General features: G+C 41.2%; 5 protein-coding genes across 7 annotated transcripts in view; 3 read left to right on the top strand and 2 right to left on the bottom strand.

Annotated features, from left to right (window-relative positions):
• mmp11a (matrix metallopeptidase 11a) overlaps window positions 1–11,829 on the bottom strand; it is a 20,207-nt gene extending 8,378 nt beyond the window's left edge. The window contains exons 1-2 of the mRNA XM_084024246.1: window positions 11,469–11,829; window positions 2,042–2,262 (exon numbers count right to left, since the gene is read on the bottom strand). Of these exons, the coding sequence (XP_083880372.1) occupies window positions 2,042–2,262; window positions 11,469–11,573 (326 nt within the window). The 5' untranslated portion in view covers window positions 11,574–11,829. The remainder of the gene's footprint in view (window positions 1–2,041; window positions 2,263–11,468) is intronic.
• Window positions 11,830–21,338: 9,509 nt separating this feature from the next.
• Window positions 21,339–25,028, top strand: gstt1a (glutathione S-transferase theta 1a). Its single transcript, XM_084025555.1, has 5 exons — window positions 21,339–21,570; window positions 22,271–22,358; window positions 23,423–23,579; window positions 23,874–24,050; window positions 24,562–25,028. The coding sequence occupies exons 1-5, from the start codon at window positions 21,462–21,464 to the stop codon at window positions 24,760–24,762; spliced, it is 732 nt and encodes a 243-aa protein (XP_083881681.1). The 5' UTR covers window positions 21,339–21,461; the 3' UTR covers window positions 24,763–25,028.
• Window positions 25,029–26,727: 1,699 nt separating this feature from the next.
• On the top strand, window positions 26,728–36,924 carry p2rx7 (purinergic receptor P2X, ligand-gated ion channel, 7). The gene is made up of 13 exons (XM_084025554.1): window positions 26,728–26,944; window positions 27,571–27,718; window positions 27,810–27,881; window positions 27,984–28,056; window positions 28,137–28,233; window positions 28,886–28,966; window positions 29,524–29,659; window positions 32,230–32,366; window positions 32,879–32,969; window positions 34,225–34,290; window positions 34,882–34,986; window positions 35,075–35,182; window positions 35,321–36,924. Exons 1-13 carry the CDS (start codon window positions 26,829–26,831, stop codon window positions 35,819–35,821), a joined length of 1,731 nt encoding a protein of 576 aa, XP_083881680.1. The 5' UTR covers window positions 26,728–26,828; the 3' UTR covers window positions 35,822–36,924.
• Window positions 36,925–51,012: 14,088 nt separating this feature from the next.
• On the top strand, window positions 51,013–128,388 carry LOC311023453 (putative G-protein coupled receptor 21). Its single transcript, XM_084025292.1, has 2 exons — window positions 51,013–52,833; window positions 128,378–128,388. Exon 1 carries the CDS (start codon window positions 51,279–51,281, stop codon window positions 52,347–52,349), a length of 1,071 nt encoding a protein of 356 aa, XP_083881418.1. The 5' UTR covers window positions 51,013–51,278; the 3' UTR covers window positions 52,350–52,833; window positions 128,378–128,388.
• LOC311023451 (spermatid perinuclear RNA-binding protein-like) lies at window positions 77,175–130,705 on the bottom strand. Of its 3 annotated transcripts, none has more exons than XM_084025289.1 (18): window positions 130,484–130,705; window positions 108,814–108,916; window positions 106,454–106,680; window positions 105,461–105,626; window positions 101,066–101,210; window positions 97,814–97,914; window positions 95,335–95,430; window positions 95,021–95,132; window positions 93,297–93,394; window positions 91,293–91,380; window positions 91,085–91,153; window positions 86,906–87,114; window positions 86,338–86,487; window positions 84,601–84,735; window positions 82,867–83,007; window positions 82,666–82,783; window positions 82,260–82,310; window positions 77,175–79,394 (listed from the first exon to the last, which is right to left on the bottom strand). In XM_084025289.1, the coding sequence occupies exons 2-18, from the start codon at window positions 108,814–108,816 to the stop codon at window positions 79,306–79,308; spliced, it is 1,998 nt and encodes a 665-aa protein (XP_083881415.1). In that variant the 5' UTR covers window positions 108,817–108,916; window positions 130,484–130,705; the 3' UTR covers window positions 77,175–79,305. The 3 variants fall into 3 exon arrangements, with proteins under 3 accessions (XP_083881415.1, XP_083881414.1, XP_083881416.1); XM_084025288.1 differs by having other exon boundaries at window positions 108,814–108,932; window positions 130,501–130,705; XM_084025290.1 differs by lacking the exon at window positions 77,175–79,394 and adding an exon at window positions 80,719–82,116 and having other exon boundaries at window positions 108,814–108,932; window positions 130,501–130,705.
• Window positions 130,706–144,179: the final 13,474 nt, after the last annotated feature.

Here is a 144,179-nt window from a genome sequence, read left to right as displayed (position 1 = left end):
TGGTGTCTAGAAAGCGGTCATGCCGTATATGTATTTTTATCTGTCCAGGCTGCTTTCACACCTGTAGTTGGGATTATTTGGTCCAGACAAAATTGGGGAAAAACAATAAACTGTTTCATTTGAGTGCTGCCCTCAAACACTTCATAAATTATTCAGTAAATTTGGAAGTTTTTACACTTAAAATCAGAAATGTACTGCTGCAGTTAGATAAGAATACATCTTTTTCTGGAAAACACTGGTGTGCTGGCCGAAAGTGAGTTGATTTTCCAGCGGTACGCCAAGATATTTAAAACTGTCAGCTATTTCTACTGTTTGAATGTTGGTGAGAATGGGGGTGCTGAGGTGAAGGGGGACCAGTTATTAGCTCCTTTGTCTTTGAGATGTTGAGATGTGAAACCTTATACCACTGAGTGAAGTGAGCGATGGTGCTGTAGTCCAAGAGAGTTTTTGTCTGGGTCTTGGCTGTGTCGTCTGAATATTTGAGGTATGTGGTAGTGGGTGACGGGCTTAGTCGTTGCCAATGGCAACCTGGCCACCGTTACTGTCGATCACTGTGTTGGGCAGAGCCAGGCTAGCTTGTTCCCCGTTACCAGTCTCCGTAATAAAATAAGCTAGCCGGCGAATACATATATATCCCAAATTGTTAAGCTCTTCCTTAAACTTCCAACCGTTTGGACCATTACATCGAGCCAACGAGTTAAAGCAACAGTCCAACATTTTGGGAAACATGATGATATGTATGGTGAGAGCGAGATGAGAAGACTGAACCCACTCTGATATGGGTAAAGCAGCACGAAGCTGTCGGGACGTGTTTAACCTGGATTTTGTGCAGCGCTTCTGGCGATAGTGCCACCCTAACTATTAAAAAAGAAATCATTGCTGCAAAGAAACTCCTTTTGTTCACCGTGTTGGTGGGCAGGTTTTTGAACTTTGAGGATATATCAGGCTTTGTATGATAAGAAAAATCTGAATATCACTAGATTTATCCTCATTTCACAGCTACTTAAATTTAACAATGGTTTAAAAGTGCATTTAGTGACTTAGATATAAATGTGAGGAATTAAGTTGTAAACATGAATAAAAGTACGCCTGGAAAACAAACACTTCTCCCCCGCAGCTACAATACCACAACAAGCTTAACACTTTAACTTTATGTTGCGGAATCCTTTTTCAGTTCACAAGCTCAAGCTGGTTCCGATTCTAAATTAAATGCAGGGACTCATTAGCGTGGCTCCACTCTTTCAACCCTCATATTTTAGTCCTTCTGTAGGACATGGAAGCAATACTGGCCGTGTCAGCTGATGTAGACGTATAGTTTGACGGTGCGGGTTGTTGCCTGGTTAACCATTTCACTTCGTCAGGTGACACTGTGAGCGCTTTATTAGTCCGATGCAGCAGACTTTTATTAAACTGTGGCCGGTGCTGCCTCCCGTCAGGAGACACAGACAGAGAGGCAGCAGCCGCTCGCCGGAGCCAAGGACTCAGGAGAAAGAAAACCAGCGCTCAAGACCTCATTTTCTAAATAATATAAGGCCTTCCATGTTATGTTGTTCCTTGAGTTCATCATCCAATATCTCTACAGTCAATCGTTCGTTGAAGATTTTAAGTTGAAAAGGTGAATGCGTCTGAAGCCTCGAGTTCTGACTTTTTGCAACCAGTGAACGTAAGTGACCATAGCTTTGTCTGAAATCTCTCACTTCTCACGATAAAGTCCATTATATAGCTAGTTCCCCATGTTGTGGTGCTGTCTGAATGTTTAGTAAGAATTATGTTACCCTATATAGTGGAATCAAGGCATCCCACAATTAATCTTGGAAAGTAGCGTTCAACTGAAGGTCACTAACCAAGCGTTATATACCATCATGCATTGCGCTGAAGAGAAAATGACGAGATTAGAGAGCAGCACAATTGAGACAAATCCATGTAAATTATATTGAATATGAGAAGAGCATCTCAAAACACATCCTACTTTCTTGTAACCATCCTGTGACCATCCTCTGCTTACCAACAGTAAATCAGAGTTGAGTGTGTGTATCTGTACCTGTAGGTGAGGTCCGTCTTCTCCAACCGTCCTCCGTACAGGACAAAGCGTCTCTGGCGCCCCCGATACTGCACCTCCTTGTGGGCGGGGTAATCCGGCACGCCACAGCGAGGCCGGTTCCACGTGTTTGAGGTGTTCGTCGGCAGACTCACCTCCTTCACCGAGTCCTGAGTGTGAGGAAGCTTCCCCCTTTGCTTCAGGTCAGGGAACTTTTCAGAGACCTGCAACAACGGCGTTCATGAGTCAGTGCAGGTGGTTCTTTTGTTCAATCGTTAAACTCTTAAATGATTAAGAATATGTCATCATCATCATCTGAAGGCAATGGGAGAAACATGGAGGAGATTTATTTTTGGTAAAGGAAGGATGAAACGCACACAAAACTAAAGTGTTCACATGTGCAAGACTTGGAGACGTGGGTATGACTCGCATGGTTTGCTGCTGGTGAGCTAACTGCTAACATGCTAGCAAGCCAGGAACATGCTAGGTGCATGCAAGGAATTGTATTGTAATTGAAATTGAAATAATGTGGTGCAGTTTATAATCTGAAACAAGAGCTTAAAATAAAAGTTGATGGTGCCACACAGCTAAGATGCAATAGCCAATGAGTAGATTTTCCCAGTGAAATAAATTGATTTCACCTTACCTAACAGGGCTGTTAAGGAGGTAAAGAAGAAAAATATGATGATGAGCAACATGAGATGAAAGAAAGACGTGATGAAGAAGAGAAACATTAGAAAATGGAAGAAAAAGAAGCAACAGTAAGAAGAAACCAAGAGAAAGACCTGAGACAGATGTGTATCTCAGCTGGCTGGAAATGAATCAACATCACCCGTGAAGTTTATGATGACTAACACTCATAATCAGGTTGCAGAGAGCCACGAAGTTTGCCCCAATTTAAGAGACAGTAAGTCCCAGGATGTCCCATTATCGGCCACGCCACCCCCACCAGATTCAGAGGAAATGGCTTTGCTCATTTCCACCGAAGCAAATTACAGAGGAGAGCCTACTCGTCGGGCCTCAGTCGCCAGCCGCTGAATTAAACCACATCTGCAGTGCCACACTGACTGCTGGGTGTATCACACAAACACGTGCATTTCCTTTTCCGCCGCCACTCAGAACAACCTGTGGGAAAAGACGCTATCAATTTATTGTGCTGAGATGAAACCAATTACTAAGATCCTGTGAATCCTCCCTTGACTTCTGTCTCACAACCAACGTTAACTAATTATCCTTCTGGCGGATTTCAACTGAAATGTGATGTTCAAAATGTAGCATCATCAGTGAAATCGTCATCATCTGGTTTCTTTTTTTATGAAACAAACTGGGAAATGTTCTATCCCACCTATGGTACCTGTAAACTGCAGAAAATAAAAAAATACCGCCACATTCTCGCAAGGTTTGGTTCTGGTGAAATCCCTATAAAAAATAGTAAATTCATGACATTCGCGGCCTCATGTTGCTACTGTAGCAGTCTATTTTTTTCTTCTTTTAACCTTTGATCCAACAATAAAGTAAGAAAATATCAACCATAAGCGTTAAACCAAAGATTTTGTAATCAACCCTACAAAGCCAAAAAAAACAGATCCATAAAATACAAACTTGTGGATTGTGTTGTCTTTCAACACGGCTGCCTTGCTCAGCTCTGCATGACTCAAACCGTGTCGTTGTTGTAGATTAAGGGGAGCAAAACCCAGCAGGATTCATGGAATGTGCTCCGGACTGCAGAAACATGGTGACTGACGGGTCCACACCTCCCCGAGCTCCCCCCCCCCCCCACCTCCTCCACCTCCTCACTGTGTTTAAACGAGATGTAAGGTGCTTGTTTTGTGCCACAAAGCACTTAAGACTCACATCATGGGGGAAGTTTCTGCTTGTGTCCTACAGATTTTTATTAAAACATTAGTTGTTGTTACAAACGAGCTGAAAGAGCTTCTTGTTCAGCTTCTCGTGCTGTTATCTGCCCTCCTGACAACACAAGGGTATAACATAAGGGTTATCAAGGTGTTCAGCATGTCTGAAACATTAATCTAAAGGTTGTTGACATGAAACTGCTGGATAACATGACTATCATGGAATTTGGCCTCTGTTTGCTTTTCTAAAACATGTATTTACCCTTGGGAGAAGGTTTAGGTGAGCCAAAACCAGGCCACTGAGTTCATATCCTCTGTATTATATATATATATATATATATATATATATATATATATATATATATATATATATATATATATATATTTGTGGGGGGTTTATTATTTAAAGTAACTATCTGTAAAAGTGATTAAGAAAAAATAGTTACATTGGGAAACAAAAACTATAGAACTTAGGGTTCTCTGTTAGCCATGATGAGGTGTTGAACTTACAATATATTATAGTAATAATTGTCATGCAGTGGAGCTCTTCTGGACTGACCTGGGGCAGTATCCCACTTTCCCCAGCCTTGTTGTTGTCAGGATAATGTAAACACAGGTGATTTTAGGTATCTGGACAAACGACCTGTGTTCAGCTGACTCCTTGGTCTTTGAGCTGTAAGTCACCTGGTCACAAGCCGCCAACGAGACGGTTCAGACGGAAGCTGGCCGCTGGCTGATCCCAATCAGAGAGGTGAGCTGGAGGGAGTGTCGGCTTTCAGGGTGGTAACACTAATTCTAAGTGGCGGGGAACCGCCTTGGCCTTTTCAAAGAGGGAGATGAAGAAAAAAAACGTGTGTCTAATGGATTGTTTGACCTGTCTGACCCTCACAGCCGAGTAAAACCCTCAATGGGCCTGATCCCCAACAGGTTTCACATTAAAGTTTAGGGTCAAACCCAAACAAGAACATTAGCTCCATCTAGAATATCTGCTGTTTTCTTGCGAACAAAGGATTCTTAAAATGTCACACAACAAACTTTAGAAGTGTCTCGCTCCTATGATTGTATAACCGACTCAAGATAAATACAATAAAACCAGTCTGTTGGTCTGTCTCCTAATACTTCCGGACTTCCCGACTCTCTTGGCTCTCAGCTCCAAACACGATAAGGATGTTCACGAAAAAAAGATGTTCATCTGTGACAATAAAAATATTAGTTTCTAAACTAAATGTAAAGTGACACCACTATAAAAGTTATGCACATTTTGATGATTATTATTTGTGCATATTTGCATTGACTGAATTACTTATTTCCAAGTAACTAATGAGCACATCTCTGGTAAACGCAACACTTAGAACCTAATTTTTACAAAACTGTCAATTAAATCAACTTATTGATTAGTTGACAAAATGGTATGGATGATACTGATCTGAGAATTTCATGGGTCAGCCATAGTGGAAGGTATACCAGAAGTCCTGTGCTTAACTAATGCAGTCTTTAAATACTCTGCTTTCACCTAATTGTTTTCCGCTTTTGCTGTGAAGGTATTTAAGGTAAATTTAAGGGTTTTCCCCCTCAAGTGAAGATGCAGTGCGGTTGGAAGTGGTCTTGACGTTGGATGTCGGCTCAAGCTCGAGGCTCCCTGCTGGTCGTGTCAAACTGAGGCACATTGACCTGGTTGGGGTTATGGTGGGGGGGGGTTCGTTGTCAGACTGGAGACACCGTTCAGAGGCATCATGTATAGACATGTTTCTTTCTGAATACCTATGTCAGATCCCCTGCACCGCTGCTCACGCATCTTGTCATCACTGTAACCAGAAGCCAGATATGTCCATACTTGTAATGGAAGCCCCCCCCTGCACCGCCACAACCACCATCACAAACCCCCCCTCACATGTTTCCAGGATGAAGAAACCTTCAGCGGGCCTTCAGGCAGTTTCATGTCTCATCACCTGCTTCTTGCACTCTCAGCAGAAAGTGACAGACTACTTGCCTGGAGTTATTTTTGTAGCGTCGTCTCCTGACAGGATTTCCATTGTCTGCTCTGAAATTAAACGTGAAGACGCAAACATTGACACAATGCCGTCTCAGCGGCTGTGTCACTGACATGGGATCAGCTGCACCACTCAAATAGCAAACTCTAAGCATTTAGCTTAGAGTTAAAACCCCCAGAGTTAAACGTTTTTGACATTTTGCCTCAAACTGCTTCAAAGCTGATTAAAGCCCCTTACCCACTCTGGTGGGAAAGGTTACAATACCCCGTTTTATTAGTAAAAGTACGTAGAGTATGACAGTGATTTAATAAGGATGGAGTCAACAAATTAAAGCTGTAGTCTATGATTTGAAAGATTTGTCATGGCTACTATTGGCGAGCGATTGCCGAGCAGTTTGGGATCGAGGACGTACTGCAGTCGGGGTGAGAGAGAAATCCGACCGGCACCCACTGCATTTACACCGATAATGTGTCATCATTCATGGCCGTAATAAACACTATTACTGCTTTGTACATGTTGTGGAAGTCCCGGACACACCGGGAAACTAAACGTCCTGCCTGAGTTCATAAGCAGAGGGAATGTTCCCATTCATTGTCTATGTAAGGAGTGCCACCGCCCGCAAGCTCTCGAATATCTTTTAAACTGACTGTTGTAAAATAAAGACAGATTCAGCAACTTCATAGCTAATTTCTCGCCTAAAATGTTTTCAGAAACACATTTCGGTGAACTATTTTCGTAAAATAAGAGGGAGGTGGGAGGCTGCGAGGGGAGAACGATACGAGCTCAGAGGGGGGGGGGATTAAGGACCACAGAGGGGAGGGGCGTGTGTGTGTGTGTGGGGGGGGGGGGATGCTTTTTTCAAACCTTTCAAATCGTAGAATACAGCTTTAAGTAGAAAGGAATATTAAAGCAGGACACTAACAACTAGCCGGCAGCACAGTCCTGCTCTGAGCTGGTGTCTTTATCAGCAGAACTCCATTCAAAAAACAAGGAATATAACAACACCGCTCTAATTACCAACACAATGTTCTGATTGAATTAGACATCTTTTCTGAATCTGTCCAAGCATCTCCTGTAATGCATCATCATTGTAACACATATTCCACCAAAGAGCACGTGTTTCTCAAACCAACTAGTGATGTCATGGTGAATACGTCCACTTCTTATATCAGGTCTGTAGTTCACCGCCGTGAAATACATGATGATTTTATTACCTTTGAACGGAGTCACGCTAGCTGTTGTTCAGTCTTTATGCTAAGCTAAATTGGCTTGCAGATATTTAAGCATACAGATGTCAGAGCGGCATCAATCTTCGCGTCTTACTCTCAGCAAGAGAACAAATGCATTTAGAAGATTTTTTTTCTTCAATCAGACTTTTCAATTCATAGACATAAGCCTGTTGATATTGAAAACAAATCCAGTGAAGTCCAAAACCAACAATGAATGAATTGATCCCGATACTAACAAGGGATGTGCGTATCCAAACATCTGAACTAGAAGGGCACTTGGGGAATGCAGGCCTCCGCCAAGGCCGTGACCCGTCTTGCAATGTTAAGGAAAGTTGGCCCATGCTACAGTTTGCCTCTTTTCCTGCTGACTGACAGACCAACAAACTGAATTCATAACCTCCTTGATGTAGGTAGTGATCACTCGATACCACAGAGACCAATCTTTGCATCAGCATTGGCTGAACATGTGTTCTGAATAAGGAAGGAAGGAAATCTACACTGCAGCAGGACTGGAAAAGAAAGTGCCTCTGAAAAGGAAATTACAGAAGTTGATCGAAAAATTCCTCCTGAAATTCACTGAAACTCTGAGAGTGATAAGATCTGCGTGGCGTTTAAACACGTATGGCAAAATACAAACTGTTTTCTTGATGGTTTCCAGGTGATACAGCCAATTTATTTTCACAAGAAGCAAAATAAGAATCGCCTCATAATTGTCAGAACAAATCTGTCTCAACCGATTCACAGTGACCACCAGATGCTGGGAAGTAAGTCATAAGTGAGTGTTTACACCAGCAGACAGATAAGGGTTTAATTTAAAGGGTGTGCTTTCATTGGAAAAACCCAGGCACAATGGATTGCTTGCAGTGAAAAATTATTTATAGTGCCAGATAAGAGAGGAATTGTTAAAAAAAAAAGTGAATCAACAAATACTTTATCTTCTGTCTTACTCTCCTCAGCCAATATATCTGAAAATCAGAAACACTCACCAGTGGAAGGTGATGCAAAGCATCTGTTTAAATCTTTTATCTTTCCTGGCACAAAGAAAAAAAACCTCTTCCGCTGAGACCTCAGACATGCAGATCTTCTGTCTGTGTGGCTGCAGGATGACTAACTGATGATTTCATCTTTATTATTAACAAGAGCAAGAGCACATGCAGGTGAGCAAGAGTTACCAGGAATGTCATGCTTTTTTTTAATCATTTGTCTGAGGCGTCTGGAGCATTGTTATTGATTTGCTAGTGATAGACAGGAGCAGACGAGGTTCAAAGGTGAAGTCAGGACATCACAGTTACGTGTTGAACGCGAGTGGCAACCTCTGGTTCTGCAAAGTGAAGCCGACACTGAAGTGCCTTAAACCTGCATTCTCTCCATCAGGGGGCAAAAAGAAGTCTGATTGCATGTAAGTCTTTGACAAAATAACCCTATTTCTCACTTGATTTATTATTTCAGTAAATATTGCAAACATGAGGTTATGATCTCAATCGCTAGTTTAAAGTCTTCTTCAACACAACATGATGTTCATATAATTCATAATGTTCCCATTTAGAGTCAAATAGACCAGAAAGCAGGGATGCTTTTGGGCCTGGTGATTGTAAGATTCTAAGTAGATAGTTAGCTTGTCCTTCTCTGGAGCGACGGGGAGTGAGGTGGAGGGCGAGTTAGACCCAGCTCTTCACCAGCCTGATGATCAGCGTATTTTCTGGAACCAGTGTAGCATTAAGGAATGACAGAAGACGCAAGCTAGCTAACTAGCCAGCTGTCCGCTAGATAAACTAAACTAAGCTAACTTTCATTTTATAGCGAGAAATGTGATGTTGTTAGTGAAGGATTCAGAACGAGGCCGGGGGCTTCTCCCGCCGCCTAACGAGTGCATACTATTAACTGTATGAGCTCCTTTTACCCCCCCTCACTGTTGTGTTGATCTAGAACTAGCTGTGACCTAGATCTACTCCATGGGAACTCATCGCGGCTCTGATGTCACCTTTGCTCTCACGGTTCCCCAACCAATCGCGTCGCCCAGACATCAACATGATGGGGCAAAACAGAAAGGAGCGGCGAGGAAGGGACTCAGGGTTTATTGACAAAAACAGTTAGTAGTTAGCCCCCCCCCTCACTCTAGAGAGAAAAAACCCTGAATGCCACAGACTCTGAGGCTGGTCTGGGCCTGTCTAATCACTCACTCTTTTGTCAACAATGGAGGGAACAAATTGATAAAACTACAGATAAGAGTTTCAAGTGAAAAGACCAGCACACATAACAACGTTGTCATCACAGGTGCAGCACGGTTCTGATAATGTGCAGAAACTTGGTTTTAAACTTGACAGGTAATCAAGCCATTGACAAAGACACTACAATGGCCGGACTTCTGATTATTGTGGCTTAAACTGTGGAAAAACATTTCAAGTGTGAGAAAAACAGTACCGTGGATAGTAGTAAAACAAGCCAAAGGGAGAACGTTACCTGTTGCCAAGATCAGACCACGCAATGTTCTTGCCCAGTGAGATATTCACTTTGTCAGATTAGGTTTATGACCCAAATGAATCCTTGTAACCCTAAACACTTACATGTCTCATCAAGAGTGTTTTTTTCCTTGTTTTATTTGGATAACATTTGGAGTTCTAAAGAAGTCAAATTATCTCCAAGACTATAAACAAAGATTAGGTTAAAGTCAGGGAAAATGAGCATAACTTCTGTTAATCAATCTCAAATCTATCTTTTGACACCGAGGTTTGGAAGGAGGTGTATTCAAACAGTCATAAATTCATGCTGGCTTGGCTGAAAGAATGGATCCTGACCAATCTTAGTGAATAATCGGAAAGAGATGCCACCTTTCAACGTCTTTCCAAGCTAAATATTTATTGCATTCATTTTGAGGAGCATTAAAAAATGCTTAAAATGTTTGTTTTGTTGCTTAATCCTGACGTTTGCTTGGTTGCTTAAACCCGATGTTTTAGTTGCCTGAATCTAATGCTTGATTGTTGCCTAAACCCAACTGACAGAAATGAAAAAATTGTAGTGCGGGCTACAAACTATTAGTTTGAAATTTCTGCTGAGCGACATGGTGATCATGATGTTCACGAATCAGTATTATTATTTCAATTGTGTGACTATTTCACAAACAGAGTTCAACAAAGCTCAACGGAGCAACAACGTATACAACAATACGTGCATGCTCTCATCACTTAGCGTTCAGCCGATGCTTCAGGAACATACCGAAACTCATTACTGCACACATCAACAACTTCCACCCTCCTCTGAAACCACCAGCACTACTCTCAGCAACCGCTACATTCTTCTCTGACTCTGCTTATCCGAGCTGCCTCTTTGCTGTGATAAATTCCTTATTTTTTCGGTGTACCTGTAAACAGTGCATTCCTGTAGGAAAAAACATGCGTGCTAAAGTAGCTGACTCTATAAATAAAAGTTAGATGCAGGAGGAGAGAGGATGTCTGCCAGGCTGTGCGGTTAATATGATACAAAACCGGAGCAGATTTATTAGATTGATTTATTAGCTTAACGCTGTCAGATAAGTATGTAAAAAGACACGCGACTGTGACTCCTTGTATGCGTGCCACTGACGCCGCCATGACGGGTCCATATGGAGGACCCCTCTCTTTTATGGTGTTGTTGTCAAAATGCCTCTAAGACCTGTTATTACTGCTTCCTGCCCCGCAGACAAGGGGAACTCTGCAACCTTTATTTTCTCTGCTCTGCCCCCTCCGGGGGATCTGAGCTGACTGCACTGAGGCAAAACCAAAACACTGCTGTCACCCTGCGTGCACGGAGAGCACAAGGTGCTCCCAGTGCTGCTGAGCAGACAAAAAAATAAAGTAGTGATGATAGTCATTTCATCGGAGTAAGAGCAGCTCTCGGACTAATTACAGTGACAGCTCCTGTGCCTGCATAGAAACAGCATTTTCTTAAATACAACAATATGTGTTATTGATGATTCGGAAGATGGGACGTGCATGTGTGCGTGCGCGCGCGCGCGGGGGGGCACATGCAGCTGCAGAAAAGTGATACTTAAACCGAAAAGAAAATATTCATAAAGAATGTGGACTGCATTTACTTTGGTACAAAGAGTCGTTCTGCTCTTCAGCCTGCACAAGAAAAATATCGTGCACGTGTGTGTAAGTGTGTGAGCGTGTGTGTGTGTGTTCAGGGGGTGGGGGAGTCACTTGCAGCAGGAGGAAGAATGAAGAAAGTCAACACTGCAGATTCCTTTTAAACGCATAAAGAGTAAATCACGACTCGCTTCTGCACCCAAAACAATCAAAAGCACTTCTTCCAAACTTCTGCAGCGAAACGTTCTCCTCGTTTCCACGTTCGCGACAAGAAAGCAGGAGCCAAAACTCACCGGTGCCACTTTGTACCTGCTGGATCTCCGCACTGGAAGACAAAACGTGCTCGGGAGGCATTGCAGCGCGAAGACGCAGCAGCACGCGAGCAGAGAAGTCCGCATCCTCGCCGCCGTCGCGAGCCGCGCTGGTGGTGGTGGTGGTGTTGGTGGTGCACGAGCGCAGGCTGGGTTTGGCGCAGCTGTGAGCGGAGCGCAAAAAAGCCGGGAGTCACAAGGCTGCGGGGTCTCCTTCTCTTTAAATAGACTCTGATTTCTTTGTTCTCCTTAAGGTTTTTTTTTTCTTCTCCACATACACTTTTTTTTTTACAGCCCAGGGCTGATAATACCACCCGCTCCCATGTGACTCTTAACCCTTTCTCCGCCGCGTGCACGTCAACTCAAAACAGATGATGCTGGCTTTGCGTTTTTCACCCACCTGCGGTTCTTATTTCATCAAACACGAGGAACCCATCACGAAGTTATTTAATATAAAATCCACGCAATCACAATGACAGAGGCAGGAACTCAGCAGCACCTATGGACATATGATAGGATTATTATTATTATAATAGTATTACAAGAACACAATCAGCTACGTAAAAACAACCAGACAACCACAAAACACTCTAAAGTCTATTTGAGTCCTTTTTGTGAGGAGAAAAATATAGTCGGTGTTAAACGGTGCAGATGTGTGAATTAAAGGAATGTTTGTTTTCAAAGGCAGGTTAACAGAGATATAAAGTCACGACACACCAAATAAATTCTCAAGGTTTTAATTTGAACATTTTATTATTCTCTGAAGCAAAAGTATCTCCAAAACAGTTTAAGCATAGGCTATGATGTATACTTCATACTTAAAACTATCTGAAAAATTAGAAATCACTGCGTTTTGATTGAAATATACAAAAAATACCAATGAACGTTTAGAATATTTGATTCTGATACAGAAAACTTCCAAATTCCCGAACTAACTACAGAAGACATGAAGTTTGTCTTTTTAAGAAATAATCTAGATGCTGCTAACAGTTGATATCAATCATATTTTAAACCGTTTTAAAAACACAATTCAATTGATGCAGCAGACCCAATGACAGAGTTTTTTTTTACACCCCATCTTCTCCTTCCTTGTCAAAACCCAGCTCCATTACCCAAAATGCAACATGACTAGCCTCGCTAGAAATGCATCACCTACAAAACAGTTGTTCTCACAAAATGTATTCAATGTTCTTTTGTGTTTCTCGCCGTGACTTCTTATTCTGTCAGTCGGGACAACTTTACGCTACATACCAATGCTAGTTTTAGACAACAAAACCTTGCAGGTTTAGGGAAAACACTTTAGGACTCTCAGTGTCCATCAGTCTTGTGGTTGAAAGTCCTGTGTTGTTGGACCCGTCCACCTTCCTAGTCTTTCTCCATATGTAATATACATCACCAGCTCTGGATGTTATAGTCACAAAGATGTGTTTAATGTGTCCACCATGAAAAAGATCATAATTGTCTTACCATTGGCATTGCTTTAGTGCTGACCAACACCAACAAAACGGACAACTTGTGTGAAGCCATTACATTGCATTTATTTTACAACCGGCTGTGAGACTGGGCTGCTTCCCACAATGCAGATAAACAAAGGAACCCTTACCATGTGAACTGACATCAAAGTTTGTGTGAAGTGTACTTTTTTTTAAATATGTGTTGATTTATTTTTGCAGCTGTAACATAAAATGCTCCACAGTTGGACCCACTGGAGGTTTCTGACCCACCTCCGTCCCTTTGTGCAGGAAAAAACCCTCTGTGAGTCAGTTTAAGATCATTTCTATAATTACAACCACTAATAGCAGTAAAGAATTTAGCAGAGCTTTCCGGTGTAATGGCTGTCAGGTTTCTTAAGGATATGAAATAAAAAGGCTGTAATAAAATCTCATTGCCTGACGAGCAATTGCCAGCTCTGCACCACATCAGGCCCATTACCTTCTCTGGAGAGTAATGAGAGAGAAAAGGGAAAGGCTTCATGAGACAGTGACACTTGTAATTTCTGGACTATAATTAATGTTACTGGATGCAGATGTGTTACGTACGGAGGTAAATTAGGGTTAAAGCTCACTGGATTGGTTACACATCTTCACCCTATTATTTAAGTTGTTGTGACACAAGATAGTAACTCAGTAACATGTAATAACGGTAATAATCATGAATTACGCCATGTTCCTGTTTTAACATTGTACACAGACTCATATTTTCGTGACAATGTCCGAAAACACATAACTGCTATAATGAAGAACTGACGCTTAAAGGAATGGTTCAACCTTATTTGCTTCCTTGCAGAGGGCAATAGTCTGATTCACTCAGTACTCACCAAAGTGAGCTCTCGATGTTGTTTTGTCTGAATACTGGGAATCATTATACCCTATGTAGTGGATTTTTTTTTCTTGAAAAGTAGCGTATAACTGATGGTCACTAACCAAGCATTATTGACCATCATGCATTGCTCTGAAGGCAAAATTACAGACGGACGAGAGTAGAGAGAGCAGAAAAGAATCCATGAAAATAATATATTCAATGCGAGCAGAGTGCAAAGTACTTTTATTTATCTATTAATTTGGTAAAATCTGCTTTTTGTCTCCACATTGACAGTGAAAGCATATATATCACTGCTTCTGTTCTTACCGTTCAAAATACTAGCCCTGGACTTATACGGTTTCCCACAAGTGCAAACGCCATCGATGATGTCATCCTGACCTTCAGCGTTTTCACTTTTCGCCATTGTTTGCACTGTTTCACTATTCAAAACTGAAACAAAACAACTTGGCTATGTTTGAATCATCTCAGGAATAAAGTGCCGTTGAAGTTGTCATTTATCTTTCATCATTGTTTTGTTTTTGTTTTCATCTCCAACCAATCAGATCAAACTCCACCAGCAAGATCGTTTTTGCTCGCATCGGGCATCTGAGAAAGGTTTGCTAGTTAAACTCGATCATGCCCGATATACTTTTATTGTGTTTGAGAGAGTTTTTGATCTCCAACAGGTCTGTTATTTGACTCCACAAAGTCTTTTTTTCTCTTCAGTCAGCAGACTTCGAACTGCTCTTGTAACTCTAAACGTAACCTGCGCCGGCCATTGTCTTCACGTGAATCATATAAACAAGCTATCTCATGTTCCCCACAGATGGTCCCAATACATTTTCCTCCTCAGTTCTTTTTACAAGAGGAGGCAGCGGTCCAACATGTGACAGCAGCTCTCAATTACAAAAGAAATACGCCGAAATCAGGATCCTAGTCATTGCCAAGTACAATAAATACATGGGAATCTGCGTAAGTGACACCGAGATGCTGAAAACATAACATGCTGATTGATGTAGAAGGATGTAATTTAAAAAGCAATTAAAGCGCACACCCATTCCAAAAAATAATGGTTAAATGGGTTTGCGATGCTGGTCCATGATTAAATTATATCAGAGTCTACAGGGGGAGCCACTGTTAACATTCAAATGGGAACATTCATGACTTATTGTTGAAAAATTAAATTAAAACAATGAAAAATGTTTTAAGGCCTGGACCTTCTGGTCCTGAAGCAGCAGCTGTTGGTCCGACATGAATGGAATCTGTGTATCATGTGTGCAGATTATCTTACCTTATTATTATTTTTTTTTTGGCACAACAAAAGTGCACAGTGTACACTGTAAACGATTGTCTTGTAAATTAACAGTAAAATACTGGCAGCAGGGTTGCCAGCATTCTACTGTTAATTTTACAGTTCACCTGTTATCTACTTTACAGTATGTTACTGTGATAAAACCACATACTGAATTACAGTACAATCCTGTATCTCCTTGATTTGTACAGTAGACTAAAACAGTATAGTGCTGTATGAGTTCACAGTATACTAGTTCTAGGAAGTGGCAATATTGTTTTTTTTTTCTTCATTAATTGCATTTCACCATAATCCCATATATAATACAATGCAGTCATTTTTGTAAATAGAGCATATTACTGTCTGAAAGCCAATTACTATGAATTAAGCGCTGTCTTCACTGTAACCTCGTTTAGCAATTTTAATATACCGTATACTGAATGAGTAAGTTCATTAAAATACAGCCATTAAAAATGTGTACAAGAAGAGACTTAAAAAACATCAGTTATATAACCTTTATTTTAAAATTATTTTAATCTCCTTAGTTTTGGAGACAAGAGATACCATGGAGCTGAATCGGCTTGTGGCTCTCAAGGTCCTAAATACATAATACATACAAAACTATCTGCAATGGAACACTGATTTTCAGTTAAGTTATTTAAAGTGCTTGCATTGAAACTCTGAGGTGTGCTTAAACTTAAAAAAATAATAAAATATAGAATAAAAATGAATAAGAAAAAACTGTAGCTGCACACGCTTTTCTGCAGTTTTTTAAGTGCAATATAACATATTTAGTCAATGGAACGAGAACACATACATAACTGTAAACAAAAAATGGGCCAAAACAGTGACTGCAATTCCACTGAAAGTCCATTAGATTCTTCAGAAATGTGGACACATGGGGATTGGACACAACTTTTCCTGTTTTCTTGGAGATAATCTTTCCCCGGCTGGCCTCTCTCCGGGTTGATCCCGATGAAGCGCCTGAAAACACAGTAGTCTGAGATTAGAGGGATAGCAATAATGTCTGCTACTATATAAAGAGGACTGGGTGATATGGACATAATCAAATCAAAATACCTTTGACCAAAGACAACCCGAAAAGAGTGTTCAATCACAATTTCTTTCAGCACTCTGCTCTTTTTAAGTCACAGCCTCCCAAATTTCCATTGTTGTGATTTTGTTTTTATTGAGATCTGTAGAAATATGGATTATCAGGAGACTTTATTAAAGTATCCAGTGGCTGTTTGGAGTTGCAGGGTGGTCTGGTGATTTAAAGAGACCGTCCAGTCATAAAAAAGGTCACAGGTTTGTTTCGCTGCCACAGCCAATGTGTCCATCAACGGCCATGTGTCCCTGAACACAACACTGAGCCATTGTGTGGGAGCCTGCAGTATTGATCTCAGTCATGGACAGAAAAAGTTGTCTTTGTTGTCCTGGTGTTTATATATATATATATATATATATATATATATATATATATATATATATAGTGTAGGCTTAAACATTAAACATACGCTATGTGTGGCAGTAGATTCATATCTAAGTTCCTCCCACTGATTGGACCGCTCTACTCACGGTGCTACTCTGCCCATAAGCAGGCTTCAGTCATATCCTTCTTCCTGTCATTACGATACCTCCTGTTTAAATGAAACCCTGAACCAGGTTTAGCCTAAATCCGCTGCCTGAAAAATCAATTTTTCACACGACTAGTTATGGGGTTCATGTCAGCCGCACTTCTCAAAACAAAGACCACATGTGTCCATTTAATGCAAACCAGACGGAAGCAGATGGATGGAAGCGACCGGCATCCAGCTGCCTGCCTCCTCTGGCTGTGTGGGGAGAGGTAGTGAAACATGGACCTGGAGGGGGTAATGGCGACCCAGTGGGGGTTATTAGTGGGTTTGAAGGCATTAACCCTCGTTCTCTCCTCCTGGCGTGACCCCGGCTGACCCCTGGCAGGCCTCGCCACAACAAAAGGGCCAAAGGGGCGACAGCAAAAAGAAGGGAAATCAAATCGGAGCCAGACGATGTGCTGCTGCTAATCTTAGTTTGCCTTTTAGGATGTAAAGCCTCAGCATCCTCTGTGGTGCAATCAAGAGTTGACGTCAGCAAACGAGCTGTTTCTGTGATCAAAAGAAGCTTGAGAGTTTTGATTGGCAGCCTGGTTAAAATCTTTTGCTTCAGGGACGGTAAGCTCACGTTAACTCTGGCATTAATATGAGATTCCTGCAGCTGGTCCAGAAACAATTTAATTAAAGGTTACTTTTATGAAGGGATTTACAGGGTTATAGTGGCTTTAGGCGCTGAGCTCTAATGTTGCATGAGTAGGAGGGAAAAAAGACCATAAAAAGATACATACTGAACAAATATATTGTACATTATAATTAAAAAACACAAATATCCACCTGTCGTCATCAAAACAGGAAGGAAGTGGTTGTGCTACGGCTTTTGGACCCATTTACCAAAGGATGCTAGCTTGAGAGACTTTAATTGAGCCATATATATATATATATATATATATATATATATATAAATGTAGCAACAAAACCTTCCCAAACCTTGTTAAGAGAGACAGAACTTATCCATGATAGACGCCGAAAAACATTAGATTGCATTATTTATCATATAAACATTATATATTATTAAATATAATTTGAAAGTATATATATATGTATGTATGTATATAATATATACATATACTATATATATATATATACCTAGCCGACCGTGTCCTCTTTCTCTTACATTCCAGGTGGAGGTGAGAGAGTTACTGCGTCTGTCGTCTCCATGGTAACCAAACCTCCCACTGCAGTAGCTCCAACATGAGCCGACTTGAACTTCAGAAGCTGAGAAGACCTATATTGACCTCTGCTGGTGACGAGGAGGAACTGCACAACATGGACAGATGAGGATGTGAGTTGTCAGTTAGTGCACAAGTCTAGCACACAGTTACATTGACAGTCAGCAATCTGCAGGGACATTTTTCATGCTGATCTTCACCTCTGATGTTTGATTGTTGCTTCACAATGTTCATCGGTAAATGTCCTCCGACAACAGGGTGAGTGTGGAGGCATGGATCGAGCCGTTTCCTTTTGAAGGAAAACAACGTCCTGTGAGACTAAAACAGGGTTCCTTACTTTGAGAGGGCCCTGCAAGAAGTAAGACATCAACTGGCAGTGCTGTTTGAGATATAATTCAGAGTTAGGGGGCATCTGGATTTGAACCAGAGACCTCTTGATCTGCAGTCAAATGCTCTACCACTGAGCTATACCCCCACACTTCATTATTGTTTCTTCAAACACAACATGGACTGTTATATGATGTCCTCATCCACATGAGGTTCTACTATGAGGTTCTTCTCCACAGTCAGTGTTTTATACACAGTTTTCTGGTCCAATGGGCTTAATTAACCCGGCTGACTGGGCTAAACCAACTAGCATGGTACAACTAATAACAAGTGCACTGCCTAAAATGTTTGGGTAAAACTAGCACTCCAGAATTTCTGTTCTGCGTGTGTTTGTGGTAAAACAGGACAACTGTTTGAGTCAGAGGGTTTACCGAAGTACGTGACGTATGATACATACATACATACATCATGTACCGAAGCTTCCTGGGACTAATTCATGCTACAGGATATAACATGCTTTGAAGCTTATAAACATTCATTTAGACACTGTGGTGTTAAGTAGAATAAGTCTCATTGAGGGGGCATCCGGACTCGAACCGGAGACCTCTTGATCTGCAGTCAAATGCTCTACCGCTGAGCTATACCCCCACACGCTGACAGCAGTGGTGTGTCTTTGTTGTGTCCTCAAACACAACCTGGATGTCTGCAACGTAAACATACCTCAATTATAGGCGTGGATGAAAAACATACTGATTGCGTAATCCTCCATCATAAACCTCTGATTAAAACCTGTTAAAATTACCTGAATTGGGATGTAATTTATAGTCTGAAGCTCATTGACCATATACTTCAATCCTCTATTGTCTAAGATGGATGTGGTCACATTAACACACCCAAAGACCAAACAGAACACCCTGTACTGAAAGTGTCAGCAATTTATGCGTGCATTGTTAGATCTATATGCGGGATCCACATGTATTGAAGCTTACAAAGAAGTAGTAGTAGTGTAAGTCAGCTTTGAGGGGGCATCTGGACTTGAAACAGAGACCTCTTGATCTGCAGTCAAATGCTCTACCACTGAGCTATACCCCCATATGCAGTAATGACCTGGCCTCAGTGTTAGTGACAGAAAAGCACCTGCAGGACATTGGATTTGGGAGATATTGTAGTCTTTAATTTATCCAGCTGGCGCTTAAAAATGCTGTTGTAAATTAATTCTGTGTACTCTCCATGAAAGCCTGAACGTAGAATGTAATGAAATAAAGTGATTTCTTTAGTTAAGTTTTTCCCCCCAACTTCATCTTGGAATGCAAAAGTTCAAACATATCTGTAAAACGTGATATTAGTTAATTACAGTAGTTTACATTTGACAACATGACTGCTGCATGTACTACTGTAAAAAACAAATCATTTAAAATAGGAGCTACAAATTATATTAAAAAAGGATAGGCTGTCTTATAAAAGTGTCTTGTGTGAGAGGGGATTACTGTTATTTTATTTATTTTAATATTTTACTTAAAATACTTTTTCATGTGCTTCACAATCAGGAGATCTACGTTGTGTAAAGAACATTCAGCAGAAACAGTTTGTCTCAGGATCTGTTGAGTACATCAGTATTCACGGCCTAAACATAGCTCAGCATGTCATATGACGTCAGACTTCAGTACAGAGAACAAATATTACCACCATAGGGAACACAACAGAAATGAACATTTAATATCCAGTCATTCACATTCAATTCATTTATATTGCACAAAATTACAAATTGGCCTCAGATGGCTTTAAAATCTATACAACACACAGTGTTCCTGTTCCTGGACCCTCACATCAGATAAGGAAAAGTTCCACATAAAAACCTTTAATAGGGGAAAAATATATAGACACCACTGACTATCTATGTCATTGTAATTTTCTTGGAATTACTTAGCCTTAGCACATGATCAGTGTGGTACAATGGCTCCTACATGAAACTGCTCACAACAACATATGTGGATGAGCTTGAGTAACTGATTTGTCATGATTTCTGAGATGTGTATGCATCTCTTTGAGCGTCACAAGCCAAGTGCTGTATAGTTCCATTATATTCAAGAGAAGTGGGACGTCTCCAACACTTGGCAGCTAGCACCAAAATAATCAGGATTGCTAAACAGTATTGGAACTAAGAGGAAAAAAGGAGACCAGGCTCGTCCCTCAGTGTATCAGCTCAGGAGAGCAGGCGAGGACAGAAACCGCCGACCTCTGACCCAGAATCAGACGAGTACTGGAATCACTCTCCGCTGGCGTCTGTTTCCTGTTTAGAAAATCTCAGAACACACTGTTTCCCCACAGCTGCACAATGTGCTGCTCTGCAGATTTGTAGATAATAAGTGTTCAGAGTGTTTACAGATTGCAGAACTATGAGGATTATTCTGTTGACTTACTGTTTTCAATTGATTGATAGTTTATAAAATGTCAGAAAATAGAGAAAACTGCTAATCACAAGATTCCAAACTGACGCCCCTCAAATGTTTTGTTTTGTCTGACCGACGGTCCAAAACATAAAGGTGTTTAATTTATAATAATAATAATAATAATAATAATAATAATAATAATAATAATAATAATAAATAGGTTTTATATAGCGCTTTTGCAGGTACTCAAAGACACTTTACAAAACCAACTAAAGTAAAACAAAAGAGAACAGAACAAAACTAGCAAACAAACAAACAAACAAACAAACAACAAAACAAAAAAGAAAAACAAGTTTAAAACATTAGTTTAGAGTGAATAAAACAAACGAAAGAAGATCATTTTGGAAAACCGGAGAATATTCTGCATTTTTACTTGTGTGTGGTTTTTGTTGTTGTAGTGTTTTGATATAAAATCAGTTTGTGTGATCCGTGTAAATCATGTGAGTATGTTTTCCCTGTAACTGTATTTTAAAAGTATGTAACCCTGTGGTCACCGACTGTAAGTCAAGCCCTGTTTTCCCTGACTCACTGGTGTAAACTCGTTAGAAATGACCCCGAAGCAGATAAAAAATTCAGCAGTGTTTACAAAATGTGAGGCCAAGCTGAGGCCAAAGGTCAGACTGCTCAACCACGATGGCCTGCTCACTTTGAACTGTCGACAGCGTTTAAAACTCAGTGAGCCCGACGGCGACGGGAGGCGGAGTTCTGGGCAGAAGGGAGGATAACAGGCGCGGCAGGAGAGGACTGGGAACACAGAGGGAAACTCGGTGGAGACGAAGCTTGTGCAGCATTCACACTCTGACATGATGGAGCTCTACCTCGACCTGCACTCGCAACCCTGCCGCTCCGTTTTCCTGTTTGCCAGAGCGGCTGGCATTCCCTTTGAGTTCAAGCTGGTGGAGCTCTCCAAAGGTAACCACACAGATACACACCAGAGACTTTGAATCCGATTTGTCTATGCTTTAGTAAAGGTTTTATCTCACATTCTGCATTAAAATCGTTTATTATGTGCTTTTGGAAATGATCACAAAGTTACCAAATGTTTGTAGAGTTTCAGTTCAGTGACCTGCAAACTTTGAACGCCTGAGATCCGAACTCTGAAATCTACAAGTTTTGTAGCCATTTTGTTCCAAACACATTTTTTTGTGTTGCAGGAGTTGGGGGAGTTAAACGCCCCTCAAACCTTGAACTTATTCTCGTACGAACATTAAAAAAGAAAAAGAACAACCCTCTTCGTCTGGGCTATCAGTTTACATTTTCACATTTCACCCAGAAAGCTGATAGCCTCGTCCAGCAAGGAGTAGAGTTACGTTAACTCCTAGATAACCGACTCCACGAGCGAACGGCGGGTGGGATGTGGCGGGTCAGAGGTCAAAGCCTCCAGACAAAACATCTCTGAGGTGATGGAGTATTACAGACGTGCAGGGGGAAAGAAAATAAAGGAAAGAGAAGCGCTTGAAAGCAGATACGAAGGGAAAAGGGAGGGAGAGTTAAAGAAAAACCAAAACACCATAATTGTTTCCATAACAAAAAACAATAAAAAGAAGCTGCCAGCGGACATTTTGTCCTCATTTGAACACATCTGTGCTTGTCGTGTGTGTGTTTGTCTCAGGACAGCAGTTCAGCGAGGAGTTTGGAAAACTCAACATGATGAAGAAGGTTCCTGTGATGAAGGATGGAAGCTTCGTTCTGACGGAGAGGTACGGCTTCGAGTCGGGGTTCAGGCTCTACTTCCTTTAAGCTATGAAGGATCAGAATCATCTCTGAAAGTTGATGCTGATATATGACAGACTGATCAGTCCATCCACTCATATTTTAGATACCAGTAAGTAAGTTCTGGTGGCAACCTGAAAATTAAAAAAAAAGTGCCTCGTCATCATTGGCTAGTTTTCCATAGCCCGTATATCATTACATACCAGTAATTCTGCTCTCTTTAACTGTGGACTTAACATCAAACCATCACACCATCCGGCTAATCAGTCTGGTTAACGAATTATCTGGTGACATGAATGTGCTTTCCTACACTTTGACAAGAACAGCAGTTAGTTGTTCAGATTTACTCATTTAGTGGCTTGCTAATTCCATGCTACAATTACGGAACATTCCTATGTTCCGTAACTGTAGAATATTCCTATGTTCCGTAACTGTAGAACATTCCTATGTTCCGTAACTGGAGAACATTCCTATGTTCCGTAACTGTAGAACATTCCTATGTTCCGTAACTGTAGAACATTCCTATGTTCCGTAACGTAACACCACATGAAGTGCAGGTTGGTTCGTTGGCTATGGTTGCTAACTTGTTACTTAGTTGCCTTTTTGTTCGAAGATCAGACATAAAGGCAATGAGGTGTTTTGCAGTTGGCTGCATCTTCCTCTTTTTTGTTGCTAGGCAACCACCAGTTGAATGAAAACAACTAGGCGGAGCTAGTTAGTATCTCAACCACCACACCAATCGCCCTCCTGCTGTCGTGTGTTCTGATCAGGTAACTACGGTCCGTAAAGTCGTAGAGCTTCAGGGCGCTCCCGCAAAAACACGAGGTGAACACACGGAAAACACGAGGCATTCAATGCCACAAAATCAGCGTGTAAAACACTTCACTGTCATTGAAAACAACAACAAAGAGCGGCCACAGGCTGCTTAACCACACTCTGATCAGGGTGTCTGGTAGCACCTAGCCTACTTCACATCTGTTGTCTTTGATCAACAACAAAGAGGTGAAAGAGAACGTGAATCCTTCTTTTCTTCGTGCCGTGTGTGTTGCAGCACTGCGATCCTGAAGTACCTGGTGCAGAAACATGCGTCGACGGTGGCGGATCACTGGTACCCAGCAGACCTGCAGCAGCGGGCTCGTGTTAATGAATACCTGTCCTGGCAGCACATGAACCTCAGAACTCACGGCTCAAAGGTCTTCCTGCTCAGGGTACGAGTCCCACGTCCAAGTACTGCTCTATCCTACACGTTTCACTACACACGTGAACCACATTACACATGGGAATTATTTCTATTTGTTTTTCTGTGGCATGGACATTTTTAGTCACATAATAATTGATGTTCTCCTCCGACTATTCAAATTATATCTGTGTGTTCGTGTTTAGAAATGTTTTATAGACCAACAAAGAAAACTGAATCAAAAATTATAAGTCAGAAATCCATTGCAGCAGTCATATCAGAATACGATCTGCTGGTGCAACCAGAGTCTCATTGTTCCTTGCAGGCTCTGTTTCCTGTCATCATGGGCTCCGAGGTCCCAAAGGAGAAGATGGACGCTGCCATTGAGGATCTGAATCAGTCACTGAAAATGCTGGAGGAGATATTCCTGCAGGACAAACCGTTCATCCTCGGCGACAAGATCTCTCTGGCCGATGTGGTGGCTATAGTTGAGATCATGCAGGTAATACTACTACTTTTTCTTCTACTACTACTGTGACATGTGTAAGTGAAAACATCTACTATTAAGGCTAATTCTGTGACTGTTATGAGATAGCATTTATTCTTGTGGAAAAAAATGTAATACATTAATAGAATAACAATAACACTGTGACATTAAGTCGGGTGTTTTTGCATTAACTTTACGTGACTGCTGTCATCTAATGACTGTAGACAGACCTGAAAAGGGATCCGGTCTTACTCATGAAGCTCAGTTCCCCAGTTATGACTCGCCCTTTGAACAGTTGTATAATGTATGATGAAATAATTGATTTGGTAGATTTGTATGAATTAATGTTACAGAGGGAGCTCAGAATAGATTATGATTATACATCTAACACCTATTTAATATAATTTTATATCCAACGAGTATCACTTGATGGTTAATGTTCAGTGACCTCGCGTGACCCCAGGATTGAGAAAGCTCTTTTACGGTTAAACTGTGGCGTCATTTTAAAAGTGGGTGTGTTTTGCAGCCCGTTGGGACCGGCCTGGATGTGTTCGAAGGCCGGCCGATGCTGATCGGCTGGAGAGAGCGGGTGAAGGCGGAGCTCGGTGAGAAGTTGTTCAACGAAGGCCACGAGGCGATCATGAAGATCAGCAGCCTGCCGCAGCAGATGCAGAACAGCAGCGAGTTGGAGATGCTCAAACCCAAGTTTCGGAAGCTTTTCAGCTGAGTGCAAACGGAGAAATCGTCCGCGGCGCCCACACGTGATCTCAATTAGACTCTAATTCCACAGCTGCACGGTGACCTTCAGCAGGATACCTGTGCAGATTGTGTAAAATTCTACCTGCAGAAGTTAAAACAATTTGATTTGCCAACATTTTTTTTCACAAGGACAAGAACAATGAGGATAAAGGTGTATGTGTGCTTTGTCTGATGAGTGAATGCACATTCATGGTCGCTACACCACAATTATTAAAGTGATATATATAAAAAAAACACGACTGTGTCCAAACTGCTTTGAAAGACATACTTTTTTACATTTAAAGAGATGAAAATCACAAGAAAAACAAAGATAATAACAATTATTGAATTGAGGTGAACCGAGTGAAAACGTGATCTTATTAGATAAAACAGATGTTGACAAATGGCATAAAAAAGGTCCATTGTAATACATGTAATCACAATACTCAGCATATTGCAATGAGATTGTATGAAATATCATGATGATATTGTTTCATGGGGCCTCTGGTGATTGACACCCCTAATTAAATGTAAGTGAAAGAGCAAACCTGTGCACACCTGTCGACAGGTGCGTAGGAGTAAATCTAGATTTGTTGCGCTAATCCCTGAAGGATTGCATTCGTGTTTCGTACTATACAATCTTTTGATGTATTTTGACTTCATGAGGTTCTTTACCTATTTACATACATGGTTTTTCTCTGGGCTAAAAGGCTAAAGGCTCTAGAAGACATTTTGGTCAAGCTCCAACCGAATTCAAATACATATTTTAACATTTACCTTTGGTGTGGCAGCTTTTCATGATTCAGACATTTTGCATCCTGAGCTACTTCAATAACAGATTATATTGTAGGCCGATGGAGCCATGACATGATGATGATGGTTCTTGTCGTGTGACATGATTGGTCCACCAACCTTTTATTTAAATCTCTTACAGGGCGTACCCACCAAACGCGATGAAGTTTCATCGCGTTTGGTGGGTACGCCCTGTCATTGTCTCGTAAAGTAACCTGGAGAAGGTTGATGTACAGAAACGTTGTCTGTATATATCTCTGAATACAATTAAAGACGACAGTGTGTGGGAGCTGATTTTTTCTTAATTCCCTATTAAAACATAAAACTTTCACTTGTATGAAAAAATACTTTCATACAAGTTCATGCCATTAAAACAATGCAATATGATCTTAAAGGGTTAAAATGGCATTTTTCATGTCAGCTCCACTTCACCCACGTGTTTCAAACTGTTTCAAGCTGCAGCTGTTTTGTCGTGAAAAAAACAGGAGGTTTCCCTGGAAATGTAATTAAAAGTGCAGTTTAGTGTTATGGAGACAGTTGAACATATTTGAGTTCTCTGTGACACATGACTGTTGCAGAGAGTCATTGTTCTCAGTTTTCCTCACAGAAATCCTCTGTTCCTGCCGGAGACAACAAGCTCTTTATCTCACAGGAATTCAGGCGATTGCAAATGGGAAACCAGATATGTTCTCCCATGTTTGTATCATGGAAAAATAAATAAATAGAATATGCAGAAATGTATTTATTTTTGTAATTATTTGTCATAAATTGTTAAATAGGTGAATGATATATCCAATGATGTGATTTAAAAGGGTCAAAACAGTATTTTTTATTTAGGCTTTACTTTTTTTTAAAACGCTAATGTTGTTAAGCATGCGCTATTTATCAGTGAGCCCTTAACTCAATGTTATTTTACTTTTCTAAAAAAGAAAAAGAAAAGAAGTGAAAGCAAGTTTCATCTCTAAATGACCTTGTAACTTGTGCGTCCAGCTGCACATCTGAACCGTTTTGGGAGGAAACGAGAGCAGCTGTGTTGGGATCAGTTTGTTTGGATGGTTGCAGCTGCAGTGTTGTGAGAGAGAGAGAGAGAGAGAGAGAGAGAGAGAGAGAGAGAGAGAGAGAGAGAGAGACGGAGAGAGAGAGAGCAGCAGCTGTCTGGACATGTGACCTTCCTCACAGGAAGAGGAGACAAGACGTGAGTCAGAGATTCCTCCTCCGCGAGAGAAAGTAGACTACACGTCGTCTTCAGACCCAAGCAGCAGCATGCCGTGCTGCGGAGCTCTGTGTCAGTATGAAACCAACAAGCTGGTCCGGATCCAGAGCGTCCGGCTCGGCTCCCTCAAGTGGAGCCTGAACGGACTCATCCTGCTGTTTATCTGGTGAGTCAGCGCGCGAAATTACCGTTAAACGCTCCGGGATCCTGTTGACGCTCCAAACCGGTTTACTTCCCACGCACCGAGCGATGATTAGTGAGGCTGTCAGTGTGACACACGGGCTCGGTCTTTAAAATATAGGGTGTAACTGCTGAATCATGCTAGATGGACTACTTGAATATTAACCCCATCAACAGTGTGGAGTTGAAGGATCCGGGTCTGACTGGACAGCCGAGACTCTTTGGAGTCCACCTGTGTGATGATGTTTGTCTCCGTAGGAACCTTTTGTTTTCATTGTAGTGAGAGAACATCTTTAGAAAGTTGACATGACAATATGAAATTACCTCCAGGACAATCACACCCTTACGAAACTTCACAACCACAATCTAGAGATGGAGGACGTTCATGGACAATAAGGGATCCTCTGAATAAAACACCCGCTGTCCCCCCTCAAATAGAACAAAAGAAAACACCAAAAACCTCTAAAACCTGATTTTGTGTGGATTATATGAGTCTTGAAAGCCGTCGTCCTTTAACTCCAGGTATGAATGTCAACTCCGCCTGAACAAACCTGCAAACATCAACGTGCACATTTGGTGGAGCTAAACTGAGTTTGTTTGTTATTTCTCCAGCGTCATGTTGGTGTGGAACAGGAAGTACCAGGAATTTGACCTGCTGGTGAGTTCTGTCACCGCCAAAGTGAAGGGCGTTGCTCAGACCAACCTGCCCGGGGTCGGGGACGTGGTCTGGGATGTGATGGACTACAGCGAGCCCTCACAGGTAGGAGGTCCTCAGGGTGCTCTGGGTGTCGGGCATTGGGCAAAGAGGAGAATTTGCGTATTTTTTTATTTTTATTTTTTTGTCTTTTCAGGACAAAAACTCCTTCTTCGTGGTGACCAACATCATCATGACGAAGAATCAGAAGCGGGGGAAATGTCCCGAGGTGCTCTTTCGTCATCACTAGTGACATGAAATGAAACGTGCTGCTCGCTGTGGGCTGAACCGGGGCAACACTTCTTATTTTGCAGCAGTGTTTGTATTCCAGGTTCCCCTGAAAGGCCGATCTTGTCGTACCGATGCCGACTGTGAGAAAGGTGGCTGGGATCAGCAGAGTCACGGTACTCACTGACTTCATTCACATTTACCTGCACATGACCTTTTATGGTTTGGACACAGCACTGTCTGTTCCCCCCCGTAGGCATTAAGACGGGATCATGTGTGAAGTTCGACGTGTTGAGGAAAACCTGCGAGGTGTCTGCGTGGTGTCCGGTCGAGACCAAGACCAACCCTCCCAGGTAAACTCCACATCAGCACAAGTCTTTACTTGATTTTTATTAACAACTCCGAAGAGTATCATGACACAACAATCCAAAAGAATACCACTTAAAAGCACGAAAAACATTTATTTACAAAGGGTACATCCATTTGGGGTAACAGTACATGGAAATATACAAAGGATGAAGCAGAATCCTCATGTCAAACTAATATTATTTAATTTAGGAACCTCATTTTATTTCTTTGACACCTGGTGATTTCTTTTCTCTCATGAAAGAAGGTTTTTTTCTATTTACCTGAACTTTTCTATTTACCTGAATATTAATATTGTATTTATTTAAACCTCCTATTGTAGTTGCTGATTATTGTTCATGTAAAAGTGCTTTTTTTCTTTAATATATATATATATATATATATATTTATATAGATTTTTGTGTATTACTTATTTTTTCCCTTATTTATTATTATTATTATATTTATTTTATTTTATGTAACTTTACGTTCTCTCTGGGTCCTTCTTTCCATCTCAACTTGTTTTTTTGTTTCTTTTTCTCAAGGAGCCATCTGTTCAGGAGATTCTGTTGAACTATCCGTAGAGATTTAAATAAATAACTTTAAAATGACTGTGTTGACTCCAGCGTATAATAGATTATTTTGGTCTCCACGGTGCAGACCTGCTCTGCTGGCAGCAGCCGAGAACTTCACGGTCCTCATCAAGAACAACATCAGGTTCCCTGCGTTCAACTTCATCCGGTGAGACTGTTTTATGACTCATCATGACTTTAACATCTGTGTGCACTGAAAAAGATATTTTATTATTTTTATATTTTGTGCAGCCCTTTTTCATGCGTATCTGTTCAAAGACACTCGGACATTAAAGAGATTTAGCTTTATTATTTATTCTTCTTGTGCGCACACACACACACACACACACACACACACACACACACACACACACACACACACACACACACACACACACACACACACACACACGGATATTTTTATGTTTCATCTTTACTTGTTATTTCACACAGCCCAGTGGTGGATGTGTTATCTACATGGACAGTTAGAAGCGTATTCTAGCTTATAGTTATTTCTTATTAGCTTGTTGTTCATTATTAGAAATCAACATGTTGAAGTGATTCAAGTATTGATTGATTGTTGATTAGGGCTGAGGTCTGCCACTGTCATCACATTTTCATTTCAATATGATGGAAATTAGTTAAATGTTTTGTATTTTCATCATGATTTTATCATTAAATATGAAGAAGCAATGAATTGTTATTTTTGTTTATTCTCTTTTCCAGGAGGAACATCCTGCCTGGGATGAACGACGCCTACCTGAGGAGCTGCCAGAGAGGTAAAGACTCGCTGTGTCCCATCTTCAAACTGGGAGATGTCGTTCGAAACGCTGGAGAGAAGTTCTCTGAAATGGCCATCGAGGTGAGGTCACATGCTCGAACGTTTCTGCTCATTTTGATTTTCAGAGCAAACTGGGGTTTGTTTTTGTATTTTTAGCTTCAGTTGGTTATAACCGTAGAAATAAGGACAAGAGACATTCCCATTCAAATCACTGTAGCAGGATGGTCAGAGAGGCAGCAATTTTTATGTGTATAGTTGCCATAGCAACTGTTGTAGTGGACCACTTCTGTATTCTGCTGTGGTCACACAGAGCTCTATAATAGATCCTCACATTAAAGAGACCAGAGACTATCTGTGGTACAAACAACAATGTCGCTGCCGTATAAACGTCCAGATGAGGATATTTTTAGTGTTGATGGAGCAGCTACTCCGTTAGCATAGCCTAGCACCCATCCAAATTCCATTTAAAAAACAAGAATTTTAAATGTAATTTGCTCGTTGTCTGGCAGACGGACCTGACAATAGAGCCCGACTGATAAAGGATTTTGAAGGCCGATACCGATACAAATGTTTGTTGATTTAAAAATCCGATATTCTGATATATCGGCCGATATTTTTTTTAATTTCAGAAACGCGTAACAAAACATTAACAGATTTCCCTAATATTAGTTATTTGTAGTTATTTATGAGTCTTCGCTAAAATATGATAATGCAGTTTAAAAATAAACTATTTATTGTCAACAATGGAACAGAGGAACATCAAAATATATTAAAGTTCTGATAAATAAAATTGATAAAAATACAAACTTAAGATATACAACTTAAAAGTCCTTTGAACAAAAACACAATAACAACCAAACACAAAGTTACCAGTAATAAAAGACTTGGTAGGCTTCATGAATACAACTTCGAACAAGACTGGAGAGAAACTCTGTTAAGTTCTATAAGGGTGTTTCGTCCGTTTTTATTTTATTTTTAAAATATTCATTTATCGGCCATTATAAATGCAGATACCGATAGTTTGAAAAATGCCTAATATCGGCCGATATTAGGTTTGGTTTCTACATGGAGACACTTTCTCTTTCTGAGGTTTCACTTGTCTGTTGTCCTCAGCAAGAGATGAAATGAAACCAACAAGGGAAGTGTGTCCTCAGCTAACCGTCTTCACTTTGTGTGGATGAAAGTCACAGTTAATATTAAAGGGCCAGTTTGTAGCATTTAGGGGGATCTGTTAACACAAATGAAAAATAAATAATTGTATCATCACCGACAAGCTAATGTTGTGTTTTCTTAGCTTAAAAATAGCCCTTCATATTAGAGTTGTTCCGATTCCGATACCAGTATCGGAAATGCCTCCGATACTGCCGAAAATGCTGGCATCGGTATCGGCGGGTACTGGAGTTCGATACCACGTAATTTATTTTTCCGTTAGCTTTTACACAGTTCTTCTTTGCCGCTCTTAACAGTTGCGCTGTGCTGCTGGCGGCAGCTGCTGTTTTTTTTGAGAAGCGAAGAAGAATTGGTCACCTGACACCTGTTAAAAGGAGCTAATGTTAGCGCATCATGTCGGCGGTTTGGCAGTACTTCACAGTGGATGTTCCCACCAGTAAGACGGCGACATGCAGGGCTCTGTGCATTGGGCGTGAGAAACACGCAACGATTTTTGAGAGCTTGCGGGAGCGTCGCGGCGCCCCGTCTCTCGAAACTCGCCGCGACGTGAATGCATTGCATGGCTTCTTACAGAGACGCGTGGAAATAACACTGCCTGTGGACACGTACCTTCAGGCCTGTGCAACATATGCAAAGACTCAATTTCGAGGGCTGGCACGAGTGTTGCAAATTTGCACTACTGTTTTATCCTGTTCTATTTAAAAATAAACTTAAAAATAAATGGCTTCCATTTGCTGTATTCATTCATTTTATAAAGGGTTTAACCTGAGCCAGGCCTTACAACAATGATAATCATATCACAGTCATGCAGGCGTAGTATGATCTTTTTCTTTTTTTAAACACACTGGTATCGGTACTCGGTATCGGCCGATACCCACAGCACAAGTATCGGAATCGGGATTGGAAAAATGATATCGGAACATCTCTACTTCATATCTATTTAGGAAACAGGTCCTCTTCACAGAGTCCGCCATGTTACACACTACCACTAGATGGCACCAAATCTAAATAATTAACAGAGTGAATGTTATATTTCAGATATAATTTAATTATATTAATTCATTATTACATTTCAAGTATTTAATTATACCTGATTATAATTACATGTATTTTGTAATTGAATATCATAATTCTGTTAAACCACATTGAAAACCTTACTGAAGTAAGAGTATTATTATCAAAATGTACTAAAGGGGAGACACGTCAGGCTAAAACTTTGTTTTCATGCTCTGGTCAGGTTAGAGCAAGTTTTCCAGACTCGTGGAAAGAAAACTACGTTGGCTATTTGTATCTGTCTTCCTAAAGTCACCAAGTGCATATTTAAACACAACATTTAAATAAAAATAAAATTCTTAATATAATCACCTGGGTAATTTTCATGATGATATCTATTGGTTAAATGTTTTCCCAGCTGTAGTGTCTGTATTAAAAGTGGCAAAAGCAGATAATTGGCCACTTTGTGGTTCCTCTGTTGACCACAGGGGGGCGTCATCGGCATCCTGATCAACTGGGACTGCAACCTGGACCGGCTCATGCACCATTGCCTGCCCACGTACTCTTTCAGAAGGCTGGATGAGAAGGAGAGCAACAAGACGCTGTATCCTGGCCTCAACTTCAGGTAGGCCAGGGTCAAAGGTCAACTTCAACGTCCTCACATTCCTCATCGCTTCACCATCATGGGAACTTTATTATGATTATTATTATTAGACCACCAAAACAAATAAACGCTGATGGTCTGACCCCAACTTAAATGTTTGTTTATATAATTTAAATATAAATAATGAAGGCTTCAGTGTTTGTTTTTCATCAAGTCAGTCCACTGAAATTATAATAATGCTATGAATAATTATAATTTAATTTCATTAAATTTACAACAAATAATTTTCATATTCATTTGATTTTATATTCATATTATAATGATGATGATAATTGTCCATCCATCCAGCTGACATTGGGGCGAATGCAGGGGCAAATAATGATACTATAATGATGATGATGTTAATGATAATAATTAACCACAGTATCAATAATAATACAAAGTACAAAGTGACAAACACGTCATCTTTAGGTTAGTGATGCTCCTTCATCTTCGACTGTCTGCTGCAGAGTTTTTATTCTTCTTCTGACCAGATATGCCAAATACAACATGGTGAATGGGGTGGAGGAGCGGACGCTGTACAAAGCCTTCGGGATCAGGTTTGATGTCATGGTGTTCGGACAGGTGGGTTCCCCCCCCCCCCCCCCCCCCCCCCTTTTTATTCTCTTGTATTTTCTTTAGGTTTTTAAGTTTAGTTCTTCCAAACTAATGGAAACAAAACATGTATTTTACTATTTTGTCTATTTGTATCTGCGTCTTGTAATTATAATATTGTCTTAATGTCAGTAATCAATTAATTTGTTTTACCCTATTCATTTTGTAATCCATATCTTTAAAGTGGCAGTCTGTAAGATTTGAGAGGCGTTGCTTCTAGCGGCCTCTTTGGTGGTAGATGGAACTGCAGGCGAGCCTCTGGGACCTCATCTCCCTCACCCAACAGTGTCGACTGTCTCTCATCTTCGTGATGCCTTCAAATGCTCCACACTGAAAGGAGGTCCGTCGTTTCCCTTGTTCGCGGTCACTTAGCATCTTGATGACTTTCCCTCCTCACTTCGATTATTTTTTTGTTTCTTTTTTTTGGGACTGGAAGTTGAATGGTCTTCTTTCTCTGGCTGTTGATCCTCCATTGTGAGTCAGCAGAAATTAAATGTACCTGGCTGCGCCGGTCAAACACTAGGGCGCATACATACTACACCTTTCCGTTGAAGGATCTTTTTTGTGAGGATTGTGGGTCCGCTCCGTTGCATCGCTTGTGTTGCTCTCGTCAGAGAAGTTGATAAAATTCAACTTTTCGGGTGCAAACGGATCCGTCAGCCAATCAGATGGTGTTATGCATCTCCCCCATGCGCCAGACATGCCTTCCTTTGTCTGGCAATGACCCGTCAACGGTCCGTCAACGTACGTGTGTAGTGTGAATGTGGTCTGAATGTGGCCTTACGACTAGAGGGAGTCTGACTCAGCAGTTGGAAGTTGCAGATTTCCGATGACAATGAAATGCAGCATACGCTTCCATGAGTAGCTCCACCTGGGCAGACCAACCGCTACTGACTGACGGAAAAAGCCTCACTAATTTTTAATTTTGCACGGGAATGTCGCCACAGACACGGAGATCCTATTTCTGGGCAAAGCAGCAAGTACAAGCACTTTCATTAGTGGATCATGTGATAAATTAAGTTTTAACTCACTCTTTGATAGATAGTAACTTAAAAGACAATTGAATAGATGAAAATGTTACGGACTGCCACTTTAAAGGTTGTTTTCTCTAAATTCTTTTCGTTTTTTCTCAGACTCTGAGTCAGAAATATCAACTTCAGCAGCAGATATTTATGAGATAATTACTCATTTGCATATTTAAAGTGACCTCGATCTGTTTTTCCAGGCGGGAAAGTTCAGCTTCATTCAGCTCATCATCTACGTCGGCTCGACGCTGTCGTACTATGCTCTGGTGAGACACAAATGTCTGTTCACGTCTGTTGGTACTAAACACAGCCGGCCTTTAGATGGAGGCTGCATCTGGACCGACTCAATAAGGTTCACTACAGAGACCTAAATGAGCTCAGTGTGCAACAGAAGGCAGCAGCTTTGGTGTGAACGTTGAACTGAAGAACTGTTAGCAGAGATTGTCACAGTGTCATACTGAACTACGCTCATTAAGGAACAGATCAACAGTTACACTAATAGACCGATTTGGAGTTGACGTCACGTTTAGGTCACTGCAGTTTCATCGTGGTGGCAGAAAAACAGAAGCGGACGATGTCATCAGAAATCAAAATGTTTCATAGGAACATTCTTTAGTTTGACATGCTGCTTAATATGTTTATAAGCTTTCTGGTGAAGTGAGAGGATTGATGGAAGAAGCACAAGTCCTGCATTCAAATTGTTAAAAGTATCCATTTCAGAATGTTTCACACATTTTAAATTTTTTTAAATGTTTAATACCATTTTTGGCACACATTGTTGCCATCGATTGTTTATGATGGAAGCAGGTGGTGAACGTGTGTGTGTGAAAATCTGTGTGTGTGTCTTTATCTTCCAGACGACCATGATGATCGATTGGCTGATTGGAACCAGGTGTTACTCTGCAGATGTGGGACAGAACTACTCGGAGAAGAAAGTGGAGTCGGTCCAGGACAAACAGAAGGTGATGTACGATGTGATGTGGTGTCGTGGAGCTGGAAACCCTCCGACTCGATCTGCAGCGTTCATTCATTCTGACTGTGTTCATGCAGTGCATCGTCTGCGTGTCCTACGTGGACGAGAGCAACGTTCGACTGGTGAAGAGATCACAGAAGAAGAGCTTGCAAGACGTCAAGCCCATTTCTGTGCAGCCGCACAAGGTGAACCTGCTGAGCGGTGAAATCAGTTTTGTGAATATAACCCACAGCCAGTGGACGTCTTCTCGTCGTGATCTATTATTACTGGTCATTTCATAGTCATAGTAACTGAATGTCAGCGATGTATTCTCGTCCTGACAGGTGGACACAGGACACATGACAGCCATCCTCCATCTTCTCCAGCCGGGTGGCGAGGAGGATCATCTCGACCAGTCTTCCCTCGACCTTAAACCCGGCCCCAAGCGTGTCCGCCCCGCCTGGTGTAAGTGCAGCCACTGCACTCCCTCCTCCCTCCCTCAGGAGGAGCTGTGCTGCCGGCGCAGCGACGGCGCCTGCATCACCTCGTCTCCACTGTTCCATCAGCTTGTGTTACATCGCTCCCTGCTGGATGCCGTCCTCCTGTACCGGGACCCTCTGTCCCAGCCTGCTGGCCGAGGCCAGACCGCCGCCCTGCGTCACTGCGCCTACAGTCAGTACATCAGCTGGCGGTTTGGCGTCCCACCTCAGGAAGGCCAACCTGCCATCCCCAGCTGCTGCGTGGGGAGGGTCCGGGAGGAGTACCCGAGTCCAGACGGACGGTACAGCGGCTTCAGAGCCGCCATGACAGCGTCCATGCAGGCCTGTGATAACGGAGAGCTATGAGAGGAGAGTCCACCCCCCGACTCACCCACTCAGCGTTTTCATGTTCAAAGGGAATAACTTTGTCAGCTTGTTCAGTCAGAAAGGGGATGAAAGGATCAATAAATCACTGCATTTTCTAACATCGTTTGTCAAGTAATTTGGCTGCACAGTAAAACATATTAGCAATTTTCTCAGATTTACTCCCTTTAAGCAACCTTTTTGCCATTGCATAGGGCAGATATATAATATTTAACATCACTAACATGCTCTGACAAAAGGAATGTGTTCACGTCGGTCCTCTTGTATGGAAAAGATGAAGAGTTTTGTTCCTACTCTCAACGGGTCATGGAAAAAATGGTGCTGAAGACCTGATTTTAACACCTAACAGAGCTACTAATAGTGTTCCTTTAATCCAGACACAAGCAGACACGTAAATGCCGGGTTACGTGCTGGAACTACATTTATTTATTGTTGAATAAAAGTCTTCTTTACTTTGTTAATGTTTTTCCACTTTTCTCATTTTGTTTTTTGTTCTTTTGGTCTCTGGTTTTTCTGCCGTCTCTTCAAAATCGTTTTGTGTCAAAATTAAGTAGTTTTGTCCTTTTTCGTGGTTGTTGTGTTGAGTTCAACACACCCCTCTTCAGGTTATCCGGCTTAACCAGATAACCTAGATGCTGCAATGATATAAAAGTCTATTCATTTATTTGCCAGCTGTCTTCTGCATTTAGCAATTTAAAATGTGCTGCTTTTAGTCTGGATAATGACCTTACCTTATTACATTATTTGTGTAATATTGCCCTTGCAATCCACACAAATAAGGTAATATAATAGAGTTGATTGGTCAGTAGGAAGTGCTTTTATGCGAGTTGATCTCTTATCTTGAACATAACCCGCTCCAGAGCAGGTTAGAAAAAAAATGTATCAAAGTCTGTTCTCAGTGGCCGAATCTGGCAAAAAACAGGAAGTGTTGCCTCAGCAAGTTTCTCCAGAATGCCTTCTGTTGTTGTACCTTTTTTAACAAACCCCTCTGCTTCCTGTCTTTATGCTAAACTAACCGCGGGCTGGTTGCAGCTTCGTATTTGCCATACAATCAAGAGAAATTGATCTTCTGATTTCACTCACAAAGAAAGACAATAAATGTTTTTTTTCTCACAAAATATTGATTATTTTCCAGTTGTGCACAGACATGAGCTATAATAAACCTACTTCTTAATGATTTGAACGATCCCCTTAAACCTGCTCTCATTGCTTCATGGGGTCTCACTTCACCTGTGAGGAACAAGTTGTCTGGTGTTGGTGCTCCAGTTTGGAGCAAGGCTCTTAAGTTTCAGCATCGATACATCGAGCAGCTGCTCTGGCTGAGAAAAGAGAAAATGGTCCAAAATAAGTACATATGTCTCTGGACCAAGATAAGAAGCTTCATTTATCATATCGGGACATGTTTTCAGTATGATAGCAGGAGGGGGCGGCCCATGAACTATAATCCCTGCAGCCTTTGAGCTCCAGTTCCAAGAAAAAATATTACTAAATCGGTTGATTTGTGGCCCAAATCAGTCGTATGAGGAATTTTATTTTCTGAACATCCTTTAACCTGAAATGTACTCCAACACATCTAGTCAGCACATATGTACATAGTTCACCAGTGGTGTGAAAGAGGCTCCAAGGGATGAAAGCAAGTCATATTATGGTTCATTTAAAGGGCCAGTGTGACACATTTTGGGTGATCTTTTAGCGAAAATGGAATATAATATTAATAACTGTGTTCTCTTTCATGTATCATCACGTGAAACTAAGAATCGCAGTGTTTTTTGGCAGGTCCTCACATATCCATCATACTGTACATATTTGTTTCCCACATAAGGTCATGGGGAACACTGGAAGGCCTCTTAGCCTTAATTAAATTCATTATTTGATATATTTTATATTGCAGAACAAAATGTTAAAATCTCTCCAGCTTGTTTTAACCACAGACCTTATTTCAGACATCTAACCCCAAAAAAACCACACACACATAAAAAAATGATGGATCTGGAAGTGCAAAACTGCTGAATAATTTCTGGATTCTAGGACGCATACTTGCAGCACTGTGTTATCAATATATGTAAAAGAAATATGCAGAATGGTCCCATTCATGGTAGTACATAATATTATCCTAGCTATTATTATTATTATTATTATTATTATTATTATTATTATTATTATTATTATTATTATTATTATTATAAGTGATGTTTAACACACATAATTATAGCTGATTGCTGCATGTTCTGTTCAATAAGGTCAGAAAACAACAATACATTTCTGAATATAATAAATCTGTCTCTGGTTGATGGCCTTTGCTGCAGCTCCACTTTGGATTTATGGCAACAAAATAACAATAATTCAACTTTGACAAATGGCTCAACACTTCCTCTGTCAGATCAAGCACAATAGTAATTACAGTAATATTGCAGTTTGCACCCCCGTTTGACATTCATGAGCACTTTCAGCCCTTCACTTTCCCAACTCCACCTCTAGACCTCGACCATTGTTTTTATAAATGCTCATTTCAACAAAAAAAGGGCCCTTTGTGAAACAGCTCTAGGCCTGAAATATCTCTTGAAGCCTTGTTTCAGGGGCAGACATTCCTCTTTCCTCCTGTTACTCATCGCTAACCCCGTCCATGAAGGAATATATTTTAATATATTTTAATTCCTTAAATGTACATGAGACGGTGAGTGCGCTTACAGAGCGCCTGTGCAGCTACATATACATAATTTACTACTGTGGCTTCTAATTCTGCACATTGCCAATGTTAACCTGCAGATTGTGGATGGATGCATCATGTGCAGTGTAAGTGGGGTCGAAGGCCACAGTGGATGGATTATCGATGTAGATGGATGAACTGATGCACATTGGCAGATTAGCTAATGGATGGATGGATGCATGTACAGTAGAGAGATTAAACGGGTGGATGGAGAGATCAGCCAGTGCACCTCACCATGTGCTATGAATGTGTGTGAATCGTCTCTACTGGACTGAACTTGTTTATCACAAACAGCAGTTATATTGTATGTTGTCGCGTGTGTTTGTGTTTAGTCACACAAATGATTCTCTGAGGCAGAAATGTCTCATTGGTTGAGTTTAATCTCGAGTGGTGCGAAGCGATGGCAGATTCGTTTTTCTGACTAATTTGGGCCTCGGATGGAACTCACGAGATGCTGTGGTGGAAAGTATACTGAATTTCTACACTTTCATTTTTATTCTGCACTTTGTTTCAGAGGGAAATATTGTAACATGTATTCCACCACTGCGTTTACTTGACAGCTTTAGTTACCTTCCAGATACATATTTGACATAAAACACATCATTAAAGGTTGAACCAGTGTGCAGTTCGTGTGGCTATGACTTGTGCTGTCACGATACGACTATTATCGTGGCCAAAAGAATCCATGATGAAATTATCGCAATAGTGATAGAAAATTTGAAGAAGAAAAACCTGTTTGAATAGTAAATTAATGGGTAAACATTGAAATAGTTAAAAGTCATGGTGAACAATTGAAATGCTCAAAACAGATTCTACATAGAGATTACATTGATTAAATAATCATTTAACAGTCGGGGCACTTTTGATACTTTCAGTAGGCTACATTTTACTGATGATACTTTTGTGTCATGTAACTCCAGTGAATAATATATTTCATAAACTGTCAAACTTTTCTTTAAAACCGAGCATGGTCGATGGTCCATCAGTTGGCCGACCTTCTCTATAACCTTAAATATGTCCCCTTTGACATGTCCTCACAACCCCCTGATCTCATAACTGATCGACTGTGACTTTACTAATAAAATGAATGGCAACACACCAGACGTCTCACCCCATTTGTCCTCTGAGATTAAAAAAAAAGAGCTAATTTCCCCACCCACAGTCGGAGTCAAGACACTAGGGAGAGAGACCGCATCATATCAGTATGAGCTTTACTGGTTCAGAGATGTTTTCTTTAAACAACATTTATTTTCCCTCAGTTGAATCTGTAAAAAAATGGTTAAGTGAAATATATAGAATCCATCAATATTGTGCAAATAATGTGGAATGGAAATAATATACATCACGATAAAGTAAATATACTTAAATTAAAGACTGGGTCATAAAACATGATGAAGAATGTGATGTAAAGGACTTGCCATATGATTTCTCTGCAGCTTTGTTTACTCAGAGATTTAATGGATCGTTTGTTCCTTTTTAGTTTTTTGGGGAGTTCAGTCCGAGTTTAATGCAAGAGAGAAGACGAATTGTTACAGCCGAGAATACACGTCTTACATCAAACTTTTCATTGTGATACTTCTTTGTGCATACATTTAAGTGTGCTGTTCACACAAAAGATGATTAAATCTGAGGAGAAGACATTACGCTCCCATCTCTTTGTGAAGTTGAATTGGCAGCAGTGTTTCAATGTCTGAAAGTTTGGTGTCCGATGCAACAAGTGTTGCATTATTTTCTCTTGGTGTAAACAAAGTTTCCATCATCCTCAAGATATATATATGTAGCATATGTAATATATGTTAATATATCATATAATATAAATGTAATATATCATATAAATGATAAATATATATATATATATATATATATATATATATATATATATATATATATTATCATTTATTACTATTTACATTTATAAACAAATGTTACCTACATACTCTGGTACGGTAGGTTGGTGTATGCACCGAAAAGTTGGCATTGAAAAATATTTTCGGAACATAGAAGTTAGCTAGCTAGAAAGCCAAGCTACGTGAAATGTAGTTCACAGGTTTCACGGAAATCGACGATAAACCTTTGATGAACTGAGACTTTCTTGACTTGAAAAATTATGTTTTGAATTGACATCATATATTAAATTAATTGTACAATTTACATTATTAACTAAATATTTGTCTCTCACTAGGCCTTTTACACAGACAATTCTGCTGTAATGTTGGAAAGGCGAGTCAAAATATGCCCGCAAATCTCACCGTATAGCTGTCAAATACCGGCTTTTTATCCTATCGGATCTACGCTTTGAGCTGTTAAATCCGCTGGTGCCCGTTGCCTTGTAACACGTCTTCACCACATCACATCTTTTTCCGCCTCGCTAGCTGCTCCATTTACAAAGAACGCGGTATCTCCCCGTCTCACCTCTGATGCGGTTCTGTGACGACCTCTGTCGCTGTCTCATTCTGTCACGGCTTTCCATCTCCTAAAGCGTTTCAACTGACGAGGGGCGGAAAAAAGGCGTGATACTCCCGCAATGAAAAGGTAGTGTAAAAGGGACTCCTCTTGATTACTGAGGGGACACCGGAAGGGGCGGGACCTATCTCTCCGCCTGAAAAAAAACCTGCACGCAGTAACATTAAGGTGGCGGTAATGCACCTCCAAGCTGGTTTGCCAACCGCCATAAAAATCAAAGAAGAAGAAAAAGAAGACGCAGTTAATATGGCGGGTTACGGAGGATATTTAAATCGCCACTTTTAATTAAACAAAACACAAAATGTGAAATTGAAATGGAGAAAACATGAAAACTGATTAGATTTACAATACGGAAGAGAAGGAGATACGTAACGTTACGTAACTGCTTCTGTTTCACAAAGTGGATTTAAGGAGCTGGTGAACAGAGGACACCTGAGTGCAACAGGTGAGTGTTAATTGTGTTGTTAGGACACATTTGTCACTAAACGACGCAGACTGCTTGTTGTTGAGTTGTTGCTACTAAGCTAAGTTAGGCTAAGCTAAGCTAACTGTGTTGGATAGTGCTGTTTGTTACACCTGTTGTCAGTGGCTCCTCATGCTAACTGTCTGCGTTTATTTATTTCAACGAGCTAAAATCAAACAATAACTTGTATCTCAGGTAGGGGAGTGATACTGTGTCTACTTTATTGATATTTATTTCCAAATTCTGGGAGAATTAAAAGATCTTTACAAAATCAATAGGAGCCGAAATGCATTGAAAGAACAATATTTAGTTGTTCTTTAGATTTAGAGGCACAAGATTGTATTTAATGGACTGTAACGTTTATTACAATGTGAAAGATATGCAATAGTCTTTGTTAAATATATTCACTTGGGCTTATCCTTTTTTTTCATTAGAAGAGAATATTTGAACAAAATGCCCCTGTTGTGGTATTTACACAAGTGGGCAGTTTCTGAAAAGTCACAAGCTGAAAAAAAAGAAACATTTTAATGTTCCTTTAACCACTGACACAAATGCAAACTTTATAAAGGGCATTTTGTGAAAGGAGTCTGGTTTGCAGGTTTCAATGATCTTTTGGCCTGTTTTTAAAAAAAAAAAAAAGCTTCGGCAGCTTCCACACACAGACACATACAACGTGAATGGAACACAGCACTTGGCTTTAGTCGTTAATTGTATATTACACTCCTGATCTCTACTCGCTTTCCTCTCACCGCAACCGTAATGAATAGATGCTACTTCCTATCGTTTCCATCATTAAAATCCACCTCTATTTCCTTCTCTGTTTTTCTCTCCTCAGTCGCATGACAATAACAGCAATCTCAATATTTTCAGTCATTCTGGCATCGAAGTGAGCATATTTATGAGCCTGAGCCTCAATTAACGTGTTCATTGGAGGTTGTAAAACCTGTGACACTGTTCCCTTGTTAATCCTGTTTAATTGTGAAATTATAAGCTTTGAAATTGAAAACAATTGGCAGACAAAAGCATAAACAGAGTGCCCTGGATGCATATGTACAGTCTTGCGTACAGAAACACTGCAGACATAACAGTGTATGTGTACAGTATGAGCACATGCCGACACATGTGATGACTGCACGCTTGCTAAACAGTCACAAAAATACATTCAACGTGCACACACACACCCACACACACCCACACACACCCGCTCCCCTCGCTCCCCTTGCTGCACACCTCAGCTATGCTAATTATGGAAATCACTCATATGGGTGGGGATGGCTGAGGTGTTTCTGATCTGCTATCTGTCAGCTCGCTTCGCCGAGAAGCGCCATCAAACAAACACAAAATCCAGCGCCATCACCCCCTCCCCCTGCTTCCAGTAAGCAACGTGCAGCATTGTCCTTAATCACAACCCTGAGATGAATTCAAGAGGCCGTGAATTTAATTAGAAGCTAAAATTAGCAACGGTCTGCCAGCTGTGTGTGTGTGTGTCGCGTGCTGTAAGTGGAGGCATTCGTTCATCTGGTTGTGATATGGGAATCTTTCCAGGGAGCCATTAGCTGAAACGCCTGTTTGGAGAAGTGCATTAACCTGCTGGGAGACAGCTAATGATGATATGAAGTTGTTATGATGGTTGGGTGAGCAGCTTACAGCCACACTGGGCCTCTTGTGTTGGCTCAGAGACTATCTAATTATGATTAAATCAATAGAATTCACTTTCCTGTAAGTGATTCACACAGACTCAAACCGTTGGGAGGATTAACAGGTAATATCTAACATATTTTCAAACCATGGCAGCATGTGGCTGGTGTTGTTTTCACTCTGTCAGTCTGTGTGCGTGAGTTGTCATGGCAACATGTGGTCCTGGAGTCACCTATTTAAGCAGGAAATACCACAGAGGTTTGAGTACTTTGCTCGGTGTTTATATGTCTGTCTGTGGACAGATTTTCTAAATGTGTTGGCATCACAACTGTGTAAGAGTCAGTCATGAAACTTCACAGATAATTTTGCATGTCAGTCCCCATTCAAGCCGTCACCAAACAAGATCACACAACGCTGATAAAGCCTCCCGCCGCCAGGGAAAGTTATCTCCATTTCTCAGAGGCAAAGTCCTACTGCTTCCTGTGGACCAGCATGCAGCCTTATATTGGAGAAAATATTTTCAGGCATTTCACTGCAGTTTCAAGTAGGTTTTATTTTTGATTCAATGATGATGATGGGTTGCCAGTTCGTTGCACAACCTGCGTTTTCATGGTCGAGTGGAGTGACACTCAGACAGAGTCATGTTAGTCATGTCTTTCGTGGTATGAATTAACTTTGCAACATGAAGCTATACGTTTGGGTTGCTTTGTGTGGTGGTGTTTCAAAATTCATGTACCGTCAAACTCAGACTACACAGAGATACCATGTGATACCAACGTCGTTATTCTATTGGCTCACAGGCATGGCTAGAAGCCACATGTCACACATCTACACAGAGTTAATTTTGGACCCGTCAACATTTTTTAAAATGATTAATTAACAATCAAATAATGTTTTTCACAAGAAGTGATAATTTGATTCTGCACCTTCCTAAAAGCTCTGTGGATGTATTTTTTTAATTATTCATTTTCATAAAAATGTTATCAATGACTAGAATGTGTGTAAATAAAAACATTTTTGGAATCTTGCGAGAGGGTAAACGTTGCAATAGCTTTTGGTTCTGGTGTCTAATTGGTAAACAAACTGGATTGGTCAACAGCACCAATAATTTTCAAGCTTTTTAAGGCATGAAATGAGTCAGATTCTTAATTTTTAACGGTAGTTCAACTTCCTGAAAAAGGGCTTCTGAAACTTCCAGGAACACTGGAGATGATTGATTTACTGCTGCCTCGTGTTCTGTCTAGTGTACGAGATCAGTGGTGATCTGTCACTAATCGGTATCACCATGGAACTCCACCAGTTAATAATACACAATTAACCCTTAGAGACCCACATAGAACTGTTTGTGTCATCCACATTTCAGTTTAGGTGTTTGAGGTGCTTCCCAGCATCTAAGCATCAACAGACTATAAGTCCATAGTCCGTATTTACTCAACTGGTACAACTACAGTTTTGTCCCTAAGGAGACGTAACCTTTGTGATCTGGGCATTTCACATTCTAATCGTTCACCTGTATATTACAGAACATTCTCCACAAGGGAGATACCATGGTACATCCCCATATTGTGGGCATGAATACTATAAAAAAAATCTAATAGTATAATAATATCTATGAAGTACTTTTAATTTCATGTTTTTTTGCCTCTGCCTTCTGTGATATAATTCTCACTGTTCGAAAGAATTTGCAAACGGTTGTGTGTGTATTATTCCAGCTTCAGTATCTTTTTAGATACTGGATATGAAAATAACTAAAAGCAACCACTGTGCAAACATTAACCCAAACCCAAAACACTGGTCTCATTGTTGCTCAACCGAATGCTTTGAGCAAAACACGTTAGAGTAGTGAAGGTGATCGCTGTGTACACGAAACATCTGATCATGTGTTGAGCGGCTGAAACGGATCATCAGGATTTGACAGAAAGATCCAGATAGCGGTTTGTGTTTGTGTTCTGGCGCTAATAGGCTGCATCCTCCTGTAATAGCATGCTGTGCGTTGTCAGCCTATGTTTGTGCATCTGCCGCGCTGTAAAAACGAATTGCTGGTGGCTCCAGACATGCCTTCCCCTAATGAACCATGTGCCTGAGGTTAATTCAATCTGGACAGGACCTCTGTGGTCGGTCACAGTGTTTCTCTGGAAAATAAAGTGGGGCAGCGATACCCGAGAGTGAATTTATGAACAGATGAATGTTGTATGAGTGCGTGAATTATATATGAACCTGTTGGGTCGTGAACAGTGCACAATAGAATCAACAGTCAGTATTTTGCCGTGTGATTTCCGACTGTGTGAGGCGTTTTTCTTCAAAGGAACAATAGCCTCAATCCTGATCCGAGTATTCGATATTGATTATCTATCCAATCTGATACGTATATCTATCTACATCACATATTTCTACTGGCAGCAAGAAATGTATGTTAATGGTTAGAAATGTAATTAATTTATCCAGGATGGTCCTGCTGGAATCCTGGCCAAAACATAAGCATAAAAGTTTTACACATAAAAACACAAATTACAGACTTAGACATAGTGTACATTTACCAATATCAGGATTTTCAAAAATCACTGTGACAAAATGAGGCAAAACTAATATGATTTTAACAAGAATTTGGTCTTTCTAAAAAAGTAAGTTTGGACCTGATACTTGTCAGTTTTTTGGCTCTGATTTTGGGCAAAGATGTGTTCACTTCCATTTTTGAGCCTTAATATCTGTGAAACTAATAATCTAAGAGAGACCATATTTTGTAGAATGTTTAAGCTAACCCCAGAGATAGAGGCAGACGTGATAGAAGTCTTTTATCTGTAAAAATGGGAGCTCAGCCACTCTTCAAATGTACTACTTTATTTCAACAAGCCTCATTTTAACTACCTACCATACTAGGTTATCATTAAGCTACACCCCTGATATTTCATGTCTGGAGGCTATTAGTAACAGATATACACTGTAGAAATTTTGAAGGCCACAGGTGAGATAGTTTTCCAGATATTGCTGTTTAAAATATGGCTTTTCAGAGCATGATGCCAAAAACCGTCTAAACTACCCTTCATTCAATGATGTTTCATGAGAAAACTGTTGACAGTAGAGACCTAATATTTTGGATTTGTCCTATTAACAAGTGTGTCTTTGTACTCAAATTTTTTCAGGACATTCTAAGATGGTCAGGTGGGAAGATTTTCAGAAATTTGATGAAATGACATGGAATGACCCAATGGCTTTTCAGAGTATGATGCCAAAAACCGTCTAAACTACCCTTCATTCAATGATGTTTCATGAGAAAACTATTGACAGTAGAGACCTAATATTTTTTTCCTATTAACAAGTGTATCTTTTTACTAGAATTTTTTCAAGAAATTCTGTGATGGTCAGGTGGGAAGATTTTCAGAAATTTGATGAAATGACACTGAATGACCCTTTTGTAAATATATCTATCTACTGCATATATTTCTCCCTCATGCACCGGACTTTTAAGCCTCATATGTGACTGAACGGAAATAAGGATAAATATCTCTTAATAATTCATCTTCTCCCCGTGAATATATTTATTCTATTCATAATACAGGTTAAAATGTAAAATAACAAATCTTCTGATGAATGTGTAAAGTTGTTTCCAGATGTTTTGTCAATATTTTTTTCAACCAACTGAAAATAAATCAAATCTAAAATGCGGGAGTAATATAGTTGAGTAGGTTTGGGTATACAACTGTGTGATGAGTCGGGTCCTACAGAGACTGAGAATTCTTTGGCATTCAAACACATTGAAATAGTCTGGCCAGTGTGATGGTGTACTAAAGAAATGGTATTAATACTTTTATTTAGAATAATTCAGTATGTAGGAATGTTCATTTTGTTTTCTTCAAAACAGGATACACTAATTCAAAATGCAGAGACCTATTAATAAATGAATAAAATCAACAGGCAGACTGATATGCTCTCCTCAAAGCCACAAGACTCCATTGAAAAGCACAGGAATTTTAATTTGCCGATTTACTCTTAAAATAAACTCTAAAAATAAACCCTAAATTCATAATTTAGCTGTGAAAACAAAGAGTCGTTTTAGTATCAGATTCCACTGAAAAACAGTTATTTTACCTCACCCGTAGGGATAACAAAAACAAACTCAAACAAAAAAAACTAAAACTCATCAGAACTGTCTAAATTACCTCTTCCAACAATGTCCATGTTGGATCTGAGAAAACAGCTGTTATTTTCTGCTTAAATCAACCTGACTCTATTTGAAAAACACAGTAATTTCACCTTACTCTACAACAACCACTCACTCTGGTTTGGTCTAAATTAAGCCTTAATGTGCCAAATTAGTGTGATAAAATTCTGTCTGCCGTTGTCGGGCTCAGTGCTATTAGTTATTATTAGATATAGTTCACCAAATGAGTCGCAATAAACTTTTAAATTAGACTCCGTAGATCTACACTGAACAAAAAATATGAACGCAACTGCACATTTTAGAGTGGCCTTTTTTGTGACCAGCTTGAGGCACACCTGTGCAATAATCATCCTGTCTAATCTCCCTGTACCCTGTATTTTTTAAATCAGGCTCTATTTTTCACCCGTCTTCCATGATAGTGATCTGCACTAAATCCAAATCGTCCCATCCCTAATGGGATATATATATATATATATATATATATATATATATATATATATATATATTATTTTATGTATTTCTGTTGTTGGGTGAAAAAGTCTTGAAGGTTAAACTTGGTGTTGGGAAACATGAAACTGCTGATTCACAGCCCAGGAATAATTTTCACTTCCTCATAAAATCTAATCCTTCAGCAAAACCTAAATTTACGGAGTGATGTGAATTTCCACAATAAGAGCCCTTTTAGCTCTTGTGTGCTGAAGGCAGTCGGACCCTCAGGTCTTCGGACTGCTCTGTCACAGTCTTTGCTTTGGGGCTGTTGTGATATTCAGATCTTCTCTGCTGGTGCTCGAACGGCGGCATCACAAGCTCTCCTTTCCTAGCATTCGGTCACAAGGTGGTTCTCCCCGCCGGCCTGCTTGCTGTTTAGTCAGAGCTGTGTGTTGACGTTGGTAATGTGTGCGTTCATGTTAACACGTCTTCTCAGAAGATGTCAGACAACCGACTGCTTGTTCAGATGCCTCAATGTTCGACCTCATAACACAGCAGATGTGGCACCTCTGACCTCTGACCTGGAAAATAAAAGCAAAAAAACGGATATGTAAACATGGCGGCTTATGGCCTTCCTACCTACCTTGACGCTCACCATATGGTAACAAAAAAACAAACAGTGTCTGAATGGCCTCTCTGTTCCCCACAGACAGCCGGCCTGGAAGGAGAAGATGTTCTTGCAGTTACCCCTCCGGTTACTCCTGTACCAAATATCACAGAAGACATTTAGTTTGATGTGGTGAATCAGCAGACGGCACAGTTTGGTAGTGACGCATACTCTTATAGAACTAGTTCTTGGGTGTTTTACTTTCATGGTGCCACGAAGAAGATGGACTGAGCTTATGCATTTTCTGCAGCGATATGATACAAAAGCAGCTAGTGACAGGATCAATGATGTAAACACGCAGCTCACTTTCATGTTGTAGCTCCCAAAGCTCTGATTTTGTCTTCTTGTGACCTGATCAAATGATTTCAGGAGGAAGTAGCTCTTCTGACTGACAGCTGTTCACCGTGAGATCTGTGGATGTCTAGAGGAGGTTTTTACAGAGATTTTTTTTTAATCTCGTGGAGGGGCTCATTGTATGGATGTAATATAATCTCAAAAAAGGACAAAAGGCCAGTCTCCAAAAATAATCCGACACACTCTATAGGGTTTGTGCAGAATTAAAAATGCCTTTATTTTACATGTGCTGTCTGCTGCATTTAAACAAGGTGTGTGTGTGTGTGTGTGTGTGTGTGTGTGTGTGTGTGTGTGTGTGTGTGTAGGGACATCGCTCGAGTTCCCTGCTGTGTTGTAGCATTTGCATGGGTACAAATCAAACGTGGAGGAAGCCTGCTAGGGAGGGTGTGTAAGTGCGTGTGTGTTTGCACGTGGGTGGGCGTGAACAGTCTCTGTGGAGATGGAAACCTGCTCGCTGCTCATTGGCTGACAGATGTGTAGGGGGAGCTGCGAGGGGGATGGGGCGTCATCAAGTAGTTTCTGAATCCTATATAGAGTATAACCCATCTTTCATCACATTTTCTTCCATGTGTTCTTAGTCAGCCCAGTCTCATGGGCTCAGCAGGCTGACTGGATAAGGAGACGTAAAAACCAAAAATCCAAGCACATGATGGATAAAATGTTTCACCCTGTTAAAACATATCGCAACATTTAATCTATTGGTTTTGTACTAAGCGACAGGAAATAAACGTTAGGTTGACGTAACAAACCCTCTTAGTTTGGTTTAGGAAAAACATCCCAAATGGGCTTAAAATAACTACAAAAGTACAGTTCTATTTAGACAACGCTGATGTGCCTTAAACTTGCATTCTCTCTGCTGGCCACCAGGGGTCGACACCCCTGGTTGTAAAAAGAAGTCAGATTGAATGGAACTCTATGAAAAAATGATTAAATCAAATTCCTCCCAGCGTTGTGTCCCGCCTGTACTCGGAAATATGTCTTGGTACGGAAGATAAATCCTCTGAAAATTATGTTTCAGCTGCACTTTTTCATCATCATCATCATCATCATCATCATCATCATCATCATCATCATCATCATCATCAAATGCTTATCAGGTGTCGGGTGGCGGGGGCAGCAGCTTCAGCAGGGGACCCCAAACTTCCCTTTCCTGGGCCACATGAGCCAAATCTGACTGGGGGATCCTGAGGTGTTCCCAGGCCGGTGTGGAGATATAATCTCTCCACCTAGTCCTGGGTCTTCCCCGTGGCCTCCTCCCAGCTGGTCGTGCCTGAAACACCTCCCTAGGGAGGCGCCCAGGGGGCATCCTTACCAGACACCCGAACCACCTCAGTTGTCTCCTTTCGACGCAAAGGAGCAGCGGCTCTACTCCGAGTTCCTCATGGATGACTGAGCATCTCACCCTGGATTGCACTTTTTAACAGTGTTTATAACCATCAGCAAATCAATACATACTGGGATGTTGTGTTCACCCAAACTGGTTTTCCTACAATTGTTGTACAATGGAGACACAGTGACAGAGTGGGAAAGAGGGAGGAAGAGAAAGAAAGTCAAAGGGAAAAATGAGGGAACAGCTGGATAAGAGTGAGCGAGGAGATGGCGAGTGAGTGAGCGGGTGAGTGAGAGAGCGAGTGAGGGAGAGAGCGGGTGAGTGAGAGAGCGAGTGAGTGAGCGAGCGGGCAAGCAAGTGGTGGGGAGGAGCTGTGGCAGCGCTGCATAATCACTACTGCTGTTACAGCAGCGAGGAGAGGCAGTCCTATGATCTCGCTCACACATCCATGCACACACACTCTCTCACTTCACACACACACACCCACACACACACCAGCCGGCTGCCTCACTAGAAGGCTCTCAGAGATCCATCACCTCTGGATGCTCGCTTGTCTCCACCACTCTTCCTGCCCGAGATGCTGTGTGTGTGTGTTCATCCCCGTCAACGGACCGTGGACTAAGCTACCACTTCATTCATCATCTGACGCGTCTGGTTTGGACTCTTACTTTTGTTTGCTGTGTCAGCGTGGAGCCGCGTTAACATCAGAATTGCCGGGATTCGTTTTCTCCTTCGCTTTTCCCTTTGCAAAGCGGAAGTGCATCCCTGGATTTTTTGGGTGGCTCCGTGCCGGAGCAGAGTGCTTACCTCAGGATTTGTAGTTGAGCCAGGGGGGTTGGGGGGGTGGTGGGTATGATAAACAGCTGTGTGAGGAGGACAGTTTGCACTGCAGCATCAGACTGGCATCTCTTGTTCCACGTTGGGTTTTTTTCGTGTCTCTCGAGGCAGCACACATGTACTTATTTCACACCCAGCAGCGGACGCAGCAGCAGCAGCAGCAGAGTCTGGCCGTGTTGTGCATGAGATGGATTACTGCTACTTTAAGGATGGGCTCGCTGCCTGCTGAGGGAGAAAAGATGCTGATTTAAGAAGAACAGAAGCACTCTTTGTTTTTGGGAGCAGAAGACGGGACGAGCAACTTCAGGATTAGAAAAGAGACTTGGGTGACAGGATGAAGGCTACGTTGAGCTGAACCCCCCCTCTTGCTCTCTCCCCCTTTCAGTTCAAACATGAACTCTTCCTCCGATGCGAACCAAAGCGGCTCTCCCCCGTTCTGCCTTCTGGGCGCTGTGGGTTACTCCCGCAGCCTGGATACCTGCGTGCTGGAGGTGGTGGTCATCCTCTTCCTCACCGTGCTCATCATTGCCGGAAACCTGGTGGTTATCTTCGTCTTCCACTGCGCCCCGCTGCTGCACCACCACACCACCAGCCACTTCATCCAGACCATGGCCTACGCTGACCTGCTGGTGGGTGTCAGCTGTCTGGTGCCCTCCCTGTCCCTGCTCCACTACCTCCGAGGACTGAATGAGGAGCTCACCTGCAAGGCATTCGGCTATATGGTTTCTGTGCTGAAGAGCGTTTCCATGGCGTCGCTGGCGTGCATAAGCGTGGACCGCTACATTGCCATCACACGCCCGCTGTCATACGCCACGCTGGTGACGCCATGCCGGTTGAGGGTGTGCATCGTTCTCATCTGGGTGTACTCCGCTTTGATCTTCCTGCCATCCTTCTTAGGCTGGGGGAAGCCGGGTTACCATGGGGACATTTTCCAGTGGTGTGCAGAGTCATGGAAGACCAACCCGGGCTTCAGCACCTTCATCGTGGCGCTGCTCTACGCACCAGCAGCGCTTACTGTCTGCTTCACCTACGGTAATATATTTCGGATTTGCAGGCAGCACACAAGGGAGATCACCCAGCGCCACGCCCGCTTCAGCTCGCAGACAGAGGGCGATAAAGGCGAGCGGGGAGAGCGGTGTGAAGGCTGCCCGGACAAACGCTACGCCATGGTGCTGTTCCGCATCACCAGCGTCTTCTACGTGCTGTGGATGCCGTACATCCTCTACTTCCTCCTGGAAAGCGCTGAACTGTATCACCACAAGGTGGCGTCCTTCTTCACAACATGGTTGGCCATTAGCAACAGCTTCTGTAACTGTCTCATTTACAGCCTCTCCAACAGCGTCTTCCGCAAAGGTCTCGGCCGCCTCTTTAGCCCGTTGTTTCCCTCCTGCCTCGGTTGCATGGACGCCAAGAAGGCTCCTGCTCCCACCGGCCCACGACCGGACACTCGATGCCACGTTTGAGCCCTCACGGATCCGGTTCAGTCACTCTGGAGGCACTGGCTCTCTGTGTGTGTGCGCTTTGCTCTCAGCTGTGTAGCATGACACAGGTCTTTTTGGTCCTGCATTGAAATGTGTTGAGGACCCCCAGCAAAAGGTGCCTGTGCAGATGCCCGTCATTTTTTTCTCATAGGTGGATTTTGTGGAGGCTGTGAAGCTTTTCTTGAATGCCCTTCAGTGTGAAGCTGCTCTTTCACAGCTGCAAAGATCACAAGCTGACGACGCAGCGTAAAGTGAACTAGGAGCACGATTTATGTGTGTCGCTATAGAGGATTGAATAAACACTTCTGCCTGCACTGACTTAACAACTCCCAGATGCAAAAAAAGAGGAAAGCACAGCACAACTTGTGTTGTGTGATACACTAAACTGCAAAAAAAAAAAAAATATATATATATATTTTCAAGCCTGACTGAAAAATCTGCAAATTGTCTTCTTGGTTCTTTCAGGGTAGAATAGGTGATGCAAAAAATGATGTTGAAACACTTGAAACAGATCTGTTTTCCTGAGGGAACTCCAGATGCTAATGAGTTAATGAAAAATCAATGATCTGATAATCAGCCTGTGTGTGTGTGTGTGTGTGTGTGTGTGTGTGTGTGTGTTTATGTGCGTGCGAGTTAATAATGTGTATCAGATCGACTTTAAGCTCATTTCCCAGAGAGAAGATTGAGGTTTATTTCGGAGCGTGTGTATGTTTAATGAAAAGGATTCCAGTCTTTTGAAGGTGGTGTTAGTGGGACACTCGAATACGTTTACAAAGTCTTGGGTTTCACATGAAATTGTTGATTTTAGAATTGGCTTTACTTCCTAGGGTGGCTGCTGAGCGGGGAAGTTTTCCTGCCCTCAGGCATCCTCATCAAAGTGTATATTTGGAGAGTTTTATTGTCTGTTTCCGGCTCCTCCTCAGGTTTATCAGCAGAACTTTGTAAAGCCTCTGCGCTGTTTGCCTTTGACCTCTGCTGAAACAGTATGACTCTTAAATCACAAGCCAGGATTGATAATGAATCTGCTGGGATCCTCGCAGCCTCCATGCAAAGACTAACTTGTGATGTGTAACTTGTTTCTTTGAGCCTTCCATCAGTGTAAAGCTGTTCAGATCTGTGTAAAGTGGAAGAGAAGTGTGCATCTTTGAGCCTGACCTCAGAGTTTAACAGGGACGGAGCACTTTTTCTGAGACCGCTTGTGGCTTCATGTAAATAAACTTGAGAGTTTAAATATTGAAACAGCAGCTAAGGGGGGTGGGGGTATGTTTTATATAATAATTTAGGTCTGAGAGGTCTGTGGAGACTGAACCTTTCTTTTTCTTACAGAAGTGATCATTTTGTATACTACATTTTAAGACCATTTTGGATTTAAAGTCACAATGACATGTTTATGAGAGCGTCTTGCTCCTGAATTTGACATTGTTAATTGAAAACAAAAAGAAACTGTATGGGACGATTGCTCAGAAAAAACATGATGACACTTTATAATGGAAAACATATGGATGTCCCAGACCTCAAAGCCTTTGTTTACTTGTGTCTGGCTGTTTAGATTCAATGAGGGTCAAATTAAAGCAGCATTCAACAGATATTATCCAAGCAAAACACAGCAGTTGATAATATCCTGTGATTCAATGAAAACAGCATGCTGAATTGTCAATTAACTATAAAACTGAAATGAACCAAACCACAAATTGCAACACTCTGTTGTTGTAATTTTATTTATTTATTGGTTTATTTAACTGGGAATATTCACATGAATAAATGGTACTGACAACTAGACAGACTAGAGCCTGCTATTCATTGACTGAAGACAAAGAGCCAACTAATCTAGAGAGATATATCAAAGGAGTCTTAGCTTGAAGCATAAAGCAATATTTCACCATTGCATGTTACATTGCCTTCTTTCTAGCATGTCTCTACGGCGAACACAGAATCAAAAAACAGAGATCTGGATGGACAGACACTAACAATTATTTTCTCAGTTTATTAAAATTGTTGTTTGGTCTATGAAATGTTCAGGTGGAGAGTGGTATTGCAGCACATGAGACAGAGAGAGACTTCCAAAACATAAAATGATAATAAATTCAGAAAGCTGCTCAAACCAGGAAGACATCCCAGTATCTGTAGAAAGCTCTATGTTGAAGTGGTGTTTGTGAAGAGAATATACTTTTCACTGTCAGACTGCTTTTCTGTCCACTTCTTGTTAATGAGAAACACAGTAAAATAAGACTTTTAGCATTTGATTAGCATTTGATTGGTAATTAGAGCTGCGTTGTTATTTTCCTTGTTTTTTGAAGGGAGTTCTGCTGATATAGACTCAGAGAAGTTCTTGACCTGCTTTAATTTACTTTTCAACATCATTTGTTCACTCCATCCGTCTTGTTAGCTATGCTAGCTAAATCCTGGACCTGCAGTTAATTTGTTGACTGTTGCAAAGTTAAAACCGTCCTCTTGTGGATCCATTCCTCCAGTCCTCTAGCAGAGCTGCTAACACATCACTGCCCGGCTGTCGCACATCCACGTAACTAATAGTAATGGCTGTTATTAAAACACTGTTGTAGTCAAGTACCACTACTAACATAACGGGGTATTGTACCGTTTTTAACGTCAGGGTATTGCGATACTAGTATCAGTATACTGTTAAACCCCATTTTCTCATGCTCACATGCATGGTGAAATGGTTTCAGAGGAAGTGCTTTAAGATTTTGGCGAAAATGAATTTATGTTTCGACTTAAAGCGTTCTTCATTCACTGTGGAGGCTTGCAAGAAAAACATAATTTTCTTAATTGAAGGTAACATGGCTGAAACATTTATGTACAAATGATTATTTTTTGTGTATGATGTTTTCATTGAAGCCACATTTCTTATTTTTTGTGTAGCAATTTTGATGAACATTTATCTTGATATTAATACTTGTTACCTCACACAACTAAAGCAGTGGCTAAATTCAAGCATGATGGAGAATAAGTATCACCTACAAAACCTAGTCTTGCTCATAGTTGTAAATATTTAAATATATGAAATGGGATATTAATTTATAAGGTTGGTTTCAGGGTAATTAGTCACAAATAGTTGATTGAAAGACAAAATAATACGTTTGATGTCACATTCCCTGAAGATTGTCCAGAGTAAAAGTGCACATTTGTTACGTTTGTTTTGTGCTGATTCATTTTGGGGTAATAAAATGAAGGCATCTCATTTATCTGCTACACAGTTTCCTGGCTGGCCTGAAGTTATTGAACCCTTCAGTGTTTCTATCGATTGTACTAAAACATTTAGTGTATTAAATATAATTTAAAATGTATTCCTGATAGGATTTTGATATAAATAAAATATGGGAACATTAAAAAAAAAAAATGTAATGTAGAATACAGCAGTAGTAGTAACCACAAGGTCCACTTAGTAGCTCATATGCTTTCAGTTGTTAACACATGATCTTCCTCAGCAGATTAAGTTTGTCCAGTTGGCATTGACTTGTAGATGTTTTATCTCATTGTGTCATTAAATATAGAACAAAATATATCTATGTATATGTGCTGTTCTATGTTTAGTATATATAATAGTAGGATTTGCCAACATTGCCACATGACAGGAGAGAATACTGCTGGAACAATTTCCTCCCAAAATAACTTTTGATTTTGATTATTTTTGACGCAGAAAAGCGTCGCTGACCCTCGATAGTTATTGAATGACACATTGTGGCTTTAAATATTGAGTTAGTCCTCAAGATTCAAGAGGTTTACTCTGTGATAGGATGTTCAGCTTTGGGGTTCAGCTACAGTCCTCTCAGACCTCTGACTGCAGCAATTTCACCTTTTGTGGTCGGTGATACCAAACTTTTGAGTGGCAGTCTATATATTTAATTTTCTTTTTTTTTTACACATTCACTCTAGAGACATCACATTTCGCCACAGTGGTTCAGGGGTCAGAGGTCATGGCAAGGTTCGGGTTCAGAGTTTAACGGTAGGACTTTTATGGCACAATGGACAGCTGCTGTCAGGGGGATCAAACCGACCCTGCTGCACAATATGTTCTATTTTTATATAATATTTTTGATGTGGCGGTGTGTGTTATTTAACTGATGATGTAATTTCGATCAAATGTTGACATGTTTGATCCCTGCTTGATTTCATTGTGAAAAATGCTCCAGCAACAGACTTTTCCTGCATGATTCTAGTACAGTCTGGATCCATGTTTCTGTCTCACGATGCTTCTGAGAGCAACCTATATTACTGAGTGTTCTCCATGTCTTAGCACCCTAACTTCTGTTGTGTAACACAGCTGGTGTATCATGTTTTCTTAGGAGGGCAGCCAGTTCATGTCAGAAACCCCTGCCTGTGATTTTCTCCTGTTGCTGCTGTCAGGACAAAGTGACGCAGATCTGCAAGTTTTGTAAAAACCAAACACATGTTATGCAATCAGAGTTTCAAGCGCTAAAGCATCAGCCACGTCATTTAATGTAGATTCGGCTTTGCGTAATTTTTTGGCGACAGCAGATGTGGGAGTCCTGGTGTCCCCTCAAACCACAACAAATCTCTTGGTTGAGCTGTTCACACTGTATTAGCTGAAATCGAAAACATAAAAAATTTGACGGTACGGTCCTAGTGGCTCGGTCCGATCCACATTGCTTGAGAAAAATTCTACTGTAATCAAATACACCAAGGCTATGTCTTATAATCTAAAAAAAATGACAGGAAATAATAGATTATGACAGAATTTGATTTTATCCATCAAAATTGTTAGGAGACCAGGCTGGATGTTACCTGAAGGTCAATCTGCAACCTCACCACTAGATGCCACTAAAATCAATGGTCACACCAGAACGTAGAACAGGTGATGCTACGAGGAGCTCACCTGTCGTCCAGGCAACATGCTTGTCCAGTTTGCAAACTAGTAATTTCCTTGCAATAAATTCTAACTTTATTCAAAAGATGTATTTATATCACTGCTTGCTGTCTCATAACTGTCTAACAAACATGCGTCTGTTGTGGTACAGTTTGTACTCGACAGAATTACATAAAGGATGGATTCATTGTGCAAGTATATCATAACTTTATTTGCTTTAGTTTCTCTCTGTTGCTTCAAAGATCATCTCTTTCAAGACGCTTTGCTTTTGGTTAATGATGCAAATGCATCTCTGGAAGTTCACCACAAATTGAACTCGACATTTGAGTGGATTTACTGGCAAGCAATCTGTTGGATGTGAAGATTTTGCACTTAGGTTTTGCTGTTGTTACTGGGCTTTAATTCAGAATTCTAAAATCTAAAACAACCTTAACTTTGAATCAGTTTAAATTGAATTCCCCAAAGATGTAAAATCCGGCAGGTCATTTTTAGCCCGTTTTAGCCAGCAAAGTTGCTGTGTTTGATTCTTCTACAGCTGATTACAGATGTTTTTTCAGTAATGTGCCTTTGCTTTAATCCCTCCACATGTAATGCATTCCTCCAGGTCTGTCAGCAGAGACAGCCCTGCTTTATTTGGCTCACATGGCTCTTTCTGTTTCTGTGCCAAAGCGACTGTTCTGTTCCCTCTGCACTCACATGATGCGACTGATTAGGCTCACATGAAGGTTATTGATTGGGATAGAGTACATTGAGCCTCACAGTGTGGGGTCGCTTCTGGTTGGCCCGGGCTTCAGAGCGTCCTCAACACCAGCATGTTGTCCAACACAAATGTTGATTTGTACTGATGCTCTTCAATGCAATGATGTGACTGGATTTTGATCTATAACGGTTTCTAAAAGCCAGAATTAATATTTATGGGCTGAAATGGATAAGTGGATTAATAGTTTGACAGTTCTTATGCTTATATAAGGTTATCTGAAAACACAGTACCAGTGTTGCTCATCCAGTGGAATCTGACCCCTGAGGGGGTCGCAAGATAATTTCTTGAGGCGCCACATGGTTACGGATAAAAAGATAAAATAACATCTTAAAAATAAAAGAACCGACTGGGGAATCGTTTTTTCATTCCATCGACTGCACCAGTGATACAGTTGGCCTTTGAGTAGAATTTCTTGAGTGTCTGTGCGAGTCAAGTATGTGTGCAGACGAGTTTCTGATTGGGCTATTTCTGCTGGAGGGAGCAGAAATATTAAAGGAAAGCATTAAAAATACACAGTATGTGGAGCTCATTGGATGCCTAAATGCGTGTTGTCCAGTAGCAAAATTGTGACTTGGATACCCTGCCTAAATGTCGATACTGAAACAATACCACGGCAACATTCAGGAAAAGTGATGAAATAATAGATAACAGAACATGGAACATAAAATCTGTTTATTAATCAAAAATGTTAAAATATATTAACTAAATAAGCACATGAAATTCAGTGATCTCATACATATACTTGAGTGTATGTGATTTCTTTGATAGTTAACTTCATATCTACAACCAAATATCACGTTAAACGGTGTCTAATACGACTCTTTGTAAATCAGCGCCCATTTAGTCCTCTAGGGGAGGGTTTGCATCACTGCCCTGCTGTGCAAAGCCAACAAAGCTGGACAAATAAAGATAAGAATAGACATGACTATCATGTACACAAATAGTGAAAAAAATAGGTATTAATATATTTTATAGAAGCAGGTCTAATCATTGTTTTAGTAACACAATAATATGAATAAATTCAGAGCTATTGAGGGAACAGCTACCACAGTAGAAACAGTACTGCAAAATATCTTACGGTTGACAAATATATATCATCATATTAGTTTGAAGTCTTTAAATAATGAGTAATGTTTTATTTTCCATGTATTTTGCTTCTACAGCTCCAGCTGTGTTCAGAAACTTCCGTTAATGTCAAATGTCTTATTTTGTCCAAAACTTGAATATATTAAAATTTGTATGGATTTAAACAGAAGTAAAGTACATTTAAGAAAGTTAAAAACTTAGAATGTTTGCATAAAAACAAACAAACAATGAAACAATAGCAAAAATAGTTGCCAATTCCAATTCTAATAGATTATTCGGCTAATAGATTATTCGGCTAATGGATTATTCGGCTAATGGTTTATTCAGGTGATGGATTATTCGGCTAATGGATTCATTTTTCCGGCAGATATCAGGTCGAGGAATCCCCTCACGTGTAAACCTGCACAACCTTCCACATATCCACCAGGTGTTCAGCTAATTTTCACTCTGGTCCATCCTCTTGTTTCTTGAGCACCTAGTTGCTTTTGTCAGATGTATTTTCTGACATGTAAGGGACTTGGAGTTTGTTGCGTGGCACACATGGATCCCACGAAGCCTCTCCTCCCACAGCTTTGATCCCCTGATTCAACAACACGTTATGTCAAAGTTTGTTTTCATTTTCCTGTGGGAAAATCAAGATGTTGTCAGTCTCGGACCGCAGTCAAGACTCCCCCCCGGGGGAAATGCCGTTTCACAGAGACCAGCAGTGCCAAATTTGGACCAGGAGGACTGAATGCAGGAAAGGAGGGAGGGGTGAGATTTTACTTATTTAGCTTGGAATGGTCTGGCTCGGCTCTCCTCCCCGCACACCATCATTGTAAATGAGTTCTGATGTCTGTTGGCGTAAAAAGCGAAACCCTTTTTGAACATATTAATGTTAAAACCTGTCTTCATCAAATGGTATTTCGAGAATTTCCTGTAGTCTGGCAGGTTTACACCTTTATATTGATGTTTAGGGCTGTACACTTATGCAAAGTAAATGCAAATCATGGAACACAAATGAGTGAAATTCACATAATTGTGACGCTGTGAGATTGTCCTCCTGTCGCCCGGATGTTGCTGATTCAGAAATTCAGGAAACTAATCTTGTCTCCTGGGTCTGTGGTCACCCAGACCTCTACAAGAGTAGCTCATTGTGGTACAGAGACCAGACTATGTGGAGAAATGGATGTGAAAAAAACATAGTACACCATAGTACATGGGACAAACAACGTTGCTGCCGTATTTATGTCTAGATGATGTTATTTTGAGTGTTGATGGAGCAGCTACAATGTTCAAACAAAAGCATTTAAAAGTTGTTTCCTTGTAGTCTTGCAGACAGTCCTAACTAATAACAAACTCACTTTTTGAACACGCAGATTGTACTTACTTGAAGCTAGAACTGCGGCCATAATAGAGAATGATTGCTGGTTATGAGAATGTTTCTTGTCTTCGTTTCTCTGTATGAGAAGGAAGGTATAGCTTTCTACTTATCAGTAGTGGACTACCCGGAAATTGTTGTCAACAATTTGATAATCAATTCATTGTTTAAACTATTTATCAAGAAAAAAATAAGTTGTTCAGTAGTCCAAGCTTCTCGAATGTCAGGATTTGCTGCTTTTCTTGTTTTCATATCGCTGTAAAGTGAATATCTTTGTGTTGGTCGGACAAAATACGTTATTGATTTCTTTCTTTATTTAATGTCCGATCTGATGCTCGTAATAATCTCTCTGTGTGTATTGTATCTCGGCCCTATCAGTAATCAGAGAGTTAAAACATGCTGTTCATGCTGCCAGCCGAGGAAATGAGCCTGGAGCCAGGACCACTCACCTGACTGAAAACACACACACACACACACACACGCACACACACACACGCACACACACGCGCACACACACACGCACACACACACACACACACACACACAGATGTATATGATCAGATAGGCATGCCGTATAACGCACACACACACACAGATGTATATGATCAGATAGGCATGCCGTATAACACACACACACATATGAGGGGCCGTCAGGGACATAATTCAGAATTACCTCTCACACACACATGTGAAATGCTCTCATATACACTACTGAAACACTCTCACAAAAACAACTGAAAAAGTATTTACTCACACACACTACTGAAACGCTCTCACACACACTACTGAAACGCTCTCACACACACTACTGAAACGCTCTCACACACACTACTGAAACGCTTTCACACACACTACTGAAACGCTCTCATACACACTACTGAAACGCTCTCACACACACTACTGAAACGCTCTCATACACACTACTGAAACGCTCTCATACACACTACTGAAACGCTCTCGTACACACTACTGAAACGCTCTCATACATACAAGTAAAACACTCTCACGCACACTACTAAAACACTCTCACACACACTACTAAAACACTCTCACACACACTACTAAAACACTCTCACACACACTACTAAAACACTCATACACACTACTGAAACACTCTCACACATACTACTAAAACACTCTCATACACACTACTTCACTATAATTTGTGAGAGGATTTTACCTGGTTATATGAGAGCATTTCAGTATAGTGTGTGAGAGGATTTTCAGTTAAAACGGAAGGCATTTCAGTCAAAGTGGAAGGTGTTTCAGTAAAACCGGAAGGTCTTCAGTTCAACAAAATTGCGCAATCAACAGCGCGATTCACGTGTTGATCGTCAGCCACGTTGTTTGCATCACTAATGTCTGCCCAACAGCCTGCACGTAGCCTAACCGAGGCAGCAGCATTACTTCACACTCTACTGGCGTCAGCGGAGACCATCAGAACCTTGTCAAATGCGTTGTCAGGCAGCAACTGACATTGCAAATCCAAGCCGCGACACGCTGGACACATCGCGTCGCTTTTCCCCTCCCGGATAGCACAGCAGCATGACACTGCCAACAGCAGCTCCAGTCCGGAGAGAGTGTGCGCCGCGTTATCACGCGCAACGCCTCAGCTACATCAAGGAGGAAAGGGTAATTATAAATATTGTTTTTCTAAATTATTGTTTAATCGAACGTAACGCAACGTAATATGGCAAGAAAATTATAACACAATGTCACTGCTTGTGTTTTTAGCTGCAATAAATATACACAAACCAGCATTCCTTTGAAGATATGTTTTATTGAACAGCCAGTGCATCCAGCAGGTAAAGTTTTCCCCTGCTTAGCCTCGTGGCGACTGGCTCCTGTGGTTTTTTTGTTTTGTTTTTTTGATAGTCGCTTTACAGTGCAATTTGGACACATGACACGTTCAATATTAATACACCTAATAAAATAAACCAGCGAACATTGCTCTCTCTATATATATTTGACCTAAGTATGAATATTAATGCGTTAAATATAACTGATATTAATAACCATTACCCATTATTGATATAATATTGATAGGGGGTGGTGGTAAGTATTTGGTATTGTATTTCCTATAGAGTCAGGACACAGCAGCATAACTATTTCAACAAGGCGTAATACTACTCCCTAATCAAAAACAATCAAGCTGAACATATGCTCTGTATCCCTTTCTGTGCCTCACTTTTTGTCTCTGTCTGTTTCTCCCTCTGCCTGTTTAAGTCTCTGTTTGTCTCTCTTGACCTGTCTTTGAACGTTCGATCCTTTGAACAATTGTTGATCATCTATCCATCGTCTACCGCTTATCCTGTTTTCAGGGTCGCAGGGGGACTGGAGCCGATCCCAGCTGACATTGGGCGGAGGCGGGGTACACCCTGGACAGGTTGCCAGTCTATCGCAGGGCCAACATGTAGAGACAGACAACCATTCACACTCACATTCACACTTATGGGACATTTAGAGTCATCAATGAACCTATCCCCATCCTGCATGTCTTTGGACTGTGGGAGGAAGCCAGAGAACCCACACTTACACGGGGAGAACATGCAAACTCCACACAGAAGGAACCCGAACCGACCTGGGAATCAAACCCGGGACCCTCTTGCTGTGAGGCGACAGTGTGACACTACACCACTGTGCATCCAGTGTTTATCATGTTCATTTATTTTTCATAAAATGTTATACAATGTTTTAACAAAACTGAATTCAGTGAATGTTTTTCACTGAAGACTGCAGAAGTGAAGAAAAAACATCTATTCCATGGTTCCCATCATTTTCAATGCAAATTTTCCTGCATTATTAATGAGACCTGAATGCCACAGCTGAAGAGGGGTCTGTTGTGTGAAGAGGCCATGGTTTTTCCATTGATTTATGAATTCTGTTACTGCTCTTTCAATCCTTGGTAAATAAACATAATGCAGACAAAATAAATGTAGTTCATTCAATGAATCCAGTACACCCTTTTTCTCCATGAAGTTAAAGATGTTTATAAAGTGTCTAGATATGACTCTATTGCCTTTTTACCCATTGTCTCTCAATCCTTTGGTTGTGTACTGATACACCTGTAATAACACTGTTCAATCCTCTTCTTTCCAACATAAGACGGGCAACATTTATATTTTCCATACCATGATCACATCTGACCCTTAAGGGCAATCCAAAGTTCTGTACACAGTATATATATATGTTATGTGTGTGTGTGTGTATATATATATACATACATACATACATACTGTATATATACATATACTGTATATATATATATATATACAGTATATATATATTTACAGTATATATATATACACACACTTAGTGTGTGCGAGAGCGTTTCAGTAGTGTGTGTGAGAGCGTTTCAGTAGTGTGTATGAAAGCGTTTCAGTAGTGTGTGTGAGAGCGTTTCAGTAGTGTGTATGTGAGCATTTTAGTAGTGTGTGTGAGAGAGTTTTACTTGTATGTATGAGAGCATTTTAGTAGTGTGTGTGAGAGCGTTTTAGTAGTGTGTATGAGAGTGTTTAAGTAGTGTGTGTGAGAGCGTTTCAGTAGTGTGTGAGAGCGTTTCAGTAGTGTGTATGAGAGCGTTTTAGTAGTGTGTGAAAGCGTTTCAGTAGTGTGTGAGAGTGTTTTAGTAGTGTGCGTGAGAGTGTTTTACTTGTATGTATGAGAGCGTTTCAGTAGTGTGTATGAGAGCGTTTCAGTAGTGTGTGTGAAAGCGTTTCAGTAGTGTGTGTGAGAGCGTTTCAGTAGTGTGTGAGAGCGTTTCAGTAGTGTGTGTGAGCAAATACTTTTTCAGTTGTTTATGTGAGAGTGTTTCAGTAGTGTATATGAGAGCATTTCACATGTGTGTGTGAGAGGTAATTCTTAATTATGTCCCTGACGGCCCCTCATAAGTCAGGGTCAATGAAACGCAGACTAAAGTGCCACACCGTTGTGGAATATTACCAAGTACATTACTCAGGTACCGTTCTGTTGTACAAATTAGAGGTACTTATATTTCATGTTCTCCTCCTCCTCCACTACATCTCAGAGGTAAATATTGTTCTGTTTACTCCACTACATTGAGTTCCAACTGATACCAGAAATGTAGTTGTCGATACAAATACCAGTGAAATCCCACCTTATTGCTACCAATTTCATACCACTGTCAAAATGTTTGCATACTGGTTTTTGTTAGGAAGTTAAAAAAGGTCATAATTTTCTCTTTAATATCTATTTTATGATGTTGTGAAAACCTCTTTAAGTAACTATTTATTCAAGGTGTCTTGCCAAAAACTACAAGGTACAAGAATTTGACACATCATGATCCCATTAGAATTTACCAAATTCTGATGCAAATTTTTACTGAATAGAATCAATGGCACCCGCTGTTAACGTTAGTTGTCTGTCAGGGGGACAACTGCTAACGGATAACATTAAATGCCCTAATGTTAAAAATGGCTGCCGCTCTGACCATCCTGCTACTTTGAATTGAATGGGAATGTCCCATCCACTTCTTTTTTATTTCTATGGCGCATGTTCACTGTAAATAAAATGCACTTCACCGCATTCATAACTGTTTTTGTGTTGCGGATTTGCAGTTGACAACGCATGATTTAATCTGTGTGTGTGTGTGTGTGAATGTGTGTGTGTCTGTCTCTGTGTGTGTGTGCGCCTCTGATAACCAGAAATAGATTTAACATAAACACAGATGATTGTCACGGCCAAAGAACACTGCACTGCAGAACATATCTGCCACTAATGTTAATGTAGCTCCTCAAGTCCACAAATCATAAATCATTACCACGTTAGGTTTGGAGCAATACTAAATAAGCATGTACTATATCACTGAGCAGAGTAAAAGTAAACTGTGTACTCAACAAATGCCTTTGTGTTTTTTGTAGACGGACCACTTTATTGTCATTTTTAGCAGGGTTTGTGTTTGCTGGAGATGGTGGGAAAGTGATACAGAAAGCTTCCCTCCTCCTCTTCTCTCTCCGGTCATTTAGTCTGACCTCCTGTCATTCGCCTTCAGCTCACTCACTTACACTATCTCTCTCTGTAATTGATGGGTTTATTTGTCAGATTAATGTCTTCAAAGAACGTTGTGTTTCAACATAAATACGCACAAATCCTGACATTCGAGAAGCTTGGACTACTGAACAACGATCCTATTTTTATACACATTTGTTACTTAGGCCTACTTATAATATTTCTGATTATCACATAGCTTTCTCCCCACCCAATTAGGCTAATAAAACAACAATTAACTAAAAAAAAAAGGAACATGCATGATTAAAGTGATGGTTGTACACATTTTTATAAATGCTTGTATTATCAGGTTAACAAGTGTTGACAAGTGTTGACCTGATAATACAAGCATTTATAAAAATTCAGCTAAACTTTTTAATACTCTCGCGTGAAACTTGTGTCACGGCATCGGCTAGGTAAACACGGAAGTAGCGTCTAGCATTAGTTAGCGTTAGTAGCTGAGGATAGAAGCTATCAGGCAAGTGTTCTTTTAAATAAACTCCTGGTGTACTTACAAACTTTCAAATGCTTCGTTTTGTGAGTACTGACCCTATGTGTACTACTGCAGAAGTCTGGTAACATCCATGCATTATTAGTGGGGTAATTTTACGAGATAATCAAGATGTACCATCAAGATAGTACTAAGCCATTCGGCTGATAGCCCTATCTTGACCAATGCTGACCATCGCTAAAAATGCTTCTGAGGGGGTATTTGGCCGGATGTCTTGGTGGAAATTACCTAGGGTGCATTTTACTCCGAACCATCACTTCAAAGGCTCGGCCTGGCCCAAGGATAGTGGCGGGGAATACTGAACTGGCCCGTGGGCTCGGGCAGAGAATCTAAACTCTAACAAGCCTATTGCAAGAAAGGAGAAAAAGATGCAGAAGGGAAGAATTTGGCTGCTTACCTTTACTAAAAAAAAACTGTTTTACAAAACAAAAATATTTCTTTATCTAATTATATATAAATCTCTAATAACAGTGTCTTGGTTATGCGCATTATTGCGCGCCTCAGTACTTTACTGAAGTGGATGCCGTTCATTTTGAGCCCTGTGTGGTCGCTTGAAAATGCCTTGTGTCATTTCATCATGCTGTCATTCCATGTGATGTACACAGCAGTGAGACAGCTCAGGCTGGATGACCGCAGACAGCTACGAGGTAACATCAGCAGGATCAGGGGTGGCTGAGGTCATTCCTTTACTGTGGAGAGACTTTCTGAGCAAAATTACATTACTGGAGAATTTACACTGAGTGAAAGGAATCCACGTAATAAACCAACTGTACTTGAGGAGCCACAGCACTAAAACCAGGTCTGAAAGGTACAAATCGTGAATTTGTTCTACAGCTAAGTAGAAGTTTAATCTGCCATCAGCTTTAAGCTGCTGTTAATTGCTCCAGTGTTGTTCCTATAGAAAATAGAATATAATTGAATTTCATCATTTCCTGGCTTGCGTGTTCATCGTTAACCAGCATGTTGGCAACATCAGAAGAATTGATTTGAACACCCCACAAAATTCTGATATCAAATTTAACACTTGACAGTTTATTTAAATATTTATCAGTTGATTTTCCAAATACATATTATCAATCCCTTTCCTGAATCCACATGAAACAATCTTCACTTAAATTAGATCCGCAACACAACACTTGAAAAAGGAAGGCACTGTTTACTGATGACATTCTAGCATATGATGGGCTATTCTTTTAAAAGGAGTCTGGTGCATCACTTCCTGCTAACTTCAGAGAACAATGTTGTAACTGAATATTGTCTGGTCTAGCTCAGATAAAAACAGAATCACTGTGTGTCTGATGTTGCTTGCAGGTGAATCTTTGTTTTGTTTTCTCTGCTTCTAAGACAACAGAGCAGCTACTGTAAAGCAATGTAATTTGGCATAATAATTCTGGATGGGAACAACATTATTCGGTTACAACAGTCAAGCATGGCTGAACGTGATGCATTTAACAAGCTTTAGGTGTTTAAATCGGGTGTTTGAGTGAGTTAGCGAACAGGAAAATGGGTGAAGTTTGAGGGGCCTGTTAGCATTCTTCACATCGCAACAGCAGCAGCATTTTAGGCAAACTAAGGCATGAATGTAGGAACTTAACTAATGGTAATGTAGGAACTTAACTAATGGTAATGTGTCACAGAAATATTCCAAACATGACTCGCAATTTTATATGGAGGCTGTGTGAGAGAGAGAGAGAGAGAGAGAGAGAGAGAGAGAGAGAGAGAGAGACGGTATTAGTCTTTCACTTTTTCTCTGTCCACTCTCCAGTCAGATGGCTGCTTATTGTCAAACTCATATCTCCAGCACGTCGGCTTCCCAGAAACAAACAAACAATTCTTGGTTAATCAGTTTTTCATCTCAACTGCCTGAAAGCTCAAGAGTTCATAGAATTTCACAGGCGTGTTTGTGTGTGTGTGTGTGTGTGTGTGTGTGAATCAAAAACACAAAAATAAATGAGGTTTTCAGCTGTTGGTGATAACATAAATTCCCTGTAATGTTCCGTGTATTCGAGTTAGAGATATAAGACGCAGTGTGTCTTCAGGCTAAACAAGCGGTTTATTCAGTTGATGAGATATCAGCGCCGATGTAAGTGATTTGTTTAAAAAGAGAGACAATGCTTCAGTTATTTGTTCAAACCACAGAGAGGAGACGCAGTTAATGTTTACATGGAATTATTAACCGTGAACAGACGATAATAATTTAGGTTTCGGTTAGGGGTTTACGTCTGATGTTATCAGTTGAACAAGTCATTCCTACACAATGAAACTGCATTGTGAATTACAATAAAACGAACGTTGTTAGTGTCCTGTTATAACCAAGTAGTTTAGTTGTGTTTTGTTTCAATTTCATAGTAAATAACGCTGCAGGATTTCCTCCCGGTGAAGCGGGCGCTTGCTATGTCAGGAAATCCCACGCTCAGAAACCCTGGTGAGTCCCATTTAAGTCTGGCAGAATCGATATTAAAATAAGGACAAACATCTGTCTGAGGAAGATACGGACAATCTGCTTTGTGTGTTGACATGAAAAGTGACCTCTGGGTCAGTGTCTTGTCTCTTTTCATCTATTATCCCCATGCCCTTATGAATACATCATCTATGAGCTTGTTTTGTATATTAATTATTGAAAAACCCAAAGATACAGTACAGCGAGCCCTGCTGCCGGCCCGTGCATATGCGTCTTTTTTCTTAGTCCAAAACCTTAAATTGATTGAAAAAAACTAGATGCAATCATTTCCAATAATAATAATCAACTTCAATCCACATCTACACAACTGTAGGATCGATCGCCATGCAATTTAATCCAGACATTAATTTTGGCTACAGTATTAGTGGGTAAAGTTTTACTGGACACCATTTAGTGTTTACAGGCTAATTTGGCTCGACGCAATGCAGGATCGGATGGATGCAGCATTTAAGTAAATTACAGCATCACAGACTAACCCATGGAATGTAATGGAAATCTGAAATTGAGGGGAATGTTAACCTTTTTTAAACAATACTCACATGACGTTTGTAGTTACCAGCGTGAACAGGAGGAATGATATACATACAACACAATGAACACAGATCTATCTGGAGATGGCCTGGGCAGCTATCCCTGCTATAACTGTAATTAATGAGGCAGCAGACCGCAGTATGAGCATAAACAGACACATCTGACCTCAGATCAGCTACATTTGGACGTCACACTCGTCAACACTCAGCAAGCCGATGGAATCAAAACAAACACTGCACATTAACGAGCACGGTAAGCACAGAGCCAAAGACGGCAGGACGACGGCTCCTTATCGGGCTCCTCCTCACTTCATAATGCCTCGTTTCATCGCCCGTTAAACTTACATTCTCACAAGTGTGATTGTTGTGTGGCCTTGGCGGAAGCCGACCACAGCTGTCACGTTAACAAAGCTGTTTTCACTTTGAATTGATTTGAATATAGATTGTGATGGCCGACTCCACACTTTTCTTTTCTGTAGTGAGACCACTTTAACTGCTTCATTTCCTTTTCTTGACTCGGGCTGTGAGTTTACACGAAGATGTTGCCTGAAATCTTTGTTAGAACTCTTTAGTTTCCAGTGAGACGTGATAGTTTTCTTCCCCGATCATCATACAGTCAATAAAAATATATATTTACCTCGATACTCAAACTGTAGCAAAGGTAATGACATTTTCATATTGTCCCATGCCTAGGAATCAAAACATCACATCACAACTCACATTTCAAAGTATAGACGTTTAATTTGTGTGTTTACCACCAAAAAGGATCCTAATTAACTTTCTATTTACATTGTTTTCGTGTCCCGTTGTGACTATTTCATGACACTTGGCTGATATAGCAGACTAGAAATTCTTCCCGTGACCTTTCCTTCCTCTATTCCTTCAATCGTCATGTGTTTCCTACCCTCCTTGCTTCCTTACTCCCCTCCCTGCCTTCCCCAAAAACAGCAGCGTTGGGGTTCTATCTATTATTCAGCGAGGTTTCTCTGCTGCACACAAACGCAGCATCAATAATAGAGCCGGAAGCTAATTAATGATTGAGAGCAGCGGGTAATCTGTGGCCCAGCGTGTGAATGTGCAGTGAAGGTTGGGTTTGCGTGGGAGGCAGGTAGGTGGCTCCACTTCCTGTCAGGATCTCCCCTCCTCTGTCTGCTGAAGGAGGGAGTGTCTACAGTACATCTGCAGACTCCCTCCTTGTAGTTACGCCCCCTACAGGCAGGCTGATGTGCTGTTCAGCTGTGCATCGCCCCTAAGTACATTTACTCGCTGCACTAAAGCAGCAAGTTCAGGTACTTCACTTGAGTATTTCCATATTCTGTTACTTTCTACTTCTCCTCCACTACATCTCGGTAAATGTTGTACTTTGCACGGCATTTTTCTCACAGGGTTAATTACTTTCATCCCTAAAGAAAAAGATACGGTGAGGTATCACCATATTTTGCATTTTATTGCACCATCAATACTTTTAGTACATGTACTTGTAGTGTAGTATTTTTATTGTATTGTTAGTACTTTTACTGAAGTAATGTATCTGAATACTTCTTCCAACTTCTTCTAAAGTGATGTGACAATGCAGCAAATGGCTTTTTTGTTTGTTTTCTGCATGTTTTTTTTTTCCAGCATTTGATTTCCATTATTTTTTCAGTCTGGTTTTCACCAAAACAGCTCAAGGAGACACGCAATCTTCACATGACAGCGACGGCGTTTTTGACCCGCTAAGACGTTAAACTTCTCCATAAGACTTGCTGAATGAAACCACAGTCAGAGGCTCCACTTTTGTTTTTGAAGGCCAGCTCGGTAACAAATGAGTTCATCAGATTGCTATCGTCAAATTTGTCTATTTTAAACTTTGAAGGCAACATAATTAATTTATATTTTTATCAGATTAACTCCCTTCTCTCTTACATCTCTGAATTTCTTAGGCCCTCAGGCATGTTATTTACGTAAGCTGCAGTCACGAGAGCATTGTTGGGCCTACATTTGAACAGCAGGAAATAATGTGATAAAGCAATTCATCTGGAACTATTCATCAGGTCATTTATTTATTTTTTATAAAATATTGATATTTGCCATCTGTGTATTGATACAAATTGGCACACTTCCAGCTGTTCTGGAAGGTTACAAGTCATGTGTAAGATAATGTTGCAGTTCAAATGAGTGAAGAATGAATAGATGTATTTTCCCCTCATACAGATACCTTTTATTTAAAAACAGAACCTCTTTGTCTCCCAGGGACCTCCGATAACTCCTGTTCTCCTACTGTCCTTATCTCTCTTTATGTAATTCATCGTTGAGTACCAGTCTGTACAGAGAATATGGAGGTTGCATTAATATTTCAGTCTGCAGCCAGTGGCAGGAGAGGACACAGAGGCTTCGGTTTGAAATGTATTTTTAATGTTGTTAATTTTGTCTCTTCCATTGACTTTATTCCCCAGTGATGGGCTAACCTGAGCCATATTCTTAACTAATACAGCTGGAAAAAAGGTGAAACTGTGACTCCTCCAGAGACGGCTCTGAAAATGAAATTGAAAATGGTAACACATTTTCGTGACATGAATTTTTCATACTGTCCCTTGGCTTGTTGCATCATTGTTCTCTGTGTAGTCTGCAGGAAGTGATGTAATGCGTTTCACGTGGACTGAACCCTGCATTTAGTTCATCAACCAGCTTTAACAGTGAAATGTTATCTTTTTAATCAAATTCACACAAAGAAAAAAATCTGTATTGAATTCAAGCAATAGCCAGCTCCCGTTCTCTATGAATTATCGTGCATTACCTTTTATTGAGAATGAACAGTGAATGAGAACAGCCTGCATGCGGTTGGCAGACAGTTTCATATTTACAACATTATCTTCCCAGTTGGAGTTTTCTTAGTGTCCACCTTCTCACCGAGCTGTAAGGAGGGCTGTAACGAACGATCAGATTCATTATCGATGAATGTGCTGATCATTTTCTTGATTAATGGATGTTAGAAAGAAGTGAAAAATGTCCGACATCATTCCGGAAATAGTTGACAATTAATTTTCTGTAATGGTCCATCCTTTCCCTGGTTCCTTGTGCCACTGAGTGCATGTATTTGAGCACATACTTGGCATATTAAGTATTTTAACTTCCTCTCTTTTCTTTCCACTGAGAAATCTTTCTCCACTAATTTTAATTTGAAAGAATCGGAATTTTGTTTTAGTCCACAAAAACCAAATAAAGGCTGGTTTCTTTTCCTCATGTTTGTCCTTGACCATCCTACTTCCACTCCTCTGAGGGGAGTCGACGAGCCTCCGGCTGCTTCTCTACAATACAGGCCAGTGTTGAGAGGGAGACAGCAGCTCTGTTATCAGTCCATCTCATGATCTGCAGGTGCAGCAGCAGAAACGGCAACCGGAGACCTCAGTGAGGCTGCAGCCCTCGTGTTGATCCGTAACCTCACGTGTCACAGACCTTAGATCTGTCACTGCAGATACGGCTGCAATTCTGGGTTAATGCGTCCATTGCAGGAAATAGTGGAAACGGTTTATCGCAAGAGGCCAAGACGGCTAAAAACTCACATTTTTGACTTTATTAAGACGGTTATCTTATTGAAGTCACAATTTTTGTATCATGACACAGTGTATATGTGTGTGTGTGTGTGTCTCCTCACTAAAGGCGCACCTATTTAATTATAGTCTATATTTAGTTGCCCATCCATATTTCTTTTTTGGAGACTCCTACAGAGATAAAATCATACCAAGAACCCTGACTACATCCTGTCAGGCCACCGTCTGCTCAGCTCCCTTACAAAATACTTCTCAATGCTCCGTTTATATTCCTAATATTTATCTGATTGATCGACCTGGATATGATTTACTGTACTTCCTGTTATTGAGGGTAATTTTGGATTGTCTAATACTAGTGGCCTGGAGGAACTGCAGAGCGTCCTCGTGATGAACAAGCAGAGCTTATGTTTACAGCTGGAGGTTAAAAGACTCGCTACCTCTCTTCTGTCTCTTCTGACTGAAGCTGAGATCTGGAGCAGATAAAAACGCCGTGTGATAACGGCCTGCTGGGAGTCACATATATTTGACAGAGACAAAGTGTTTTGTGTTTGAAGAGACAAAGCAGCCAGTTTCTGCTGCTGCGGCTGATGTCGGGTCAGAGAGGTCTGCTGCTATCTAGTGGTTGAATTTAGCATGTGCTGAAATGACGAGGAGGACAGGTTCTTTTCGTTTTTCTCCCATCTCCCTCCACTGTCCGTTTTCATTCCATCTTCTTGTTGTGCCTCTTCCCCTTTTTGTTTTCTTTCATTTAGAGTTGCACCTGTACAAATTAATTAGACGTTGGACAAAATGAAAACTTCATGTCACGATGAAGTTCCATTGTCATCTATGTCATCCTTTACTTTTCCTGACGATTTTTTGCCATGTTATTGTTTCAGTATTGGTGTGGAAATGTGTGAGCAGGCTATCATCATGACAACACTAATGTCATCAATATTTTCTTTTATTCCTCACATCCCTTTTGTCTTTGTCTTTGTCACATCTCTTCCCATCTTTTTCTCTGACTTCACCTACAGTGAAAACATAAAAGAGGAGGAGTCGTAGTAGGAGAGGAGGAGGAAAGGATGTAGGGAAGGAAATGAATAGAAAGATGTGTAAGAAGGGAGAAGGAAAGGAGGTGAAGGAAAAAAGCTGGTACTGTCGTACCTCCAGTTTCCCTCTTTTTCAGCGTTTAAGGACTAAGAAGTGCATAACGGGTGCCTGAACACAGCATTTGTTTAGCCTCTCTGAGGTTGGACTATCAATCCACAAAGCTACACAATATTGTTGATTCCCTGAATATTTGCAGGTTCTTTCATCCAAAACATCCAAACAAGGAAAGTTCACCAGCAGAGGAGGCTGCAGTCCCAGTAAAACAGATTTGAAGCTCAGATGGAAAGAAGGATGAGTGGATCCTCTGTTCTTACGAAAGTCCTGAACATACCATGTCATGAGTTTCCTGCCAAAATAAATGCGATTCATGATATTATCTTGATAATGATCTAATTTTGCTGAAAAACTCTTAAAATGGCACTTAAAACATACTGGAATCACTTTAGTAAAGAAACAAATTTGTTTGCATCATAGATAAGACAAGTCTTGTTTTAGTGAACGGCAAAGCAGTCAAATAATCATATAGATGATCATAAATGATCAAATCAAGGTCTCCCCGCATAAATAAGGAAACATTTAAAAAATGTATTTGTGTTCGCTTTTCCAGTCTGCACGGTACATTAACTTCTACTTATAATATAATATTATTATATGATTAGTTCCTTTTTGAAGACAAATGTATTAATAAAAGTCTTAACAACCAAAATGGATTAGAACACGTGTGTATAAAGGAAACAAATTAAAGCAATTAAACTAAATTCTTCTCATATTAATGTAGTTTCAAGCAACCAGATATTAACTTAATATTTATATGTATTATAATCAGATACGTTCAGTTTGAGGATACACCTCCATCCATCCATTGTCTACCGCTTATCCTGTATTTAGGGTCACGGGGGGGCTGGAGCCAATCCCAGCTGTCATTGGGCGAAGGCAGGGTACACCTGGACAGGACGCCAGTCTATCACAGGGCCGACATGTAGAGACAAACAACCATTCACGCTCACATTCACACCTACGGGCAATTTAGAGTGATCAATTAACCTATCCCCATCCTGCATGTCTTTGGACTGTGGGAGGAAGCCGGAGAACCCGGAGAGAACCCACGCTTACACGGGGAGAACATGCAAACTCCACACAGAAGGAACCCGGGGCCGACCCGGGGATCGAACCCGGGATCCTCTCGCTGTGAGGCGAGAGTGCTACCCACTACACCACCGTGCAGCCCAGGATACACCTCATTAATGCTAATAAACTCTCATATCCTGAAGTAGATTATTATGCCTACTATGCATTAATAGGCTCATTTCGTCATAAACATGTTTGCTAAATGGAAACGGCGTGATCATCGTCCTCTGAGCCGATGTCTCAGGTGTTTATAAAGGTGAACAAACTGCAGCTAAACCGCGTCTGCGCTGCAGTGCATCATGGTCCTGAATGCTCCGCTATGAGATGACAAACTGCCATCAGCGAGGGTGGCATGTGGCTACGTTGCGTAATCCAACACCTTCTGGCTACTTTCTCACCGCTAAAAATACCGGCAGGATCTGGACCTCCATCTGATACCGTCTGCACTCGCATGCTTCACCAAACATCCTCCACCGCTGATTTAATCCATCACACAGGCACCGTCTGCGTCCTCCGTCAAACAAGAGAGAAAAACTCTGTCTGAGACACGGCGATCGCTGCAGCAGATCAAGCCCAAACGGGGGCAGAGGGACCAAAGACTTTTTATCTCATTGTGGAGGATCATGCAGGCTCACGTCTGCCGAGCTGCAAAGACGCAGGGTGTCATCGGGGGTCAGCAGCAGGACGCTGCCGAGTCTCAGCACTGGAAGTAAACAGGATAAAACCCTGTTGTCGGCGTCCAGATGCACTTTGTCACAAATCTGAGGAAGAGCTTTCTGTCCGTTCAGCTGGAAGACGAAACCTTAAAGGCTCATGAAAAGCTTTACAAGCTCTCAGGATCAGGCACAGTAAAGTCTCAAGGAGAAACATGTCGGGTCAGCGTGGCTTGTTCAGTACTGATGTGGGCCGAGTGAAAAAAGGGGCATCCCCATCTATGTATTGTGTGTTTAGATGATTTACTTTATTTCCATGTCAACATAGTTGACAGTATAGGGATCAATAATCAATACCCTGAAGCCCCATGATACGATTATCATAATACGATCTTAAAGTGGCAGTCCATAAGATTTGAGATGCGTTGCTAGCGGCCTCTTTGGTGGTAGATGGAACTGCAGGCAAGCCTCTGGGACTCATCTCCCTCACAGAACAGTGTCAACTGTCTCTCATCTTCATGATGCCTTCAAATGCTCCACACTGAAAGGAGTTCTGTCTTTTCACTCGTTCACTTTGCTTCTTGATGACTTTCTTTCTTCAATTTGATTATTTTTTTGTTTCTTTTTCTTGGGACTGGAAGTTGAATGGTCTTTCTTCTCTTCCTGTTGATCCTCCGTTGTGAGTCAGCAGAAATTAAATGTTACCATAAACGCAGCGTACGCTTCCGTGAGTAGCTCCACCTGGGCAGACCAACCGCTGCTGACTGATGGAAAAAACCTCACTCATTTTGAATTTTGCGCGGGAATGTCACCACAGACACGTAGCTTGATTTGAAAAATACAGGATACAAAATACATATTTAAAATGTATCCTTTATTCATGCAACCATATACGAGACCATATGATTCATGATCATCTTGTGAGTGTGTCTTTGTGCTAAGCTAATGTGCTTTTCTTTTGAGTTGGGTCGAGTTTCTCATCATTCCTACAGAGCGGCGTCCTGGAGAAGAGCTGTGCTACGTGTTGAGAAGTGAGAATTTAGTTTGTTCTAACTCGTTCATCTTCAGACGGACCTGAAATACTTTGAATTATACAAACGTCTCTGTTAGAGATGGAAACTAGACGAGATGTCCTTGTGTATTACTGTTGCGAGGTTAAACCCTTGTGTCTTCTCATGTCATTGGTTTTGAACCACATATAGAAGCTTCCAAAGTGACTTCATTCAGGTGTTTCAATTAAATGTTTCTGAAACTTTTCATCAGATCAACGGTTTGGAGAATCTCCCCTCAAACATTTTTTTTAATGACGTGACTAAAGAAAACAACATTCATTAGTGTTGGACAAGTGAGACTCAAAACACATCACTGACCTTTTATTTGCTCCGCCGTGAACAACGAGCTGGATGTTTCCTGGACGGTAAGTGGGACGAGTTTAATCGGGTAGCAAGTTATAAAAGTCAGTTTTCAGTCTCCTGTGCTGTTGTGTTGTTCCTGATGTGTGCGTCGTGTAGCACCGAGGTTACATCAGCAAACCGGAGAGCTAATAGCTTCCTGTAGAGATGCAAACACAGGTTTTCTCATTAGGTGCTTCAGCTTTTCCAATAAAAAGCTGGTTTCGTAGTCTTGTTTTGGGCCGTTGTTCTTGCTGTGTAATCAGACATTTTTTTCCACTTTCTTTTTCAGATGCAATTAGCTCTGCAGCAGCCGAGTGTGACGGGAGGAAGAACTTGCAGGTTAGGAACAAACACCACACATTCCCCCAAACACTTTCACGCAAAGTCTTTAAAGTCCAGTTTTTAATGTTACACATCGGAAAAAGCATCTTTGATTTAAAAATCCCAGAAGTCAAATAAAACAGCTGGAGCTGTACTGAACTAGTATGGAAGTGCAGAGACAACAAAACTACCGAGAGACAAAACTAATTTTAGTGGATCGGTATTCATTTATTATTTGTTTATTTTTTAGCACAAAAAATAATTTGGAGAGCTTGTTTTGAGCGGTATCACATTTCCATGACGATGGATCTAGATCCATGGTAAAACTAGAAGCTTGTAAACAACAGTTAGACCTTATAACCCTCAATACAAAACGTAATTCTTTAATGCAAATTGAAACAAAAGAAATATTACAGTAAACTCTTCTCTCACATTTGACCTTTGTGTTTTTTGGACATCTGTGACATCTTCTGCAGAAAGAGTAAAATTAGTTTTACATTCTACCAGAGACATTCATCAACACTTGAACAGCACATCATATTACTTTGGGTTTCATCTTCAGTCAACAGTTTTTCTGTCATTTGTTTGCTTGCCTTCATGTCACATGATCACATAAAGTTGGTTTGAAGGTTCCTGAGTTGAATATTGCTTGAGACACTTGTGCTTCCCACTCAGACTGCAGCAACAATTAATGCACCAAGAACATGTTAGCAGGTCGTTTCATCTGGCGCCGCTTTAAATCAAATCTTCTGGGTGCGAATATGATTTAGAGTGCTAATAGTTACTGGTTAGTAATAGTTTCTCAATTCAAAGTCGGTTAAGATTAAATTCAATAAATTATCTTGAAGAAAAGTTCCACATTTTGTTCCCAAGCAGTTTCTTTTATATGAAAATTAATTCAGGTTTTATGCAGTTAGCATCACAGCTGAGCAACAAGTGGGGGAATCTGAAAACTCTGACAACAAGCTTCATAAAAAGCGAACCTTTGTTCCGCTCACACCTGCTGCTTTGTGTATTTAATTTGGAGGGTCTATTATATCTATTTATCTATACTACCGCACAGGATAGTAATTATTACCAAGATTAAATTATAATTGTTTCAGCATTCAACTGCCGCCACAGGATACACATTTACCAACGGATTCTACCTCCGAGTTTATACGGAGATATCCATCCCCATCCCTGACGTTTCGCAGACATGTCATTAATTGGATTAGATTCAATTAATATTTACTTCTCAATCTAGGCTTCGATCTAGGAATATGCTAAAACATTATATTTCTTATTAACAGAGATAACAGGTTTCTAAAACCCTGCATGATTTCTTTGAGGAGCATCTACAACCATTTAAACCAGCTTCCAACGTTTCTCTATATTGAGAGCCTTTAAAACAAACAAAAAAGAAACATACTTATGAAAAGTATCTGTTGATCATGTTATGACCCACAAGATTTGCATTGCGACCCCTCGTAGGAGCCCCCGTCCTCAGGTTAGGAACCCAACAGATGTGTAACAGCAGGAGACCTAAGGTGAGAAACTTAATTTTAAGAGCTTATTAGTTCCATAATAATGAAATAAAACCTGGAATTGTTTGTGATAATTATGATCTCGGAGGTTTGAAATGGAAAATTACCACTCAATCTACTTTATGATTGTGTTTACATAGGGATTATATACCATCAACATACCAATACAGTGTTATAGACAGTTTGTAAAATGTATTTCACTCTTAATAATTATAGATATCTGAGATATTAGCCACTACTGTATTTACATTCATAGATATATTATAAATATGTGTTCTTTACCTGTCGTTGGGTTTACACAGACATCCATATATACAGATAAAATATTGTATTTACATACAGCCGATCACATTGTAGTGAATGTGCCGGTGCTGATGGTCTGTTTGAATGAAGCGACGTGAGTCGTCGCTTTGGGACGAGCTGAGATTCCCGAAGGCAGAAGAAGTATTGCTTTATGTTTTATTGAAATTTTCTGAGCAAGTTTGATAAAACCGAGTCCCGTCCGTGGCCTCTTCTTCTCTAAAACCCCAACCTGGACTTGACAGCGTGTTGCCCAAGGTGTTTTCAGTCCTCCATATTGCTTTCAAAATTGCTGCCGTGTCAGGCGTGGAGGGAGAAACCCGGGCGAGTGGCGGCGCAGAGATTGAGAGGCGCCGACAGAGTTTAACAAGGGTGAGGGATTTAATGAGAGGTCCAGGCTTCTGCAGAGTCTGGTCTCGGTCCTTCAGGAGGGTCAGAAAAGATCCTGAGGGCCCAGGTGGATGATGATAGGCGTGGCTATGGTCTGCGGCTGGTAATAGGCACTGTCGATGTACAGGCCGCCTACAGACGGGAGACACGAGCAGGCAGGGTTACCAGGAATAATCAATACACTTAATATTGATCCTTGTTTACTGATGAACATGAATGGAGGTGGGAAATGCTTCAATCATAGGAAAATAATAGGAGTTGAACTCTTTTCAGTCATTTCACTTGTACAAAATAAAATGATGATTGTTGATGGTTGTTATGGTGACAGCACGTCAGTTGGGCTAGAACATGATGCCATGACTCCCCAGTTTAATGTATACTTAAGTGGCCCACTGTTGCTATGTCAACAGTACACATAGAAATGGTGTTCTGTGGCTGTACATCATTACTGTGTTTGAATGAAAAAAAAAAAAAAAAATGGCTGTCGCACTGACCATCATGCTACCTTTATTTGAGTGAGAATGTCCCTTCTACTCCTGTTTTATTTCTATGGCTTCAACCTTGTATTCGCTGAAAGTTAGAAGACAACACTGCAGATTACATACTTTGGCGTAGCTGTTGTTATTGCTGCAGCGGTTCTCAGGAGGCCTAATGCAGCTCCCAGGATTCTTAGCGCTGCAGCCCGTCACTGTCAAGGACAGCAGCGACTGCAGCAGCACTACAAAGATGTTTCTCTCTACAAAAGCCTCCAGCACATGTGAAATCTGGGTGTTTGTGTTTGCAAAGTAATTATAACAGTTACAGGATTGTTCCGAGTTTATTTTAAGTACAACTTGCTCTTATTTTTGTAGGTTTGGTAATCATTGACTTTCTGCTAAGTTACAGTTCCTCCGCCTGTCGAGCCTTCTGTTTACAATGACAATAATGATGGTTTAGAAATCGAAATTAATTTATTTAAATAATGGTTCCTCGATTTCTGACTTTTCTCATTTTACAGTATGCTTTTGTGTAACCTGTTTGTTTTACTTCTTTTCAGTGACGTCATTGCACTTCCAGATCTCAGCTATGAACTTGGTGAGGATAATGATTTTACAATTATTGATAGAAATAATGGTGATAGAATGAGATAAGATCCAAGTTGTATTTAAACAGAAATGCCTGTTTCTTCTCAATGTGAGGTAAAATAAGAGTGTTTGATACCTCAGTTGGATCAGGAGTGATGTTATTTTTTGCTTAAATTATACAATATAAACAGCTATACAAATATATAACTATGGCTATTATATAAGACAACAACGGGTAGACTGAGTAAACTAAAATACTTAATTTCAGTCAAAAATGAATCATATTGCCTGCAGCAAGCATCGTAAAAGGGTATCTGCAGCTCCTACCTGGATGTTTGGATAGTGTATGAATCATGATAAAAAACCTTTACGAACCACAAGTAACTCAGCTGTTGACAAAAAAATATTAATTTATTTAAACAGAATATAACCTACAATCAGGTCAAATAAAATCTCTCAGAAAAGAAAGTATTTGCACTCAACACAAAATGGCTCAACAACAGTATCTGTAAACTTGAACTCGAAAGAGTTTATAACGGAAAGGTTTTCAGTGCGACCTAGTATTGTAAATCTTTTTTTTTTTTTTACCTCCACAGAAACAAAATAGTATTAGAAATTAAAATACAAAGCCGCATCCACATCCATAAATGACAGTTAAAGAAATAATTCGCCCTTTGACAAAGAACCTCTCTGATCAATAATATTTCATAGTCTACATGTTATCAGTTTCTATCTGTGTATTTGGTGTGACTTAATATAATAACATAATAACAAATCATTTTAGTTCCCAGTAGACCCTTTTACAGTCAACATCATCTGTGGTGGTGAATGTTCTTCGTCGTACTTCTTCTACACTAACGGACGTGATCATTGGTTGCAGACTGTTAAAGGGTGTAACAGCTTAGCGACTGGTGAGTTAGTAGCAATGCAGGAAATGTTTAGTTCCCTATATGTTTAACTGCTTACAGTGGATATGTATTTAGTCTTAATTCAATTTGATTGGGTATTTGTTTTAGTTCCCTACAGTGGATATTTATTTAGTTTACGTTGTGGTCCTTTTCCTCTCCTATGATGAATATTAGATCTTTGAGGTTTAGGGAACGTAACATCATATTAAGAACTAAAAGAACAGTAGGGGAAGTGTTTGTATATTCCTAACTGACGATGTTTGCTCTCCTGCTGTCGGTATTTATTTATTTAGGTTCCTACATCAGACAATTAATAATTGTTTTCAGCTCACTACAGTGACGTATGTTAGCAGATATTGGGTTGGATCCCTTACAGACAATGTTTCCCTCACATGAGATATTCAGGAGTTGGATTTTTCTTTATGTCCATACAACAACTGTTTGCTCTGTGTTTCCTATGGTGGCTGGTTGATCTGTTTCCTGTGGTATATTTTCTTTTGGTACCCGACAGTAGATGTTGAGCAAAGTGTTGAATTTGACCAATCCTCTAGAAAAAAATGCTGAGCTCAGTTTTTTTTGTTGGATATTGGTCTGATGATTAAACTCTGTGTTCTTCACAACTTTCCAATCCAATGTAGCTGGTTGCTTGTGAGGAAACATGCATTACAACAGTGGTACCGATTGGATATAGTGGTCAGGAGTTTGTGGAGTCCAGCGTTGGTGTTTGGTGGCCTGTTGTGAACATCAGGGTATAACTTTAGCAATGACTTCATGTGAAGTGGGTGAGGTGAGGGTCCTAATAGGGGTAGAGGTGGGTGATGGGGTATGATGTGGGGACTCTGATGACTGGGACAACTACTGAAGGCATTCTGGAGGGAATACCTGAGGAAGATCAAAGAAAAAGAACTGAGATGTAGTGATGGATCATAGAAATATAATAGTAGAATTGTCTCTTCTATTCTGATTATATTTCTATGTAATGGACAAATCAAATGGATGGATGATGGAAAGTTGACTGAGTTTACCGTAGGGAGGGAGGGCGCCTGCAGGACTGTAACCATAAGGAGCACCAAAACCTGGGAATATGACACATAATTATGTATTTTATTACAGACATTTTAATGAACATTATATCACACTATGTCTTATGATTGTTTATCTTGCCGTTGAAGATGCAAATATTACAAACATGTTTTTGGTAGTAAAATAACAAATGTATGGTCTCAGCAATTAGTCTATTGCTTATTACTTAATTATTTCCCCTTGTTTCCAGTCTTTGTGCTAAGCTAACAGGCTACCTTTGTATTTAATGTACAGGTGTGAAAGTGATGTTAATCCTCTTATGGATTTCTCCACCAGTCAACACTTTTATCCCTGGTCATTTTGTTCACCTATTTAACAATAAAGACATTTCCATGCAGCTGGACTCACCTGGTGGGATGTATCCATGTGTGGGTGGGGTGCTGATGTAGGGAGCTCTAGGGATGACGGGGACCCGTGGAGGTCTGGCAGCGAGTGCTGGGAGGGTCAGAACTGAGGCCACGGGCCGCTTTGGGTACACAAACACACCAGGTACACATGAGCACCAAACATTATGCTGTTTAGTTTAAAGGTGATGCTTCATTTACTCACAGGAGGGTTGGGTCTTTTCTTCTTGTTGCTTATAGATTTGGAGCCGGAGAAAAGGCTATTGAGGGCGGCGAGGGCTGCGCTGGCTTTGGCAACTTTCTTATTGGGACCGGTTCCCCGAAAAACCTGCTTGTCCACCTCCACCTGTCACAGTGGAGAGGAGGATGTCTTCTGGTTAGGTTTGTATGAAGAGGTTATCTGAGGATTTTCTGTTTGTCTCTTGAAATGATTTGTTGCTTCTGGGATTTATAGAATATTATTAAATTATCTGGACCCCAGAAGGAGAGGAAGGTGGATTTATAGTACAGCATGTCTAAAGAAAAGTCATAGTAAAGCATGTCGATAAAAATAAGTTTTTTTTTTAATGACATGCTTTACTATGACTTATTTTAATGACTTTTCTCTACATGTTATACTGACTTTTTAAAACTTTTTTCAACATGCTATGGCCTTTTTCGACGGCTGTTTTTTGTTATTGAATTTTCTAGACATGCTATACTGACTTTTTTGACATGCTATACTATGACTTTAAACATTTTTTCAGCTTGCCATTCTCTGACTTTTTTCTATATACTATGCTATGCATAGTATATAGTATGTCAACAGTATTTAGTTCTCTTGCAGGACATTAGCAGCTGATGAGCATCACCTGAGCCTTCTGTGGTTCCAGGTATAGAAGCTCACCAAAGGAACATGGACGCCCCTTTTCTCCTTATGTGTTAACATGGCTACTGTTTAATTTGTTTAAGATATTCTCATATATCCACACATAACTGACCATTTCATTTTTATTTATTTGTGAAATAAATGTGTCTATTTGTAACATTTAACTTGTCTGGTGTCCCATTTTTGTTGTGACCTTTGAGCTGGGGTTGAAAAAAAATTATAACATGTCTAAAAAAAGTAATAGTAGAAAAAAAAAAGTCATATTCTAGTATGTTGAAAAAAAAGTAGTATAGAATGTCAAAAAAGTCCTAGTATAGCATGTCGAAAAAAAGTCCTAAAAAAGTCATAGGATAGCATGTCGAAAAAAAGTCATAGGATAGCATGTCGAAAAAAAAAGTCCTAAAAAAGTCATAGGATAGCATGTCGAAAAAAAAGTAATAGTATAGGATGTTGAAAAAAATCATAAAAAAGTTTTCAACATGCTATACTGACTTTTTTTGTCATGCTATATACTATGTCTAAAAAATATTATAGTCTGTCAAAAAACGGGTCACTTAATTATCCGGGCAGAAGTTCTGACTTATTCACTTTCTCTCTCCCTCCCTACACATACACCTCTCTGTAACCCTCTTTCTCTCTATTTTCTTAAACTATCCCATCACTGCTTACTACACGATTTTCTTATGTTTCTTCTAAGCTGGAAAACACATTATTTAGATTTGTCAAAAACTTTTCAAGGGAAAGAGTTGCCACATATTTATCACAAGATATAAACCACAAAGGGAACAAGATTCTGGTTCCTGCCCAATAAAAACTGTGGAAACCACATATTATATTTGTACAAAGTCTATGTCAAAGAAAAAAAAAAACCTCCTTCACCGTGATTCAGATTACTTTTACAGGATAAAACTGGTTTGATGTTCACCTGTCTTTCCTCACGTTTTTGTTGTTGATGTTTTTATATGTAAGAAGCAAACATCCAAACATCAAACTCCCTCATCAATTCCTAATAAGACCCTCTGCAAGGAAGACAGGAAATCTATGAAGTTGTGTGTGTGTGTGTGTGTGTACCTCTATGATGAAGCGTTTGTCGTAGCTGCTGCCGCTCTCTGATATCAGCTCGTATTTGAGGCCACGCCGTTTCTCGTTCAGCTCCATCACTGGGTTTTTACCTCCTGCCGTCAGGATCGGACCCGGAGCTCTGGTCTGCAAACGGATAGAGAGAGAAGAGTCAGGCCTCATCCAAAAAGATTTCCAATGATCCCTGTCACACTGTGCATCACAGCTACAGAGTGTAACTATCTGATACAATGTGATGACGATGAGCTGACTGATACTTTAACATTTTATCTCAATAACAAATATAAACCACATTTAAAGAGTAACTACTCTCCTGAACCACTGTCCTTTTGAAACCAATGTATCTGGGTATTTAGTAGTGATATTTTTTGATTCTGCTCCAAATCTTGACATTTAAGTGAAAAGTATTTGAATTCTGTATATTCTGTAATAGATATACATAATGACTGTCCTCTACTGGTTGAAACATGGCTATTGCAATTAAATATTTTCTATTGGCTGATCTGGAGTCAGGCAATGAAGGCAGCTTTGATAAACAACTGTCACCAACAACCCCCTATATATTCTTAAACTTCTAATTCACAACAGTTTCAAAGAGATTAAACTATATTTTGTCACTGTAATAGACCTTTACAGCACTTAACTAGCTATAATCATCTGTTTATTACATATTACTGTTTATTCTGTAGCACATGATGGTGGCACTTTACTCCTTTTTGCATTAATGGTTGGATTCTAAATTGGACTGTTACTATTCAACTTTATAGTCGTTGCACGGTTTGTTTTTGTATTCTGTTAGTTAAACACTGTCTGTTTTTGAAGTGCTGTAAAAAAAAAAATAAAGGTTATAATAACGATTTTCTTTTTCTACCAGACATACTAACATGAGAAAGTTCAGCTGAGACGAAAGCTTGAAGTATTCAGGGATTTCTGCTGAAATATGGTTATTTATAATTTATTCTCAAGCTGGAAAATATTACATTTTACATTACATTAAAATGGCAGACTGATAATTAATGAATGCCAGATGAATATTTTAGGGCATGTTTTTTGGCAGGATGAGACTCCGTACTAAATAATTGTGAATGTTGAATGAACCTGTGTGTAGTTGTAAAGGTGATGCAGCAGCCTGATGTGTGCTTGTTCAAGTCCCAGTCGGCAACATTTTTTGATCATATTCACTGAAGCCGACACTATGCTCCGATAGAACAACATAAAACATCTGGTTTTAGAAAAAAAAGTGCGCCTCTACGTGCATGTACAGCCTGCTGTTTTTTTTGCAAAAATCGACAGTGCCCAGATAATCCTGTCCAATCAGCACGCAGGGCTGTGTTCGTGCACACACAGAGCCCCTCCCCCCTCGGGTAGTTCATCTATCACAGGAGGGAGGAGGAGGGAAGTAGCAACAATCTTCCAATTCCTCGGTTAAAAACCGAAATAGGAGGTCCAAAACAACCAAGGAAAAGAAAACACCAGTGGAAAAGAAGGAAAAGAAATATTGCGACGGTGCCCGTGATAAAACCAAAGTCAACATCGGACACGCGTTTCAAAGGTGGCGTGATCTAAGGGATTTCAAAGGGCACGAAGTCGAGGGGAAGGAGCTCGGTGGTCGTGGGGGAGGAGCCCAAGAGTTGTAAACATTGAAAATCTGACAGAGTGCCCTCGATCCGCCGGACTTGCCGACTGGGACTTTAATGATCCCAGTGTTTCTGTGTGTGAGCTCCCCACCTCCTGTGTGTCTGTGGAAGAGGTGATGGATGTGGAGCTGGAGCTGGTGGACATCCTGTCGTTCTTGCCTTCTCCATCTGACTTCTCGTCTGCACTCAGCGAGTCCACGTCTCCGTCGCCGCCGAGCACGAAACCCAGCGCCTGCAGCGCCTGAGGAGGAGACGAGGCACACAACTGCTGGTTATATCATTACCTTCAGTAAATAGTCTGGTGATCGTCATCCTGTTAGAAAAGTAACTGGGACACTGTCTCTAATGTCACATGCATCATCTATGACGGAGCTGTCCTTGAGCAAGGCACCCGACCACCTGACAGCTGCTGCACTGAGACTGAAAAAGGCTCTCACCATCATCATCAAAACCACAAAGACTGGGTGTTCTGGGCAGCTCTGATGTGTGAACGTGTAGCTGAATTAATAAATGTGTGTGAACAACAGAAAGTGCGAGAAGTCAAACTTAACAAGTTCAATAAAATCTTTGCCACAAAAAGACTTGAAAGAGTTTCTTTGTGTGATCCTGATATGAATCTGAATTTTTTAAAGTTTAATGTGACAGTTTAAACTGAATACCTTGAGGGCCACTTGGAGCTTGGCGGTTCTCTTGGAGTTCCCGGTGGCCTGGTAGGTGGTCCCCTGGATCTCCACAGACATGGTGAAGACCGGCGCGTGAACCGGACCGGACTGAGAAAGCAGGCGGTACTGGAGGCCCGGGTGGATCTGATTGAGGCGCATCAGAGCGTTCATGGGGTGATTTGGATCCGTCATCCTCCAGTCCAGGACTAAAGGAGGTGAAACGTACATGAGCTGGGAGTTTTTAAACTCTGATTAAATAGTACAAGGGTTAAAACCGTTTTTAAATCAACTTACGGTAACCTCTGTCCTATTTCTTTGAAAAGCCACATGCTGCGTTTAAAATTGTTACACACTATATTGAAATTTCTACCAACAGTTTAAACATTTTGCTACTGTGGCACTTGCAGTAAATGGGCTAAAACATGCAAAACCTCTGTTGTGGTCTTCTATCATGATGCAAAACCACAGGGACGTTTAGTGAAGGTCCTCCAACACTGAATGTCAGAACAAACATAATAATGACACTTAAAGTCTATAAATACATGAGGAGCTCTTGTGCATGGAAGTCTCCATCAATAAAACAGGAGTAATGAGTGGTTAAATAGACAAGTCGTGAACACAGAAGCAGGAGGTCTCAGAGGCCGTTTGATGTGCTCAGCCCCCTCACTCTTATTATCCAGCTGATGAGATGACACTGGCCCTGTGTTACGCTGAACCACTTCACACCTCCACTCTGATGAGAGGTGAGCAGAGCTCTATGTAATATCTCACAGACTAATTGAAAATGAAGCTGTGACACTTGACATTTATTCTAACAAAAAAACCAAACCAGCGTAACAAAATGCTTTTATCCCTCTGCTGTAAGTCCAACTATGTCATCTGTGCTTTCAAGATACAAATGGTTGGCTTAATTCAGTTCAGTCTGTAAATGCTTTAGAATAACAGAACGGGAGGCGTGAAGTAAATGAGACTTGGAAGTCCTAACCTTCAATATCACTGTCATTGATAGAAATACCACTCAGAGATGATTATACTCTTTCAAGGCTGGTGGTCGGTGTTCTAGAAGGATTCTGCTGCTGTCAGGTTAGAAGTAGCCTAAATGTGCATCAGGACTTCTGTATGATTTACTGTTTTTCGGACACCATGTTTTTTTAGATGCATCATTCTGCAGGTCTTTCACTAGTGCTTCACGGTATGCCGTCTCCATCTTTTCTGAATCTGTCCGAACATGTATAGTTCATTAAACTCATCATCCACCAAAGAGCAGGTGTTAACGTATTATTTTACGTGTTCCTCAGTAACGTGAAGTGGACAGAAAGGAAAAGTAGTCAGATGGTGAGAGTGATATTCTGTTCACAAACACCACGTCAACCAACACACAGCTTTTTACAGTTACTGTGGTGTCTTCCTGATTTTAGCAGCTTTCCCTCATTAACGTCTCACAGAACTTCATCTGAATGTATAATAGCCTTGAAAGCCTCTCTATCCTGTCATCTATTATTCCATTACTGATTAAGCTAAGAGAAGCTTGACACACTGGTGACAGGAACCAGCAACAAGGAGGTAAAAATGCTGCCGCTGCAAAATCCAAGATCATGTCGGCTAACGGCACCCAGCACCTTTACACTCGAGCGTGGCTCAGTATGAATATGGATGTGAAGGTGATGAACAGGTGCTGGGAGGAAGAGAGGGGGAGGTGTTGATACACTGTGTGTGTGTGTGTGTGTGTGTGTGTGTGTGTTAATCCCTCTCCATCTCTGCCTCCTATCACCTGCTTTAAACTGGAGACAGATGAGAGTTGTCTAAGAGAGGGACATTTTAATTACTGTGACACATACAGACAGGAAGCAGGGAGAGAGGCAGGGAGGCAGAGAGGGGGGTTGGGAGAGAGATAGAAAGAGGGGTGAGAGGGAGGGAGGGGTTGGGAGAGAGATGGGGAGGTTGCAGGGAAAGAGGAAGAAATAGAGAAATAGAGAGAGGGGGAGGGAAGGAGTTGGGGAGAGAGAGAGAGGGGGGGGAGACAGGGAGGGGGAAGGATGTTGGTAGAGAGAGGGAGGGGGTGAGGAGAGTGAGAGATAGAGAGAGGGGTGAGAGCGGGAGAGGGTGGGGAGAGTGGGAGACCTAGAGAGAGGGGTGAGAGGGATGGGGTGGGGGGAGATAGAGAGAGGGGTGAGAGAGGGAGGGGATGGGGAGAGATAGAGAGAGGGGTGAGAGAGGGAGGGGGTGGGGAGAGAGAGAGGGGTGAGAGAGTGAGGGGGTGGGGAGAGGGAGAGAGATAGAGTGTGACTGTGTCATTTTGCCTGCTGGAATGTGAATGTTGTGAGCAGTGAGAATCAAGGTCCCATCTGGTCCAGGAACTAAACATGTCCCTTGTTGAGATGTGGGCAGGTCGGACAGACTACCTGTCTGACACACCTGAACGCTGACATGTGGCCTTTAGTGAGAGAAAACCAACTATTGGTTGGAAAACACTACTGCAGAGAACGATTGAAGCCCTTCTGATATTTAGCTTAAAGTATTAACATTAAGACTTTGAGGAATATGTAAACTACAACAGAACAGTCGGAGGTCCATTCATCACTGAAACTCAACATCACGTCTCTGACATTATGTCAGCCAAGAAATATGAAAACAGCAGAGATTTAAGTTAAGATGGCTACAGCTACAGTTATTATACAGGTGAGAGATACTACAGTAAGGTGAGGTGAAACATCCACGGTGAGCTCAGCTGCTCATGCGTAAAGCTGCAGTCAATAATTATTCTATGCAGTTGGGGTTGAATTTATGACGCTGTAGCTGAGCTATCATTACATCAAACACCACAGGGGTTCAGGAATACAGAGGCTTTAGTCCGACGCTCAGCCAACACAACCAGGTCAACTCACTGCACACATACAACCCTCGGAAGTATTCTGTGTTACATTATAAACTAATCTGCCGCAGCCAGAATCTAACCAGTGCCTCACTCACAGCAACAGAAACAGCAATATATCGGTTATGATAACCAAGTGTAGACGTATAATTAGGAAATCAGGGGAAAAAAACTTGTCCAGTTCAAAAACACTGTGAGGTGTTAAACGACAGAAAAACAAAACAATGTGGCAACAATCTAAATATAGATGACATCAGCCGATGGAGGGAGGGGGGCTGCAGGTATACACTAGTATACTCATTCTGACATTTACAAAGGTAGCAATGATACAAAGACTTATGCCCTGATGAAGACACGGATGGACAGTTGAGACACCATTTTCTCAACTGACCGGCAGACCTTTTCTCACCTGAGCAGAGGTGCAAACAGACTCCTGATAACCTCCGAATGTGTCGTTCAGCCCCAGCAGCTTCATTTCCTCCTCTTTTATTTCCTCACTCACAGTCGTCTGGGAATCTGATAACTCCTCACAATTTTCTGCCGCAGCAAAAGCTCCTTAAAGAATATTTTTTTTGTTGTTGTATTTTTTTACTTGCTTCATTCAGCTGGGTGATGGAGTGAATGATGCCACTCTGACAATTCAATGCACTAAACTGGATCCTAATATGATCTTGTGGAGATATCAGACATGACGGCTGAATTTCAAACCTGGTCTACAATGGACCACATCCAGGCCCCGTTGGGGTGCTGATCTCTGCTCTGATGCAGAGATTGAAGTGAATGGTGTCTGACAGCAGCTTTAACCTGACAGGCCACTCTGAGCGTCTGGATCTCAGCCTCACTGCTTCTTTCAGCTCCACTGACTCACTTTCCCACCTTTTACACAAAGCCTGTCAGAAAGCACCTAGTTGACAGTCAAATGTGGCTTCCAGCCGTCCAGAACACAACAACAGAAAGGCTTTCTGCCTTTGTCAAAGTTTTCAATCAATATCCACTTATCAGCTGTTGGGAGACAAGCACTCCATTTCATTGCGGGTAGTCAGCCTCCATGTGACATCCGTTTCTAATATACTGACGTATATAAACGTCGTATTTTGCCGTTTCCATTTCCAGTTTTCAATCTTCAGGTCATGGTGGAAACAGCATATTGAAAAAAGCATTTAGAGCATTTGTGATGCAAACTGGGATGTGGATTCAAAAGTTTGTTCATCTCTAGTCAGCTGTAGTGCATCTTGTGTTTTGGAGGATTTACATCTGAGCAAACTGGGATTCTTTGAAACAAGTGGGGAAATGGCCAAAGTCACCTTTCATCCTTTTGGCGAAGTCTCTGTCATCTGAACCGACACCCTCCCGAAGCCTCTTCTGACAGCCGCCTGCAGACCGCAAACACAGACACTGATCACATCATATATAATATAGATAGAAATAAGATGCATACATATACACACGGAAACCAGAAAAGAATCACAAACGCACACAGACACACATGAACAGAAACTCAGCTGAACTCACCTTCTAACAGCCTCGGTCTGCTGGCGGGGAGAGGATCCATATTCAAGACCTTGTAAAGCTGTCCAAAGGCTAGGAGGCGTAACGCATGCTGAAAACAAACACACCCACACATTCCCACACACACACCAGACAGAATGACAGAAGGACACATCACTTTATTGGTAAGGCAACAGAATTCTGCACTCAGAGGCAGCAGGGATATCATTTATTCTCCGATCAATGCAGTTTAATTATCGGGGAAAAACTTGTGCGCACGGCCCAACGTTTGTGTAAACCAACTAATGCTGTTGGGAGAAACTTCATGCATTATAGAGGGGAGGAATAAACAGTCAGTGGGCACAAACGAAGGAGGAAATGAAAAAGAAAGAAAAATATTCCCAGAGAGCAAAACAAAGGCAGAAACAGAGAGACAACGTAATGTGAGTCTGTGGATGTCTTCTTATTTCTCAGTTCTGAGTACATTTTCCACCCGGCGGCGGACTGGTAGTAGTAGTGTTGGTGTGGGTGTAAGTGGGGAAGAGTGTTCCCACGCTCATTAGGTGGCTAATTAGGCTGCCAATCCATCAAGGCTGCGTAGCACTGAGGGGCTGCTTCTTAGAGGTCAGACTCCGGTCTTCAGCAGCCACTCAGTTATTTATAGAGATAACGTGAGGCTCACCAGGCAGAGGACTCTCTTTAAATAACCCTCCGTCGGTCAGTGTAACATGGGAACGCGACTTCCCTGAAAGAAATGCTGACTTTGGTGCAGTGGGTGGTATGGAAGTGCACCCCGGTGGGATGTTTCAAGGTCTCACGGGAGAGGCCCAGCTAATGGTTATGCTCAGGGGGCGGGGAGGTAGATGTAAAGACAACATCCATAAATCAGAAGTTCAGATGAAAGACTTGCTGTGTTACGTATCAATTCACCTCCGGGGAGAAACTCTGCTTCTGAACTAAAGAGATTGGATTCTCTCTAAATGATTTTTAGGGTGAATTTGTGTTTTCACTTCATCACCTTTGGGAGCAGTTAAAACCTGGGCAGCTGTGGCCGGGAGGTCAGAGACAAGAGTGGATTAATGGAAGCTTTTAATGTTCGTGCCCTGGGAGCAGACGGGATAATGCAGATGAGAGCAGAGCAGGACCGGCTCAGAGTTACTGAAAGTCATCATTTCCAGAGTATCTATCTCATTCCTGGTGAAACGGGATAGGCAGGTGGCACTTTCACGTTGGGAGGAATTTGATTTGATGGTTAAAAAGATTAGCCCATGACCTTTACTAGCTCTGTGCTGAGTTTCAGATTGATTGATGGATATTATGGTATATGATATTACTGGTTGAAATGGGTTAGTACTAGCTGTAAGCTAGCTGTACTTCATATTTTGTTTCCCAGGAAGAAAGAAATATTTGATTCTGATCTAAAAAGAAAGGAATAAATGGATTTTTAGGAAATTTAAGAACATGCAGCGTTTTTTTTGTCTTATATATTAAAAGGAATGTATTTGGTTTTTGAAGTAATTTTCTCATACACAGACTGACCTGTTTGAAGGTGCGTCTATCATTTGATGTGCTTGTCCTGAGTCAATGATGTTTAATAGAAATGTGCCAATCCAGACTATTCGTTGAAAGAGTGGCTGTAGAACACTAGATAAACACATTCCCTATAAATTCTTTATGATAAAGTCTTCCCTTATATGTGCTGTGAGTGTTTTTCCATCTCGCCGCTCAGCAGGTGGAAGTTTGCAGAGAAGCAGTGAGAGCCTGTGGTCTGTAGCTCTTCATCTGACATCTCACTGCGGCTGCTTCTGCTCCCTGCAGTATTATTTTAAAACAGTCTCTCTCTGATCTGCTGCTCAGGCGTGAGTTGAGTCACACATGTTTGTTTTTTTGATGAGAAGCTGAGATGAAGTGCTCCCCAGTTTTTCAACTAGAAGAAAACGTTGCTGATGTAAATGCTTATAGAATCAGCCATTCTAATAAGAAGATGCAGACTACAGCAGAGGAGGCTGATGGGCGAAGTGGACTGACCTGTGCGCTGTGTGTGATGGCGTCCGCCTGCTGGGTGCTGAGGTCTGGTATGACATCTGTGGGTTCCCTCTCACAGGGGTCGTGAACTCCTGGACCTCCTGTAAAGAAACAGGTTCAGATTGGAGAGGAGCTGCAAACAATACAGTTTAAATTCTACCAACACAGACAAAAGTGACTGATTCATTTATTTAAAAAAAATCCAATCAGATTAGCCAAGTTGCTGCTTCAGCACTGATCAAGCGAAGGAGCAGCTGAAGGATTAGAAAGGAGAGAGAACAATCAATCTGAGGGCATATTTATATTTATGAGTGCGGAAGAGGAAACCTTTTTTCACTTGGACTGGTCTGGAATAAAATAAATGTTTACACAATGCATAAAATAGAGTAAATCGTTTTAAAACACAAGTTACGGAGAAGTTAAATTATCATTCCACTTGGAGTCTCTCACGGTGCCCTGAGGGAATCTGTAGCCCAGTTAATGCATAATAATAATACACTGCATCATCGTTGGCGACACTCAGTCGGCCATGAATCTTTAGGACATCCTGTGTGTAAAGAGGCTGCAGCCAAAAAACAGGTTATCCAAACACATAACATTTTTCTCCTGGAATAACAAACTTTTTAATGCTTTTTATTTTTCACATGGCAGTTTATTTTTTAACTCAAGCTGAAACATAATCTCCAGAGGATCAGTCTTACGTATGGTGATGTATTTCCCAGTGAAACAGAAAAGACGGACGGGATAGAACATTGGGAGGAATTTGATTTGATGCTTAAAAAGATTAGCTTGGATTAAATGGATGGATGTCATGATATTACTGATGTAAATTGCTTGTTACTAGCTGATGTAAGCACCTGTCATATTTGTGTTTTACAAGAAGCAAACAGATTTTTTCAGCATATATTGTTATAGCTGAACAATATGACTGAGGATGTGATCTAAAAGGGTTAAAAAGGCCTTTTTAATTTCAGCTCGACTTTAAACCTCGTTTTCAATCACTGAGCTGGTTACTTTTTAAAAACATTACAATAGGAGATTTATAATGCACCAACCAGGGGGGGGGAGAAGAGGCAGTCGGGGTAAAAGGAGGAAGGCTATGTAGAGGCCATGTAAATTCTGAACAAGTGAGTCTTGAGTCTATTACGGAAGCCGGTGAGCGACTCTGCAGTCCTGACATTGGCAGGGAGCTGGTTCCACCATTGCAGTGCCAAAACAGAGAAGAGTTGTGACTGTGTTGTGCAACCTTTGCTTGCTCTTAGTGATGGCGGTAGAAGCCCTCCAGCTGAGGTAGCTGAGCGGAGCGCTCGAGCTGGGGCGTAGGGTCTGACTAATGCTAGGTAGGGGCAGTTCCGTTGACAGCCTTGTAGCCTTGTATAATTGACCTAAAACTCAGTTTTATCTTCAACTGGAACATGTATTGCAAAACATCTTTGGCTTGAGTTCACCAATCTCCAAGGTAGCCAGATAAACTACATAAAACACTCCAGAACAAACAGAAATGATCCTGTGGTCAAACTCTTGTGAACATGGTGTAAGCCTTCGAGAAACAAACAGCACAGACATTTTTTTGCACCAAAATCTTTTTTCTCAGACTGATTTGAAAAACGTAGCCAGAACTTTTTGAGTTCAATCTGTTAACATCAAACAATGCCGAAGTACCCTCCAGCTGAGATGAGAGAGTGCAGATGCAAACAATAAACGGAGCTTGGAGGTGGATCACTGACCTGGCAGGAGGATCCCTGAGGCGATGCACTCCATCACTCGACGAAGCGCTTCACCTGGACCCAGGGGACGGTTACAGGTGGCTATGGCCTTTTCACAGATCAGCTCCAGAGGCTGCACATTGTGGACAGAGGGAGGACAATCAACACGGCACAGACACAATGCACTACACATCTTGCTCATATAAACCAGGAGGAAAATGAAGCCTGGGATGTATGTAAAACACAGAGTGATTGTGTAGTTTACATTTTAACTCCATCTTCCATTAAACGTGAAAAACTTGACGCCCCATTGTGATCCACTAGCCGTCACCTACCCATCCTTTGAGAGGCTGCCACCCAGCCAATCTGTTGCACATGTCCCTGAAAATCCTCAAGACGATGACGCAAGACTTGAGATCTGTGACTCTGGCCTGAGGGGACAGACGGAGAGAACTTGGTGACGGCACGAGGAGCATTTCAACAAGACAGCAGTCAGCGGAGCAGCACACTTTTTAGGCTTTCTGAGATCTACAGGTCTTGAAGAAGCATCTCAATATGCGTTAATACCATTTAGATACACTGAATTTGATATATTGAATTTGATTATGTTCATTTCATAGAAATAAAATAGTATTCAAATCAGCTTTACAGTCAGACAGATAACAACCTGAGTTTGCAGTAGTAGAATAGGAGAAAATAACGCATTCGTACTGCAGCTCAACAGCGTTGGTAGAATCACTCCAGCCGTAAGACTGATCCTGCTGGAGCCTCTTAGATACAGTATGTCAGCTGGTATTGCAGGTTTCAGATTAACATCAAAAACGCATTACGCTGAAGATTACGGACACTTCAATTAGCACATAATGACTTTTCACAACACTAAAATAGGTAACTGAACACAGGTGCTCTAATTTAAAGCTCACAGACATGGCGGATGGTGGATGAGACGAACGCCACTAATATTATCTGCAGTTGTTAAAATCGGTGGAGGTCCTCGGGTCATAATTACTTTAATAATTAATATATATATATATATATATATATATATATATATATATATATATATATGATTGCACCATTTCCACTTCAGTCCACAGTGAAGCCCTTCATTCTGATATTAGTTGGCATCTGGCTCTGCTTCCCTGAGGGAAGGTGCTCGCTGCTTCACCTGACCTTGACTCTCGTCTCCCTCCCGCCTCGTCAGCGGTGAAACAACTCTCAGTTCAGTCGGAAGAACAGCAGCTCATCTGGAACCTGATGTGGTTAAGAATCTCTCCATGACCTTCAGAGTTACATTCTGCCATGTTCTTCCACTAACACTTCTACAGCCCCAATCCCACCGACAACAGAATCAGCTGCTTCAAAAATGCAGTTGCGTTATCAAGCAGAGGGCAAGCTCTTGCTGGTGCTCTGATGTACTAGCAAAATAGTAAGGAAGTGGGTCAGTAGTAGGCACATATTTGTACCCTGCCTTCGCCCAATAACAGCAGGGATCGGCTCCAGCCCCCCCGTGACCCTGAATACAGGATAAGCGGTAGATGATGGATGGATGGATGGTTTAGTAGTAAAGCTCTTGCTTCATCTGATTGGCTGCCTGGGCCAAATGTGACTTTGACGTGTGGCATGAATAATTTAACTTTTACATGACGCATGCCAGGCACGCTGTACCATTTTTCAGGTGATGCATTTACATTTATGTCATTTAGCAGACGCTTTTGTCCAAAGCGACGTACAATAAGTACATTTGTCAAAAGAAACCACAACATAGTGTTAGGTCCTAGTCTGAGTAAAGTAGTAGCTGTTCAGCTAACATACCCTAAGAACAACAGTGCTATGATCAAAGAACTATAGGTAAGAACATAGAAGTGGTATTTTTTTAGTGGGTCATGCTATGCAAAGTCGAGGTAAAGTCTGAACAGGTGATTCTTGAGCCTTTTTTGATGCGTTTCATAAAAGTTAAAATATTCTCAACTTTTCAGAATGTCGTGAACCTTTCCTCAATAGTCATTTTCCCTCCTCATCATCCAACAGCAGAGCAGCAACAAGAGCTAAATGTCTGCTTTAATCCACATTCGATCACCTGGTTGATCACGCACCAACCCGCTACACAGCATCAGCTGTTTGACCGACACATTGATCCTGTTGATCTGTGGCTTACTGATTCAAAAACCAAGAGCATCCCAGAGAGGTAGTCTGGTGTACAGCCATGTGGTGCCTTATAAACTAATAAAAGAAAACTAACAGGTAACCAGCATTAGGACCTAAAATGTGTGCTGCTGTCGCCACACACGCACAGCAGAACGTCCACAATGCTTTGCTGACGCATTTTGAATGAATACAGCTGAAGCGTGGCGACGGAAACTGACAGCAGCAACGGAGAGAGATGAAGAGCAGAGGAAACACTGAATCACATAAAAGCACTGCCATTATTATATATACCTATTATATTATAATTGGATCCCCCTGCCACACACTATGATTGCTGATTTGTTTTATCGTTATTATTTATATTTTCACTATATTATCTCCGTTTTATTATATATATTTTTTTCTCCTCTGCCCATAAAAGGTAACTGCATGTATGTACATATATATTTGTATATTGGTGTGTATATGTACAGTATTTCATATACTGTATTAAGGTGCAGATTATACCATCCACCAGCTCTCTGCCTAAACACTTTGTGATTCTAATCTTGTTTTTATTATTTGATTATGTTTCTTTTAAAGCAAAACTGACTGTAATATTCAGAGAAGGGGTTGAATACTCAGGTCAGACCACCTGCCCAGATCTAAAGACTCAGCTGAGCTCACCTGGAACCATTTGGCATGTCGGAGAGCCGCCAGCGCAGTCTGGCACTCCTGCCGGTCCAAGACGTCCTCCTTGTCCTCCTGACACTCCTTGCTGTCGTCCTCTGGAGAGACGGACAGGATAAGACACTCACACACGGAGATTGGACAGCTAGTTATAAGACAAACTCACTGATCTGACTGAATGAGCTGGGGGAGGGGGGATTTGAGAGATTCTGTGATTTTCTGGGAGAGGGGAGTTTCTCATGCACAAGGCAGGATCTTTCAAACACTGACAGGAGGAACCGGAGGAGACGTGAGCACATGCGTCTTGCCGCCCGGCCGGAGTCTCACTCTTGATGCAGATCAGTGGTTGGAGGCGATGAACACGCCAGATTAGTGAGTTATCAATTATGACACAGGACGAAAATGAGAGCATGGCAACGACTCAGGGCCAAAAGCCAGATTAAATATTAAAATTACCCTTTTGGAACGAAGAGAAATAGTGGCTCAGGAATGCCTGAGACTGGGGGAAGGCAGAGGACGCTGCAGACACATTAGCTATTCTAGTTGAAGTCGGGGAAAAGTCACCCTGCTTGCTCTGCAGTTTTCTGGGGAGCCATGCTAGTATTTTCACTCTTGTGGGTCAGTCAGATGTTTATGTTTGACTGAAACAGTCTCTCCACACCGGCTTCCTGTGGGGAGCGGTCCTGCCATGACTGGAGGCCGAGCCATGGGAGAACGACAGCAGAAGAAGAGTGACAGCAGATGACGAGGACAACATAAACATCTGAGAGAGAGAACGCCACCCTGGAAAGGAAGTGAAGGCTGTTTGTTCTCTGTGGGACAGTCAAGCAGAGGGACAACAGGAGAACAGACTGCAGACCACACTGCAGAGCTCACAGGCCACCAGTCATTTCATCAAGGCAATCTAACATAGGAACATTATCTTTATTCTTCAGCTTGCCAAGTTGCAAATAGTAAATCGTGAAAAATGTTCCATCACTGGGGAATCGGAGCCATTATGGTTCAAAGATCTGTTCCAATAAGCAGCAGCCAGCAGAGATTAAATCAGAGCCATTTTCTATGAGGCAGACAGTAACGCTGACACAGAGCATTAAAAGCAGCTCCGGCTTCAGCGGAGTCTCTAATTCCGTATATACGCGCTGTTCAAATTCCAATTAATCCGTCTGCGTGTGATACATGGGCAGTAATGTGAGCGCAGCAGCACGTGTGTGGTTCAGCAGTCTGTTGCTGCAGAAACCGCAGTGGAAGCTGAACAGGATGAAGGTGGAAGACAAACGAAGGAGACAGTGAGAGACACGGGGTTTGTCCCGTGTCACTCCTCCTCCAGGACCAAGGACTGAGGACCTTCATGTTCTGGCGCTAGGACTTCTGGGTGATATAAGTCAACGTTTTTTAATCTCCATCTCTGGTTTGTTCGCTTTGTGCCCCTGGAGAACTCAAAAACAAATGAAATGTGGAATCAAAATTAAACCTGACAAAAAGCCACTAAACGACTTTTCTCTCTTAAAAAGTACTTTGCCAGAATCAAAGTACAGAAGGGGATCAGGTTCTTCAGTGGCATTAATGCTGTTGAATGCTTAACTTTTATATAACAATGAAATTGTTCTTTTTATTACCATAAATACCATTCTGTAACTGAAAACTATGGGGCCTCAAGAGTCCTAGTATTCATGCATTCCGTTATTTGATTCCTGATTGTTTTTTGCAGATTAATCGTGGGAGCTTATTCCCAGGGGCACGCCATGAAGGACCCATCAGTCCAGGTCCAGGACAACCCCCATTAAATTCACCCTAACATCAGCTGAGGGGAATTTTTTGATTAGTGACCAGGACATCAGATTAATTCAATTAACAACGCTTTTACAACATGAAATTATGGGATGTCATTCTGAGCCAATACAAATCAAACACCAGAGAGACATCAGCCCCCGTATTAAAGCAAAGAAGCTTAGATTTGGGCATGGGCTGCTGGGTTATGTAGAATTTATTTCTTTTTTGTCCTTTTGTTGGTAGACATGGACCAGAATTTCATGGTGACCCAGAGAGAATTCCAGTCGGGGGGGGGGGGGGGGGGGGGGGTAGGAGGAGCATGTCTGAGGCAGAGAGTGAGAGGGTTGGTTTGATTTGTTCGTCGGGGAAACCCTTGTACCCGGGGTTTCCTGCTGCCGGGTGTGTGTGTGGGGGGAGGGGGCGCCTCGTCAGCAGCGGGGCGGCGGAGAAGAGTCAATCCACACAGCGCGCTGACCTATGGCATCAACACCAACAATCAGTGAGCAGACGCCAGCGACAGGAAGGACACTCATGTCAGAGCAAGAGGACGTTACTCACCATGACAAACACTCCTCAACGTGTATATATACACACACACACACACACACACACACACACATCCTGATGAAGGCATGAAGACTGACACACTGTTAGTACAGTTGTTGTTTGTTTTCAATAACAATTTCTGATGTGCAACAACTTTGCAGTAAGTGTGATCAAAGAGTCACGAGGGTCCTGGGATCAGCTGATCTGTTTCATTAAGTTTTATTATTATATATTATATTAATTTTAATGTGACATCTAGAAATCACATAAACTGAAGTAGAGGGGACATTGGATTACTGCTACTCCATTTAATAAATGTTTTAGTTACAATTTTGGTATCGTGGCAAAACTACGTGTGACATGTCAAAAGTTCAGTTTCAATGGAGACACGGCTAGTGTATGTTGTCTGTGTGAATACAGGAGAGGTAGCGAGACAGTCATGCCGGATCAAACGCTGTCCTCGTTTGTGCTGTCCCTTCAATTTTTAATTTTTCTTTTTAGGTCATACAACCACACTACATCACAAATATGCCTTTAAAATATAACTTAAATATGACATCTGTGTTTAACATGTCTGGCATTTCTGGACTACTGAAACCCTTGTCGTCAGATGCAGTGACATATAGAAGAGGACAACTGAGACGGATGTGTCCTTTTTCACCAATACCAGCCCAACACCTCCCCCTGTGGAAATGATCCTTCACCTGCCATCTGCTATTTCCACCACGCTTAACCCAGATCCATATCATCCCTTCTCCCCTGTTCACCTCTCAGCTTTCAGCACTCTGAAGGCTTTGTCCTTCCCAATGTTCTCTCTCACACATCAAGCTCAGGTGTCATCATTCAGCCCCTCTCAGCCCTCTGTTACATAAAAGGTCAGATAATAACAGGAGATGGATCAGGATGGGGTTGTGGTGGGTGGGGTGCCAATACCTTCTTCTGTGGTGCTGGGTTGCTCCCTCATGGTTAAGGAGGAAAGGGTGATCTTCAGCGTGAGTCGGGGCTCTTTGGTGCTGCAGACCCGGATGGCCGCCTCAGGTACGCACGACTTCACCTCGTATTTGTCCTCCGTCATTGTCTGCAAGGCAGCGCTGCACTATTAAGTAAAACGGGTACAGCACAGCAGCAACATTGACTGACAGACTGACTGTAAAGAGAAAGATCCCGCCATTCTACTTTGTTTAGGACAAGCTAATAAATGAATGTTTTAAATAAATATACTTTACAGCAAGGCATCTTAAAATATTACCTATCAGTTAACTATCAAAGAAATACAAGTATACTGGACGTCAGATTACTGCACATCATGCACTTTTTTTTAATTATTACATTTTTAATTAATAGGGAAAACGTTTTTTTACGTTCCATTACTTTACCAATTTTCAATATTTTGGCATATTATTTTCAGTATCGAGATATTTAGGCAGGTTATCATATCAAAGTCACAATTTTTGTTTCGTGCAGATACTAATTTTAGGAAAAGGTCACTATTTATGCAAATCTTTTCTAAATTACAAATTCCCCTTAGTCTTAACTTGACCTGATCCTGGTTCAAAAATACAATGTGGATAAGAATAAATTATTGATAGGGTACGAAAAGTTTAACTTGATGATGTGAATTTGACTTCACACCATCTGCTAGTTCGAAGACGTATCACTCTGTTGGAATTGTTGGGACTACAAAAAACACTCATAGTTGTACTATGTAGTAGTTCTCTTCCCTTATAAATATTCTTTTGACTACAACATCCTGCGGAGAGAACACAGTGTTATTTTGGTCTGTCATCAAGTTGTAAACAAAAGTTACGTTAGGTAGTGATGCTGATGTGACCTCTCACCAGAGACGCTTGACAACTTAGCCGTTGAAAGCATCAGTATGATTATTATGAATTAATGATGCATATCTTTAATACAATATCGTCCTCTGGGGAAACATCCGTCACATTTTATTAGGGATGCACAGCTATTCTTGTACTCGTAAAACTCCAATACAACCACACCCCCATACCACTAAGGCAACGTGACGTGAATCTTTCATCAGCTGAACCTAATAAACTGCCCAGCTGCGACAATAATCTGATGAACAAACATGTTAAATCCATCATCTATCGCCAGCTGCAGTCTGTGAGGTAAACCGACAACCTTTAAGGCGGTCCAGCACTATCCACCTTAAAGCCGCTCCTCTGAGTCTTGCTTAGCATTTCATTCTTAATATTTATTTCAACTGTTCAACTGACAGCACGGTAAAATATTAACATCCCTACTGCAAACTCTGCTCCTTTTGCATCAGGAAAACACAAAGTTGAAATTCGAAGTTAAAATATCGGCAACAGCATCATGCTGTATTTCTATTATTGTATTATTTGCTATAGCCAGAAAGTGAAGGACATCTGATGAAAAATAAAACATGTTTTCAAAGTTATTGTTATATTGCATTATAAAGTAATCATATCTTAAATGCAAGATTTTGTATTTGGTCTGAACAAAGTGGTATTGGTGCCTCGCTGCTTTTTATTCGTTACAGATAAAAACTGCTTTGGTAGCTGTGTCGTCATTTGATGCTCCAACAAGGTCAGAGCTGAGGCATCAAAGCAGTTTGACGCGCCTCATAACACATTTGGTGCGTTTTCATCCATTTAAAATAATAGGTGGACTTCAAACAGGCACTTCAGGCACTTTCAGCTCCATGAAAATGAATAAATAAATGAAACAATGCTATTGAGGCAGTTTTACATGTTAGGGAGATTCTTCTCAGGTCAGATTGTCCTTTAAAAATCATTTGTCCTTTTCATCTTTCATCCAAGAAAGCTTCCACAACTGAAAATGTTTTCATAGACAGACCTTTATTCATTCATCTTTTAGTTAGAAATCTCAAATTTTTCTCTCGCTATGCTCCTGTTAATTCCACCCTTGGATTCATTGTTTATTATTATATTGTGTTGCTCCGACAAGCTTTGCTAACAGACCATCAGCACCAGTTACTAACGGTTAGTCTTTTCTCTCCGTGTCCTCTCTGTGAGAAATGACCTTCATCCATCAAGCCTCAGCCTGTCAATCGCTCGCTGTTTGACCCAGGAAATGAGAGCTTCACATGGTTTCCTCCATTGATGAAGGAGAACGCACAGCAGATATGGCAGGTAATTAACTGAGATGTGGCCACAGGAAACACATCGAGCCAACGACTATATATATATATATATATATATGTGTTTATATATATATATATATATATATATATATATATATATATATATGTGTTTATATATATATATATATATATATATATATATATATATATATATATATATAAACACACACGTTATATATATATATTATATATGTTTTTATATATAAATAATTATATAAGTATAAAAACATTTGTACAACTCAGAATGTAGGATGTTAAAATCCTGCAAAGCTCTCAGGGTTGCATTGTATCCAAATGAAGGTCGGAGAACCAACGGAGGGTCCCAGGGGTCAGAGGCCAGGCTGTGAACATTATACTGCAGTCTGAGCTTCACAGATAAATCAAGTATCATCTCATCTCATCAACACCTCTGTATCTCCCAACTAGACTAAATCCTTTTCATCTGGTTTAAGAATAAAAACTTCTTCTCCCTGAGAAATTATTAATTTCCCCCTCTGTAATACATCGTCATGGTAATGCTTCATTATTCTGAACACAGAAGATTTAAACTCCTCTGTTAATGATTTAAACTTGTTCTGCTGTTACACAAGTTCTTTTCAGAAGTATTTGATCTTTTTTTTTAATTAGGGTTGAAATATTAATAAAGCAATACATTTGTATGTTCTCCGGGTTTGTTGGAATCGCTGGTATTTTTGGTATTTATTTCATGTGCGTGTTAATGAGGACAAGCTGAGGCCTGACAAGGTTACAGATTTAGAGCCTTACACATTCACACTCATCGAGGCAGCTCCATATTTCAATTTTACTCTGCTGAGTGGACCATTTGGCGACTCTTGTTCATGTCATGTCAAGTCATTGGTATTCAGCTAGTGTGTGTTTACATTTATTATTAAAAACAAACAAACAAACATTATAATAGTAATTTAAATAGTATTTGGGTGTTTTTTACCTGCGAGTGTTTGTATGTGATGCAGCCACCCGCTGCATTATGGGTAGAGCTAGGTGGCTGAAGACGTCTCTTCTTATTTTCAAGAACATGCCAATGCGCTTGTTATGTATTTAATGTTCAACAAGTTTGCGAGACAACACATGCCGACCTGAATTTGCAACACACATTTGATATAGTAAATTTGAGTAAAATTATTTTTTTAATTCATAATACGTCATCTCTGCTTGTGATTGGTTCGCCTCACGTTTATCATCAGATGGATGTGACCCTTTACGTGTATTTCCCTGCAGAGTTACTGCTTTCGTTCACAACCCAGCAGTCTCAGGTGTTGATGTGGCAAATAGGTGCTGCATATTTCCCTGAATACCGATGAGACCATGTAGGAAATGTTCCTAAACCATCCTTTCAGTCGTCCAGATACGCAGTGAAAAAAAGGTCTTACTCCATTCGCATTTCTATGTATTTTAGGTTGTATTTGAAGTACTCCAATATCCTTATTCTTTTTTTTTTTTTTACCAATTTTGTTTAAATTAGAATTTCTAATAATCTAAAAACTATGTCTTGTCTGGTAAACATATGATGGAATTCATATTGTTCTGATTGAAAAAAATATCTACTTGCATTTTACATAAATTGCAAGCGTACAAGGACATCTATCATTGAAATGTGAAAAGATATAGTGACAATATTATCTCAAGCGCTTTCAACAGCATCTCACAGGATCATTTGTTTCCTGTATCAACCTTCACAGATGAAAATACACCCACCTATCACAGCTGACAGGATATTTATGTTTTTGTTTTTTGAAATCTTACTTTTACCTCCTGGTGTTTCTAACTGCAGAATTTGCTCGGAGCAGCAGTAGATAAATGGTGTGTTTTGGGCACTTCTAAGATGGTATTTAATGTCATAATGTATAAATAATGCTACATTCTGAATGTATATGTACTATCTGTATTCAAATCAAACAATAAGCTGCTTCCCAACACATTCTCAATTTAATGCGTCAAATACTTCAGCTTGGTCATTGCACTAAAGTTTTAAACTACGACGCTCCATCTTCCCCTCTAGCGTCACTTTATCGGTGTCAGAGACGGCGTCTCAATATATGCTCAAATTCAAACTCTTGTATTTGTCTCTCACAAAGAGAACTTTCTGGGTTTTCTCTGTGGACAAACGTTTCCATTGAACCTTGAACCACAAAGAAGACTTTCAGAGTGTCTGACTGTACCTGGATCTGCAGGGGGAGGTTGCCGCTGATTGTGTACAGCAGCAGTTTGGTGGGTTTCTCCCTGCACATCAGCACCAGGTCCAGGTCCAAGTCCCCTTTGATCAGCAGTCCTTTGGCCACCAGGCCGACGCGTGTCACCCCGCACAGCGCCGGTGTGCCGTCCGACCTGAGGTAGGACATCCGGCATCAGATTCTCTCTCAGACGGCTTACAACAAACAAACAGCTTGAGATCCTTAGTGGTGATCGTGTATCGAAATGGACAAAGTGTCTTTAAGTGCATATGAGTGCGCCCTGCTGGCTTGCTAACAGCCGCTGCTCTGCTGTCATACGCCAGTTACAGCTGATGATGGCGTCCCACTGTCCGGTTCCCCCTCAGTAAACTCTGATTGCTCTGTTAGCGCCCTTAGTCTCCAGACAACGGCTGACACTGGTTGAAAGCCATGTGGAGTCAATCCCTCTGCTCTGATTATTGAATTCAGCAGCTTGAAGTAAAGCAGCCGAACACTTCTCCTGACGGCTCACAGCTACACAGACGCTGATGGAAATATTATATATAAATAAGAAGATGTTCTTATAATTTAGGTGAACTGATGTGAATTAACTTAATCTGGGTGATAACATTGCTTGTGTTATTTGTACAAATTGTCTCCCTGCTGTTTCTCCACAGAGATGCCACACAGAAGCTCTGTGTGGATGTTTAGGCAACAGGCTAAACATTGAGAATTTACGACTGTTTGTTGCGCTTGTTTAATCATCCAATCATCGCACGATGAAAATTTACAGCAGCACATATTTGTATGAGGGAAATGATCAGGCACTTTGCGGAAAGTACAAAAATAACCTGGAATGAGAAAGAAATGCCCATTGAGCAGGACTGAACTGTACTGAAAACATTGCACTATAATCAGAGATGTTCTCAGGACAGAAGGTGCTTTTAATCTCCATCGAAAAGTTGAGCAAGCCTGAATAAGAGCACATTCAGGCAGACGTACTTTGTCTCAGCATCGTCCTCCTCCACCTTATCGTTTCCAGCCTCGTTGGTGCAGCTTTTCCCTGAGGATTTGTTGAGGCCATCCATCCAATCAGAGACCTTCTTGAGGGCTCCCTCCACTGTGGACACCAGCGTCTGCACAGCCTCCAGCTCCTCCGGTGCAGGGTAGATGCTGGCGTGCTTGGCCATGACATGGCGGTCGTCGTTTGCAAACGATCTGAACGACCTCTGGGTTCAGAGGAGAGGAAAGATTATTTTCTTTAAATTTTAGACAAGTTCTCATTCCAGCTGATGCTAAAATGCAGGATGAATGTTGATATGGAAATTTTGTACTTCTTGATGAGAGATATCTGAACTGAAGACTTACACATGAGAAGGTTTGGTGAATGTAAATGTGTCCTGTGACCTGTGACCTGTGGCCTGTGGCCATTTGTGTGTGTTTTGCAACCCATGGGTGTTTTGCGACATAGGTGTGGTTTATGACCCAGGTGGGGTTTGCGACCCATGCAAGGTTTAGATAAACATCGGAGTTTACGACTTCCATCCCTGTGAACTGAGTGAAAACACACCCACAAGAAGATGGATAAATATCATGTTCGTCTCACAATACGTTGAGTCTACACTTAGTAACAGACCAGCATGTTGCTCTGTGAATTCTCCTCTTGATCAAGATTAAATCCCTGTTTGGACCTTGAGCTGACTCCGATCTCCTTCCTCCAGTTCTATACCAACGGGTAATTATTTTAACAAATGTGGTGTCCTAAGACCAGCAAATCAAACCAAGTCTGGCGCACATTCCTGTTTTTAAAGGCAGGGTATTGTGATACTTTTCCAGTATCAGTATAAAGTGAAACACTAGTCTGAATGGGAGAAAATCCCTGCAGCCAGTCCCAAAGCCACTGAAGTCGCTCACTCAGCTGTTTTAAGTCATCGATACTGAATGATCAGAAAACTGGTTTGATGTGTAAAGAGAAGGATGATCATCATCTTCGTCACTCATCAGATCAATGCTGGCTCTTGGGAATTGCATGGGTTTTTGAATGATTACAAAGCAGCAGACAAAATCCAGAGTAAAATAGATTCCTCTGAACATGAACGCACCATGTTTAATTCAATGCCTTGTTGTTTCCCCTCAACATTCTCCTTCAGATTGTTTTGGGTGTCATCGCAGTCTGAACGATGACGGCAACACCTGAAGCGACCTGTGCTGCTGCCAATCTCTGCGTGGCCTACATACAGCCGCTGTTACTTCATATTAACATTTATCACATGTACTTAGAGGGATAGAGCCCATCTCTGTGAGGGGAGGGGGGAGGGGGTGGTGGCTGATGTACAAAATTAGCTCGCTGCTCGTGTTTACAAGCCTAAGAGCGTCCAGCCGTCGGCCGGGAATCAAAGTCCAAGGTCACATGGCCATCTCTCTCAATCATCCCTTCCTCTTCAACTCTGATCCTGTCTTTTCCTCTTCTTCCACTCCTCCCTCTCTCCAGCAGCATGTAAGCACACCCTCATTACGGTGAGTTATTTATGATGGCGCTTTAATAATTCATGGCCACCCGTCTCAGGGGCTTGTGCTGGAGTTGCAGGGGTCATTCATCACGACCTAGCTAATCTCTGGCTGAACTGCCGAGGGCATTCGAGGTTGTAGCGTGGGCGTCAACAACCGTAAGCGCACAAACATTAACACGATCTAAATGAAAGATTAGGACTTTCACAGCCTCAACACCGACTCTCGTTCTTTTTATTTGTTACCTACAAGTCTGCTGGGTTTTCACGCTTGCACCATAATTACAAAGTAACGACGTTCACTGCTTTAATTGATTGCATTGCAGGGTTTGTCGGCGGATGCCATTTACCTCAATGTGACACACACGTACACACACACACACACACACACACACACACACACACACACACACACACACACACACACACACACACACACACACACACACACACACACACACACACACACACACACACACACACACACACACACACACACCACAGTAGCGACATTGACTTCAGACCATGTTTTTGTTGGAGTAATCGCCAGCTGTCCATGCCAGGTGAATGACGGTGACAGTAAATCCAATTGTCAAACTCACTCAGATATCTCTATCTATTTTTGGTGAAGGGGCCTAAAAGAGAAGCTGATAACTGAGATGAATCTATCTGTTGTTTTGATATGGCAAAAAAAACAAACACTCTTAAGTTTCCAGTGAACTCCACACTAAATCAACTTTGGTTAATAAGAAACCATCGCTCCAGTTTGTGAAGCCTGACAGTCATAATAACATGTTCAATGGCGAGGAAGGAGCACACAACCACTGGCTCCGTAAACAAACACGAGAGGCTCACCATGTCCAGGCAGAGGTGGGGTCGTGGGAGGGGGTCTAGGTGAAGACCAGGGTCCCGTCACTGGGAATCTTCATGCAGTCAAATGTCTCTCAGCTGTCGTCCTCTCGGCCAGAGTCTCACTGTACGAAGAAATAAAAAAAACATGTACAGGACTTTCAGTAAATGTGTCTAAACCTTTAATTTCTCTATGAATAATCTAAGGGAAACATGTCAATACATTTGGTTTTACAGCTTTAACCTTTGTATTTGTTGATGGCTGATCCATGACTCAAAGCTTATTCTAAGCTGCTCTGAATGAGCGTCAGCTAAATGCCCAAAATGAGGTGCTGCAATATGAAAGGTAAAATGATAATCCCAAATATGAAATTCAAGTCATAAATCTGCATTAATAAACTGAATGATGATATAGTGATGTATTATAAGTTACAAGTTGTTGCAGCAATGTTTGGGTTGCTACACAGATTTGTTGCTAAATTAAAACAAAAACTATTTTTTAAAATTAACATTAATAACAAAAATCTAAAATCCCTCCAAAATACTACATTCAGACACCAAGACCTCGAGGAACAACATAGAAGAAGTCAGGCTGTGAATTGGTATCTAAATCTTTTGGTATCATTTGGAGATTTCTGTTAGAATTGCATTTTAGGGCGACAGGATGATGAGCACCCAAAAGACTGTTAGTTATGTTGATGTAGTTTCTTCTAAATGTCAGATCTGACACATCCTGTCCAGTCATCCAATAAAACATGGATGTATTTATCGTGGAAGAACTTTTCTCTCTGTGTGACCATAGTAACAAGTCATTCAGCTCATGTTCTTCAGTGAACAGATGCTTCACGTTTAATACGAGACACATCATCCTGATAAAAAAAACTAACTAGCCTTCAACAATACTAACCACGTTGATACCAATGCTGCTGTGAAATTGTTTTAAACCTTATCTGGCCACAGACACATACACCAACATGTTAATTTAATTAGGCAGAATATATTCTCACTATCTAATGCATTAGATGAAGCAGGTTTTGCCTTTACCCCGTGAGGTCAAATGCTGATGAGATGTGAGGGTGAGCCTGCTGTAACCATGTGGAGGAGGTACTGAGGTAGAACGTCCCGGGGGAACCGTCCATTAGATTTTCCGTCACCTTGACCCGGTTTTCAATGACATGGCGTTCACTACTATGGCTCTGCCTTCACACGGTTTTAACCGTCTAGGAGAGTTAACACATAATGCAGCCGTTTGATGCGAAAAATCAGCAAAAATGATGTTGATCAATACGTCTCAGAGATTACTGGGCCAGCGGCTTATGTCTCTGCCTTTCAAAGCCCCTCGGTAAAGGGGCCCTGTTTCAAAACAAAAGCACCCCAAACAGCAGAACTTCAAAGCATTTACAACCACTCAATAATGGAGGACGGTGGTACGTGTGAGAGACCAGGAACTCAACACATGAATGCTAACGAGCTTTATTCTGATACTGACGAGAGGAGAGGAAACGCACTGTCTGCTGGTGCCACAGGATTCATTTTGATGAAACATCGATGCTCTAATCTTTGACAGGAAGGTGTGATGGAACTGACTGAGGAGCAGCAGAGGAGGAAGAGGAAGAGGAGGTGTCATGAGCCACTGCAAATATCTCTATAGTTAGAAGCCGTCTACACCTACCAAAACTAACTTTTTTTCTCCGTTTTGCCTTGGCGTGGTTTCAAGAAAATCTGCATCCAGACGAATCCACTGAAAACGATTCAGCACGCTGTAGTACATATTCCAGGCCTATATGTGGCGCTGTTTCTGCTACAAAAATACACCAAAAACGCAGAAGAAGAGACGGAGCTGACCGAATGTTTGCCATTACTATGGCAACAAGTGAACGCTACGGCTAATCTCCACCCGACCACCCGATCAATAAACACCCATAAGATGACAATTTGGCCCGTATAACTAAAACCAACAATAAGTATCAACAGCCGTCACCCTAATGACCTTGACGAGGCGTTGTCACACGTTGTGATGGATTAATTAGACAAATAAATGCCTGCATTCATGGGAAGTTAGCTAGCAGTTGTTTGTTAGCATCACAATAAAGTAGCAAATCTGCGACTTTTTTCCCGGAATATCGCCCCCCTCTCTCGTCTCCGTTGTTTTTCATACAGTCTCCCTGATACGCCGTCGTACAGACGAGCAGAATATCTGCTACGAGCATGTAGGCCGCAGTTGTTGTTGTTGTTGTTGTTACGAGACGCGGGGGAAGAAGTCAGATTCGAGGGTCGAGGGGCGGGCCGATGATGTCATCGTATTCGTTTTTGCCATCTACATGAAAACGAACACGAAATGGAGAGGTGCCGTTTTTTTCTTTTTCACCCTGAGAGCTGGTTTCAAAAAAGTGCGTTTTCAGGCAGCGAAAACGCCGGATCCATGCGGACGGCCGGCCGAAACGCACAAGACTTGTGCGTTTACCCACAAAAAACGTTTCCATGTGGACAGGGCCTTAGATAGTCCTTTCTGGAACCCATCTGATGTCCTGGTCAGCTGATTTTAAACGGCCAATATACCAGCCTGTCACAGATACATTGGTCTATATGTTGTCCACTTTACACCAATATGAAAACTTTTATCCCAGTTTTATTCCTTCTGTCAAGTCTGTAACAACAGCAGCATCCTTGGCTGTCTATACCAGCATACAGTATTCTGCTGCACTTTAATAAATCCCCCATGTGGACTCATTTTCTAATAACCTTTCATCTCCCCGAAGAGGGGAAGTGATTAAACGAAGATAATTAAGAATACAGCAATGACTTTTTAAGGACGTTGACGTTGCTGCAGGAGCAGCAGATGGTGAGCTCAGCATGTGACAAAAAGACATTGTGATCTAAAAAAAGAAAAAAGAAAGGGTGAGAGCAAGCAAGCAAGGATGTTTTTCTCCTGAAATTACACAACTCTAAAGAGTCGTGTCGACATGCTTTACACAGATAAAAGCCAATAGAGTGAATGGTAAAAACGCTACATCCAATCGCTCTAAGTCAAGTTTATTTGTATAGCCTTTATCATAGTCACAAAGGGCTTCACAACACCCACATTGTGAAACAATAAATGAAATAGACACATTCCAACCTCAGATCTTCAGTGAGAACAAATAACCTGTCAGAGCTTCTCATTTTATGTCACTAATTAACATCCTTAAACTCCAGTCGAAGACAAATGTTTTCAACAATTAAGCCGCAAGAACAAAATTACGCTTAAGGACGTGTTACAAATGTAGTTCTTTGTTGTGCACAGAGAACTAATAGTATAATACTAATAGCCTCCCTTGGTTAGATAAAGGTTCACTTCCCACTGAAGCAAGGCACTGAGAACGACTAATTATGACAAATCCACAGAAATGTCTGACGGGATAAAATGATGAAGTGAAGACATTCAGCACATGGATACAAACTGACTGGTTGGCGGAAGCGACAATTGTGGTTTGAAATGTTTTGACATTGTTGCCAGTAGACAATGATATCTGAATACTAATCTTTAAAAATGTAACTGAAACATAATTCCCAGAGGTGATGTACTTTCCAGTGAAACTGGAAGCAGGCAGGACATAACATTGAAGAAATTTTAATGTGTCAACACTGAGTTATTTGATTTGTTAACAGATATTTTTTCAATTAACCAAGTCTACTAGTACTGCAGAGAGGAAGAGTGAGCAATCCATGAGCCAAATAACAAGGTGAATGAAATGAGTCAAACGACAGGCGGATTCTGTACGGTCTTTTCAATTTTCTAGTTCTTACTGCATGAGGAGCAGTAAAGCTGAAGGCTGGAGGTTGAAATCACAACTCGCAAGCTAACAGACAATGCAAGAGATTGCCAGGATTGCAAGAGCAACAGAGTCTACTAAAGTATGAATGATGCTTTCAGATCAACAAAAAAGAAAACACAGTTTTAGACTCACGTAACAAAAACAAAGAGATCAACATCTGACAACCTTGATGATGAGCAGAGAACTGGGGTTACTAGTTCCATTCCCAGTGTGTTGAAAGCTGTAACACACCAGAGTGGAATCTGTTTATGCTGCTGTAACGGACAAAACACCCACCAAATGGCTGCGCTCTGCCTCTCCATCACATCCTCAGGTATTCGGTCCCTTTAATGCCTCCACCAGCCTCTCCTGTCCCCGGCCCCCATTTAGAGGAAGGCTAGATGAACTATTATTCTGGCGCTGTGTTTATTTAGGTCGTTTTCACTGCGGGGAGCTTTTATGAGCAGGCTTTCATGCTCACACAACACTTCAAATAATGCCCCTGTGCAATCCTGTGAGCTTGCACCAGGCGGGGTGAGAAGTGGGAAAAAAAAGCCTTGTTCTCGCTTACAAAGCTTTCGTGACTAACATTTGATCTGACAACAAAAGGTGCTGCAGACACTCTCATAATAATCGAAATAATGGGGATCTCATATTTTCCTACACTTTGGGAGATTTGGTCCCAAATAATTAATCCAAAGTAGTACTGCTCAAAACCCCCAAATTAAGGGAACCACAATAAATTGGTTGGATTCTAAAAAAATGAAAACGTATAAATAGGACGGCAAGTAAGTGGAGATACTCTCCGACAGATAATGCAGGATGACCTGGGATCTTCCGTCACTAAAATGGACACACATTCTTGTAAATCACCCAATTTATTTGCAGTTACGATGCTGGACACGTGAAAGCACTGCGTGATTATGTGTGGAAATATGAACGGTGGCCTTTATGAATGTTAGCAGCAGAAAACACATTTCGTTTTGAGTGCAGATCTCAGTAAGATCGAGGATGTGTGTCACATTTCTGCAGAGCCAGAATATCAGGAATGGGGTTTGGTGCTATTATTTGAGAGGGTGATCACTATTGATCTGAACTATCATTAAAAACATTTCTGCAATCCTCTGACTATGTTCACGCTACCCAAATACATGACACTATGACTATACATTCACATTTAGAAAATAAGTTAAATTAGTGAATTCTACTCAGATTTATGGACAATATCCCACAGATATAATGTCAAGGCTCTCTGTAACATCTGCTTGTATTACAAATATTACAATATATATTAACCAAAACCCCCAAATCTCGTGAAAATGACCAACGATAATAAAAAGGTAATTCAATTTGCTTAACATGAAAAATGAAAAAGCCAAGATAAGCAGAACATTAAGAAGCCAGAACAGAGATTCTTTTTAGTAATCATGATACATTTCTATGAGTTTTGTCACTCTCATGACTCATAGTCGTTTTGGTATCATAGCTACTGTACAGGAAACTCAGTATTTCAAGACTAATTATGTCTACTTATGAAGCCCCAAATTACAAGTTTGTCCCAGAGGATTTTACGACTTCTATGCTTAGAAAAAATACAGAACATCTTGTATGTCTTTGTGACAGGAAACTCTAATTACGTGCCTTCAATATATTACTGCTGATTGCTTGCAGAAGCTGTAAACTGGATGTACATGAGGCTCTGCTGGACTATGAACAGACTGGGACTATGCTTCTTGTGTTCACACGTAGCCGCCGCCTTTTGGTTTAAAACCACAAACCAGACAAGAGCTCACGCGACTTTTTATTTCTTTTTTTGAGAAATCTGAGGGTCTATGCACGGTTGAGTTGAGATGGAGGATGTGAAGGAGGTTAGAACCATAAGAAGTACATCTTGTGCCCGTAATTTCCAGAACAGTGCGAGTCCTGACCTGCTAACCTCTTCTCTCCAGCTTTCTGCTAACACACATTGGAGCGGGTGCTCTCAGCAGCACTGCAGCCAGTAGATCATAATGCATTTCAGTGCAGGCACTGTAACACCGACCATTATGACTCCTCGTGGCAGAAAACATATTTCATCAACTGCACAAATTCTCTGTGATGTCGGACTCTGCTGCAGAGCCAATAAAACTGACTACAAACGTTATATAAGTGAGCCACATCTGGCAAGGGGTGGGCTGCAGAGGAAACAACACTCAGCAGCTCGGGTACACACAGGAAGGCTGCTTGTTATGTTTACCTTAAAAAATACCCAAGAAATTAACAAGCATGGTCCGATTTTACAGCCTGATCCTAACAGCAGCTGAGGAGACTAAAATCTAAGCCTCAATTTACCTTCCTCAGATCATATATGCTCGATATTCTGTATTCAGCCACTTTTGACAACTGCACTAGCTTGAATTCTTACATTATTAGCATGTTAGAACTCTGAGTGTATGGCAGGAAGATGTGATTTAGCGGAGGAAAAAAAACGAGGCGAGTGAAAATAATGTGTGAAAAGTTAATCAACACCCGCTCATCTCTGTAGTTTCTTAGATCTCTGACAGAGCGACCTAACGGTCTCCGTTATCCTGCATCTCAGGCTCTGATCTTTCTCGTTTTACAACGACAGGCAAGATCAGATCAAAAGTGATAATTGGAGACCGGCAACTCCAATCATCGGGCACCAACGAGGTTGAAGCAGGCGAAGCAGAGCCTGACACCTGCTTTAACAAGCTAACAAACTGAATGGAAATAGAGCATATCAACTATTAACCCTTTAAAAAACAAGCAATTTTTTCCTCTCAGCTTACACTTCCTTGATTAACAATCGATGATATCGTCTCTACATGTCTATAATATATATATATATATATATATATATATATATATATATATATATATATATATATATATATTCTGCAATTACACAATGCAATTGGATATTTCCTGTGTTGATAAAAGTAAAGTAGAGCATCAGTTTTCCAGGGGTTTTAAAAAGCATGTGGACGTGATGGGCATTAGCTCAGGAGGTAGAGCAGGTTGGCTGGTAACCGCAAGATTGCTGGTTCAATCCCTGGCTCCTCCTAGCTGAGTGTCTGGTGTCCCTGAGCAAGACGCCTCACCCTAATTGCTCCTGACGAGCTGGCTGTCGCCCTGCGTAGTTGACTCGTGGGTGAATGTCAGTCAACACTGTAAAGCGCTTTGGATAAAAGTGCTATATAAATGAGGACCATTTACCATTTACCATGTTCAGCCGTCGTAACATTTTGCTTTATTAGAAGGTGTAAAATGCGCAAAATGGCCAGTCATGTCCAGGTGGTCGGACTAGTTTTGAGTGGTGGTAAGACAGTTCCCAGTAGGGGTAAGGGTACAGATGGCTGCCTCTCTGTGACCCTTAGTGGTCTTAGACGACCTCCAAGGCCTCCAGTCCATCAAAATGGCAGATGGCCTTCAGATTTTCACGTCATTAATGAAATGTTCAAAGTAAAAAAACATTCAGTCAATGAAAAATATTCGGTTAACGCAAGTTCTGCTCTGGTGCACCATATTTGTGAGGACAATAACATGATTTCAAGTGTACCTGTATTAAAGTGTACAAAAACCTCTGTACAATAAGAGAAACAGACAAACACCGTTATGAGCTTAGAGCTTTTGGCTGGCGCCTCTCCACCGACCGGCTAGCTTCTAACGGCAGATATGTGCATGCTTAGATGCAGTCAGTGGTGTCTGGAGGAAGCTGCAGCAAAAGGTAAAGGTTGGGCCGGCCCTGAAGCCAGTTCATAAAGCCCAGCTGGGCGACACCCACACTGAGGGCTCAGGAAACACAGCTGCTTTGTTATGAAACAGCAGCTTGGGTGGTTTTATTTTTCAGCAGAGGATTAGGCCCTTCGTTAATGCATTAATGTGGGCCTGAAAACATCCGTGTAAACATCATCCCTGTCTGCTACTGGAGGCAGCAGCAGCGTTTGATCCTCATATTGACGACTACCATTTTGTTTTGTAGTTATTTTTGTGTCACATAGTTTGTTGTTGATCCTAAAATAGACCCTCAGTTGGGGAGTAAAAACTGTAACCTGGTGGCTTCAGCTCAGAATCTAGAATCAGTAGGTTTGCCATTGTGCTAAATGACAGATGTTTCCCAGAATAACAATCAAAAAAGCCAATCAGAGTTTGATACGGTGGATTGAGGACGTCATCGTCATGTGCCAGAGACAAAAATGGCAGCAAGCATGGATTAGATTGACCCAGCTGTACAGGACGTTCATTTTTTAAATTTTTTTTTTTAAATCAACGTATTCTTTCCATGGACATTGCAATATAAGCCCTGTTCGATCCAGGACTGGGTGAGTTATCTGCCTTTGAAATTTGTTATGGGAGGATTGTTAAATACAAACACATGGTGCTGTCCTGTATGCAACAACAGTTTCGATACGCAACATGCTTTTTGACATTAGCAAGGCTTTGGCATCAAAACAGAACTAATACAGCAGCTTCCCTGTCTGTTTTGTGTTGTGAAAAAACCTTTAAACTCCCAGTTCAGTTTTTCCTTTAAAAAGAAAAGTGTTGTGGGGAATGTTTTACACACTTCCCTTTGGGTTGTACCCCTCACTGTGTTTATGTAAACCTTACAAAAACCCTGTCTGGATAGATCCACGTTTGTCGAGCTATTATCAAAGTGTTTTTTTTGTTATTGTTATGTTGGAGGAAAAAAGTTCCTTTATTCACGAACAGAGCTATTCTCTATAAAAAAAGAGGAAATTCCATGTAAGATGCCAAATGCAGCCTCCAAAAAACATATGAACAATGATGTGTTTTTGAAGGTGCCAGTAAAGGAACATTCCAACAACTTCAGCATCTTTAGTGTGTCAGTGGTTGCTCCAAAAGTGCTCAAATTGTTTTTTTTCCTACTGAATCACTGAAATTTTGGACTTCGGATATTACCAATCAAAGTTTGTAGATCAACAATGGAGCAATGACTTTCCATGGATGTAATTTCAAAGGTGTCGCTTGGAGTGAAGAACCCACTGACACCCCAATTATCACTAGGGGCGGATTGGTACGTGAATCCGTTCCAAACCATTAATGTCTACTACAGGCTAGAATAAAATTCTAGAGCCGAGTAACCCATAAGGTTTTGGCAGTGCAACACTGCAGCATGCTGGTCAGCTTAGCCTGGTTAGTCAAGTTCACTGTACAATGATTTGTGTCAAACTATATACTGACATTGTTCAACTGAAGTCTAGTGGGAATTATTACTATTTATGTAAATAAATAGCCTTTTTGAAGTGCTAAATGTGCTCAAAACTAACTTGCTGTTTTCCAAACAGTGATTCTCTGTACTGTTCCATCCTAATTATCATCATCTCTGCAGTTTCCCTCTACAAAGCAGGAAAGCGCCGCCTCCACAGACTAAAGCTAGAGCTGAACAGGCAGCAGGGAGACGGAAGCTGGAACTGCAACAAGAGAATGTGGATGTCTGTGTCGTGGTTTTGGCTCAGATACTCCCCCAGTCCTTTCCACTCTCTTTCCATCTACCTGATTAGCAGGAAACAGCAGACAGACTCAATAGGGGACATTTAGCAGCTAAGGAGACAGATATTCATCTCAGGAGTAGGTGGAGACCAAACGCAGAGCTAAAAGAGGGAGAATATTAAACTTACGTTAATCAGGTGAAAAAAAGAACCCCAAATTAATGCTGCGTACCAAGCTCTCGATCTCTTCCATTAATGTCAATACAAGTTGGTGCAGGATTTCTTCCTCACCGCCCTTTATTTTTCTTCCAGCTTTAAGGTTACTGATAACATTTCCTCCAGTTATTTTAACCATTCCTCCTTGAATAATCTTTTAAAGTGGATCGGTGACTCAAATGTCCAACCCTCCTCTAAGCTGGTGAGGGGATTTGAACCAGTCCTTCAATGGTTAAAGTAGCCAATCAGCCAGTGAATGAAAAACAAATGACAAAAACTTTTTCCAACAATCTGAAAAGTTTTCCTGCGAAGTAACAGATGAGAATTGAGTCAAACTGCGATTGTCAGGATATTGTCATAAATGGAACCGCCGGTCGCTGCATCTCCTGGATAAAAAATCCTTTGTATTGATGAAGACTCAGAAGGATTTCTGCCAGGAAATTATGAGAAAGAACAGGGAGCTGAGCGAGCTGCTGCCTCCTTTAGACCTGCTTTATTATTCTAGTCCACAGAGAGGAGCTTGCCTTGCATTTTTATTGCTTGCCATACTATCTTCTTTATTATCCTGATACTGTTTGTAAAGCACTTTGGGCTTGGCCTTGGAAAGTTTATATACAGCAGATTAAGTTTACATTTCGAACATGTGGGTGTGTCTTTCTGTTTACGAGTGTGTGTCAGTATGAATCACTGACAATCAGTTAAAAGATTTTTACCTGCACAGAGAAATGTTTTTAGATCAGATCAAACAACATTTAAAAGACATTGACTGCTGCACCATTTTCCTTTTTTATGACAGTTTGAATATGAGGATATTGAGTCAACAATGTGTAATTTGAGCCGACTTTACTGGACATTTTTTCAAAAACAGTGCAATAAATCAGTGTTGTCCCAAACAGGATTACATTGAACATTTCAAAAAGTAAAAATAAGGGCACGTTCTATGTGTTGGAATATCATTAGGTGACTTTTCCTGTTCAGTAATATGGAGTGAAACTACTTCCGACCTCACATGGTTTTACAAGCATTTAAGCAGAAAGACATTGTGCTTCTCACAAAACCTAATATGGAAACCGTTTTATCATATCAGTGAAGAAATCATGTGAAATCAGTACTTCTTCACCTGTTTTGTTACGGGTACCTTGCAGCACAGTTAAAAGCACATCAAAATACAGTGTCTGGTTTTACCAGGCAAATAAACTAGCAACTAAAAGTGTAGAAAAAGAGTAGTACATCTGCATGTTCAACATGTCATTAGGTTTTAATGTGTTAAGAATCAGCAACTACAATAAAGGGTAAAATCTCAACTGGCATATGACATATGTAACGTAATATTAATTCAATGGGCTTTCAACAGCAGCAGTCAGGATATCCCCAGTGTCCAGTCAGTCAACGACAACAAATGAGACAGTGAGGAGACTTCATCACAACCTACATGCTATTTTCACTCTTTGCACTGCCCACAACCAATCAGAACTGAGTGACACATGGAGCGAGTCGCCTGCAGTGGGTACAAGCAGCAGGTGGTGTGTGTGTGTGTGTGTGTGTGTGTGTGTGTGTGTGTGTGTGTGTGTGTGTGTGTGTGTGTGTGTGTGTGTGTGTGTGTGTGTGTGTGTGTGTCAGCCAGGTAATGGAGACATCATGTGACCGTGTACAACTGGCTGCTCAGAGCTCAGCAGTGAGGAGCAAGAGTGTACAACGGATGGTCACTAACCAAGCACTATACCATCATGTATTGCTCAGAAGGGAAACTGAGAGACGGACAGGAGTAGAGCCATCTTTTTTTAGTGCAGTTATACGTGGACAGAATTCCTTTCCCAGACTTGCCTGGGAGCCCTGTGTGAACTCTGAATGAAGTCCTGCTGTCAGAAGCTAATTAGAATATCCAGCAGCGTAGTATTGGGCATCAGTCCAGGCAAGCTTCATGGGCTGAGGCCAACTCACTACATCCATTCACCTCATCCCCTCCATACTCCATAGAGTCCTCACACACTTTCACTTCACTGTCACATAGCAGACCTGCTGCCACAGCACTTCAGGTAAATAAAGCTGAACTGCACTTTTAAATCCATTTTCTCTGTAGTTCACAGAGCAGGCAGAAAGGTGAACCAGCACTGAGGTTGTAAAGGCTTCTGTCTTTACATTCCAATGTCTGGATGACTGGACTTTCAGTCACATGACAATACTAGTATCCCAACAGATACAGATACCAACAGAGCACTTAATGTGATGCCTTCTTCTACTTCAGGCTCAGTCCAGACTATCAGGGGCCAAAGTCCAGACTATCTGATGGCTAAATCCAGACTATACTGGGACTTAGGCAAGACTAACTGAGACAGAGGCCAGAATATGAGGGGCTAAATCGACTATCTGGGGGCTATTCTGTAAAACTTGAGTCTGTTGAAATATCAAATCTGACAGCCGAACATGTAACAAACAGACTCCTTTTGAAATATAAGTCCTCTAAACATAAGGTGCTTTTCTTTATGCAACAAGAGTTTTCATGACACTTCTTGCGAGGGTTTGGCATCAAAATACAGAACTAAGCAGCTTCCCTGTGCTTTTTGTGTTGTTAGTGTTGTGAAAAAAAAACAACCTTTAAACTTCCAGTTTTGTTTTTCTTTTTTAAAAGGAGTGTTATGGGGAAGGTTTTTCACACTCCCTTTTGGGTTGTAAATACATGCTGTGCTTATGTAACCTTTACAAAACCCTGTCTGGATCAACACAAAATTCACGCTTGTTGAGCTAAAAACTGAATCACTGAAATTTTGGAGGCAAAAAGCACCAACACCACTGTTCCCTATTATAAGAGGAAATTTGGTGAAAGATGACAAATGCAGCAATGTATAAAGAATAGGGATGCAACGGTTCTCAATTTAATATTGAATTATACGGTACGCCATGTAGGTTCAATAAACACTTGTGAATTGAGGTATTTTCAGGTTTGCAATACAATTTTGCGTAATTTTATGTTTCCATCCTTGTATTTCTCTCTGAATTGGCTATGTCGGAGCTTTAGAGGAGCACTGAACGCAGCATGTGTTCACTTGCTGTGGTGGGGAAACGCCTTACCTGCCGAGTAAATAGAGTGGCGATGTCCTGCCCCTTTCGCTAGACTCCCATGGGACCTCTGAGATCGTAAAAAAAATGTATGGGTCTCAATGCAGATAATATAATTATTTGCTGGTGGGTCATTCCATGCCAACTCAGCCACCCATGTACATGACACCTCTCAGATTTCGCTGAAAAGCGGTGAAAATATGCCTTATATCACCAAACATAGGAATCTGAAGTTTCAGGTCAATTTCTCAAAAGGTCCATTTGAATTTCAAGTGCCACACCCCTTTTTGATACATTGGAATTTCACATTTCATTTTTGGGCATTTTTGGAGGTTATACACTGAAGAACAAGACAGCTGCAGAGGTTGGAAACGCCACGTAGCCTACATGCCATTCACGATTGACGACGACACACTCTACGAAGGAGTGCGTTATTGTCTACTGCCGCATTTTGCGGAAAGGGAGGCTGGTCAACATGTTAATTGGACATGTCGAGGTGGAGCATGGACACGCACAGTGTTTGAAAGCCCACATTACAGCATGAGAGATAATGTATAGGAAATTGTATAATAGCCTATTCCCAATATTATTAAAAAGGAGGTATAGTAGGCTAGGCTAAGATCACATAAACAGTTTTCCATTTGCGGCTATTGACCCTGTATGATCTTTTTATTCTTTAGGAATTAATGCTGCGACAAAGTAAGCATTTGCTGCGCTTGGGCATCAGTGTGCAGATTGGCTGGAGAAAACGGGTGCTCTGGGTGCTGATGGTGCTACAGTTAACCTATGTCATAAGGGGGGGGCGTCATTACGTAAAAGGAGAGCGATAAAAAGGTGACTTTTTGGCGTTAAAGGCGAGGCGATGAAAAAGGTGGGTGCCCTTAAATTTTGTGCTGGTGCACCTAAAAAAAAAAGTTAGGCGCACCAGTGCAACCAGTGCAACCAATACAAAAACTTAGTCTGGAGCCCTGAGAATGATGGATTTTTTTTTACCTTGCCAGAAAAGCTACAGAGCAACAACCTCAGCAGTTCTAGGGCATAGAGGTTGTTTCCCAAATCCTCTCAGTTGACACTCCCTCGCTCCATTTCAACTCCACTACGCATTAAAACTATTATTGCTTCAGACTTTACTCAACCTTCGACAGAGAGAAAACTGAGCAGAGGACGACATGAACCGAGTCTAGGTCTGAGGGGGGTCTGAGGTCCACCCACTACAGTCTCACAAAATCCTGGAGGAAACACTGCCTTCAGTCCCTAATAATAAATCAAAGAGCGTTATATTTTAACTGATATTCCACAGGAGGACCAACAGGATTGTGTATTGAACCTTTACCAGTGCATTTCCATGCAGCTTGTCAACATCTTGACAAATTGGCAGCAGGCCGTTTAGATTTAAGGATCTTCTCCCACTGTCAAACAGCCCGTTTCAGCATGAATCAATATCACATTAAGGAAGTTGCCATTTTATTGTGTCTTTAAAGAGCGACTGTTCAAGGCCACAGCCACCAAAAGAAGCATCTTTTGCATCCCGTTTGGCCTTCTGTCGGCACTCAGCTGGCATTTTTCATGTTAGCTGTTTGCTAACAGTATATATATATATATATATATACACACACACACACACACACACACACACACTGCTCAAAAAAATAAAGGGAACACTAAAACAACATAATGTAACTGCAAGTCAATCATATTTCTGAGATATCAGTCTATCCAATTAGGAAGCAGCACTGATTGGGAATCAATTTCACCTGCTGTTATGCAAATGGAACAGACCACAGGTGGAAACGAGTGGCAATTAGCAAGACATCCCTATAAAGCAGGTGTGTCAAACTGATCCAGTAAAGGGCCGCTGTGGCTGCAGGTTTTCAATCCAACCAAGCAAGAACACACCTGACTCGACTTATTCACCTACCTGATTTGCCTTCACACCTTGATTGGTTGGATCAGGTGTGTTCTTGCTTGGTTGGAATGAAAACCTGCAGCCACAGCGGCCCTTTACTGGATCAGTTTGACACACCTGCTATAAAGGAATGGTTCTGCAGGTGGTGACCACAGACCATTTCTCTGTTCTCGGCCTTTCTGGCAGATTATTTTCTGTTTTGAATTTTGGCAGTGTTTGCACCACTAGAGGTGGGTTTCTCCAACCCACAGAAGTTGCCCAGTTAGTGCAACTCATCCAGGATGGCACATCAATGCACACTGTGGCAAGAAGGTTTGCTGTGTACCCCAGCACAGTGTCAAGAGCATGGAGGAGATTCCAGGAGACAGGCCAGTACACCAGGAGACGTGGAGGGGAAGAAGGACAACAACCCAACAGCAGGATTGATATCTGCTCATTTGTGCACGGAGAAACAGAAGGAGCACTGCCAGAGCCCTACAAAATGACCTCCAGCAGGCCACTGATGTTTCAACACAAACGGTCCGAAATCGACTCCATGAGGGTGGTTTGAGGGCCCGACGTCAACAAATAGGGCCTGTCCTTACAACCCAACACCGTGCAATGCGATAGGCATTTGCTAGAGATCACAGAGATTGGCAGATTGGCCATTGGCACCCTGTGCTCTTCACGGATGAGAGCAGGTTCACCCTGAGCACATGTGACCGACATGACAGGGTCTGGCGACGCCGCGGAGAACGTTCTGCTGCTGCAACATCCTGCAGCATGACCGGTTTGGCGGTGGGTCAGTGATGGTCTGGGGAGGTATTTCTTTGGAAGGCCTAGCATGACATCATGTGGCTGGAGTGGGTCAGCAGTTCCTGCATGATGAAGGCATTGATGTTATGGACTGGCCTGCCCATTCCCCAGACCTGAATCCGATTGAGCACATCTAGGACATCATGTCTCATTCCATCCACCAACGCCATGTCACACCACAGACTGTCCAGAGTTAACTGCTGCTCTGGTCCAGGTCTGGGAGGAGATCCCTCAGGAGACCATCCGTCGTCTCATCAGGAGCACGCCCAGGCGTTGTAGGGAGTGCATACAGGCACGTGGAGGCCACATGCACTACTGAGGACCATTTTGACATGTCTTGAAAAATCTCCACAAAAGTTGGATCAGCTTTCGATCTGATTTTCCACTTTGATTTTCGGTATGATTCTGAATCGAGACCTCCACATGATGAGGATTTTGCCTTAACAGTGATTAACAGCCTTAACAGTGTGAGCGCTGAGAAATCCCCCCTACAGTGTCAGAACCAACGAAAGTTGAACTTTGATGTCCTCAGCTGGGGAGATAAAAGCTCGAACCCTACAAGCTTTTGCTGGTCATGATGCAGTTCCTGGACTGCACCGAGCTCAGGTGAAGCAGCAGGAACTCTTTGAGGCAGCAGGGGTGGACTAATGGTTTCCAATGATTAGTGCTGGCTGAAGGCCTTGACACACCAGGGCGATACATTTCTTTTAAGTTGTTGTTTTTGTCATAAGCACTTTCACACAGAACGTTAATAATATGTGGATATATTTCCACCACAAATAAAGGCATGAACCAATCATGTTGTGCAGATTGGTCATATTCAATATGTACAATAGAGTGGGAAAAAGTGTTGCTTTTAAACTCGGAGTCTACTCAACACGAATGGAAATTCAGAAACGTCCCTGCTCTCGTAATTCGTGAAATTATCAAAACAAATTGTGAAAAGAAGATTTTTCTGTATTAACGTACCATTGGCAGCAGACATGATCCTGTATTAAAGGCCCAAATTGACTCAATATGAAAATAAATGTGTTATAATAATAAAAAGCGGCCTTCACCTTGGGAACTGGCTCAATGCTGCCAGAGCAGACACACCTGTGTGAATATTTCAATCCCTGTGAATTTGTTGGCAAAGTGCTCTGCTTTTCTGTGGCTCTTTCTCTGCGAGCCTCAAACCAGCAGCACTCATCCTCCACAAGCCGAGCAGCACTTAAAGATATGCCAGGGAGATCTTAAGGAGAGCGACGATACAGCCAGAGTGAAGCTCAGCCTGCAGAAAAACACCAACTGGAACTGAACAGCTTTAGCATGAAATGTATTGACTCTGGGCGAGTCTCCAAAATCAAATTCAAAATCACAATGAGGTTACATAATAAAAATATGAATGCATTTTTATTGTGATATAAATAGATTCATATTTGTATTTGTCGGCGAATTAACTCAAACACGTCATGCTAAAACTTCTGTGCTCCTTGATACAAAAGGAAAAACTCCCATTTCTTCAAATCTCCCCCCAAAACACATCGTTGCAATGTCAGTTAGTTCCCCTTTCTGCGCAGCCCGACTTTGAACACATCACAACTGGACTTCATCTGGCCTCAACTCGACTGACTTCCTCGACTTACTGATCAGGAAGCAGCACACACAACTTAAATAAGACTGTAGTGCGAGTGCACAGTCAGCACAGTGAGTAAAGAGGAGATGAAATGAGCTGCTGAATGGACTAATACGTGTTCATTTATTATTAAAACAGAGCATTAGGAGTGTACAAACTTCCCCTGTGACTGGTTCATCTGTTGCTACTGCTGACTCTTAAAATATCTTAAAGATTAGACTCTCCACTAATCCATATTTTTATATTACAAACCAATCAATGTTAAATGTGATTGTGAAAAAGGTCTCTGCAGTCCCTCTCAGCTCAATGAGCAGCTCAGCATCTTTCAGCTAGACGTTTTGGTTTTTACTTTATTTGTAGCTTTAATGTTTTAGATAAGCCAAATATAGAGAGTGCTACGTATACGTACAGGATGTAACACCATATCAACTTTATAAGAAGATAACGTATTAGTTTTGTGGTGAGAGCTTCTTGTGCTGCCACCAAGTGGCTAAAAAAAACACTAAATGCAAATTAAAAAATGAATGAGAAAACATCTTTCAGAGAAAACTACACAAATGTAAATGCAAAAATCCAATGCAACGCCAGGATGAAACAACTGTTGTTGTGATAACATACCAGAAGAGTAAAATCCTATTTTTCATATTAAATCTATATAAATCACGTTTTACCACCTTAAATAAAGTTTCCTCGTCAATGACAGCGTTTTGCTATCAGCATGTAACCTCTATACCTTCAAACTCATGAGGTTTAAAAAAGGTGACAAACTTAATCGTTGTAGGGGGGTCTGGGGGCATTTTTTCAGCCTTTTGACCTGGACAAGCCAAAAGGTTGAAAGTTACCTCCGCTGGAGGTAGTCACAGAGCTGCATTAGAAGCAAGACGAGTCGACACGGCGTTCTTTGTCAACAGAGTGAGCCGCCGAGGAGGAAAAGACGTGACGTAGTGAAGATCCCTATAAAGGAATGGTTCTGCAGGTGGTGACCACAGACCATTTCTCTGTTCTCGGCCTTTCTGGCAGATTCTTTTCCGTTTTGAATTTCGGCAGTGTTTGCACAATTTATTCACATAAATTACATGTTTTTGGTTCAAACGGTGACTAGTTTGCAGGTATGTTTATGTCAATAAGAAGGTTTCAAAGAGTGTCACAGTGTGAGGGCTTACAGCCTATACATTTAGGGGGGAAGAGCACCACTATCACATTGGAACTTGGTAGTGGCAGAAGAAGGTTGGATGGATGCATCCGTCAGCAAAACTGTCAACATTAACACAAATGTTTTTCCTCGGGCACCAGCAGCGTTTGAAACAACTCGTTACCACTTTCTGTCCAGATGCTGCCTGCTAATTAATTCAGGAAACATCCTTCAAACTAACTCCACTGATTTGTGAAGTTTGTGTTTCGAGTAGTACAAGAGAGAGCATAATGTCTTTAAAGGTAAAACGTGGCATGTGAGCGGACGGCCCCATGGTGGAAGTCCGTGAGGGGTTTGGTGGAAGAGTCCCAGTGCTGGCTCAAGCAGCCAACTGGCAGCTTCCACAATTCAAACATTGAGAGAACTGCATGGTTTCTGTTTTCAGAACACATCAAACAGCTCAGGAGACAAGACGTCCTCGGGGGGGGGGGGGGGGGGGGGGCTCTCAGTAAAACACAGTGTCCCGGATGATGAGGTATTTATTTAAACCGGGCAAAGAGTCAGTGAGATGGCTAGTTCAGGTCTGATTCCTTATCTTCTGTCACTTTCTGAGGTTTATAAGTGCGTGAGTTCTGTAGACTCGTGGGGGGGCAGGTGGAGCTGAAATAAGAGAAGATGGGGCTGACGGCAGCAGGAACCTCTGCTCAGGTTTCAGTGTTTCACCTCATCAGACCCGCTCAGTTACACTGAAGAGATGCAGTGGTGCAAAAACGCATGAGAGGGAACCAGAGTTTGATGCTCAGTCTTTGCAGCAGGATGAGTAAACACAATCACTAAATATTAATATAAATTCATAAGTAATGCAGGTGCAACGTTATATGGGGTCGATATTGCTCAGGTGTGTGGTCAACTGCTAATGATGTTGACTACAGAAACAGAAAATACGTGGAAATCTATTTTCTTTGCATGTTTTATTAATTTGTTTTGCTGTAACGTCTCACTTTAAAGATAGTAACACATGCCACTGTGTGGATATACCAGCCAGGTGTCATGGCAGGTCGCTGAATAGTCATGAAATTAAAGCTCTTGGTTTGCTGTACAGGGACATGAATTGTCCATTTTTGTTGTCTTTCAGCACTAAAACAATGTTATTGGAAGGTTAATCTTTTTTCACAGTGGACACATTAATTAAACACATCCACTTGTTTACAACTGTACGTATTTTATTTTTATTTTTTTAAGATTTTTTTGAGGCATAGACACCTTTATTAGCAGTGGATAGACCGGAAACATAGGAGAGAGAGGGGGTGTGACATGCAGTAAAGGACCGGGATTCGGCTATGTATGTACGTTCGTACATGGCATGCGCTCTAACCACTCCGCCACCAGCGCACCAACAATTGAAATACATCAGTTTGAAAGTTGTGGGAAAAATTCATGTCCATGTACACAAATTGGGAGATTTAAATTTTGTGACTATTTCACAAACTGTCATGACATGGCGTTGGTGGATGTCCAACAGTTTGGACATTTTGAGCCTCTATAAAAGACCAACAGTCTAAAACAAAAATATATTCTAATTGAAAGTAAATCAGAGTTGAGAAGTTAGAATTAGAATGTGTCTGGTGTTTAATTAAATGGCTGTTGCATGTTCACTTTCTGTCATTCAACTAATCGACTCACTGTCAACCTGAGTTGGAGCTCACTGACTGTCGTGAGATTTTCTACTCTCTCGTAATCCTTTAAATGTGTGTTCAGAGGCTCTCTATGCTGAAGAGACCCAAAATATATGGAGAAACTCAGAACGCACGTTTTCATTGTGTAGCGACGGGGAATATCAAACACCCCGAGATATTCAGTGAGTGGAGACTGCTGAGAGGGCGAATCAAAAGGACGACGCCACAGCTGCCGCTGCACAGCCTGCAGAACCAGAAATGAACCACAGCAGCCAAAGAAAAATTATTACCTGATGACATATTGGAGAACCATGAACGGCACCACAAAGATGGGCTACAGGTGAAGCAGAACCACAAAAACAAGTTGACGGTTGGATGACCACCACTGATTCATCAGAGTCTCTAACAGAGAAATGCCAGCAATTATCTAGGACAAGATTTTGTTTTGAGTCGACCGCCATGCTGGTCGTTCTGTGGGTCTCAGACACAGCAAGGCTTAGAGATAAATGATCACAATCAGCATGCTAACATGATCGCATACTAATGTGATCACAATCAGCATGCTAACGTGGTCACAATCAGCACGCTAACATACCATATCCACTATCTTAGTCTGATATGGTAAGAGGGGACAAAGAAAAAAATTTTGTTTTGACTGTGATTTTTTTTGTCGTCCTTTTTCATGCTGAATGTCTTATTTCCAAGAAACTCAAGAGCATACCACTGATAAACAGAAAACTCCACTGTGTTTACATCCATTATACTTGGTGCTCAAACATGGTCAGAGTTGATGGACAATAGTTCCCTCATGTTGAATGTTTAATGTTATGTCGTCGGCCACATTTTCTGCATAGATAATTGCTTTCGTAGTTACTGTTACATTCATTCTAGTGCAAATATGAAAAAAAATTAAATACAGGATTTTAACAACCAGCGGATGAGCTACACATGTATCATTCTGCCTCCCCGTTTTACAAATATGTCAAAAAATGATCCTATGATTTAAAGTGATGCTTTTGTGTGATCCTCAACCGAGGGACATTCAAGTACTTTGATATCAAAATAGGAACCATTTAATTTGTGTAAAAGAACAGCATGAATACTCCTGTTTTTAAAGCTACTCACATGTTAATATGTGCATTGATATAGTATTGATCGCTGTTGTGATTACTTCTGGTTACACTAGCTGTGAATAGATCCCTTCTTAGTGTGAATGTGTCCCTTCTGCATCAAGATCCATTCAGAAAACAACCAATTTTGATAGGCCCCCATTTAAATTTGACCAACCCAGTCTCATATTAGCTTTGAGGTGAGCCTTTTACAGTGTTTTCTGTTGAATTAAAGACAATTTTATCTGCTGAGATTCCCTTTAAAATCGCCCTGAAGTTTAGACTACTTTAAACAAAAGTAACTGATATCCACAACACATGTACAAGACGGAAACGATTGCTGTTTATCAATATTAATATATATATATATATATATATTTTTTTTTTGTTCCACCCCTAGCTGACCAAAATGACCCTCACCCCTGACAAGCTCTCGGGGGTTAAGTCTGTAAAAGCATTGATTATGCTAATCTGTGACGGTCTACCTGTTGGCTTCTTATCGATGACTACAACAGGTGCACGTGACATCAAGACAATAGAAACTTCCATTTTAAGTGACACCTGAACTACCCCTGCAACAGCAGATTTTGTATCAATTAAAATTAATACGTGGTATTTTACAGAGAAAGTATTTTCCCCTTTAAACATAAAAAAAGGAACGTTTTGGCCGGTCGTTGAGGTGCACGCGGGGCCGGACGGTCGTTGAGGTTCACGCGTAGCAGGACGGTCAACGAACAGCCGTTGGAGAACTCACTCTCGAGACGAGACTTCGGTAAATTCACACATTTAAAACACACACAGAGAGACCCCGAAGCAGAGCCGAACGAAAGGATGAAGTTAACCGAGCCGTGCGGGACAGGCACACGGCAGTAGCACGCCCGCTCATCCCCCCCCTCCCCTCCTACCTCCACACCGAAAACTGCCACAAAAAGCGGACACTTACCTTCAGCGGTCCCGGCAGTCGGTTCACCGCCGTGCTGAGGAGGAGAAGGCTCGGCTGTCAGCGTGTCCGAAAGTCCTTTAACGGTGTTGTTGTTGTTTCCTGTGACAGAAATTAAGTCCAGTTCTGATGTCAGTTTGTATCCGGACTCACAACGTGGACTGGAAGCGGCAACAACAACAACGGCAGCAGCAAACGGTCTCCGGTCAGCCTGCTGTCAGCGCTCACCAGCAGCAGCAGCAGCAGGGGAGGTTGCGGATGCGCATGCGCCCACCATCTGCTACTGTGAAACGAAGATCGTCTAATGTCAAGATGACTCAAGTATAGAACCGTGCTGAAACCGACATATGTAGGCCTACACACACACACACACACACACACACACACACACACACACACACACACACACACACACACACACACACACACACACACACACACACACACACACACACAGAGATTAAAAGATAGATATAGATAGATGCACAATAGTACCTTTTCTCCTCTCATGTTTCTGGCAATTGATCAATGAGTTATTAAAATTGTTGCAGATTTAGTTCACCATCGATCCACTAACTGATTGATTAAATACACGAGCTCTGCAAGTAATTTACTTATTGCAAAAGTAGAAGCCCTCAGGCCTCGTTCTTCTGCTGCTTTTCAGTAAACAAACATTAACATGATTGTAGTCATCACTTATTGAAGTCTTAATTGGGCCTGCAGGGCATTTCATACAGCAAAGTATTGAGCAGTGCAAGGACTTCTCGGCCCCTGTGATATTGTCATGCACAACACATAACACAGCTGCTGATGGATAAACACATAAAGACAAGAGTTTCCTGCAGATGTGGCTGTATGTCACGAGGTACTATTGATGAATTCTCTGACACTGTGCTGAAAATAGACACAAATTATAATATTAATGCAGCTATAGCCAGGATGTCAGTAAAGCCATCTCCGCTGAGCTCCAGATGAATGGATTGTCAGCCATTACTATTTTTATTCGGTTTACAAGCATTTCCCCTTCAGCTGATTAAATGCCTGCAGCCAACTGGAGGCGAACCAATATGCACGTTCCATCTGTAGCCTCTAATTTGAACATTGCTGTACCGTTTTACCCCATGTGCCTGCACACTTTACTTTTCAATTATTGTGCAGCCAAAACCAGCATGCTGCAAAACCACCGCCCAAACCTCTGTGGCTCCTCGATACTGGTCCGTTTAGCAGCACATAACAATTGCAGTGTGAATCACCAATTACAAATTACAATATGCAACATTATTCACAAGATTACTTTTATCTCTATAAACTGAGTCAACTTTAAACGCCACATCATCCACACTGCATTTGCAACGCTGCATTATTTTCCCATTTGGCGAAAATGTTTTCAACACAAACAAATCTAATTTGCACATCAGATTAAAGGATATCTTTTTCTATCACTCCATAAATCCTGTTTTTAGTATTAAAATGTTGTATAAATGAGCCTGTGAATGATATATGAACAATCCCCTCTGTATACCTTGAGAATATAGACACAAATTAAACTATTTAGTTTGGTGGATGTAAGAGCTGCTGAAGTGGAGATTTCTGACTCAGGTGAATTCAGAAAAAATCTGCAGAGGCAAGTAGACAAGCAAAATAAATGTTTTCTTCCCACCAGTCTGAAATAATTCACGTAATGGAAATCAAATAACACAAAATGAGTAGAGCATGAAAAACAATGATTAAGCTGTCTCTCCTTCGTCAGAGAGAGAAAAAAATCTCTCTCTGACGTTAACCGAGAGCTCTAAGTGGCCTAAGGAGAGCTATAAATCATGCTTTTAGTTACTATAAATATTGTAGGAAAACAAGTTAAATACAATTATTGTTTTCATGTTCAGTATGAATAACTGTCCATATTATAAATTCCAGGCTGCATTACGTTTCTTTTTGCTGTGAGTGGCTGTGTCCCGTTACTGAGGATGCATTAACCACGTGTGCTCGTGTAACGTGTACTAGATGATGTTCCCATACAACTAAACTGTACTCCCAGTTACGAGGTCAACAAAACACTAGGGAACTACACAGTTAGGTTTCATAACTACTTGACCGTGGTTTGGTATGACGACTTGGTATAACAGGACATTGTAATTAACATTGCAGTGAGAACACGTTGGCAGATCGAAGGCAGCATCGGATTCAGATCTGGGTCTGTCCACGGTGGACTGGTTGCTGCCAGAGTTCCTAGAGGAGCTTATGTCAATGGTGTTGTTGGAGCCACGAATCAGCAGTAGAGTGACACCTCTTGATGTTTTTTACTCCTCTCAGGTGGTAAAACAGAGAAGAGAGAGAGAGAGAGAGAGAGAGAGACAGAGAGACAGAGAGAGAGAGAGAGAGAGAGAGAGAGAGAGAGAGAGAGAGAGAGAGCAAGTTAATTCAGGTAAGTCAACCTGCTGGTGAGTCACTGCAGGCTGCACCATGTTCACCATTAACCCAATGAGCAGAGCAGCAGCTCGGGTCACAAATGACACCAACTGGATCAATTTACACGCTGAGTTCCTCGTTAATTGATTAATAATCACACAACGTTCCAGCTGAAGGTTGCACTCAAGTCTGATGCCGATAGTTGATGCGATAACTTTGCATCCTCATCATCACCGTTATGAACCAAACACAATGTCACTCTTTACTGGGACACACATGTTCAGCCAGGATGCTATAGACAGGTTGAGTTCAGGTTCCCCTTCTGGAGTCGGGACCTTATTTAGGGAAAAATATGCATCGCAGTCAGTGGTGAGAGAAAAGTATTTTCTTTCTTTTTATTTTATATATGCAATGTATTCTGCTTATTCTCCCGCTGCTGATCCACTCGTAGACGCCATTTTGATGCAAATCCAATCATCAGCGAGTGCGCAATAAATCTTTGGATGGGTTGGGCCGTGAGGGATCCATCAGTTGGATCCTCCAAATCTGCGAAAAGAAGGACGCATTTCTACGCTGCATTTGAAGGAGGCTTTGAAATGGGACAAATGGTTAGATGTTTGAAATAAGGTCTGTAGAAATGTTAACGTTTTGACCTATGACGTAAAATACGTCAGTATTCACTCTATCACAACTGAAAGCCATCATGCCGTCTAGCTTGCCTCCGCAGCTTCATTGTGTTTATACTCACGCTTGTATGACAGCGCCGTCTTCAACGTTAGCTTTTGACTCGACTGACGAATGCACTCACGCCATGAAAAAATTTGTGACGATTATCTTGCTGAACTAAACGTTTGTTTGTCACAAGATTATTTCCTTCAATAATCCCATACTTTCACACACACACCCACACACACACACACACACACACACACACACACACACACACACACACACACACACACACACACACACTCTCTCCATCTGGTGTGTGCTTAACACGACAGACGTCAGGTCCCCCACGTCTGTCTGTAGCAGCGAGCATCACCAGACGTCTCAGCCCTTTGAGCTGCCGAGGAGGACGTCGCTTATCTTGTCTGTCATGTTGCACCACTCTGGCTCTGCATGCTCAAGTAACCCGGTTTAGATGCAGAGACACACTGGCTGTTGTTCTGCTGCATCAGCAAAGTGCTGGGTTACAGGGGTGAGCTAGCGTGTGTGTGTGTGCTCTGTCTGCGTCACTCAGCAGCAGGTGGACTGGAGACTGAGAGAGCCTCCCTCTCTGCAGCAGCCCTACAGCCGGTTTTCATACAAACACACTTACACATCTTTAGTGGTTTGTCTGGTCTGGTTTCATACTTAGTGACCATCCTGTGGACATCTTGAAGCTCATTAACGACAAAACTGTGGAAGCCATAGAGAAGCTAAGTGCCGCCCCGCTAACCTGTGTCCCCCATGGGACCTTATTTCAGAACCCATTGGTTTGTGGACTACGGTTTTGAACCTTTGAGTTTGGCAATTTGGCCGTCGCCTTCTTGGAATTTTTAAAACCTATGTAGGTGATGTGACCATATTTGGACTGCGGAGGAGCGACTGGTGGATCTGATCTTACTGGATCAAAGTTAGCTTCCATAATTCAAGGTCAACTTTACAGCTAAGTCTTTAAGTAATTTTAGTAGCTTATTGCATTGGTAGGGTGGTAGCGACCTAGCCACACCCCCTAAAGCATCCCCTGCTTCTCTGGTCTGTGACTTTAAATGGACCATAATTTACTAAATGAACATCATGCTGGATTGAAGAAGACTTCAAACTATATTGAGACCATAAACTCATGATTCCAATGTTTACTGAGAGAATAAATCAAATGAAAATGAGGGTCATTTTCTCATCACTTTTCTTTTTGCACCCGGAGGAGTTGCCTCCTGGTGGCTAGCAGAGAGAATGCAAGTTTAAGGCAGCTCAGATTTGGCTTCACTTTTCAGCACTTCACTTTACCTCCTGACTTATACGACACTTCGACCTCGCGGCCACACTTGGCTGTTTTGTCCCTCTTTGGTGACACAGCATAATAACCCTGTAGAGATCGACAGCTGGAGGAGGACTCCAGGTAGACAGGATAAGACACACCTCAGTCAGTCTCAAACCATAACATTATAAAAAAATTAAATCAAGTCTGTGCGTTCATTCTTGTTTGTGCATGTTGTAAATCAGACTCACCTCATAATCCATGCCGACGGGCTGACAGTGTCTTTCATTCACAGCAAATTATTCCTGTCCTGATGTATTCCTTATGCATGATAATGCTGCATGTAGACGAGGGGCATGTGCCCTTTATTACCATCCACGGGATAGACGGATAACTCATACTGTACGATACATCTGCGGCTATGTTCTTTGAGGAGCCATAACGAGAAAGAGGTTGTTGATACACAAATCTGGGAGATCAAGATTAAAGATTAGCCAAAGAGCTTTGTGCTGCGATACAAACGAGATCACAGCGGACGTGGAGCTGCAACTGAAGTTACCTCACTGTCATTATTTGTGTTTCAGTCACAGTGCACACAGTAACATATTGTATTCATTACTGTCCTGTAATTACATTTAGTTTTTGTTGTAAAAAAAAACTGCAATGGCAAAAAAAGATATGTATCTTTACTTCTTTCTATTTTTGTGTTGATTTCAATGTGAACAGAAGCCTTGAAGAAGAAAATGTTAGTAGTATACAAAGTATAAAGACGTCAGCGTTGAAATGAGGAACATTGGTGTGCTCATGCGTGAATCAATTTGCTAAATAATTGTTAAGTTTTTATGTTTATTTTGAAGTGTCTTGTTTGACACCATAAACACATAAACATAAATCTAAAGATGATTGTTTATTATCAGGACTTAGCACCATCATTGGTTCATCTGTTTAATTTCTCACAGAACAGAATAAAATCCTGTCCATCACTCCAGCACTGCTCCGTGACTTCGACTCGCATCTTTGTTCCCTCTTGTATAAAAATGCTCATCGGTGTTATGGCCACCTCGCCACTCTGCCTTTTCCCTTTCACACGCTCCTCCACCGCTCAAATGTTTACACTCTCTCGTTGTCAGAGTCACCTTCACCCTGGCTGTGCATCACTCCTTTCACTGGAGGGAGGTGCTCCCTCTGTTTGTCCTCGGATCTGTTCATCGCCTTCATCTGCCCTTCAACCGCTGAATTATAATCAACGGATCAGGGCAGAAACGAAGGATAACAAACAGCAGCAGGGAAATCATAGCAAGTCTGAGCTGTTTTATCCCACTACTACAAAAGAAAATAGATTGTTGTTAGTCGTTATGGTGACAACACATATCAGTGGGGCCAGAAAATGATGTCACAGCTCACCAAGTAGATGGCTGGGTAGCTAGTTAGCTGTGTAGCTCGTTAGCTAGTAACTAGGTAGCTATATAGTTGGTTAGCTAATTAGCTAATGAGGTAGAGAGTAGCGTTAAAGAATGACAGAATTAGCAAGCCAGCTGTCTGCTAGTTAGCTATTTTCACTGCTTTAATGTGACAGAAAATTAGCGAAACAAAGTTGTCACGCAACTGACAATATCAGTTTTCTTTTCATAGGTGTAGATGAAGCATTAAGTTGTTATATCTGACTTGTTTAGTTTGTCTGTGACTGTGTGGTGTCTTAGAGAAGATAGACATGCGGGTCTTCATGCCACTGAGTCTTCTCCTAATACTCGTTGTCTGTGATTATAAGCAACTCTGACATCGTGGATGTACTGTATATATGGTAAAATACATGTTGGTGCCATAACAGTGTGTGCAATTTTGCAAGTAGGCTATGTATATTTTCTCTAATAAAGCTGCAAAAGCTAAAAACGTATGTTCACCACGAAAAAGGATCCTAATTAACTTTCCATTGATATCGATGAAACAAGAACGAGAACCGATAGATTGAATTTAGTCAGTAAACACAGTATTTCTGTTCTCCCAACATGCGAAGCAGCTTTTATCATCCAAACTCAGGTTGACTCTGTGTATCTACCAAAACCAGAGCTGACGATAACACCTTTATATTTGGATGGAAACGGTGTCAGAACACATTTACGCTCCGACTCGGAGCAGACCGGGTGCGTGGGAAGTTGTACCTATTGAAGAAAAACACACTTTGTGTTCCCACATGTTTTCACACTTTAATTATCGAGTAAAGGTGAAGGATGACCACTTCTGTACAGCAACTCACTGCTCACACACACAGGTATACTGGGAGACTCCCAGTATAACCACAGCTCTCAGTATTATTGTAGGAAGGAGAGCGTTTCTTATTCAACAACCTGCCATCAGACGATCATATTTAATCCCCTTAAATGTCATAGAGCCCATTCATAATTCCAGTAATACTTTAAAAAAAAGCAACCAAGTATGCATTTTTTCTACAGTGTGTCAGAGTTACATGATTGATTTGTCCTCCTTTGGTTCTTGCTTATTTTCCTCATAAATCTATGGAGGAAGAATTTGAGACATCATTTTAATGCAAAGTAGGAATTCAGTATTGCCAAGTCACAAGGTGATAAATATCCACAACTACTAAATTATGCCCCAAACTCTGTTCTTGACAAATACAAACTGTGTGTGACATAATTAATTAAAATACAGCTTTTGCTTCAACACTCGTAAAATTAAAGTACATGAACACATCAGCTACGTGAAGTTTACATTCTTCTGCTGGAGTTGGACAACATTTTAAGTGTCATGCACTGAAACAGTCGTAGCATCAGCAACAAAATGAGCACCAGGTGGCTCATAAGACATCAAGGCAGGCTGAAAAGTAATTGGTGGAAACAAAGCGAACAGAACAAGGCTGATAAGACTAACACAGGTTATACACAGAAATATAGGAGACAAGGCAAACAAAAACAAAGGACTGAGGAACACAAGGGACAAAAGTAGATACAAGCAAATGTGGCAGGAAAGCATGGTGGAATTTCTAAGGCAAACTAGCAGTGTCTAAACAGCTTATTACTTCACTCACACACTTGTGTAACAGTGTGGAAAAGCACATTGCTATCCCCAGATGAGTGTTCTGTAACCACTGAAGCATGAAATAATGGTGGAATTAGTAATGTAGCTAAATGAGCTAAATTCAACAACTTCCTCCACAAACAATCTCTATATAAAGTCTACGCTCTTATGACATTGTGCGAAAGTACAATGCTATCCAGATAATCCACCAATCACAGCACAATAGGGCGGGACTAAGTAGAACACATGGGGGGGGAAAGCCATTTTCCCATGCCTCCAGTTTTTTTGCTAAGCTAGGCTAATCTTCCTGACTCTGTACACATGCAGGTTTAATTCCTGAATATTAATAACAACTATAATATTAGTTATTTGAATAATAATCATTCCTTATTTTTATTTCCATTTTCAGTTCAGATGTTGGCCTTCATTTCCCAGCATGTGTGTAAGGACTCATTATGGGATGCGGTGTGTTTATGGTGAGTCTGGCTGCTGATGTGTTTTTCCTCTCTTCTCTGGCGGCCTGCGGCCAAAAGCCCGAGGCCAGAGGCAGAAAGACCACAAGAAGTCCTGAATTAGACGGAGCCGTAAATATTTGATGAGCTGCTGCGTGTTTCCAGCAGCTTAACGGTCAGCGTCCAAGGTCAGAAGAATCTGCAGTCTCTCTCTCTCTCTCTCTCTCTCTCTCTCCCTCTCTCTCTCGCTCTCGCTCTCTCTCACACACACACACACACACACACAAACATGTGAACAAGCATGCACATACATGTGTGTTCAGTACATACACAATGGGAAATGTGGACAGAAACGAACAAGGCTGTATGGACACTTGTGTGCGTATATATATTTGTGAGGATCCTTGCTGAGATTACATCCATCCATTGTCTACCACTTATCCTGTATTCAGGGTCGCGGGGGGGCTGGAGCCGATCCCAGCTGTCATTGGGCGAAGGCAGGATACACCCTGGTCAGGTCGCCAGTCTATCACAGGGCTGACATGTAGAGACAGACAACCATTCACACTCACATTCACACCTATACGGGCAATTTAGAGTCATCAATGAACCTATCCCCATCCTGCATGTCTTTGGACTGTGGGAGGAAGCCAGAGAACCCGGAGAGAACCCACACTGAGATTGTATATTCCTTCTTAATCTCTTACTCAAAACTTCGTCAGTCTAATTTAACCCTAAAACCAATTGTCAACCCCTCAAATAGCTGTTTGAAGAAGTTCAGGCTTTTACACACCAGAGGAAGTTCTTTGCATGTCAACATGTTTTTTTTTCTTCGAAACATTGTTTTTTTCACGGGTGCCTTCACAAAGAATGTGGATATTTCATAATGCATTTTCCCCTGCCTCCACACTTTTTGCTAACCTAGACTAATCTACCTGACTCTGTACTTGAACATTAAATTGGTAATGATCTTCTCATCTAACTCTGCAAGAAAGTGAACAAGTATTTTTCAGTTTATATTGTAAATCCATGGCTGCAATTAGGAGCAGAGAAAGTTAAGTGTGTTGTCAATACAAATTCCAGGATTATATATTTTTATACAAAGAAAAAATAGGTTTTAATATGTACAGATTGAGACAATACTCCTTTTGAAGAAAAACCCTTTTATATCTTTAACGTTTAGATTACGTTGTGCAGAGAACCATCCAGACTCAAGAACCCTCATTTGTCTTAAAACAAGCAGAGAAACCTTCCGGTGATGTGTGAATCTGCTCGGCAGTGAATATTAAGTGCAGACAAAAACACAGTTTCAGGGAAGACTCGCATATCCTCTGAAGCCCACTTCTGGCTGATAAGACTTCTATTTTGGGCGGTCGTTAAGACAGGAAGCATCACCTGGGAATTACCTGAAAGCCACAGAGCGGTGATAAATCACAGCCGGGGATATGTGCTCGACACCCGAATCCAGAAGGTAAAAACATAGGAAACAGCTCTCAAGGAAAGCAGCAAACATGGGCACGGATGGATTGCAGGACGTTCCCCCATCCTCTCCCCCCGCTGGGTTTCTAAAAACATGGTCTGCACTGCAGCTTTTGTTCACAGCAAACAGTCATCGCTTGTTTGGCAGGCAAATAAAACACCACAGCGTTCATCAGTCAGAGACAAATATCTGAGACAGCGATGGCGTAAAGGGGACGCTCATCAATATTTCAGTGCACGCGATAACGAAAAGGAGGCCATGTGGCTTCATGCTGACATTTCTGTGTCGTAATTCACAGTGAGAGCTCTGCAGTTCATTAATGCGTCAGGGTACCTGTGTTACGGGGTCTGACAGATCTGGGTGGACAGGATGTACCACGTTTTAAGAGACCAACTTTAACTGGATTAAAATGAGAGAACAAAAAGGACAAAAATGGACGTAATCATTGCAGAGACAAAAGTTCTTCAGTCGAGATGAGACCCACAGACAGGAAGTCAGAAAGTATTGAGAGATGGACAAACACATTGTCTCTGGTCTTTTCATGGGATTTGTTGACAATAAGAAAAATAGAGACATGGACCGATTGTTCCTGGTTGCCTAAAAACTCCCACACTACGTAACTGCATTGCGATTTCTAACCGAACCAAGGCAAAACGAAGGTAATATTTTAAAATGAATAAGACAGGACAATAGATAAAACAGCAAAAACAAATTATGCAATAAAAATGAATAAAAAAAAAAAATGCAATGAGAGCAAAAGTACATTAAATACATAAAACGAAGGCCAATAAATGGGTTTTTAAGAAGTGATTAGTGAATAAAAGTTATCAGTGAAAACAACAGGAAGAGAAGGATTGATCAGGATGATGTGTCTTCTGTTACATCCAGTAAGAAGCCTGGACAATAAAATGTAAAGTCCCCAATAAGGGGATAATGTGGTCACTGGTCCTGGTCCGGGTTTTCCTGCTGCAGTGTTCCCTACAGTGATCCTTGGTCGAGCATGAAGGTGATAAAAAGGGGTCGAGTGGCCATGATTCAGGCTCCTTTCACTCCATCATCAGGATCCGATCCTGTGTTTCATTCAGATTCACTTTGGCCAAACTGCTACAGGAGAGTGACAACGCGTGTTTAATTAATGTGCAGTGATTTGGCGTTTATTCACTTGAGCGCAGCGAAGAGAAGAAACCACATAAATTAGCGAGTTAACAGCTCAGTGAGCCAGATGGTGCCGTTAGTTAGAGGGACACATTTTAATTTGATCAACCAGATGTCCTCATATTCTTCATGTTTATTTGTGATAAAAGAGACCTTGACAACATCATGTCAGACGTCATGTTTCTTTATTGGCAGATGGTTCAGACAGGAATGTCCTCCTGCAGCCACAGAATAGTCTACTTTAGGGACCCGTCCAAGTTTTTAAGGAGACTCTCTGGTGACTTCCCTCCGGAGGAGGTTTGAGACCAGGGACCGTGAATACTACTCTGGTAGGTAGGTAAGACAAGTAGGTTGACGGGTAGGTTGACAGGAATGTAAGTAGACAGGTTGGTAGACTAATAGGGAAGTAGACAGGTTGGTGGGTAGGTTAGACAGGTAGATAGACATATGTAGACAGGTAGGTAGACTAGTAGGTAGACAGGTAGGTCGACAGGTAGGTAGACCAGTCGGTAAGTAGACAGGTTGGTAGGTAGGTTAGAGGTAGACATGTAACTAGACAGGTAGGTAGACTAGTAGGTAGACAGGTAGGTCGACAGGTAGGTAGACCAGTCGGTAAGTAGACAGGTTGGAAGGTAGGATAGAGGTAGACATGTAACTAGACAGGTAGGTAGACTAGTAGGTAGACAGGTAGGTCGACAGGTAGGTAGACCAGTCGGTAAGTAGACAGGTTGGTAGGTAGGTAAGAGGTAGTCACGTAACTAGACAGGTAGGTAGACTAGTAGGTAGACAGGTAGGTCGACAGGTAGGTAGACTAGTCGGTAAGTAGACAGGTTGGTAGGTAGGATAGAGGTAGACATGTAAGTAGATAGGTAGGTAGACTAGTAGGCAGACAGGTAGGTAGACTAGTAGGTAGACAGGTAGGTAGACTAGATGGTAAGTAGACAGGTTGGTAGGTAGGTTAGAGGTAGACATGTAAGTAGATAGGTAGGTAGACATGTATCTAGACAGGTAGGTAGACTAGTAGGTAGACAGGTAGGTCGACAGGTAGACTAGTTGGTAAGTAGACAGGTTGGTAATAGGTTAGAGGTAGACATGTAACTAGAGACTAGTAGGTATGTAGACAGGTTAGAAGGTAGGTTAGACAGGTATACATGTAAGTAGATAGTTAGGTTCGACAGGTAGGTCGACTGGCAGGTAGACTAGTAGGTAGACAGGTATGTAGACAGGTAGGTAGACTAGTAGGTATGTAGACAGGTTGGTCGACAGGTAGATAGATAGGTAGGTAGACATGTAACTAGACAGGTAGGTAGACTAGTATGTATGTAGAAAGGTTGGTAGGTTAGACAGGTAGGTCGAGAGGTAGGTAGACTTGTAGGTAAGTAGACAGGTTGGTAGACAGGTAGACGGATAGACTAGTAAATATAATGAGTACTTTTGGTAAACACTTTATTTCATCTCATACCTCTTTAGTTTTGTCTCATTGAGCTCCTGATTGAATGAGATGTTATTGATTTTAAACATGCTTCTGGCTGCTGACTGCAGCTGAGTGGTGGACTGGAGGATCCAAGCCGAGCCGTGCTGGTCCAGGATCAGACCCCGACCATCATTTAACAGAATTACATCCTCCTACAACTGTATAGACTCATAATGGAAACAGACTGAATCTTCCTGTTTTAGGACGAATCAGATCGGGTGAGTCACAAGCAGATTAACATGTTAAGATTTATTTTGCTCCTGCGGAGACGAATCTCATTTAGACAAAACACAAAAGACCAAACTGATCCTGATTCAACACATCTGCTTTCACATGGAGGCCACACAACATCTCCACTTTAAAGACAGAATCCAAATGTTCACCACCTCCGTGAATCCAAAATCCTTAAATCCGACTCCAAAGCTGCCTGTTGATCTTCTGTGATTCTCCTGTTTCTCCTTTCGCTCTGATTCTCTCGCAGAAAGAAATGAACGTAGGACTCAATGCTTGTATGAACTTTACATTTCTCTGAATGATGTGAGTGTGTGTGTCACACCAGGGAGTCAGCCTCCAGCAGGATCAAGGCCACATTTGAAATTTTTGGATTCAGCTGTTACATCGACAGAATCATCGGCCTCTTCCGCTTTGTACAATTAAATGATGATGTTTTCAGTCATTTAAGATGTAGATCTTAGTTTGTTTGTTTTTACTTTTGTGAGCTTAAGTGAAAGGAGCAATAGCACAATGAAAAACGTACAAAATATGAACCTCCAGCCCAGCCTCCCTCCCTCCCTCTCTCTCTCTCTCTCTCTCTCTCTCTCTCTCTCTCTCTCTCTCTCTGCTTATCATGACGAATACTGCCACCTGGCGTCTGAACCAGAACAATAACTGAAAATACAATCTATTACAGCTTTGTGTTAAACTGCTGTTGGAATAAAAACAGATCTCCAGCGGTGAAGTAACTAACTTTACTCAACGCTGTACTCAAGTATCATTATGAGGTACTTGTACTTTACTTGAGCATTTTATGCTACTTAAACTCTATTCCGTGTCTTTTATTGCACTGTATTTATTTTAGAATTTTAGATATTTTGATATTATTAACATTTAAACATTTAAAATCATGACATTTTAAACTATTGATTCTGTACATTGACATGAATTTTCCGAATTTCTGTGTTGAAAGGAACGACCTTCAAACTGGTTGAGGGTTCAGTAACTGGCAGGGTTTCTCTCATCACCTGGTGAATGAGATCACAGCCCTATTTATTTTTTTCATTCGGTTGTGTTCATTTCAGTTTTCTGGTACATATTAATTTAATGTAATACTCAACTGTAATTACAGTCAGATATGGTTCAATTACAAGTTAACACAGTCAGTGGTTTATTACCAGCTGTTCCTGTATTTGTCAGTTTAAACTGTGTGTTTCTTTTAGTGTGAATTATGTGTTGAAAGTGTAACTGAGCTTGTGGAACCGAAGCAACTGAATATGAGTGAGAGCACCTGAAATAAGCCTGGCTTCATGTAACGGTCCTCAGGAGACGCTTGAAGCCGCTGACAGCCGCGTGTCTCCGCCCTTAGAGGCCTCCGGCTGACGGATTCCTGTCTGCTGTGGTTTCACGTCTTGTGTTTGTGTCATTCAGATTGTATTCTTTAATCTGACAGCCGGGAAGCAGGGAGGGAAACTCAACATTTGTTTTTCTCTTCCTTTGAAATTC

This window comes from Eutrigla gurnardus (genome assembly GCF_963514095.1).
Source record: "Eutrigla gurnardus genome assembly, chromosome: 13".
NCBI classification, from domain to species: Eukaryota; Metazoa; Chordata; class Actinopteri; order Perciformes; family Triglidae; genus Eutrigla; species Eutrigla gurnardus.
Note: the sequence above shows the minus strand (reverse complement) of the source record. Positions and strands in the feature narration are given on the sequence as shown.

Excerpts from the sequence above, each read along its gene's own strand:
- LOC311023453 (XM_084025292.1), top strand. The coding sequence starts at position 51,279 with ATGAACTCTTCCTCCGATGCGAACCAAAGCGGCTCTCCCCCGTTCTGC.
- p2rx7 (XM_084025554.1), top strand. The coding sequence starts at position 26,829 with ATGCCGTGCTGCGGAGCTCTGTGTCAGTATGAAACCAACAAGCTGGTC. Across the intron at positions 28,967-29,523 it reads CCTGCGTTCAACTTCATCCG|GAGGAACATCCTGCCTGGGA; the intron begins GTGAGACTGTTT and ends TCTCTTTTCCAG. Across the intron at positions 35,183-35,320 it reads TTTCTGTGCAGCCGCACAAG|GTGGACACAGGACACATGAC; the intron begins GTGAACCTGCTG and ends TCGTCCTGACAG.
- LOC311023451 (XM_084025289.1), bottom strand. Across the intron at positions 95,431-97,813 it reads GACATGCCAAATGGTTCCAG|GCCAGAGTCACAGATCTCAA; the intron begins GTGAGCTCAGCT and ends CTGTCCCCTCAG. Across the intron at positions 83,008-84,600 it reads ACAAACGCTTCATCATAGAG|GTGGAGGTGGACAAGCAGGT; the intron begins GTACACACACAC and ends CCACTGTGACAG.
- gstt1a (XM_084025555.1), top strand. The coding sequence starts at position 21,462 with ATGATGGAGCTCTACCTCGACCTGCACTCGCAACCCTGCCGCTCCGTT. Across the intron at positions 22,359-23,422 it reads AGCTTCGTTCTGACGGAGAG|CACTGCGATCCTGAAGTACC; the intron begins GTACGGCTTCGA and ends TGTGTGTTGCAG. Across the intron at positions 23,580-23,873 it reads CAAAGGTCTTCCTGCTCAGG|GCTCTGTTTCCTGTCATCAT; the intron begins GTACGAGTCCCA and ends TGTTCCTTGCAG.